The following is a 144,179-nucleotide window of genomic DNA, read 5'->3' as shown; positions in this document are numbered from 1 at the left end:
TGTTTTCATTACACACTCACTGGAATGCATGGGATCTGCTGCGGGTCTCCAGGGATTTACACAAAGCCCAAAGCAGGAATGGCAGAAATTTGACTTTCAGAGCCTCTGCCGCCACTCATCTATTTGCTCTTGTGCCTTTTCCCCCTTCTCTAAAGAAACCATCCAGGGAAGAAGTCTCAAAATTGTTTTTAAAAAAAATTCTTTTTGATATTCATTCATTTTTGAGGGAGAGCATGTGACAGAGTGAGAGGGTGGGGGGAGGGGCAGAGAGAGAGGGAGACACAGAATCCCAAGCAGGCTCCAGACTCTGAGCTGTCAGCACAGAGCCCAACGCAGGGCTTGAACCCATGAAACCACAAGATCATGACCTGAGCCAAAGCAGGATGCTCAGCTGGATGCTGAGCCACCCAGGTGCCCCTGTCTCAAAATTGTTTCAAAGGGTCAGACAAAAAGCATATAACCTCACTGAGGCTTTTTTTCCCCCAGGCACATGGGTATCTTGTGGGCATGGCCGTTTGCCCCAAGACGGAGGTGTGAAAGTGGGAAGCTTACTTACTCTTTGGGCTTGGGTTTGCATCCTGCTCTGCACCTAGCAGAGCTTGCATCCTGCTCGCTTGCACCGAGACTGGGCAGTTACTAGCCCCCTCGAGATTCTGGTTTTTTGTTTTTTTTTTTTTCTATCGTTAAAAAGGGCAGCCACATCTTAGAGGGAGCTTATGCAGAGGACACGGGCCTCTGGCTCATGCTATGGATGCTCTGTGGATTCCACTAAGAAGATGTTGTCTCCTTCCATGTAGAAAGCCACCCCCATCAAGCTTTATTTTGAGTTATACTATTTGGAAAATATTTAAGAAGGAAAACAAAGAGTTGGTCTATTTAAGGAGCAGGCTAGATCATGCTGAGAACCAGGGTCTACAGCAGTGACTATTCCCAGTGGGAGTTCAGACCCACAGAATTCATTTCAACCAGTATGTGCTGTGCGTCTCTCCAGGGCACAGCAAGTTACAGGAGTGAATGAGCCACACCTGGGCCCTATGGTCAAGGTTAGTGGGAGGAAATAAGGAATTAAACAGAATAGTATGAGAAATGCCACAAGGAGGGAAGCATAGGTCCTAAAGATAACTGCTGAGACCTGAAAGGCAGGGGGCCAGTTTCCCAGAGGTAGTGATATTCTAGATGTGACCTCAGACTGGGGTGGGGGGGGGGGAGGGGGGGACACAGGTGCACAAACCTGGAAGTGACACCAAGCAGGATTTTTCTGGAAGGTGAGAGAAGTGCCATGAGGAGGTGCAGGGCTTGGGGAGGGAGGACTATGACAGAAGAGAAGGCCCAGGAGAGGGCAGGCCCCATCTGAGAGGATTATAAACCAGTTTAGGAAGTTTGGATAAATCTGAGGGCAATTGGGAGCCACTAAAGAGCATAAAGAAGCAGAATAACATTATCAGGTTTATATTTTACCCAGACCTTGCCTTCTGTGAGCTCAGCTTACAAGCAGGTTCTTCCATGAGCCCCTAAAGGCCCTTGTGCTCTTATCCACCGGCTGGCAGCTGCCTCTTTCCCACTTTGTATGCCTCCCAAGGGCAGGGACTGGGTCTGCTCACCCCTAAACCCGCTGGCCCCAACAGAGTGTCTGCATGAGGCAGGAGCTCAGTACGTTTCCTGAGTGATTTAAAGCGAGAAGAGCACACAGCTCAGGGAAGAGTAGCAGGCATGGGCCTGAGCACTTAGCCAACGGTAGGTCAGTAAATCTGTAGAGTCCCGTGAAGTAGGTACCGTTTTTGTCTCTGATGATTGATGAGAAACCAAGGCATAGAGAGGTTAAGTCACTTGCTCAGGGTCACACAGCTAGTAAATAGCTGACCTGGGAGTTGAGCTCACGTTGTCTGGCTGTAGGGTCTGTCCTTCCCCTGATGAAAGAAACTCACTGGGCGTCTGGCTGTTTGCCCAGACAAGAGCTAGTGTCTCTGTGTGATATTCTGCATTACCTCTCTGCCATGCCTTCCTCCTGTCCCAGTTGAGGGGCCTACCTGGACACTGTGGAGGTACTGCAGGAGAGAGGGAGTCGCATGGTGTCCTGGACAGGACTTGGCACCATCAGCAAGACCTCTTGGAGAAGCAGGGCCCCTCCCTCTGACAAGCTAAATAGAATCAAAGGCTTTTGAAGGTGAAAGTGCAGGAAGCCCTGTGCCCAGTCTGGAAATGCTGAGCAAAGCCAGCACAACTGTGGACGGTAAGACTATATGGCTGGAAGGGCCGGTCAAGTTTCCCTCAAGTATCTAGGTTATTTGAGTTCTGTGCATCCACACAGGCAGTCTCCCATCCGACCACAGGGCCACCGTGTTATTCCTTCAGGCCCCCTCTTGTACCTTTGCTCATGCCTTTGCTCATTCTGTTCCTTCTACCTGGGATGTCTTCTTTCCCAGTCTGGCTCATTCCGACTTGTCCTTCAACACTCAGTTCAAATACCCATTGGTTTCTTCATGCACCGCCTTCATGTGCCACTGCTATTTCCTGGTGGGGACTCCTCATTGCCTGTGAGTCTCCTAGCTGGCTCCCCACTTCCTCTCCTGTCTCCTACATTGGACTCTACATGGCAGCCCGTGGGATGGACAAAGCCTCTCTCCTTGACCAAGCTCTAGCCAGGCCCCTCTCAGCCTGCCTTAAGTGAGAATCCTGGTAGGCCACCTGAGCAAGAATCCATGCCCTTGATGCCTTCTCTTAGTGATTTCCACCCACCGATCCCCTCACACTGCTCATAGGCTATAAATCCCCACTCAGCTCTGTTGTGTTCGGAGTTGCACTCTTTTTCCCCCTCCAGCAACAGTCTTGAATAAAGTCTTCCTTATCATCTTAATAAGTATCAGAATAACTTTTCTCTAATAGTATTCTGTTGAGATGTGAAGTCAGTCTTAACGATAAAACCCAAAGTCCTTACCACGATCCCCTGAGCAGGGCTAGTCCCCCACGAGGCCTCTGATGTCATCTGTACACGCTCCACCAGTCACTCGTGTTGGCCACGCCGGGCTCTACTCTTCTTTGGATCCTCAGCTTTCCACTTTTGTGCCTGTTCTTCCTTCTTCCAGGAATAAGCTTCTCCAGCTCTTCTCCTACTCTCGCCCTTGCTTTATTCTGGCCCCTCGTCAAATGCCACCGCTTCGGAGCAGCCTTCCCTGGTTTCCCACCTAATCCGGAGCCCCTGCAATTCTCTAATCCCTCAACTCTCATTTGTTTCCTTCACATCACATATTCATATCTGTGTTATGTTACTGTGTTATAGTCTGTCCTCCCAGGAGAGCAGGATTTCATCTGCCTAGCTCACTATTGTATCGACAGTGCTGAGAAAAATGTCTGGATTATAGTAGGTGCTCATTAAATGTTAGCTGATGAGTCATTCAACAAATGTATTTGAGCACTCCACCAGGTAGGGAGGGGGAAGGAAACAGAATTACATTGTACTCTGATGGCTCAAATGAAGCACCTTTGGGAGGTCTGTGGTTTCAAAATAGGGTGGGGGTTGGCGCCTGAGTGGCTCAGTCAGTTGAGTGTCCATGTCTTGATTTTGGCTCAGGTTATGATCCCAGGGTTGTGGGATTGAGTCCCATGTTGGGTTCTGCACTGAGCATGGAGCCTGCTTGAGTTTCTCTCTCTCTCTCTTTCCCTCTCTCTCCCTCTGCACCTCCTCTAAAATAAAAACAAAACCAACCAACCAAACAAAATAAACAAAATAAGGTAGAAGTGGAGAAGAAACACCCTGGGGTCTCTCTCTTCTCACTCCCTGATCACTATGGCTCTAACCCAGCCAGCTATAAAATCCCAGGGAAGCAGTCCGCAGGAGCTGGTCTTCTGAAATAAAGAGGAAGACCCAGAACAGATGTGAGGCATGGTGGTGAATAGCGAATAATCATCAAGTGCCCAATGTGTACCAGGCCCTCTGCTTAGCACTAGGGATACAGAACAGAGTAGGATACAGTTTCTTCTCTCTCTTGCCTATGGGTAAGCCTTATTTAGATACAGATCCTTCTACTATGTGCTCAGAGAACTCAGAAAAATCTCTATCAGCAAATTTTGCCTTACATGTTTTATACTGGATTGCATCTATGTGTCTACTAATGTCATTTTCTCCAGCGTGAGCTCAGTGAACTCAAGTGGCTAGACTTTATTCACTGAATCAGTTAGTTACTGCCACAATCATGCTGCATAACAAACAACCATACAGCTGGTTTGATTAACCTAACTATGACTTTTCCTTAGTCATTTCCGATTCTGAAAAATGTCAGCAAACTCAAACCTAATGTTAAAATTTCATGTTCCTGTAAGGGTTCCATTTGCCCAGATGTCACATCATCCAGGTGACCAATTCCTGATTGCCACATGACTCAACTATTTCCCTTGTCCCTTGTTCATTTTTATTTTTTTCTTTTTAAAATTTTTAATGTTTATTTTAGAGAGAGAGAGAGACAGAGAGAGAGAGAGAGAGAGAGAGAACACAAGTGGGGGAGGGGTAGAGAGAGAGGGAGACACAGAATCTGAAGCAGGCTCTAGGCTCTGAGCTGTCAGCACAGAGCCTGATGCGGGGCTTGAACTCTGGAACTGCAGGATCATGACCTGAGCCAAACTCGGACGCTCAACTGATTGAGCCATCCAGGTACCCCTCATTTTTAATTTTTCTATCCCCTTGTTCATTTTCTATAAAAAGTTGCCATTTTCCCCCTGTCTTGCATTTCTGTGGACCCTTGAGAATGGAGAGTGACAACTTCATGAAATGTTAAAGTTTGTTTTATCACCTAAATTGTCTTCATTTTTTTAAAACAAGCCTCAATGACCTATAATAAGTGCTTATTGAGTGCACACAGCTGAGTGTTGTCTACAGGCTGCTCATAGAGGCTAGGCTTGGTGAGATAGCTTTGCTCTGTTCCATGTGTCTTTGGACCAGTAGACTAGACTAGCCTTGGGATGCTCTTCTCACAGCAAAGACAGAGTTGCTAGAGGCTAAACAGAAAAACATAAGGCCCTGTAGGGCCCATGTTTGGAGCTAACACCCCATCATGTCTGCTGTATTCTTCTGGCCAGAGAAAATCACATGGTCAAACCCGAATTGGAGAGGCAGATAAATCCATTCTACCTCACAAGCAGAAAGAAGCACAAAGTCACATGGTAAAAGGCATGATGACATGGAGAGGGGACAAATTGGGATGTGGCAATCTGCCACATCAACTTTTGTATCTCCAGTGCTTGATGTATGTATGTATGTATGTATTCAGTACGTGATGCTGGCCTGAAATGAGAAAACTAAGCCAAGAATGATTAAGTAACTTGCCCAAATAGGTTGACCATGATCAGGACAGGGAGACAGAAACTGTATGATAGGAAGGATTCAGTAAGAAGCATAAAGCTGGGAAGGGTTTTGCCAATGGTTTAGGCCAAGTCCCTCATTCTCCAGATGATTCCCTCATTCTCAGGAATCTGAGAGATGAAATTGCTCACTCAAGATCATGCAGCCCATCGTGACAGAGCTTGCTGTACAATGAAAATGACCTGTACTCTGTGCTCTTCTGGGTTCGTCTGGTGTGTTGTGAACCCATGAGCTGAAGCTAGTTGAGATTAATCATTAGTGTGATGGGATGTGGGTTTTCTCTCTCTTCACTGTCCTTTCATGAATTAGCATACAAACAGGGACTCAGAGTTGAAGCCCTTGGATATTAAATGTCAGGCAATGCAGTTAGAGGATGTCCGTCTTGGCAGTGTGAAGGTCTGCCTTTCTGGAAAATGTTCCACTTACAAGATCAAAAGAACTCCTTCCCCAGGCAGACCCCCAATATAACCCCAGTTCCACAACCCTACTGATGGAGGCTGGATCTGGCAGAGTTTATTATTAAATTCTCTTACTGTTAGTCAGCCAAGCACACTCAGAGAGCCCAGGATAATGCACAAAAGGGTCCTTTATTTTATGTTCAAGTCCCATCTTCCAGCACTTACAGAGCACACGTGGCATTGGAAGCTGTAGAAGGGACTCTGCCTTTTTTAAACTCAGCCTCTGACTTTCCCCTCTATGGGCATAGACCCCTTTATCTCACCTGCCGAGGTGGCTTTCCTTCTCATGGGGTCTAGAAGATAAAAACTTCTTTTTCTTAAACCTCTCTCTTCTGCCCTTAGACTTGTGGATAGAACATTTGCCAGGCATTTACATCACTTATGCTGATGTTAGGCTAAAATAGCTCCTGGATCTGCCTCTGCTTTACCAAAAGTCCTCTTTTTATTTTGGCTGTATTTAAAGGCATAGCTAGGCTTTAATATCATGTGTGTAAGTGTGGGTGTGGAGCCAGGCCAGAGTGGTGATGGAGGTGGTAGTGATACTGGTGATGAGGTGATGGCGGTGGTGGTGATGGTGGGAACTGATGGTGGTGATGGTAGTGGTACAGTGATGGAGGTGATGGTGGTGATGGTGGAAGTGATGGTGGTGATGATAGAGGTGATGGAAGTGATGGTGGGAAGTGATGGTGGTGATGGTGATGATGGTGGAAGTAATCATGGTCGCAGTGGGAGTTGATGGTGGTGATGGTGGAGGTGATTGTGGGGATGGTGATGGTACTTGAGGAGGTGATGGTGGGACCAGTGGTGATGTTGGTAATGATTGGGGTTGGTGGTTGGTGGTGCAGTGGCAACGCTGATTAGTGTGAAACTGCAACCTTTCTCTACTTTTGGTGTGGATTTCATGGTCTTGTTTTCACATTGTATCACTTAAAAAAGAATCATACTCTCAAAAATCATTTGTTGTTACTAGCTATGCCTTTAATAACAGTCAGTTAAGTCCATAAATCATTTGAAAGATTACTGGAAAGCTGCAAGTTTGAGAGAATGTGCTTGGGGAAACAGCTTCCTTGTTGAACATCTTTGGGTCTCTATTTCTTTATCTTCAATCTGGCCTCAAGCCTGTGAATGCATGGAACAAACCTGATAATGTGTGTGAAAGGTCACAGGAATAATAACAATGACTATTTGGTTAGCATCTATTCAGTGATAGTATTGGAAACCCACATATATTATTTATAATTCTACATATTTATGTATTTTTATTTACTTTTTATTTTTTGAGAAAGGGGAGGTTAGAGGGCGAGGGAGAGAGAGAATCTTAAGCATGCTCAGCATGGAGTCTGATACAGGTCTCCATCTCACTACTGTGAAGTCATGACCTGAGCTGAAATCAAAAGTCAGATGCTTAACTGACTGAGCCATCCAGGCACCCCATTTATTGATAATTGTAAAACCATCCTGAAGAATTGTTTTGTCCTATTTATTTATTTTCACTTTGATTTTATAGGTTTATGAGTATATTTAAATGACATAAAATGGCATTGATTTAAGAATTAGGTAAACCCAAACCAAAACAAAACAAGAATGTAGCCCAAAGTGGAGCCAGCGGAAAGGCTGAAAGGCTTGCACAATGACCTCCTTGTAATTTCCTCCTCCTGTGCGTTTCCAGGGCCACAAATTGGACACATCTTTCTAGCAGCTATTTTGAAAAGGAAAAGTTGGTTAGTGACACAACTCAGCTTCCTTCAGAGAAAAGCTTACTGGCTGTTTGGTAGATCAGAAGTCCTGTTGGTGACCTGCGGGCCACCTTCTCAGTGACTGGGGAGCCAGGTGGGAGCAAGGGCCTCTCTGCCTGTGACACTTGTGTTCGTCTCACTGCCTTGTGTTCCCATTCCTCCACTCTGTAAAGGGGGGCAGCCGATGTTACAGAGTGAGGCCAAATGGGGCTGGTTCTAACTTGTCTTTCCAAAGAGAAGCCCCTGGCTGGCTTATATATATGTATGGCAAGCAATGTGAATTCTATAAAAGGTTGGATGCTTAGGATTTGTCCTCAAGTTTGGGTAAGACACACACGACCACCCATCCCTGCTGCCTTGGGGTTTGTTGTTGTTGTTAAACCTTGGGGTTTAAACAGTGTCCTAGTATAGCAACCAACTGCTAGAGAAGGCTCAGGGCAGGGGGAGTGTGCAGAGGATGAGGCCAGTGAGAAGAGAGAGGGCGCCTGGGCGCTCTCCATTCTGAGGGATACAGATGTTTAACTGCCTTTCCCACTAATCCCTGGAAATCCTAACACTTGTGGAATGAGGAAACCTCCTGGCTGGTGTGTGAAGGCACATGCTAAATGATGCGTGAGCAGATAAGAAAGTGATCCCAGAGGTGGGAGATGCCAACGCTCTGTGCTTTGTGTCTTCTTGTTTAGAATTCTTTCTCGGAGACACGATACGATCTCCAGGTTCTATTTATCACTGTCAGCTCGAGATGAGGGAAATGCTTGTGTTCTCCATGCAGCTTTAATTTTATCCCTCTTCCCCGACGCTCTGGTCCCCCACCTTTACGACATGTCCATTGAGGGGTGAGTGTGCTGGGATGATAATAAGACAGTGGTGTTTGCCAGAGAGTCACTGGGTGCCACAGACACCACAGTGATGCTGCACTGCATCACCTTCTTTGCTCATCCCGACAGGAACTATTATCATCTCCAAGTGTACGTGAAGAAAGTAAGACATCAGGAGGTTATAGAAACTGTGTAATGTCATGTGGCTTAGATGTTGCATGGCTGATGGGGCGCCTGGGTGGCGCAGTCGGTTAAGCGTCCGACTTCAGCCAGGTCACGATCTCGCGGTCTGTGAGTTCGAGCCCCGCATCAGGCTCTGGGCTGATGGCTCGGAGCCTGGAGCCTGTTTCCGATTCTGTGTCTCCCTCTCTCTCTGCCCCTCCCCCGTTCATGCTCTGTCTCTCTCTGTCCCAAAAAAAAAAAAAAAAAAAAAAATTGTTTAAAAAAAAAAAAAAAAAAAAAAGATGTTGCATGGCTGAGATTTGAACCCGAGGCCATCTGATTCCAGAGCTCACAGGCTGAACCACTAGTGTTTGTAAACTTCTCTCAAAAGAGAAATAGGAGGTTGGTGTAGTACAGGGTTCAGGACCTTATTTGATGGTGGTTGTGCCATAGATAGTTGTGAGACCCTTGGTAAGGATGCCATCCTATAGGACTCAAATCTTTCACCCTTAGAGGGACACTGTCGTTCTAGATATTCTCTAAGGTACCTTTCAGCCATTGGTGATTCTAGAATGATATCTATGATCAAGAGCTAGAATAAATTATTGCCTTTTAAAAAATGGGCCTGGCTTCTTAGAAGGAAGCATTGGCTTTGAGATTAGGACCGTTTAGGATCTCATTTAGGAGGTTGATGTTCAGCATGGAGTTTAGGGCTTTAGAGTCTTTGGACCAGGATCCAATCCTGGCTCCATCATGAGGTTTCTGCAATTCATTCTATCTCTCTAGGCCTCAGCTTCCTGATCTGTAGAATGAGGATAACAAACCTTTTCTAGAGAGGATCCATGGATGCCTCAACTACAATGGTGAGCACATAGTATTGTGTCCTCCTTGAGGGCGAGACTATGCTTTATGTATTTCTGCCAGGCTTGGGGTTGAGGTTCAGTTGATTTCAAGAGGAGAAAAAGGCAGGTGTGCCTTTCTCTGAAAAAGCAAAACAAAACAAAACAAAGAAACAAAACAAATGAACAAACGAAAAAACCAATCAGGGTGTGTTCCTCCTTTGTTGGAGGTGGATAGGGTATGTTTCCTGGCTCCAATATCTCCTCTTGGCCAGGGTTTGACCTGTCCTCAAAAGATCACTCCCTCAGTGCAGAGGACTATGTTATCTCCTGCTATACCAACTGAATCATGCTCACATAAACAGACATAGCATACAGTGTCTCTGGCTTTGATCATGGAAGAAAGATTTGAGATGGACTGTTCTTTCTTTGACTTTACATCAAGTGGCCATGTTGTGCTTACTAGACTGCCTTCCACACACTCCTGGGCACTGGCTTACTTGGGTAGGTTTTCTTCTCTGGGTTCCCCATATTGAGATGTCATCTTGGGAGACACCTGCTCTGGAGTCATACACACCTTGGTTGGGTCCTGCCTGTTACCAACTTTCTGAGCCTCAGTTTCTTCCACCACAAAAGGGGGTGGTAAGAGTACCTGCCTCCCAGGTCTATTATGAAGACCAAATGGAGCCCAGTACATGGCGAGGGCTCAAGAGTGATAAATACTTTTGTTTCGGGTCCCCTTTGCCTGCCACCGTGGGGACTCGTCATCACTAAGTAGACAGAGTGATGGCAGGAAAAGGAATGAGGGCTCTGGCTTGCTTTTAAGCTGTGCCAGCCACTCTCACCTGGAGTTGAATTTGCAGTTAAACTAACAAATGCTGAGCGCTGTAAGTGCACCCATGACTTCTAACCATTGGCATTTCGGACCTGGGATGGACTTAGTGATCATGTACTCTATCCTCCTTTTGGAGTTGGGGGAAATGAGTGACAGACCAAACAATCAGTGACAAAAAAAACCAAACAACCAACAAAAACCAGTAGTTTAAAATAAGATATGAGATTGTTTGTTTGTTTTTTTGTTTGTTTTTTTTTTGTTTGTTTGTTTTCCCATAAACATCAGCAGCCCAGGGCTCAAATAGTAGCTCCTTGATCATCAGTGAAAAAGGCTCCTTTTGCATGTTGCTCTCTCATCCTCGATAAGACTTCCACTTCGCAGTCCAGAGATGGCTGCTTCAGCTCTAGCTATCACAACTTTAGCCTCCAGAAAGGAAGAGAAGGACATAGAATGGCACAAACATTCCACTTAAGTATACACCATGGATGCTATGCGAGCCATATCATACATACATAAGGATTTCCATACGTGAGGGTCACATAAGCCATATTAACTTACATCCCATTGGTTAAACTTCCTCACATGTGCATATCTAGCTGCAAGGAAGCTTGGGGGCTATACTTCTTGTTGTGGTAGTTACGTATGCAGCCGATATTTGGACGTTCTGTTGTGGAGAAATAACAAGAGAATGCATCTCAGGGGACAACCAGCAGGCTCTGTCACACTAAAGTAACACACCTACTTTACTGTAGAGTTCAAGTACAGATGCATTTCCTCCTCAAACCACACCTTCTCTGTGCCATCACAGATTTGGATTACATTTCTCTTAGGTTCTTAATACAATTTCGTGAAAAATTCTAATCACAAGGGGTAGCATCTGACAACCTCTGTATTCGGATGCATGGGTCACGGTATGGACAGAGAGTGGGGGAGAATGAAGTGGGGGAGAGAACCAGGGCCAGCGGTGACACAAATGCCTTCTGTCTGACTGAGACCCTCAGGTGGAGGGCCTTAGAGCAGGACAGGGGAGCTGTACTGCCCCCTGCTGAGGCAACAAGGGGGAATGAGGTTCCACAGCACTGAGAGAAAAGGATGACTGCTTCTGGAGGAAAGCATACATGTGTAAAAACTGTCTAATCTGTAAATGTAAAATGATTTGTGGCTAAGATAGGTAAGTGGCCCGAACTCCGGCAGGCAGCCAGAGCAGCCCCAGTCACCTAAATCGGTAGTCAGAATGTTGGGAAACGCCAAAGGAAGAGGGTCTGGACCCAGAATTAACAAAAGGGCAGAACTGTGGAGCCTTCAGTGTGTTTCAGTCTCTGTATGTGAGGGGTGTGTGTGTGTGTGTGTGTGTGTATGTGTGTGTAAGAGAGAGAGAGAGAGAGAGAGATGTGGTGGGGGGAGTAGAGACAGAAAACAGATATGAGGAAGGAAAGCAGAGATAAAAGTGGAAAACTAAGAGGGAGGAGAGTATAGGGAGGAAAGGAAAGAAGGCATTTGAGAGATGATAGAAAAGGAAGGAAGGAAGGAAGGAAGGAAGGAAGGAAGGAAGGAGCTAAGGGAGAAAGGGAGGGAGGGAGGAAAGGAGAAAGGGAGGGAAGGAAGGGAGAAAGGGAGGAAGGTAAGGTAAGGGAGGAATGGAGAAGAAGTAGAATGGAAGGAGGGAGAGAAGGAAGGAAGGAAGGGAGAGGTGTGTTTACCTGTGTGTGCAGGAAATAGCTGAGTAACAAGGTATCACAAGCCTCTGCTCTAACTTAATATCAAAATCCAGCTTCTCCAACACATACCAGATCTAACGATAGCACCCCAGGTCCCAGGTAGCAGTGGGGACTCACTGGAGTTTCCTCCCTTTCTGCTCTCCTGGGCACTGTGGGTCCTGATCCTGCATGACCCCCATCTCACCCTATCTTCACCCTCGTGAAATCCTGGAGCCTCTCGGGCAATTGCAGGGTTGTTTCACCCATGTCATTGGCCGTGCCTTGGCCGTGGAGACCAGGGGCTTCAGTCTGCCATGTGTTTTCAGCGTGCTGGCTGCCTGAGAACACACATCTGTCAACCTTCACATCAGAGAACAAAAGCTTGGGTCTGACATGAGAAGGACAGCAAAAGAGCAGTCCTGACCTGACTGCCATGTGGCGTTCCTAAGCGTGCAGAGATTCGGCCTGGAAGATATGCACAGTACTTGAAAGAAGTCTTTTATCCAGGCAAGAGGGGATAAACACATCTGTACGGCATTGATTCCTCTCCCCCTCCCCCAGCCCCCCCCCCTCCCACCTTTCTTTCTGGGATTTGGAGCTGGGCTGGGGAAGGAACAATGAAAACATTTGAAACATCTGACACTGAGTTGGGGTTGTGGGTAGGCAGTATTTGGGGGGAAATGAAAGGTGAAATGCCAAATTTAGTTTGGCTCTTCTTTCTTTCTGGCGCCATTTTTCTCTCTTATATTCCACCCGTATTTTCCTTTTAGCACCGGTGGGGGGGGGGGGGGTCGGGGGGGATCGTGTAACATTCCTACTTAGCACATACATAGCTTGCCTTGTCTTGAAAGGGAAACATACACTGACAACAGAAACCTCACAACCTCCCGAGTGGGAGACAGCCTTAGGATTCTGGCTTCCAGGGTATTTATTTTGGTTACTGTTTAGTGTACTGAACACCAACCAGGATCCCTTGACTCACAACTGAAATGGGATCAGTATCCAAAGGCATGATATCTCTGCTGAAAACACAAAGATTGTAGCTTATACAAGAGCAAACGATTGTATTTAAGAAGCAACAAGTCATTTGTACAAGGATGGGGCCAAGTATATTCCTGTGTCAGGAAGAGTTTGGGATGCTATGTTCCGGAAGAGGTTGGCCTGCTTTATTGAGGGCCACCACACAGCCCACTAGTGCAGCTGGGTCTCTGCTGTGGTCTACCAGGTGTCCCGGAAAAGGGATAGGTGTAGCAGGTCGGAAGAGAAAAATTACGAAGTTTATCACCCGAGACTTCTAAGACCTGACCCTATTCGTGTGGTTATGTGTTGAAGCAGACCTTGGTTCACACCCAGGTGTTTTATCTCAGAGCTGAATGGCTTTTGGAAACTCAACCAAAATTTCTGAGTGTCTTATTCTTTGTTTTCAAAAATAGGATGTTGTGAGATATAAATGAACATATAATATGTAGGTTTAAAAAAGTGTGATATAATAGGAACTGGTGCTAAATAATCTATATTTTCTTATTTCCTACGAGTGTGTCCTCAACCATATTCTAAGCTTCTGGAGTGTGTATACACTAATTTTTGGGATTTCTGTATTTAACTTCAGTGCTTCGTAAACTTCCATCAAAAATTTCCCACTAAGTGTGCCTTGCTTGATTATAATAAACTTTTCCCCCCTTTAAGATAACATTTTTGATGTCTTTTTTTGTGGGGGGGATGTCCTCCCTAACCTCCTAAAGTCTTTTTTTTTCAAATAACAGTTTAAAATATAATGCCATAATGTTCACCTTTTAAAAGTATACATTTCAGTGGTTTTTATATATTCAGACTTGTGCATCCATCATCACTATCTAATTCCGGAACATTTCATCCGCCAAAATAGAAACCCTGTACCCATTCTCCATCCCCTCTACCTCTCCTTGCAGGTCCAGGCAAACACTACTGTATTTTCTATCTCCATATATTTGCCTATTGCAGACATTTTATATAAATGGAATCATACAATATGTGGTCTTTTGTGATTGGCTTCTTTCACTTGCCATGATGTTTTCAAGGTTTATCCATGATGTAACATGTATCAGTAGTTCATTCCTTTTAATGACCAAATAATATTCCATTGTATGGATAGACCACATTTTGATTATTCATTCATCAGTTGATGAATATTTGGGTCGTTTCCGTTCTTGGCTATTATGGATAATTTTCTAAGAACATTCATTTACAAGATTTTGTGTGGACATGTTTTCAATTCTTTTGGGCACACATCTAGGAGTGGAATTGCTGGGTAATATGATAACTCAATATTTAGCTTTTGAGGAACTGCCAAGCTGTTTTCTAAAGTGGCTGCACTATTTTATATTCCTGTAAGCAATATATAAGAGTTCCAATGTCTCCACATCTTTGCCAGTATTGTCTATTGGCTATTGTCTATTTTTTAAAATTATATCCATCCTAGTGGGTGTGAAGTGGTATTTCATTATGGTTTTGATCGAATTTCCCTGATGACTAATGATTTTGAGCATCTTTTCACATGCTTATTGGCCATTTGTATATCTTGGTTGAAGAAATGCTTCTTTAAATTCTTTACTCATTTTTAAATTTAATAGTCTTTTTATTATTGATTTGTGATTTCACAAATATATTCTGGATACAAGTCCCTTTTCAGACATATGGTTTGCAATTTTTTTCTCCTATTGTATGGCTTGTCTTTTTGCTTGCTTGATAGTAGCCTTTAAAGCACAAAATATTTAATTTTAATTTTAATGTTTTCTTTTTTCAGTTGTGCTTTTTGTATCATCTTTAAGAAAACATTGCCTAATTAAAGGTCATGAAGATTTACTGCTATGTTTTCTTATAAGAGTTTCATAAATTAAAAAATAGTTTTAGCCATTACATTTAGGTCTATCACCCATTTTCAGTTGACTTTTGTATATAGCATGAGGTAGACATCTAATATCATTATTTTACATATGATGTCCAGTTGTCTCAGACCATTTGTTGAAAAGACTATTATTTCTCCATTTAATTCCCTTGACATCCTTGAAAATCAATCGACTATAAATCTAAGGATTTATCTCTAGTCTCTCAATTATACACCATTGATCTATATATTGATTTTTATGCCAGTAGCAGACTGTCTTGATTACTGTACATCTGAAGTTTTAAGATCAGGAAGTGTGAATACTTCAACTTTGTTCTTTTTTTTCAAGATTGTTTTTGCCATTCTTGGTCCATTAAGTTTTTATATGAATTTTATTATCAGCTTCTTAATGTCTGCAAAAAGGGCATTTGAGACTTTGATAGGGATCACATAGACCCTGTAGATCAACTTGGAGAGTATTACCATCTTAGTAATAGTAAGTCTTCCAATCTATGAACATGGTTTGTCTTCCACTTATTTAGTTTCTTTCATTTCTTTCAATAATGTTTTATAGTTTCCAATGTTCAAGTTTGTGCTTATTTTGTTAATTTTATTCCTACGTGTGTGTATTTATTTATTTATTTATTTAAGGATATTATACATGGAATTGTTTTCTCAATTTCATTTTGGATTATTTACTGCAAATTTATAGAAATACAACTTATTTTTGTATACTGATGTATCATGTAACCTTGCTAAACTCATTTATTAGTTCTAATAGCTTTTTAGTGTATTCCTTGGGATTTTTTATACGTAAGATCATGTAATCTATGAATAGAAATAACTTCTTTCTTTCCTAGACAGGTGCATTTTTTTTCTTACCTAACTGCACTAAGAGACTTCAACATAGTGTTGAATAAAAATGGTGAGTTCACATCCTTGTCTTTCTTCTGATCCTAGGGAGAAAGCATTGTTTTTTCACTAGTAAGTGTGATGTTAACGGTGGGCTATTCATATATGCCCTTTATCAGATTGAGAAAGTTACTTTCAATTTCTAGTCTGTTGAGTGATTTTATCATGAAAGGGTATTGGAGTTTATGAAATGCTTTTTTTTTTTCTGTATTTATTAAGATGTTCATGTGTTTTTCTTTTACTTAATTACTATTGTGCATTTCACTGATTTTCATATGCTGATTTCATATATTGAACTATTCTTGAATTACTGGGATAAACAACTTGGTTATGATGCATAATCCTTTTTATATGTGGCTAAATTCTATTTACTAACATTTTTCAGAATTTTTGTGTCTATATTCATATGGGAAATGTCTGTAGTTATCTGTCTTGTGAAACCTTTGGTTTTGGTATCAGGGTAATACTGGCCTCCTAAAATGAGTTGAGAAGTATTTTCTCATCTTTGAAAGAGTTTGTGAAGGATGGATATTAATTCTCTATGTATTTGGTAGAATTCACCTGTGACGCTATCTGGGCCTGGGCTTTTCACTGTGGGACTTTTGATTATTAATTTAATTTCTCATTATAGGTATATTCAAATTTCTATTTATTATCCAATCAATTTCTGTAGTTGTGTCTTCCTTGGAATTTTTAAAATTTCATTTATATTATCTTATTTGTTGGCAAACAATTGTTCATATTATTACTGGAGAATCCCTTTTATTTCTGTAGGGTAGATAATGATGTCCCCTCTTTCATTTCTGATTTTAATAATTTGAGTATCCTGTTTTTATCTTGGTCGGTCTAGTTAAAGGTCTGTTATTTTTGTTATCTTTTCTAAGAAACAACTTTTGGCCTCACTTTCTCTCTACTGTTTTCTATTCTCTTTTACATTTATTTCCACTCTAGTCTATTATTTCCTTACTTCTGCTTGTTTTGGTTTTAGTTTGCTATTCCTTTTCTAGTTTCTTAAGGTGTAAGTTTAGGTTATTGACTTAAAGTCTTTCATTTTCCTTTTTAAAAAAATTATCTTCTTTGAGAGAGAGAGAGAGAGTGTAGGAGGGGGAGAGAGAGAGGGACATAGAGAATCCCAAATAGGCTCCATGCTGTCAATGCAGGGCCCGACACAGGGTTCCATCTCACCAACTGTGAGATCATGACCTGAGCCAAGATCCAGAGTCAGATGCTTAACCACTGAGACACCCAGGTGACCTTCATTTTTTTTAACATAGTCATTTACAACTATAAATTTCCCTCTTGACACTGTTTTGACAGTTTCCCGTAAGTTTTGGTACATTGGGTTTGTTTTGTTTTTATTTATCTTAAAATATTTTATAGCTTCACTTCAATTTCTTCTTTGAACCAATTTTTAACTAGGAATGTGTTGTTTTCAATTTCCTAAATTTATTTCTGTTATTGAATTCCAAGTTCTATCCCTTGTGACTAGATATCATACTTCACATAATTTCATTACTTTAAAATCTATTGAGACTTGTTTTATGGGTTAGCCTATAGCTTATCCTAGAGAATATTCCATGTGTACTTTAGAGAAATACGTATTTTGCATTGGTTAAAGTGTTCAATAGATGTTTGTTAGGTGTAGTTGGTTTTTAGTATTGTTCAAGTCTTCCATTTCTTTGTTAATATTCTGCTTGAAATAGATCCATCAAAAGTGGGCATCTTATCAATTATAGAAATAAGGGGATGTTAAAGCCTCCAGTTATTATTGGATTGTCTATTTCTCCCTTTAATTCTATCTGTTTTAACTTCATGTATTTGGGGGCTCTCTTGTTGTATACATTTGTTTATAATTGTTATATCTTCTTGATGGATTGTCCCTTTAATTATTATAAAATGTTCCTCTTTGTCTCTAGTAATGATTTTTGTTTTTGAATCTATTTTGTCTGATATTAGTATAAATACACCAGCTCTCTTTTGGATACTGTTTGTATGATATTTCTTTTTCCATCATTTTGCTTCAGCCTATTTGTGTCTTTGAATCTCAAAACGTATCTCTTTTACATAGCATGTATTTAGATAATATTCCCCATCCATTCTGCCTTTTTATTGGATTGTATTGTCCACTTACATTTAATGTAGCTGCTACTCCTGACCTTTTAAAGTGTCATTGATCAATCTTTCCTCCCTATTATTGTCTCTTATTCATTATTTCATTTTAAAAACATTTCCATAAATTAGACATTGTCTCCTTGATTTCAGTGACACATTCATCTTTGTACCCCCAGTGGCTATTACCATGTCCTTCCTGTATATATTAGGTGCTCTCTTAGTGTTTGATGAATAAGTGGTGAAGTTTAGGGATTGAAAAATTTAATTAAGCTTGTTGAGAATTTTCCATAGAGGCATGATTCAGAGAAGAATAGGGAGTTTCTCTGTTAAAGTATTTCATCTCCTTTTTATAGAAAGGCATTGTTTACCATTAACACCTGATCATCGTGGGGAAACTGGGGCAGTATAATGCAATTGAGAATGTGTCGTTGGTATGAATCAAGCACCACTGTAGTGGCAAGGGTCAAATGCCGTCAGTCCCCCAAGGCTGACCTGACTTACCCACTCAGCTTCAGGGGGGGAAGCTCAGATAGAGAGTGTAGATCCCTTGTTGGTTCTGTCATACAAGACAGCAAGAGAGAAGTAAGAATGAGAGACAAGCGCTTTGCTATTTTAGTGTAGTGATGTTCTCTCCTGATACATGTAGCCCAATGGATGTAAGGGCTCACTGGTATTCCAGTCAAGTTACTTCTGTTCTCAGAGGATACAAGGATGGAGAGAAAAACTAGATGCAATCAGTCTATACCGCCTCCTCCAGAAGAATGGAGCACAAGTTCCCTTTTATATCTGGACTCTTTTTAGAGTCTCCAGACTCAAACTGGCTTGTGTAAAGAGTTTATTGATCCACGTAGCTGAAAAGCTCAGGAATTCTCTAGGCCATGACAACTGAATTTCTTTTCATCTTCTACCTTTAACATGGTGGCTTCATTCTTGGCTCGTTATGGTGGTTTTTGGCACCCCAAGGTCACATGCTCCCAGATTCAAGTCCTGTAGAAAAGAGAATGTTTCTTTTTCAGAAGTCTCAACCAAAGAATCACTGCATTTCATATGACCCTGATTGGGTCACGTGTCCATCCCCTGAACCAATCTCTATGTCTAAAGCCATATAATGACCTGAAGAGCCACCACCTCTGGATTTGGGATGGCATCAACGCCATCCATAATGCAAATGGACTAAGTGTGAGACAGGTGGCTCTGGAGAGGAATATCAGGGTACCATTCAAGGAAAGAGTTGTAATGGAGAAGAAAGACAGATGTTCACTATACTTCTCCTCCATGGAAGTGTAAGAACTGTGATGATTTTCCCATTAATATCTTTGAGATTTGTGTTGTCTACTATGACAGCCATTAATCACAGATGGCTTTGAACACTTGAGATGGGGCTAGGCCAAATTGAGCTATAAAGGACACATTGGATTTTGAAGCCTTGGTAAGAGAAAAAAGAATGTAAAATATCTCATTAATAGGGGCGCCTGGGTGGCTGAGTCAGTTAAGTGGCCGACTTCGGCTCAGGTCATGATCTCACAGTCCGTGAGTTCGAGCCCCGCCTCGGGCTCTGTGCTGACAGCTCAGAGCCTGGATCCTGTTTCAGATTCTGTGTCTCCCTCTCTCTGACCCTCCCCTGTTCATGCTCTGTCTCTCTCTGTCTCAAAAATAAATAAGCATTAAAAAAAAATTAAAAAAAAATCTCAATAATTTTGAATGTATTGTGTTAAATAAAGTATATTACTAAAATGAAATCCCCCTGTGTTTTTTATTTTTGTAATGTGGCTACTAGAAAATTTAAGTTTAAATTTATGAATCACATTATATTTCTACTGGACAGTTCTGTTCTAGATATTTCTAGCTTCATCTTTCAAGGGCCATATTAGATGGCAATTCTCTTGGTATCAGGGACTGTGCCTTATTTATTCTTATTTCCTTAGTATAGGATCTTATATACACTGTGTGCTTCATAAATGTTGTAGAATAAGTATTATGTCTTAGATAATTACCCATTTTCAATAGAATGAATACAAACTTTCTCAACAATCTGACTCCAATATTGTATTTCCTGGAGTAGGTAGGACCATATCTGCTAGGCCATGTTACACCAAACAGACCTCTGTCCTCTTCCTTCCCAGTCCAGAGACAAAGGAGCCGGGACACAGAAGAAAAAAGTAGATGAGAGGGTGTATGGAAATGAGACATGCTCTCATATGAAGAATTCATTCATCTCTCAATGCTTAAAGCCAAAGCTGGAGAACCATCATTCTCTGAAATGCTCCAGAGTTTTAGGGAATGACTGGGGCATTCCCTCCACTAATCTAGTCTTGGATTTAATACAACTTGGCCTTCCTGGAAACCTTTCTTAATATTCCCAGAGTCCATAAATATTCTTTGTATCCTTTGGCTTAAACTAGTTCATCTGAATTTTGGTCACTTGTCTTCAACAAGAAGAATCATAGAAACATAGGTCTCATAGGACTATGCATGGTAAATATTGATGGAACAATTGAAAGTTTCTGTGACCTTGGTCTAGAGGGCAAGACACAGCAGGAACTGGGACCCAGATGCTTGGGCAACGTGTTCAGTGCTTTCTTTCTATACCATGCTGGGCCACAGGAGAGAAATACTAAAGAAGTGCTGTGTACCCTTTATAAAAGGGGACGTCTGGTTTCCTTCCTCAGGCAGTTTTCCTGTGGAGGGAAGTGAAATAGGTTGTGGGCACAGGGCCATGGTGTCTGTTGTGTCTGTACTTGTTCCATGAGGTGTGAGCTGTTCCCTCAGTCCCCCAGGAAACAATGGATATGCTGATGTTTCCTGCTAATGTTTCTCCACTTTTCAGGAAAAATATTTGGGAAGAATACAGTGCAGACACCATCCTTCCTAGAAGGAGACTACAACCCTGAGCGCAGGCCTGTGGTGCTCTGTAGAACTGATTCTGGCTCTGTTGCAGAGCTCGGCAAGCATACCTGTAGTCTGAGAGCTGAGAGTCCCAGTAGTGAAACATCCAGAATTAGCTGAGGTCAGGCAAAGCTAAATCCAGGTGCTCACGTGTTTCATCAGGAAGCTGCTTCTCTACATCTCTGATTCTATCTTCTTTGGTATTGACTTCATTCTTAGGGTGGGAGGCTTAACCCTTGACGTGACCTCTGGTAGCTCTAGGTATATAGCCTCAAAATTGAATGACTCTTCCTTGGTCATGCCAACAACATTTCCAGAATTAACTTTTAGACCCATTTATGTTACATTTCCATTGCTGAGCCATTTCATTGGTTCATTGTTTGTTAAACCATTTAACCAAAAACATGGATTATTTTCTGTGTTCTAGTAGCATTTTACGTTGCTGGGGAAATAGTATGGAGAGGACATACAACATCTCTGCATTCATTCCAGAAGTGGGAAATACACACACACCACAGAAAAATGAGTAAACAAGAAGAAAAGACATCACATAATGAGAAAATGCTGTGCAGAAAATTAAAACAGAGAGAAACGAATATAAGTGATTAAGTTTCTACTTCAGATTGGGTGGTGAGGACAGACTGCCAAGTCAATAAATGACATTCCCTGAGTGGTAATGCTGCTGTTGCCCCCCTGTACCTTGGAGGCAGGGCCACATTCGCACCTAAACCAAGTAAGTGCCTGAGAGGGAAAGAGGGCTGGCTTAAGGGAAACCTAGAGTGCTATTCCCAGAATCAAAGGGCATGGGTGATGGTTAAGGAAAAATCATAGTTGTAGACTACAGGAATCCTTTTATCAAAAGATTAATAAAGTAATTTTTATGAAGAGACTCCAAATATTAAAATAAATGAATACCGCAGTCTCTTCTTAGGATGAATTGTTTTATAAGTTCAATGTTATTATAGTAAGCACTGTAAAATCAGGCTGTTTTGATGGACCTCATGTGAGATTTTTGTTGAGCTGCACCAAAGACAATACAATCTCTTTCCCCTGTTGCTTGTCCTCTGTGAAGGGGACAGAAGGCACACTGGCCAGTTCCTTCTCAGAACTTGTCCATTTGAATTCTGATCCTTCTGCAAACAACTGTATGAAGGAGAAAACACCAACTCCGAAAGAATAAAAAAATGTTCAGCTGTGTGGTAGATAAAAATCCATACGGAAAAGAAACTTTTCCATCCCCCAAAAGCAATAGCATTCACAGAGACATAGCTCTGGGAGGCTCTGGGCTTAAGAAAACAGGCTATTCAGCTCGTTTGTCTGAATTAGATGTATTTACTCTGTTGAATTCTGTCTTCCTCCAAGATGTTCTTGCTTTACTTTTGCATATCTAAAAGGGTCATTGATATGGTTTTCTAAAGAAAAAAATCCCCCAAAATGGATTAGCCTGTCCCAAAGGAGAGATCAGATTTTGGTCATATTCTTAACCCGACACACTCAGAGTCCTCCAATCATGATTTCACCTTAGTGCTCATATTTTTATCCTTCATTACCAGCCAATGCATTGTTGGCTTCAGCTTGAACAAGTTCCTCCCCCCCCTTACCCCCCCACCCCGCCCCCGCCTTTGTATATTCTGTGCCAATTCAGCCTCCACATTTTTACTTATGTTGTGATACCACTAGATTCTCTCTCCAGTTCTCTCCAAATCCCATCTATCCTTCAAATGTCTACTTAAAGTCAGTCTTATTCAGGAAATCCTCTCAGCCCAGCCCCCTGGATTTCCATAAGACTTCATGTCTCTCAACAATTTGGATTTGTTATTTAAGTTGCAGAGAGGAAAAATGAGGTGAAATGTCTATGATCTGACTTCATTCTTGTAGGAAGGGAACAACTTTGAGTAAAACACCTTGACTTGTCCATTAAGGAGACAGGCATCCCAAAAGGCAGGGGTGTTGGTAGGCTCTTGGGCACGCAAAGGGATGGCTCAGGTTGCCCTGAGAAGAAAAGAGAGACATTTGTTTTCTGCTTCTGAGAGGGAGGGGCAGAGAAGACAAGAGAGGTAATGGGAAGGAATGGGAAGAGAGGGAGGAATCCATGAGATCCGTCCCGGCAGGGCCCCTGAGCAGTGAAAAGCACTTCTCTCTGGTGGGCAGCAAGGGACTTTAAAAAAAGAGGAGTGTCTGGTGCTCGCCCTGACATTGTTGGTGCTATGTTGATGTTGAACCTGCTTCCTCCACACCTGTAGGGAAGTCACCCCTCTCTTGGAACTTTGAGCAAGAAGGGTTTGGAGGGAATTGAAGAAAGAGCTGGGTTTTAGATCTGGGCTGACGTGGTGTGAAGCTGAAAGCATGGATGAAGGGAAGCAAGAATGTGGACGTGGTGACTATGCAAAGCCTCTGTAGAAATTTTCTGGAAGAGTCTTTTGAGAGTTCTAGCCCATCGTAACCATATCTCAGGGGTTCTCACTAGGGCTACTCCGATTACAGTCTCTGTATAGTGAAGAACCCCAACACCTTGATAATCCCCAAACCACCTGGACAGGATCTCTAGCCCCAGAGTCCACTCCTCCAGCAAGCTGTTTCTCATTTTCTCCCCTTCTTGTTCACTTCTGTCATGTCTTCTTCCCCACCCTGCCTCTCCTGCTTTATCCGGCCTTATTTAGAACAATATGGCTTCTACTATCCTCTGTCTACCCCCTCTGTCAGCATGGCAAAGACCTGGTAATGGGCCAAATGATCAAAGGATTATTTCTTTTAGGATAGTGGGAGGTAGGGTGCGGAAGGGGTAGGTTGAAAATCTTTATGGTTTAATATATTTTATATCTGTCTCACTCTCATGTGCATAAATGTGTGTATGTACATATACACACATACCTGGAGGTCTTATCAGAACCTCTAATTTTTAAATTCTATGAAAGTAGGAACTACGTCTTTTTTATGAGCCCTATCCAGTGAACCACAGATGACTTCAGCGAGTCATATGCCTTCTATGGGAGGAGGATGGGAGAGAACGGGATAGGCATTCGTGGAGTTTTTATTACAGTACAAGCCACCTGACATGTAATATGTACAGTATGTTAAATGCCTGCAGTGCACCCAGTCCTCTGTGTGAGTCCTCTTAATTAGTTCTTAATGCTGAGCCGTGTTTCTCACCTCTAGGAATTGTGCAAAATGATGGCCATTCTCACAATCACCTTATCACCATAGATACCGTGGGAAGCATTACATAGATGAGTTTGGGGCTCTGAAAATCATTCACTCTGCTCGGGGTTCCACGGCTGGAGTGGCAGAAACAGAACGTTTGTCCTGGTCTTTTTGACTCTATGGCCCTTGTCTTCTTCTGTCATTTTCCATAAAACAAATCTATTTCAATTGTTTGAAGACAAGACATGGAGAGGCCAAGGATGAGGAAGCCTGTGCTCATCCCTGACATGCTCGGGAGCAGGAGGGGAAAGGATGGGTGCCGGGTGACACAGCTCATTCCAGCAGTGTTTCTCCAGGGGGACACTATTGACGTTTTTGGAGGGACAATTCTTCAGCATGTGGGAATGTGTTGTGAATTTCAGGGTACTTTGCGTCCTTAGTTCTTGCCCACTATATGTCAATAGGGCCCTTTCTCTTTGTGACACCCCCAAAATAAATGCTCTTAGACATTTCCTAATGCCACTAGGAGAAGGTACTGCCCTTCTACCCTGAGAACCACTATAGACCAATCTGCCTCCCTAAGTGAGCTCCTAGGTTCCCTTTAGCTTTACTATTCAGTCATCAGTGTAGAGATGAATGAATGAATGAATGAATGAATGAATGAATGAATGAAGAGAGGGTCAGGAATGGTCCCAGGCATCAGCTGCTCTTGTGAGGGGAGATTTGAATGGAGATTTGGAGGACTCAGGATGACACCCACATGGAAATGTGATGTATGACCCAGATGTGAGATGAAAGGACCCAGAAGGCAAACTTCATCTACTCTGCAGTTTACCTCTAAGCAGACCCCTTCCGGGTGCTTTCAAGCCTGCTGAATGAAGACTCTGCCTGCTCAATGGCAGCCTGGAGTGGGAGCAGAAGAGGGGAAGGAGGTGCCTCAGTCTCACTATAGCAAAGTGGAATAGCGTCGCTCTCAGCGCTAATGCAAACCAGCTGCTTGCCGGCCCCAGCTTGTGATAGAACAGGCGGAATTCTTGGACACTGAGTTATTCTTAGAAGCATGTGCACAGCCCCCTGGCAGGGCTCACTGTGAACTGGCTGTTGCCAGCCCCCTGTCAGGATACTGTGCCAGCAGACCCAAGAGTGACTGTTCTTGCTTATGAAAAATAACTTTGGGATTTTAATTTCAAATTACTCACAGAGCTAAAGCCTAGATGTGTAAAGTGATGGTAAGGGCAAAGAGTAGAGCAGGACAAAGGGAAGGGATGAGGGGCAGAAGCGCCTCATTCATTTGCTCAGCAAATATTTATTGAGTTCCCCCACCCTGCCTGTGCAGATATGGGGGTTCTCATCACATCCAGACTTCCATTTGATCTGGGTGAACATAGATGGACAGGTGGCTAGACCTTGAGAGTGGAGATGGCCATGGGTTTTTAGGTTCTGTTTATTGAGTATTTTTTGTGATCCAGGCTCTTTACATAGGAGATCTTGTTCGGTCTTCATAGGAACACTGAGAGGTAGACATCACTGCTCCTATTTTATAGGAAGCTGAGTGGTAGAGAAGGAATCTGCCCGAGGCTCCAGAGCTATCAAGTGGCAGAGCCAGCATTTGAACTCAGGCCAGTAGACTCCTGCTTTCCTGCCCGTGTTGGGCACCAACTCTGTGCCAAGGCTGAGCTAGACGTTGGGACTAGGAAACAAAATAAAGAGGCTAAATTACAGCCCTCAAGTCTCTCTGTTGCACTGTCTCTGGGAGAGACAGGCATAGTGCAAGGAATGATAGTAGCAGGATCTATAAAGCAGGAGATCAGAGGTATTGCACTCTGCCAGGATGTATCAGGGACAGTTTTGAGGAGGTGGGAATGGCTGAGACTTACACAGGCACCTTCATGGAAGGCAACAGAAAAGAGCACGTCCAGCAAAGGACCAGCGTGTGCGGTAGCCCATGGTTGGCAATCACGCGATGCTCGCTGGTGTTGTGGCACAGGGTGCACTGGAGGAGATGGAAGATAAGGATGGGAAGGGGAGCAGGATCTGACCAGGCAGGGCTTGCAGAACAGGCTGGACCTTTGTCCCGGAGGAGCTGAAAATTCATGTATCCATGTGTTTAGTCATTTGCTCATTCAACATGTATTTACTGAGCACCCAATATACACCAAGGACTCTACATTAAAGAGTTTTAAGCAGGAAACAGGTGCATGCTTTTTACCCTGGGGGGGGAAAAAGGTACCTGTATGGAAATTAAGGGGTCTCCAAATGGCTCATGTGAAAGATGATCCAAAAATGACCAGTGGTAGCAGCTGGGAGATTAGGGGCATATGTAATGGCATGAGGGACCTGCCCACTGACAGACATAGGGGTTTAGCTGAAGCTCTGGATTTCCTCTATAAAACACATTGGTGAAGGTATGCCCACATCATGGAAAGTGCCTGTAAATGTGGGCATCTCTGCAGGACACTGACATATGCCTCCTGTCGTTTAGAATTGTATGTTTATCAAGGATCATTTGTGCTTGGTTCCAAGTCTTTCCTGCAGCCTTTCCCGTTAGTCACTTAATGCAATATTAGCCACAAAAATAAAATAAGTGTGAAAAACAAAAGGAGAAATGTTTCTATGAATGCTGAATCGAAAGGTTTGAAAAGACTTACTCAGGAGAATTGAAAAAAAAATTGCTGTGGAGTTGGGTGTGGTTGAAACAATGAAAGAATTGGGGAAATCATAAAATTCTAGCAAGATTCTGCACTCCGATTGCTTTACAAGGGTCTTTAAGGTCTCCCTCTGCTTCAAAGCAGCTGACGCTGGAAACTGTAGATGATGCATGATGGGTGTGGTTTATGTAAGAAAGATGACAAGAAGTTCCAGTCAGCAGACCCGTTCTCAAAGAAAAACCTTGGCTCCACATCAAAAGAGTGGTGAATGAATGTGCATTTATATGCTTTAAGTTAAAATTAAACAGGTTTGAAGTATTATGTATCATTCTTTAGCTTTAAGAAAAGTTTTTATTGAAGTGTAACATACATAGAGAAAAGAGCACCCATCTAACAGTGTAGCAGGATATATTTTCACAAAGCGAACGCTCAGGGTAACCGGCAACCAGATCAGGAAACAGAACTTTGCCCCCACCCCCAAAATCTTTCTTCGTGTCTTATTCCAATCATCGCACACTCTTGCCTCAAATGTGATGGCTACTCTGACTTCTATCAGCATTGGTTACGTTTTCCTATTTTATAAATCAAGCTAAATGTTTTTGTTTTGTGTTTTGGGCTTGAATTCCTTTGTTTGGCATTATGTTTGCAAAATCCACCCATGTTGTTCAGTGTAGCAGTAATTTGGTCAGTCTTATATAGTATTCCATGAGCTATAGTGGTACCCAGTAAGCACTCAATAAATAGTAGCCAAAAAGAGATGTAAGTAACCCCTAGTAAAATACGACCACATCTGGGTAGCAGTCCATCTGAGTTCAATGGTGCTTTGGAAGAGGTTAATAACTCTGTTTATCTACCCATTTTATTATTGGGGGATATTAGTGTTGTCTCCAATGTCTTGTTGTTGTGAACGGTTCTGCTATATACATTTTTATACAGGCCTTGTGATGAACATATACATGCATTTTTTTTTTAAATGTTTATTTATTTATTTTGAGAGAGAGAAAGAGTTCCAGAAGGGGAGGGTCAGAGAGAGAGGGAGAGAGAGAATCTCAAGCAGGCTCTGCACTGTCAGCTCAGGGTCTGATGCAGGGCTCAAACTCACAAACTGTGAGATCATGACCTGAGCTGAAATCAAGAGTCAGACGCTTAACAGACTGAGCCACCCTGGGGCCCCATCTTTTGAGCATCTTTCTAGAAGGAAAATTGCTGGGCCCTAAGTTGTATTTGTATTCAGGTTTTGTAGATACTACATGGATTTTCCAAAGTGGTTGTGTCTGTTTACGCTTTTCCTCTGTAGAGTATGAAAGTCCCAGTGTTTCCAACATCCTTGCAAATATTTGGTGCTGTCTGTGCCACTGTTGTTTCTAATTTTAGCTATTCACGTGGGGGTGATGTATTATCTTATTGTTTGTTTTTAGTACATCTTTTATTGTGGAGTAATTTTAGATTTACAAAAAAAAAAAAATGGCAAAGATAGTACACAGAGTTCCCATGTTGACCTCACCCGGTTTTCTCCATTGTTAACATCTTACATTACTATAATGTATTGGGCAAAGCTAAGAAACTGTCATTGGTACATTACTATTAAGTAAACTCCAGACTTTATTTGGATTTCATCAGTTTTTCCATTATTTTCTTCTTTCTGTTCCAGGAGCCATTCCAGGGAACCACATTGCATTTACTTGTCATGTCTCCCCAGCCCCCTCTGGTCTGCGACAGTCTTCCAGTCTTCCTTTGTTTTTATGACCTTGATGGTGTTGAGAAATACTGGCAAGGTATCCTGCAGCATATCCAATAATCCAGGTCTGTCTGATGTCATTACTAGAATAGGGTTAAAGATTTTTGGAAAGAATAGCACAGAGGTGAAATGTTCTTCTCATTACACCATAATTAAAGACTACATACCAACCACATGACATCACTGATGAGGTTAACCTTCATCACTTGATTGAGATAGCCTTTTCTGGGTTTCTCTACTGCAAAGTCCCCATTATTCCTTTCTCTATTTTATAGTTTGGAAGTGAAGCACTAAGTCCAGCCACCCTCAAGGTGGGTGGGAAGGGAGAATTAAGTTTTACTTTGATCTTCCTCATGCATTTGTTCATTCATTCATTCATATCAGTATGGACTCATGTATATTAGTTTTGTACTTTGGGTTATAATCCAGTACTATAGTGACTTACTTGTGGCTCAAATTTTTCCAGCATTGGCCACTGGGAACTCCTTCAGGGTGGCTTCAATGTCCCTTTAACACGTCCCCCACCCCTTTGTTTCTTAAGCATTTTTTTTTAAACTTCCTGGTACTTAAAAGTCACTTCTGGTTCATATTGTATTTTCCCTGCTCCAGCCTTAGAATTGTCCATTTCTCCAAGAGGCTTTGATCCCTTTTATTGGAGAATAGAATTTAGAAACCAAGATCTCAGTGCTAGGTGTCTTATTGTGGTTTTATTTTGCATTTCCCGTGAAGACGATCCCATTTTCAAAATGATCATTGGCATTTGAAATATTATTTTTAATGAAGTGGCTATTCATGTCATTTTTCTATTCTTCTCTTGGAATGTCCACATTTTTCTTAGAGATTTATAGACAGTTTTTCTTTTTGTGTGTATTCTGGATTTGAGTCCTTCATTGAATATACATATCACAAATATCTTCGTCCACTCTGTGGCTTATATTTCCATTCTCTCAGGACTGTCTTTGAAACTCAAACGTTCTTGATGTTATCATGGTATAACTGGTCATCTTTTCCCTTATGGTTCTGTTTATGATCATAAGAATATTCTCCAAGGTTATCCCCTAAAAGCTTTATCATTTTACCTTTCATATAAGACACCTGGAATTGATTTTTGTGTGTAGTGTGAGGTAGGTTGAGGATACTTGCTTTATGTTTTTATATGGGTTTCTAATGACCAAGCCCCATTTTTTTTAAAATTTTTTAAGGTTTTAATTTATTTTTGGGACAGAGAGAGACAGAGCATGAGCAGGGGAGGGGGAGAGAGAGAGGGAGACACAGAATCCGAAGCAGGCTCCAGGCTCTGAGCTGTCAGCACAGAGCCCGACGCGGGGCTCGAACTCACAGACCGTGAGATCATGACCTGAGCCGAAGTCGGATACTCAACCGACTGAGCCACCCAGGCGCCCCTGACCAAGCCCCATTTATTAAAGAGACCATACTTTCCTTACTCCATGCATTTTTATCTTTGTTTCTGGAATCTCTGTTCAATTCTGTATGTTTATTTGTCCACCCTTTCAACAATGGCACACTATCTTAATCACTGTAGCTTTATAAGGCTTGATATCTGGTAATGCAAGTCTTCCAATATTTTTTCTTATTTTTCAGTGTTATGTTGGCTATTCTTGACCTTTCCCACATACACGTTAGAAGAACAGGTCAATTCTCTCTCTCTCTCTCTCTCTCTCTCTCACAAATACACCTCTTCACTAGGAATTTCACTGAACCTATAGATCAATTTGGGAATAACTGACATTTTTAAATTATGAAGTCTTCTTCTCCATGACAATATAGCAGATTCTTTCTATTTATTTAGGTCTTGTAAAATTTCTCTCAGTAAGACTTTTCAGTTTTTAGTGTAAAAGTCAGACATATTTTGTTTTAATTGTAAGTAGTTGGTATTTTTTGATGCTATTGGATAAAGTAGCTTTAAATTTTTCATGTATAATGATTTACTGATAGCATATCCAATATTATTTTTTAAATATATTGATGTTATATCTGCTAACCCTTGCTAGCTTCCCTTATTAATTTAATGATTTGTCTGGAGAATCTTTTGGCTTTTCTATGTACACAATCATATATAAATAAGGACAATTTTTTTTTCTGATCCCTATACCTTTCATTTATTTTTTTTCCTTTTATTTATTTATATATATTTTTCCATGACTTCCAGGACAATGTTGACCAAAATTCTGGTAGTGGATACTCTTGTCTTACTCTTGATCTCAGATGGACACTTCCAATATTCCATTGTTAAGTATGTTTTCTGTAGCTTTTTAAAAAAATATGTACTTATCAGATTAAAAAAGTTTTTTTCACTTGAGGCTAAATTTGCCAAGATTTTAAAAAATCATGAATGGATGTTGGCTTTATAAATGCTTTTTACTCATTTATTGAGACAATCCTATGATTTTTCTCCTATATCAAATTAATTGGTAAATTACATTGATTGATTAATTTTGAACATAAAACCAACCTTGCATTACTGGAATAAACCCAACTTGGTTGCCACATACTATTCTATTTATATATGGTTAGATAACATTTGGTTACAATTTTTCTATCTATGTTTATGAGAAAGATTGACCTGTAATTTTTAGTTCTTATAGTGTTCTTGTAAGCTTTGTTTTCAAGATTCTGCTGGCATGATAAGACAAGTTGCGAAGTGTTTTCTTTTTTTGCTTTTATTTGGAAGAGATGTTTAAGGTTAGTGTTATTTCTCCTTCAAATATTTAGAAGAATTCACCAGTGAAGCCATCTGGGCCTGGGGACTTTCTGGGGAAGTTTTTTAATTACAGGTTTAATTATTAAATTAGATATATTAGTATTTCAGGCAAATTCCAGAATTTTTTGGTTCCTGAAAATACAGCTAAACTAAAATGTGCTAGAGATCCAGGTTAAAATGTAGGTCACCAAGTTCACACAGCCTAGTGGTTAAGAACATGAACGCTGGAATTCTACTCCAGTCCTCTTCAATAATGAATTTTAAATACAAACAAAACAAAAATCCTTGTTTATTCAGCTTTAGTATTAGAATCTTAAACAGTCAACAGACTCTTGGGTTAAATTTTTTAGCATATTTTTGCTCTACTTCCTAAGCTTCTGCTCTGTGCAAAAGCTTTAAGGTAAAAGAGTGTTGGGCTTACTTCTCTATGCCTTTCTTCTCCCAGAGATCTTGGACATTCAATTCTTCGCTGCCTGGGAAGCCATGAACTATAACTTTTTATCTCCCCAGCTCTGTGAGATTCTTGAAAACTTTCCTGGCATTTCTGCCCTTGGCAAGTGTCCTCTGACTGGACACCTTGGAAATGCCAGGCAGCGAAAGAGAGAGGGATTGTTGGCTCACCTGACTGTGGTTACCTTCTCTCCAAGATCTTGACTTCTCCTGTGCTGGCTGCCTCAGCAACTGTCAAGTGCCTTCAAACAGATTTGTGTTTGTAATTTAATTGGATTTTCTAGTTTTTTCTTGTCATAAATGGTCTGTTGCAAGCCACTCAATATAGGTAGAATTAGATGTTTGAATATCTTTATTGTTATTATTAATTTCTCACTTGATTTGACCTTTAAAATGTTTATTCACTTATACTGAGAGAGAGAGAGAGAGAGAACAAGAGTGCACGTGAGTTGGAGAGGGGCAGAGGGAGAGGAAGAGAGAATCTCAAGCAGGCTCCATGCTGTCAGCACAGAGCCTGATGCAGACCTCCAACCCACAAACTGTGAGATCATGACCTGAACCAAAATCAAAAGTCGGACGCTTAACTGGCAGAGCCACCCAGGCGCTCCATTGATTTGAACTTTTCATTTAACCAGTTGACTAAGGTTAATTTTCAATTAACCAATTGTTAATAAGAGATAAAATAAGAGATAAGAGATCTACTACTATGATGATGATATTAATATTAATTAGTGTCAATATTAACTAACTGTAATATTAATAGTAATAATAGCAGCTAACATCCTTGGCTAAACCACTGGGTGCAAGACTCTATGTTAACTTGCTGCTATGTATTCTCTTATTTTATCCCTTAAAACCCCTGGAGGTAGATATTATTATATTCCTTTTTTTTGGAGGAGAACCTGAACTCAGAGTAACCTGCTCACATCCATAAGGCTAATAAATGGTGATAATAAAATATGAGGCAATGTTACTCCATACCAGAAGCTACAGCCTTCAGAAGATATTTAGAATGCATTTACCTTACAGTTGATGTATTTAGAGGCACACGAGGGTAACTGAGCAGGGGAAAGTGTCTGAAGGTCTAGAATAGGATGCAAAAGAGCCAGTGTAGAGGGCTGAAGCGGTCAGATTCCTTTAATGTAGGAGACTGGCTTCTTACCTAGCAAAAAGGGGGATTCTAGTTTCAGAATACCCTATTTCCCTCAATCTGAAATTCAGCACTTCACATGTTTTATGTTCTCATGAAAGAGGGATGCGTCTTACAATAGATGTCAAAAGAAACTTGTCAGCTGCCCAGCACTGGAATCAGTGGTGATGAGGAATTCATCTCCAGCACATGGTGCAACCTGCCTGCATTCGTCTGATGGCCACTTCGGCTGGGTGACTTACTTGGGTAGCACCTTACAGAGTTAACCATTACTTACTCTTGTCCCCTTCATGAAGCTTCTTCAAAAAAAGTTATAATAGGATTAAACATCGAAATAAGAACTTGCTGAATTCACAGGTTTTCCATCATCTTTCAGGAAATGCCATTAATACCGCTGAAATTGCCAAATGTTGGAATTCAGCCAATATTGAATGTTGAATTTGCCAATGTTGAATGCCAAATGTTGAATTCTATGGAATTCAGCACAGACTTCTCAAAGCCAACAGTGGCTGGTGTGACTGACTCGACTGACTCACGTGTCACGAAGAGCATCAAGCACCCAGCGTCTAGCTGTCAAAAGTTTCCAGCTGACTTTCAAGGGAAGCCATTTAACTTCCAGGAATGTATCCTTCAAGGAAGGAAAAAACAAAACAATTAATTTAACCGAATCGGAAATGCAAACCAACTCCAGCATTCTTTGATATGCCTGGAAATTACTCTGTTAGCTAAAGGTTCCAAAAAGGTCAAGATCAAAGTGTCGATCACGAGAAGGACTAGAGCCTATTGTTAAAACACAGGTCTGGCACCATACTACCTGCCTTTCAGTAGCTAGGGAATTGGGGACACTTAACTCTGCCTCCCCGTCCTCAACTTTACACAGGGAAAATAACAGCGCCTACCTAAGACAGTTGTTGTGGGGACTAAGCAACTCATCCACATAGACCCTGAGGCAAGGGCTCCATAGAGCTCCATAGACCCTGAGGTCTCCATAGAGCTCCATATGGAGCTCCATAGAGCTCCATATACTCCACATCCATAGATGTTAGGTATTAGGATAATCACCATCCCTGACGGGCCCCAAGCTGTGCCTGACTGCTCATGGCCAAACGTGATTCAGAAAAATATTGAGATCTGGAATTTAAAGAGTCCTTAGGGGCTAATTTTGAATGTGATATTGTTGAAGGAAGGGGTGTTGATAAACGTCATGGATAAAAGTACAAGGATAATTGTCGGCCACTAAAGGTTTTATTTGTTGTTGTTTTTGCTTATGCTTAATATAATCCCTCTTTTGCTTTTTCACTGAGCTGCTGCTAGACTGCCATTTCAGTAAGTGAAGTCAACGGTCCATTCTCCCATCACCATCCCTGTAGTCTGTCCATTGCAGCTGCCTCTTGGTAGCCTCCCCGTGCGTTCTTTTGCCCCTTGGCAATCTTTGTTAAGCACAAATGGCAGATGCTGCTAACAAACTTAAGTTAGATTGTGTTGCTGCCTGTGCAAAAGCATCCAGTGGCTCCCCACCACAGTCAGAATAAATCCAAAATCCTTCACGTGGTCCCCTGAAACTTCCCTGATGTGCCACCTTTCTGGTCTGGCTGTGCACTGGTGTTTCTCACTGGCTGTTCTCCTCCATGTCTGTCCGTCCCTCCTAAGGGCCAAGCCCGTCTTGCTCAGAACCTTTGCTGTCCTCCTTCCTCTGCCCGAAGGCTTCTGGGTTGACTTCTGCCCACTCTGCGGATGTCGGCTGAAGCCTCATTCCTCAGAGAAGCCTTCTTAGATGTTAGGTCTGAATCAGACCTCATGTTACAGTCTCCCCACTTGCCTTTTATAGTACTTACCACAGTTTGTTTTTCTTTCTCCCTTTGGGTGATTATTTGCTTAATGTCTTTCCCTCTACTCACTCCTAAAATCCAGAAGGGCATGGATTGTGCAATTTTTCAAGTGTCAGATCCCTCGTTCCTGGCACATTCTTGCACATGTGCTCTCTCTCTCTCTCTCTCTCTCTCTCTCTCTATGCATATAGTTGCACATATCATATACATTTCTTATTAAAATATAATATACACAAGGTATACACACTTTAAATGTATAGGTTGATGTGAAACTAATATTACACTGTATGTTAACTGGAATTTAAATAAAAACTTAAAAAAATATAAAATAAAATGCCCAAGCTTCTTTAAATAGGCGATCTTCTCCAAATGAAATTCAAATGCTTCTTGTTTTGGCTTGAACTACGAACGCCTCAGAACCAGTTTGTTTGGTTCTAGCTTTATTTATCCAACTGCAATAGAAGCTTCTAATAAACAGCAGAATATAACACAAAAACAAAAACCAACCACGCAAAAATTTACAGGTTGATGAATTTTTATATGTAAATACTTTCATGTGACCAGCACCCAAAGCAAGAATGGAACATGATGAACCCCTAGAAATCTCTCTTCTGCCCCTTCCTGTCGCGCCACAAAGGCGACTATTTATTTGCACTTTTATCATCAGAGATTAATTTCCATTTCTAGGCTTCATGTAAATGAAATTGTAAGCATGTACTCTTATGTCTAGCTTCTTTTGCTCAACACCTGTCTATGAGATTTATCCACGTCATGCAAATCCTCGTAGTTCTTTTTCATTGCTGTGTTGTAGTCTGTTGTGTGAATATGCCATGATTTATTAAACCATTGTGCTGTTGATAGACAGCTGGATTGTTTCCAGGTTGAGGGTGGGGTATAACAAATGATGCTGCTAAGAATGTCTTTTTTGCCTGCCCACTGGCAGACATAGGCATTGATCTCTCATGAGTTTGTAACCAGGAGTGCAATTGCAGCCCCCCAGCAATTTGGCAACTATGTATGTGACAAAACATATTTTCTCATATGTTTGTTACATGTTTTGTCACATACATAGTTGCCAGATTTTCCAAAACTGTGGTAACTAATGTAGTATGGGGGGAGCCCTTGCCTCTATTTCTGATAGGGATTCTGCCAGAGTTCCGGAATTCACCTTCAGTCTTTTTCGGTGTGACAGTGATGAACTCCTTGACTTACCTCACCTTGGGCTAAGCAGCAGCCCTCTATCACACCCACCCTGGCTGCAAAGGTCTCACTAGCACAGAACACAGCTATCGTAACTGCTCGGGGGTCCAGAGAAAGTCACAACATTTCTTCTTTCCCTCATATGGCTTTTTAGGCAATGTTGACTCTCTTTCTTGGGTGTCTGGAGCCCCCTCTACTGTGGTTTTCCCTTTTCCCCTCTGTTCTATCCTCTTCTCCTGGGATCCTGCATTTATTCTGAGCATCTTAGGCTGGAAGTGACATTTTTCGTGCCCTCTTGCTTCTCTCCTTACTCCCTCATGTTGATGTATTGGTCCTGGTTTTCCAGAGAAACACAATCAATAGGACATAGATAGGTATAGGTGTAGGTGTAGGTATGGGTATAGTTATATTTATTGAGATATACCTTATACGTATCAAAATTTACTGTTTTTTGACGTACAGGGTAATGAGTTACGACAACTGTTTACATTTGGGTAACTACCACCATAACTGAAATACAGGACATTTCCATCTCTTTGCAAACTACCCTGGCGGCAGAGGTGACAATCCCCTCCCCCAGCCCACAGGAGGGCTCTACCTTTTACTGCACAAATGCCCCCCAAGAAGGCCACCCTAGCAGGTCCTGAATGCTTAACTATAGGGATAGCTCTGTCTTCTAGACGGGAGGCCCTGGGGGCATGCTAGCTGAGGATGGAATGGCTGGTAGAAATGAAAACAGCCCCAGGGACAAGGTTGGGGAGATGGGGGACTGAGATCTGGGGAGAAGCATCCATACCAGGGGGTGAACCCGAGCTTGGTGTGGATTGGCGGGGGGGGGGGGGGGGGGTGAGGTGCATGCAAAACCAGAAATGGAGATGCAGGAACTCAGCCTCCAACGTGGGTTCTTTGGCTGGGCCCTCCCCAGTCTTCATGTGCCAGCAGTGTCCCCTGACTGCAGGGATATGGGTTGAGATGCAGTCCGGGTGGCCTCACAGACATGCTGATTTCAGGACGTGCATGTGCGTGCACGTGTGTGCGTGTGTATTTGGAGACTGTGGCAGGGAGCTGTCCATCTGGAGGCATGCAGCTACCCCCACATCCATAGTCGGGTGGGGAGCTGGGGGCCTCTTCTGCCCGCGCCCGTGAGAGCCCCCTGCTGCCTCGCCAGCGAGCCCTCTGAGCAGCACGGGGTGGGGGGTGGGAGGGTGTCAGCCGTCACCCCCCGGCTGGGGCAACCGCACATTCTTAGACGCTCTATGTCATGGAAAGAAAGGTGACGTGCTTCGTCTGCTCTGCTCTCCCCAAACATTACCACTCCAGCAACAAAAGGAGGCATGCGGTGAGAGACTTTCTCCTCTCGGAGGCCGGGGAGAGTTTTTCAGATCCTGGAGTCCATGGTGATATTAAGTTTGAGGAATTTTTCAAATCATCATCCCGCAGAAGCAGCTGCTAACCACCCTCCTGCACCTGGTTCTCTGGGAGACTTAGTTCCAGGAGAGGGACACTGCAGGCACGGACAGCACGCTTTCTTTCCCTTGGCTGTTTGCTTCAAGTGCGGGGCACGTTCAAACATCCAGCCCCAACACGTGTTCCTGTTAGAGCAGTGGGTAAAGTGGACAAGGTCTCTGTCTTCAGGAGACAGCTTGGCAGGCCCTGTGGGGGTGCTGGGAGGGGCTCCAGGGGCAGGGGGAGCCATTGCCTCTGTGGTCCCAAGTATGACTTCCCTGTGCCTGTGCCTTTTACAGAGTGACCGTGGTGGTCTGTTCTCTTTCTTGGAACGGTGCCCTTGCCATGTGCACACAGTCTCCTAGTGGAGAAGAGTGCATCTGTCCAAGCTAAAGCCATTCCAGACCAGGTGACAGCCAGCTGATTCCAGAACACATGAGCAAGGCCAGCCTCGGTCAGCAGCATGGCCTCCGGTTACCACAGCTGACCACAGACTCATCAGGAAGCTCCGTCAAGAGCAGCAGGACCACTCAGCTCACCTGTAGACACCTGAGCAAAAATAAAACTTTATGTTTTGAGCCTCTGAGTTTTGACGTTATTTCTCATGTAGCAAATGCTAACTGGTTCAATGTGTAGGGCACATGTCCTGCCTCTGAGAAACTCACCTTCTAGTGATTGCCCAGAAACCTCTTCATTCCTAACGCAGATGTGATTTGGCTAAGCGGGACAGCATGGAGGCTAAACTGGCTTTGGAGCCCGGTAGAACTGAGTTGTTGTTGTTTTAAGTTTATTTATTTATTTTGAGAGACACACACACACACACAGAGAGAGAGAGAGAGAGAGCGCGCAAGAGAGAGAGAGAGCAAGGGAGGGGCAAAGAGAGAGGGAGGGAGAATCCCAAGCTGGCTCTGTGCTGTCAGTGTGGAGCCCAATGTGGGGCTTAAAGTCATGAAGCATGAGATCATGACCTGAGTCGAAATCAAGAGTCAGACGCTGGTAAAACGGCGTCTGAATCCTGGTTTTGCCACTATCCGTTGTGTGAGTTCAGTCTCAGTTATCTGATCTGTAAATGGGTGAAATGATAGCATCCACACAGGCAGTATCTATCGGCTGAAATATAGCATCCATGCGGGCAGCTCTCCAGTGTGTCTGTTGGCTGTCAGCTTCCAGCTGATCCTTCTATAGTCTCTTCTGTATACGAGCACTGGAACCCTGAGAATTCCTTTTCCTAGAGTCCGTTGCTACCGCTGGCTTCCTGTTGGGGTCTGCCACTAGGATCCATTGGTGGGAAACCAGGAGTCAGGAGACGCACATCTGTCTGCTCCTGGCAGGGCCTCGAGCAGCAGCAGTGGGCTGCTGAGGCCACTGACCGCAGGCAGCGGTGGGGCCACTGGCATTGTTGGTGGGGTTGTGACCCCAGTCCAGGGTTAGCTGCAGCTTCCTCATCCCTAAGTAACAGTTCTCTGCTCCCCTTTGCTCCTCCGGCCTTCCTATGCTTTTATAACCAGTACCCAGCTTTAATTTGCTTTGTACTCGAAATACGTAAAGTGGCTCCTGAAAAAGACCCCCCCAAAAAAGCCCCTGAAAGGGCTAAAGGACTCAACCAGTGGGAGCTGAGATCAGGAGCAGATTTGAACCCCAAGAGAACTGGTCATGGATCGTGGAGTTCTAGGGTTCTGGTATCCTTACTGTGATGTTGGAAGCCTAAGTGGTGATAGGAAATATTGGGACTGAATGAAATTGTATGGAAAATAAAACCCCAGGGTGAGTTGGGCCGGGCACCAGCCCTGTCCTCTTGTGCTCGAGCCCATTTCCTCACCTGCTCGAGAATGGGGGTCCATGCTTGGAAATAAGAGCCCATCTTACTGCTTGGCTGACTCATTGGGCTGTCCAGGCTTTGCCATCCCCACTGAGGTGGTGACTAGCTATTGGGAGGTGGACAGCCCCACAGCCTAAGTGTGCTGTTGGCTTACAGAACAGCTGCAGTTTGGAGCAGGGAGGGCAGATGTGGAGGAGGAGCACAGAAAAGCCACTGGACCACATGCTGTGAAGACTTCAATCCATTCTTGTGCATCTTTCTAGAGCATTGTCATTTCTAGTACATTCTAGTGCATTCTAGAACATCTGAAGCATCTTTGTCTTTTGTCTTCCGTTTTAGCACATGGTTCTGTTGATGCAGGAGATAGATGGGTGGCTAGTACGTCTTTCAATTCTGTGCCAATGGCCACAATGTTGTTGGATTTTGGCCAAAGACCTTGATTTTGGCTTCATTGTGGATTGTCTTTATAGACTGAGAAAAGATGAAGCTCAGGCTCCAGACCTCAAGCACTTTGAAATAACTGTCCTTTCCAATCAGCACATTACTACACATTATAATTGCTTGAAATTAAAAAAAAAAAAAAATCCATACTGGAGATCAGCCCTGGAGATTCAAGAAGTCAGGCATGGGGTCTGGCCTTCAGCATTAAAAGAAATCCATCCACAGGGGATTTTAATGTGCTGGTGGAGTCAGAACTAATCTACTAAGCCTTGACCCTTACTCTATTTTAGGAATGAGTGGCTGATTCCAGTTTACCTTCTCCTGCCGAGCAAGATGGCACTTTTCTTGGAAGGCCAGCCTCACCTTCCTTCACCTTCCTTCAATGCTTCCAACTTCCAAAAATACCTCACCTCCAGAAACTCTGCCAAAAGTCCCATGATGACAACCTGTCCCCGAAATAAAGGATGTCTTTGACTTCCCGGTTAGTGATACTAATAATAGCTAAGATTATTTAGTGCTCACCAGGGACCAGGCGATGTTTCAGGTGCTTTCTGTGCATTAATCCATTAGAGCCACACGACAGCCCTACAGAGGCCTATGCCGTAGGGTGGTTGTAAATGCAGTCTCTGGAGCCCCAAGTACTGCATGTGAGTCCTGACCTTGCCCGTTAACCATCTGTGTGACCTTGAACAAGTTACTTCCCCTCTTTGTGCCTCAGAGCCTTATGGGCAATACGAGCATCTATTTCTGAGGGTTGGTGTAAGGAGCACATGAATTAACTCAGGAAAGTCTTCAGAAAAATGCCTGAATACCTGACACATAGAAAATGCAATATAAGTGTTAGTGAGTGTTATCACTCCTCTTTTTGAAGATGAGCTGATGGAGGCGTTGAGAGGTCAAGGAACTTTCCCAGCTAGTCAATCATTGTGACAAGCTTTCTGTTTGTGCAGGCTTTTGCAGTTAAAATCTTGTCTTGATGGGTGCTTGGAGCAGCCTGATGAGGTAAGTGGTTCCCATCATTATGTGAGTAAGGAACCTGAGACTCAGAGAGGGGAAATAACTTGCTCAAGGTCACACAGCTGACTTGTGGTAGAGCTGGATCTCTTGTCAGGCATGGTTTCTTCATGCTGCGGGGCTGACCCCACACCTTCCCCCCAGAGCTACGATTGTGGCAGAACCCCCCGCCTCTGGCTGGTCACAGCCTTCCCGCTGAGCCCTGACCCACAGCCCGACATCCTGACAATCATCTGGTCTTGCTACCCTTCCCTCATCTCTGTCTCTCTTCATCATAGGCGCTGATGTTGAACCTGCTTGTCTGATGGCAGAATTTACCATCCTCCTTGACTTCTCCTCTCCTGGCTCTGCAGGGGAGCCCCTTTCTGTAGCCTTCATGGGCCACAGCTCCCCTAGGGTCACCTACAGTCTTGATCCTTTGACCCTAGGTCCAGCCCTCTCTCCCTTACACCAAGTGAGGGCTCCTGTGGGTTGGCTCTCCCATGCCATTTCTTCTGTCCCTTTTTAAGAATTTTTTTAAAAGTAGACTTCACACCCAGCATGAAGCCGAATGCAGGGTTTGAACTCATGTCAGTGAGATCAAGACCTGAGCTGAGATCAAGAGTCAGATGCTTAACTGACCGAGGCACCCAGGCACCCCTCTCCCATGCCATTTCTGAGGGATTGGTAGTGGCTGCCTGCAGTTCTGTGTTAAAAAGGATTCTGAGGCCATGCCTTGGCTCAGTGGCAGAGTGCCATGATTGATGTCCTGTGTCTGCCACGGGAGCAGGAGAGGGGGGTGGGAGTGTGCATGGCACGTGTGTGTGCCATTGACAGCCTATCCTGCATTAGTTTATTGTGAGATATGGGACGTCTGTGCTTACTGAGACTCTTCCTCTAGGTCTAACTTTGGTGTCACATCTTCCAGGAAGCCTTCCCTGGTTTCCCGCATCCAGCGAAATCCCCTGCTTCTGTGCTCCTGCAGCTGTAACCGTCTGGCCTCTTGTCTGTGCTTGCCGTTGACCTGTAGCTCTGTGAGCGGAGAGTCTAAGTAGCCACTCCATTGTTGTATTCCCAGCACCTTAGAATTGTGCACGGCAAATACTAAGTGTTAATAAATGTATGACGAACGAATGCATGCGTGAATGCATGGATAATGGAGCTGAGTTTGGTGCTGCTTTCCGTACCTCTGTCTGAGGCTTGGTTCCTCACTGAGCAAGGCTCTCTCTGTTTACTGTTGGCCAGTGCAAGGCTCCTGACTTTCTGGAGGCTCAAGAACCATTAGTCTCTGAAGTAGCTCCTTGTAGCAGCCCCTTCTCTCTTCATCCACCCTCCCACCCCCCAGTTCAAGCCATCTTCTGTTTGAGGCAGCATGAATGACTGCAACAATGTTACAGTATTTCACAACCACTTTACACGGAGGAGAACAACACAGGCATACCTGTACCATGGATATTTATTTTCCTAAATAAATAGCACTTACCAGAGGCTAGTTGTACAAAGAGTGAGTCTGCTGGACACCTCTGTCCCTGGGGGAAAGGGAGGCCCGTGGAGAAAGACCTAACGGAGAGAGAAGTAAGGCTCTTCTCATTTCTTGAAGAGGGGAGAGGAGAGAGTAGGGGATGGATATAGATCTTTCCAGATAAGGATTTGATGGAGCGGTTCAGAGATTAGTGCGTCTGAACATTCATTCATTAATCTCTTCGTTCATCCACTTGCCGTCTTTCTTGGGCACTCACTGTGTATTGGGAACCTGTTATGTACTGCTGTTACCATGGGGAACAAGGCGAACCCCGTCTCTGCCCCATGCAGCTTATACTCCAGACAGGTAGATGTCACTCCCAAGGACAAATGTAGTGAAGACCCTCCCGGGGGATGGATGAGTGGATAGGGAGTGGGGGCCCGGAGGCCAGTCAGCAGCTGTGGCCAGCTCTGGCTGCTCAGCAGCTTTCCCCCCATTTCTAGCTTGAACATCCTGATTCCCTGTGAAAAGAATCATCTCTCCTTGCCCTTGTGCAGTCATGCAGAGTGAAATCAAAGCGCCTGTCCCTCCTCAGCCACTCAAATCCTCTCTCTCTCTCCTGGGACTTTGAATTTTGAACTCAGTGAAGCCCAAAATGTAACCCAACCTGTAGGGTGCCTTTGTGCCAGTAGCAGAGGCCTGCTGAGGCAGTGAGTCATTTCTGCTATTTAGACCCCTACTGCTGTCCTGGTGGCTGCCTTTTTTTGAGAACGATTGCCAGTGTTTCCTCTGACTCTATGACTTACCTGATAAACTTCAGATAAATTCCTTTCCTGCGTATACTGGCCACAGTCACCTTCTGTTCCTTGCCACCAACGTCCTCTACTTGATTTAGTTGCCTTGCTGGGTCCTGCTCAGCTGCACCGTGTGTCAATGTCAATTACCCTGGCAATGCTGGCCCCGAATAGGGCTTCTAAACATTCCTATTACTTCTCTCAAGATGTATTCTGAGAACCCCAGACACTTCTCATAAAATAATTTTTTTCTGAATTCTATTGTAGTATAAGGATTAGCAAAAAATGTTTCTGTAAAGGGCCAGACGGTTTGTGTAAATGGCCACGTATTTTAGGTTGGGCGAGCTGTATGGTGTATTAGTTTTCTCTGCTGAAGAGCACTTTATCACAAACTTGGCGGTTGTACACGACACACAGTACAGCCGGGTCTGGGCATGGCTTAGTTGGATCCTCTGCTTGGATCTCATAAAGCTGTAGTCAAGTGGGTTCACATGGTTATTGGCAGGATTGAGTTCCTTGCAGTCATAGGACTGAGGCCTCAGCTCCCAAGACCACCTGTAGTTCCCTGCCATATGGCCCTCTTCATAGGAAGCTCATGTCGCTGCAAGCTTGCTTCTTCAAGGCTGGTAGGAGAGTCTCTCCAGTCTGCTAAAACAGAGTTTTAAAGTAATGCAACCAAGAAAGTGATATCCCATCACTTTTGCGGTAATCTGTGGGTTATAAACAAACCACAGTTCCACTCATATTCAAGGGGAGGGTATTATACAAGGTTGTAACTCATGGGGGGGGTCACCTTAAAGTGTGTTGGCTTTGTAAAGTCTGTTGCAGGTATTAAACTCTGCCTTTGTAGTGCAAAGCTATAGATAGCTATAGACAATATGCAAACCAATGAGCATATATATGTTCCAATAAAACTTTATTTACAAAAACAGGTCGAGGGCCAGATTTGGCTCATGGACTATAGCTTGCCAACCTCTGGTTTTTAAAGTCATACTGTTGGTTTGCACCAAGAGATTTTTATAAGGATATTATTCACTACCTCATTTAACATTCCCTTTATGATAAATCTTAGAATAAATTTCTTTCTGGTAGCTGTGTTTTTCTTGAGCAACTGGCTCTGGTTTTAATCTCACAAACACTATTATTTGTAAAAAAAAAAAAATCTATTGAAGTAAAATATATAGGCAAAATTGTTTTGAGCACCGTGGTTTGCATATTTGATTAGGTTCCCTTCTTCTGTTTGGTTGCTAGGAATCTCAGAGCCAAAGTACAGCCCTGCATACCGAGTGTAAACGACTCCACAGTATGCATTTTCTGTATTTGCCTCATTTCTTGCTCCGTTTAATGCTCTAATCTTGATTCCTCTTCTTTCACACTGACATCATTCATGTCATCTTACTGTATTGTGTGTGTCTAAATCCTCACTGTATAAGGTGGAGAAAATGTTTTATAAAAGAATAAACAATTGTCTTCTATTATGTATGGTGCATTGGAATATGAAGAACCCCTAGCTTCAAATTAGGACAAAGAGTAATTCAGTGAAAGAACATTCAAAGTTCTCCTCTTATGATACTAAACTTGAGAGAGTTGAAAAATTTTTCTACAGAGAATATTGTTGGTTTCTTCTTGTCTATTCCAAGCTTGGGCTTAAAGGAAAAGATTAATACCAGCTCATGGACATTGTAGGCTGTACTGGGCTGCACCAGGGTAGGGCTGGGCTGGGGCAGGGATTCTGGCTCAGTGTTTCTGGACCCATGAGATCACAAGCTACATCCTACAAGGGTGCCATTGTGTGTGGTGCCACGGTGGTGATTTCACTGCTGAGCGGTCTCCCTCCAAGATCTCTTTCAGCCTGGGGAAGGCAGCTGTAGAATGGCTCTTCAGTGAAATCATCAGGTCCAAACTGCAGCTGTCAGCCTTACCCTGTAAACCCAGGTCCCAGCCTCCTCTCCTGGGGTGGAGGTGGTAAGGGGTAAGCAGGCTGCCTTAGTCAGCGGTGGTGATCCTGAGCTGCTGGCCCAAAGGGCCTGAGATAATTTTGTTCAGGTGATCTCCCTGGAGAAACCTGGCCCTTCCCATGAAGCTGAATCAGGAGACCAGCTTTCTGAGGCCAAAGGATTTTGGCTGCCCTTCTCCTTTCAAACTATGGATGCCCTGGAATCTTGGGATTTTTCTTGGGGGTGATGTGTGCATGACTGAAATGTCTCCTGAAGTGTCTAGCACAATGCTTGGCACATAGTAGGGATGAACCAAAATGAGCTAATCTAGGGAAACATATATTACATGGCTCCTAGCAGATAGTTTCCCTTATCCAGCAAATGTGTACTAATTGGCCTAGAGAGCCAGTATAACACAATGGTTAAGAGCAAGCATTCTGGAACCAGGCTGCCTGGCTCAAATCTTGCCTCTGACACTAACCAGCTGTGTGACCCTGGACACAGTACCTGAATTCTCTGGGTTTTCTTATATATAAAATGGAGATTGAAACAGATGTTGAATCTCTATTATGTCTCTGCTTTCTCTCTATATTTGCTCTGCCTGGGAGAAGCTAGCTGCCATGTCATGAAGAAATTCAAGCAACCTAAAGAAGACATGCATGTAGAAAATCTGAGGCGTCCTGCCAACAGCCACATGAGTAAACCATCTTGGAAGTGGATTCTCCAGCCCCAGTCAAGCCTTCAGATGATTGCAGTCCACACCAACATCTGGATGACAACCTCATGAGAGACTCTGAGCTGGAATGGTATAGTTAACATATTCCTGGTTTCCTGATGCTTAGAAACTGTGTGAGATAGATAATAAATGTTGTTTTAGGCTACCACACCTTGGAGTAATTTGATATACAGCAATAAAGAACTAATACAGATTTTTTTCTATGTATAAGACTGACATGGTTTCGGCCATCATGGAGGTTATGTTCCAGTGAAGCACAGGAATGAAGAGGCCAACAATTACAATACAATGTGAGAAGTGCTCTGGGGAAAGCACAGGGTGTGATGGGAGCATATAGGAGGGATGTCGGTCATGGTGGTGGTCAGAAGGGCTGCCTACAGTTAGTAACATCTAAGTTGCATCTTGAGGATGAGCAGAGCTAGTCAAACAGGCAAAGGAAATGGAGAAGAGTATTTCAGAAGGGACGGCATGTGCAAAGGTCTGAAGGTGAGAAGTGACAAGTAGGGGCAGGGTTTGGAGGGGGGCTACCTGATATTGGCCTTTGGGCTCCATGATAAAAGAATTTGGACCCTGAAGGGTTTTAGGCAGGCCAGATAAGACTTGCACTGTGGAAATATCAGTCAGACTATGCATGAGTGTAGGACTAAAAAAAAAAACACACAAGAGAACTTAACAATTTATTTTTATTTACTTGTTCTATGATGACATTCTATTTACTTGTTACTTATTTGTATTTACTTTTTCTGTGATCATATTCTATGATGACATTACCAGATATATGAAGACTTATTTTTTTTTTTTTTAAATAGAAGTCACTCTGAATATACAGAATATACTTGCTTTACTGAAAATAATTTTAGGTAGTGAATATTTTCTCATAATATTATTGTGAAATAAAGTCTAATAGGATGGCATAGTGTATTTGAATGTACCACAATTGATTTAACCATTCTCCTATTGAACGATTTATTATTTATTTATTTGTTTGTTTGCACTTTTTTTTTTTTTTTTTTTCCCCACGGTTATAAATACTACTAGGGTAAATGTGAGAGGTCTCTAAGAACCTTGCACGGTGAGTTTTGTCTCTGGTGGTTTTGAGTAAGGAGTCGAGGGGCACGTGGGGACAGGAGTATGTAGAAGATGCAGGTGGTAGATTGGGCCCTAATTACCTAGTGTTTTGGTGACATCATCATTGGTATTTTCCGTGACATTCCTGATTTGGAACGTTCCACCTCATTGGGGCCATGTATCCTGAGTTTTTGTTTGGAAAATATTATCACCCCTCCATGCCGTGGACTTCACGCGTCAGCAACACGGACTTGCCTTTCACATCCCATGCCTGCTGTGCTGTTCTCACTTCCCGGCCTTTGCTTAGGCTTACCCCTTTGCTTGGAACGCCTTCCCTCCACTTTGTCTGCCTCCTCTTCACTGTTCTCTGGCTCAGCTGAGATCTCCTCCACAGGTGTTCTTAGTCTTATTCTACCCTAGACTGGGTTAGGATCCTCCTCTCCATGCATTCGTGGTGCCCTGTGCTTGCTTCTTTTCAATGAACTTAGCTCTTGCCCACTCAGCCGTGAACTTCTCAAGGGCAAATGATCACAGATTTAGAAAACAGAACAAACTGTTTCTGCATAGAACCAAAGGGATTGCTCTAAAAGCAAAATCAGGGCACACCCCTCTCCTACTTTAAAATCCTCAAGGGGCTTCTCGTTACACTTGGAGCCAGAGTGGCACTCTTTCCCGTAGCCCCAGTGGTCCTCTGAGACCGCGGTCTGTCTCTCACTCCTAGTCCACCTCTGCTCTCCCATCTCACCTGTGTGTTTCTGGGACAGACCGAGTTCTTCCCCACCCCATGGGCTTTACTCTGGCCATTCTGCTGGCCTGAAGGGCTGTTTCCTATCTTTCCATGTTCTGCTTCTCCCCATGATTCAGAGTCTCCATGACCACACAATCTAACCGCCCCCCTTCCCCCAGCTGCTATTGCACAAACCTGCTTTATTTTTCTGAGAGCGCTAACCACAAGGAGAAGCTGTGTGATTTATTTACTTGTTCACATGTTTGTTGTCTGTCTTTCCTGTAAGGACATCAACTCTGTGGGTGTAGCCTGCTGTTTGCTTTGTTTGATTGTGTATCTGCAGCATGGAGAACAATGCTAGACACATAGTGGGTGCTCAGTAAAGATTTGCTGATGGAATAAAGATCAACCAGCAATGAAAGTAAAGCATGTTTAAGTGAGAATGTAAGTCAATAGAGGAAGAGGTGAGTCAAGCATTTGTGTTACGTGCAACAACCTATTTTTGATTTATTGTCCCTTAGAGGAAACCTACTTTCTCTTGCCATAAAATCAGACTTAAAGCAAAAAATTCATTAAAAAGATTTAAAGGCTTGATTTGTTATGGGAAGAACTTATTGTCTATGTCTCCGGTCAGGTTTCCATTGGGGAAATGAAGGGGGAGTTGAAGTAACATTTGGTGCTGGCCTGCCAGCTAGAGGCAGTGCTGGGGTCATGAACAGAATAATAAATGGCACTTACTGTGGGCTTACATGGTCGTACTGTCCCTGCCATACATGTGACATCCCCTGTGTCAGTTAATCACCACAATGAGCTACAAAATTGGCCTTGCCATAGACTTCATTGTACAGAAGAGGAACCAGGGTCCCAAGAGAGAATTTGCCTGAGGTTTTAATTCCATTCTCTTCGGCTTTGTCACTTGTCATCATGCAACCTTGTATATAACCCTCACAGCTACCATTAATTGCATGTTTACAGAGGCAAGGCCCAGGCTTTAGGCGGAAGCATGTTTATTCACCAGGATCAGAACCCAAAGTCTCTGCCCGCTTTTCACCTTAGGCCACACACCCTACTGAGTAGCTTCGGCCGTCCTCTCCTTTAGTTTCTGGTTTGTTCTGGTTTGGGAGCAGATGTCAAAAGAACATTGTGATTGATTCATCTGTTGCTGGCAAACCAAGGGCCTGGGAAACTTTTGCTGATCCGAGTGCGATGCTAATGCTGATAAATGGTTTGTTGCTTGGTGTTGGGATGATATGTGCCATTTGCAAGAGTAACTCAAATGTTTATTGAAAGCCCACTCACTGTCTGATATTCACAGTATAGGACTGTTTTGTGGGTCCTGGTGTCAGCAGAACTAGGTTTGAATCCTGACTGTGGAGCTTATTCACTGTGAGACAATGCCTTTTGAAGGCACCCTTTATGTGTGTGCATGCAGAAAACAGAGGTTACCTACCTCATAGCTGGTGATTGATTGTGGTCATGCTCTCCACATAGTGCCTATAATTAGCCCTCAGTAAACATTAGCTATTGGTTTTATTTTTATTATCATTATTATGTCAAACTTGAGGACTGTCAGTTGTCAGCACAGAGCCTGTAGTGGGGCTCGAACTCAGGAACCAGGAGATCATGACCTGAGCTGAAAATCAAGAGTCAGGCGCTTAACCGGTTGAGCCACCCAGGTGCCCCCATGATCTGGAGCTTTGGGTTAATGAGACGGGAGGTAAGTGTGTGTGGGGAGATCACAGGGATTAATGAAATATTTACTTCATTACAGTGAGATCTTTCAGAGGAAGAAACTTTTTATTATTGCCATGGTGCAGCCTGCTACCTGATACGTAACAGGTGCTCAGTAAATTTTTATTTTTGAATAAAATGAGATAGATCAGAGGTTGGCAAACTTTTCCATAGTAAATGGAAGGGTCCCATAGTAAATATGTTGGGCTTTGTGTTCTGCATGGTGTCCGTTGCGACTTCTCAAGATTTCTGTTGTAGTGCAAAAGCAGTCATATGTAGTCTGGAAATACATGAGTGTGGCTGTGTTCTGATGAAACTATTTTCAAACACTAGCAGCAGGACAGATTTGGCTGTGGGCTTTACTTTGCCCAGTCCTCATATGGATGCTGATGTTGATAGATGGTACCATTTATCAAATGCATACTCAGGGCTAGGAACTGTTCAGTACTTTCAAAAATAATATCCTGAGATGCTGATAGGGAAAGTGGGCTCATCATCAAGTTTAAATATCTTGTCCAAGTCCGCAAGACTACAGAGCCTTGATTAAGGAGATAATGTTAATAATCTTGAACATAATCCAGATGAGTGTGTGAATTAAGTCTAGATCCTTACTACTCAGTGTCTAGTCCCCAGACCAGCAGCATCAGCATCATCTGGGAGCTTGTTAAAAAGACTTTTGGGGTCCTCCCCAGAACTCCTGAAATAAGAATCCACATTTTCACAAGACTCTCAAGTGATTCCCATGCACGTTGAAATCTGAGAAACAAAACAAAACAACAGACCAAACACTGTTGAGTATCCTGAAATCTTTAGCTGTTGTGAGTTATTTGGTTAAGACTAATAACATGACGAAGCTCTTCGTTCATCCTGTGGGTGTGAACCTATTGACAGCATGTTGCCAGAAGAACAAGAGAGGCAGGAACAGCTCTTACATGAGGAAAGAGAAGTGCAATTGTCAGACGCTTTATTGTCTAATGGTCTTTGGAGGCTACTTGGAAAATGCAGCCAACGATTTAATAATTTTTTTTTACCATAAAGGCAATTCAGATTATCCAACACCAACTGGAGTTAAGAATTTAGTTGTTTGCACAGAGATTGAAACCCAGGTTGAAATTTTTCAGAAGCTCCCAGTTGGAGCCACAGATACCGATGTTCCATGTAGTTTCTTTCTTATGATGGGAACACACACCGTAGCCCCTGCAACAGCCTCTCCTAGCGGTAGCTTAATCTGATTGACAATCAGCACACAAAGAGGGGTGAGGGATCACTCTGCTAACAAGCCTCTTGCCCTCCAGTCTCTGGAAGAATGTTGACTGACAGGGACACAATTAAAAGGGGATGGATTTATTGAGCTGGAATGCTCTGGTCCCCCTAATCTCAGCGTCTCTCTGCTTGCAATCACTGTTCCCAAACAAGAGTCAGCCTACACAAACGAAACCCTCGTGATCGCCAGGGAGTCAAAGGCGCTCTTAGTTTACCAAAGGTAGCTCAGCCCTAGAAGCCCATAAAAAGAAAAACCACATAAAAGAAGTCCTTTCCTGCACCAGGGCCTGGATAAGGATCTGGAATTCAGCAGGGAAGGATGATCTAAACAAAAAAGCAAGCAATGGTAACGAAAACTGCTAACCTTGGCTCCAAGGCGAGGCGGGGGGCGGGGGAGGGGGCGGGGAAGTGGGTTGAGAAGGGCAAATGGGCAAGGTCTTTGGGTCTTTTCTATAATGAAACTGTAAATTTCTGTTGCAAGTCACAGGATCATCGAATCTCTGGAATGTTGATGGGGGTGCCGGTGGGATTCCAGGGAAGAAAAAAGTCTATAGATTTGAATTCAGTGCTTCCTTTGAACTGTTTTGTTGGACTGGTGGGGCCAAATCTCAGCTACGTATATGCACATAATTACTTATAATTATTGGGATTTGAGGGACACCCCATAATTAGCACCTCTCTTTTTCACCAGTTATGGACTGATGAAGAAGGAAAACAAAAGACTTGGAGACAGAGCTAGGCTACCATCTTTGTTACCGATTAAGTGTGAAATGTAGCTTGTATTTGTGGATTGGTGCATTTTTTGCTACCGAGTCCTCAACCTCACCTTCCTCAGTCATTGCAGCTCTGGATGGTCCCTTGTGAAATGTCCTGTACAGAAGGCCATGAGGAACATGTTCTCTGCAGACAGGCTCACTCCCAAGAGTGAAAAGAGAGAAAAGAAAGGAGCTGGGGTGTCAGGTGTCTGTCTGATTTCTCTTTCCAAACTCACCAGAATAAAAATATCACTTTCTCCTCCTGGAGGGTCAGTGAATGAGGGGACAGAGAGAAAAAGAGGGAAGTAGGATCTTTCCTACATGGAAAGAATCATCGTTAGTGAGGAAGACACACTCCCAACTCCTACATGAATGAAATAGTTAACAGAAAGAAGAAGAATTATTATTATTATTATTATGACAAAAGTTCCAGTTTACTAAGCATTTACCCTCTTCGGGCTTTGGGCAGAATACTTTATCGCATCTAATCCTCACAACGACTCATTGAGATATTTTTTTTTATTATCTCCCTGCAACAGAGGAGAGAACAGAGACGGAGAGGTGGTGTGACTGTCCAAGGGCACAGAGCTAGCAAGGAGCACTGTGGGAAAATCCAGTTTTACCTGGCTCTGGAGCCTGAAATCTGAAGCAGGGTCTGCTCTGTATGTAGAATGAATGAAGGGAATGAAGGAATGAAGGAATGAATGAAGGAGATGAAATTTGAGGGAAACAGGTTGAGAAGCTTGGCCAGCATGGAACAATCCGTGAGGTGCTCTAGATCCAGCAGTCTTCCTCCTAACTCAGGTGGGGGTTGGCCCTATGACTTTTCACCTGGATGTTCTGCCCAGCCAGTCCAGGAAGTGCCCGGCAGGTGAGCTCTGGAGCCAGTCCTGGTGTCCCAGGGACCCCATGTCAGGGTGTGCTGGGCAGAGAGCCCCAGATGTCCGCTTGTCCACTTGGCCATGGTCCTCCCCTTCACTTGGTCTTCGATTTTATTCTAGATTGCCAGCGGCTCTGCTCCCACTGGCCTTCCCGATGGCCAGGGCCTCCACACCACCGACCAGAGGAGCAGGTGGACAGATCCCCACCCCTCAAAGGGAGAGGGGTCACTCATCTCTGCCCAAGTAGAAATCCCACTGGCTGGGGCTGACATTCAACTTCCCCTCTCCTGGTGGGAATTTGGCCACCACATCTGGCCACCACATTTCCAGATATCCCCCTCACCACTGGGTATTGCCAGAAACAGAGCCCCTGATACCTCGTTTTCCCCACGAGTTCTTCACACCTTGAGATTTATCTTTAATCCTTGGAGCAGCCATAGCCCTCTATCAGCACATCTTCCCTCCAGGAGAGGACCAGGGATCTGTTTCCTGCTCATCAGCCTGGCTACCTCATTCGCTGTCACGCCAGCCCTGGCATTGGCTTCTGTTATCTTAATCTCTTTCTTTGGAAACTTCTGTCACTTCCAATTTTCCCCAGTTTTCTCCCTCTACCTCAGCCTTTTTCTCCCCCCCCCCCCCGGGCCCCCCTTGCCTTCTCAGCTTTCTTTCCAAAGATGTTGTATTTCTTTTTCTCCTTATTTGGTCCAATGTGACCTGACAGGGTGGCTGAAGCAGCATATTGGGGATAGAAATATGTACTGGTTCTCCACAGATTTTTTTTTTTTTCTTTCCGAACGGGGCATTTGCAATCAATTTATGTAGTTTAGCCAAAAGGTTAAGAATTTTCCATTTAAAAATCAACCTCCCTAAATGAAAATTTTTTGGTGCTTTTTACTTTTTTTTTCCCCTCGTAGTCAGGTCTCCACATGCCCCATGCATAGAGCCTGTTCTGGAGAGGGCTTCCTGAGGAATGCCTGTCAAGGGTGTACCGTTTCTACTCAAGCCTTAGGAATGCTGATTTCATGGACAGCGGGGAGCGTGTGGTTCTTTTGTCTTTGTCTTTTTTAGGATTCTCTCTCAGAGAAGGGATGTCAAAATGAGGTGCTGCTGATGGTGTTGCAGATGGGGATGAAGGTAGGATAGTGTCAGGTCCGGGGTTCATTTGGACTCGAACCCCTCCACGATAGGTCTCTATGGAAATAAATGTTTACAGAACAAAACAAGGCAAAGCAACCCTGAATTGTTTGCTGAGACCCCGACTCTAAATCCAGTTGCAAACCTTAGTAGATCCAGGTGCTACCCCATAGAGATTTCCCTTCTTAAGCTAGGTGGTCCCAAGGAGGCTGGAGTGGGTGCCGTTCCTATTCCCACCCAGATCCCTGTTCCCAGGCTGGTGCCTCCATGCTCCACCGGATCTGGGAGTCACCTGCTGAGATTCTGACATGAGAATTCCTATCAGGTAAAACCTGTGTGTTGAAAATATGTCTTGGTACCTTCTCTTCAGCAGCAGATGCTGAGCCCGGGAGGGCTGAGGTGGATAGGACACTTTATATAATACGAGGAGATGACTGTGGTTGTAGCAAAGGGAATGTGGAAGGGCAACTAGAGTGTGGTGGAAAACAGCGTTTCCTCTACCCAGGATTTTCCAAATCTTCAGTCAAGATGAAATTCTAGAGGCAAGAGGCATTTCTGTGGAACTGGGCAGGGTGCTCTCTCGTGGACCCATGGCATCCTGGGTGACCGAGGAGAGGGTGGGCCAAAGTAGCAGGAAGAGCTTACCTATCAGCAACTTGCAGAAATTGTAGGGAGGGTTTGGTACCCGTGAAAGGCATTGAGTGTCGTTTCTGGCTAGCTCAAGGCCATTTTTTTTTAATGAGGTGACTTAGTGGGGCCTAGATGTTTCTGGGGTAAGTTTCTTATGCTGTTTGAGAGAATCTTGGGGGTAGAGCCCTAAAATGCTTCTTTTTGGAGTTTTTAATTCAGTGATGACACACAATGGTTGATTTAAATTGAGATCCGCAGAGGAGTAGGTACTATTGGCCATGTTGTTTCTCACACTTGGAATGACATAGTATGCTTTTTCTTCCATTTTTACACTTGATCTTCACATGTGCTGTGGAAGATAAACTTTGATAAGCTTGTAGACAGATAAAGAAACACGGACTCAGGGAAGGTGAGCGACTTCCCGAAGATCACAGGGCCAGAAAGTGGCAGAGCTGGGACTTGAACCAGAGCTCCTGGCTCCAAACCCAGCGTTCACTTCGTCTCCCACACCAGGAACTCCCGTGCACTCTAACAACTCATCAGGGTGAACTGGGTGAACCTGGGAAGCTAGGTTACAGAGCTTTCTATATTAACTTCTGAAGGAACATTATATATTCTGAGAGTATGAACTGGTGCCAGGATCCACTCCTGTGTTTCTGAAATTATCCTCATGAAATGTTTGGGTCACACACAGATAGCTACGAATCACCAGGCTTCCGAAAGCAATTCCAGGATCCCAAAGCTTGGAACCATCAGAAACCATCAATCACCTGGACCACCAAACCAGAGCATGCCAGTCTCTCTGAAATTGGAAGGTTTCTTATACGGGCGTCCACCCCACTGGGAAGATGGCCATTGTTGGTGGTGGGGTGTAATCTGCAATTTGTCACCTTCACCGCTGTCGGGCGCTGATCCCTGTAGCACATCCCGCAGGGGATACGTGAGATTTCCTCCCAGTGACAAATGAGGAAATGAGGCTTAGGTTAAATTCCCTGCCCAAGTTCCCGCAGCTAGCAATGGCGAGATGTGGAATACAAACCCACGTTCTTAATCCAAATGCTGCATTCTCAGGCACGATGTTCTCGTGCCTCCAAGTAGACATTTGCTGATTGAATGGGGTTGAACAGCAACACAGGAGCAAGTGTGGCTAAGTGCCAAATGGCTAGTGCAGTGGGAATTTCTGCAGCAGTTGAGAAAGAGTAGACTGTCTCTAGAAGCTATTGGTGCCACTATGGGGCCGTCAGGTGGGTCAAGCAAGCAGCTGCTGGTGGCGAGGCCTTTCTGGGCAGCCTAAGAAGAAGAGACCTCATAGAAAATCCAAGCCAGAAATGGCCACTCCGTCACCAGCCCCCTCTTAGGTCATATTTCAAAGACTGGCTCAGGGCCACCGGCTGGGGCGCGCGACTGTGAGATCATGGCTGAGCAATCTGACTCTGAAAAATATAAGGACCAACTTGGGAGTTTTATCACATTTCTGCCGCCCAGGCATGAAGTCAGCTGGACTGCGCGTGACAGGGAGCGATCCTCTTGTAATTAGCCGGGGTGTTTTTCTTTCATGTTCTGCCTAAATTCGGTGTGCTGCGAGCGCGTCCGCTCCCTCCGAGCTGCCCCACAGCAGTAGCGGAGGTGAGTCATGGCCATAAAATTTGGAAAGCTCGTGGGGGGATGGGGGTGGTGGTGGAGAAATATAAATTATTGTTATCATCTTTCAGGCGCAGTTGAGTTAATTATTGCAATTGGGCCAGCTGCATCGGGCCTCCGCTAACTGGAGCCAGAAATGAGGCTTTTAGCGGAAAGGAATAGATGCTCTGCTGGGGTGGAGGCCCTAGAAGCCCCTTTGCTCTTTTGGGGGAGAATGGGGCACGTTAAATTCCCAGCACCGCCGCTCACCAGCTGGGACCTGTGTGGATTTGCTCCAAGACACTTGGGTGTGAGCACGGTCACGTTTTCTTTATTTTTTCTAGAGCAAGGAAGTCTGGCTTAGTTCTGCACCTGCCAGGGCTGCCGGGAAACCCGATTTTAGTTATGTCTTTTTTGGAGGAGTGGTGGTGAGGGTTTTTTCTTCTCTTTCTTGGGAATATAAGGAAGCCCTGGGAATTTCTAGCGATGGGTCCACTATGGAGAAAATCCTTGCTCATGGTCCACGAGCACCATTTTGAAGGAAGCCTCCCAACTCCCTCCCTCCCAAGCCTGGTCAGTTGTGGGGCGGGGTGTCTCATGTTTTCCTCACATTTTCCCTAGCACACCCCTCAGTCACCACTCATCCCATCCAGTGCTGCAGATCTCAACCCTCAGAGGCTCTCAAACCACTGCCCTTCCCCCACCTCAGGGGAGACACAGAGCACCTCATGCTGAGCCACCTCCCCTCTGTCTTCTTCAGGCACTGAAATGACCTCATCTCTTTAAGCCCTTTTTCAAACAAAACAAACAAACAGGGAAATTATTTTAGATTTTCCCCTTGGCTATTTGCTCAGAAAAGGAGAAAAATGACCTTTTAATTCTTTGAGTCTCATCTAGCAAGAACAAGATACAGCCACTTCTCCATGAGTTTGTCATTGTCCGGTGTCTCCATCTTGAGCCTCTCTGAGGTTCAGTTTCTCCTTTAAAGATAGACAGCCCTTTCCAGCAGGGATGTCATAGATCAGGTGACCTATGACATGTGTCAGGCACTTGGTGTAAGCCTCACTCAGAGTCAGCTTCCAAAGCATGGCTGTTGGTAGAGAACAGTGGGCTCTGGGACGATGCCTGTGGCCTCCCCACCCCCGAGGACAGGGCTGGAGTCTGCTTATCTCAGCAACTGGCCTTAACAACTGGGTCAGTGCCAGGTACTCAGCAGGCATCCAAACCTGTTTGGTTAACTGAATGGTTGTAAAAGGCAAGGATTTAGGAGCAGCTGAGAGAACCAAGCTTCCTTGAGCAACACCGACCGACTGGCCTTCATGTCGTATGTGCATGGTATACACACATGTGCATTGTGGGCATGCGCAGTGGGTGATGGAGTGATAACAAGACATAATGGCTCAAGGAGAACTGAATATTTGATCTTCTCACTGTGGTTACCAAACTTTTAACTGTAATGGATAAGGAGACTGTACTCATTTTGGGCATATGCTATTTTTTTTTTTTTTTTTTTTTTTTTACAGAAGTATGTTTTCTCATTGCCTAATTTTTCCTAAGGCTAGTTTCTGGGGGCTTTCCCTCCCAGCTATCCTTGGCTTCAGTGGGGTTTATAAGCGTCCTGGGTCATTGAGGAAGATGGGGGTATGCTTCAAGAAAACTTTGATGGGGCTCAGATAAATCTCAGGTCATAGGCAGGTGACTTTCTTCTGGATGACCAATGGACAATGTGCAGGAACCACAGGAACATAAATAGCTAAGGTGGCTCCTCTGTCCAGTTGATGTCAGATGCTGACCTACATGGTGGCCTTTGGTCTGCAGGCCTGGCTGGAGTCCTTACGGGCACAGGCAGAGACCCTGATGCCTTCCCCCTTTCTCCCTACCTGATCTGCTTTGTCCTTTTCATTTCTGTGCTCCCCCTGGCCCGCCCACTGTCATGCCCCTCCTTGGATCCAGTGGTCTTCTACCAAGCCAAGTGACCCTCACCTAGGGGTAGGCTTGCCTTTACTCCTATTTTCTTCCCAGGCTTTTGACTATAGCTTATACTCTGCATTCTTCCTCTCTCAGACCCTCATTTCTGGATCTGTGAATTACTGATATTTCATTTGATCTGAACAATAAACTGAGGCTGGCCCTGTGTCTGAGAATCCCCTGGGGTTTCTAGATCTCTTCTTTCTGCTCCTATCTGTGCCTTTCTTCTTGGAAGGTTGTGCCCTCCATTTCCAGTGGAGAAAGAATCCCAGGGGCCCCCAGGAGAGGCTGGGCTGGAATACTTAGGTGGTGGAAACTCTAGGAAATTTCTGGAGGAGGGACCCTCCTGAGGCCTCCAACCCTTTGCTCAGTTTACTCAAAATCTCAGCAGCTGATCTAAGGGACATGGCTTCTAACCATCACTATTGTGAAGTCTCCTCACTCAGGGCCACGTTATGATGTCTGTGAGTCTCTCACATTCTTGTTTTGTTGAGCATCTTCCTTCATAAAAACATATGAAAACAATGTAATGGATTTTCAAGGACCCTAAGTATTTCATTTTTTTTCTGATGTAAGAAAAAAAATTAAAACAGTTTATTCAATCTTAAAAGTTCAGATATTTTTCCTTTGAATTTAAAAAAATAAAAAACATTTTTCTTGGTCCCTGAAGGTATGGTGGGCCCAGACACTGTGCCTACCTGTGCGACAGAGAAATCAGCCCTGTCCTCACAGATTAAGAGTAGGCATCAGAACACCAGCTGGAACATGCGTGGGGGGTTTGATGATTTCTTGGTGCCTATATCTAGATGCAGCTTCACGTAGTTGAGACCAAGGTGACTGTAGTAGAGTAGCAAAAGCAGGAGCTGGGGCAGTCTGGACTGAACAGACCCTGTGGAAGCTCTGTCCTGTGGCCCCCCAGCCCCACCCAGCTTGCACAACTCAGAGCATTTGCATCCACAGTTCCCTCCCTTCACCACTCACTTGGTCTTTGAGGAGTCATTTCTCCAGTCAGGACGTGTGAGCATGTATGCTGGGAGACTTCCATGGCACATTATGGAACTTTGTGCTTTTTTTTTTTCCCCTGAGGATGAACCATGTGAAAGTGCCAGTTTTGTGAGTCACCATTGTGTATGGTTCAACCTGGTACCTGTCAGTTATCCAGTCTCGTGTGCCAATGTCACTGTCACCGTGTAAGTTCCTCGTGCGTAGAGACTGTGATTTGAACGTGGCTGTGTCTCCAGCAGCTAGCTCACCATCTTTTAAGTGTTTCTGGAATGAATGGACAATTCAACCCAAAGGGAAGATCGCCCCTATTGTACACATTTTGCTCTGCTTGTGGAGCAAAGGTTCTTAAACTTGAATGGGCATCAGAATTTTCTGTGGGACTTGTTAAAACACAGATCACTGGGCCCCATCCCAGAGTTTCTGATTCTGGAGGCCTGATAACTAGCATTTCTAACAAGTTCCTAGGTGAAACTGGTCCTAGAAATCATGAAGCTAGTCCTGGACACCACTGTTTTAGATTAAAAGTTCTCTCCTGGGGATGGGAGGAAGATTAGTCATAAGTATTAAAAAAAAATCCCCCCTGTACTAGGTTGAATGGTGCCCCATCCCAAACTCACATCCACCCAGAAATTGTGAATGTGACGTTATTTGGAATGAGGTCTTTGCAGATGTGACCAAGTTGAGGTCATATTAGATTAGGCGGATCCTAAATCCGTTATGCGTAGTGTCCTTGTAAGAAGCAAAAACTTAGACACACAGACATAGAGACCCACAGGGGAGAATGCCATATGGAGACAGAAAGTGGAGGGACACATCTACCAGCTCAGGAGTACCAAGGATTGCCCACAACCACCAGGAGCTAGCAGATAAGCAGAGGACAGATTCTCCATCAGAACCCCCAGAAGGAACCAGATGGGAGGGATGAAGATTCCTCACATCACTCCATGTTGGAGCTGGATGGATTCATTCACCCAACAGTCTTTCAAAGAAAGTGCTGAGCCCTGCACCTACAGTGTGCACTGCTGGGGCCAGAGGAGTATTCAGAAGACACTATTGGAATTTGGGCCAAGTTTCAGCCTCTCAGGCCTCCTGCGGTCTAGCCAGCATGGCTGTGACCATGGCAATGCGTAGGCCAGGCAGAGGGCAGGTGGGGCTTGCAGTGGCTTGATAACTCCTGGAACATGGCCTGTGCCTTGTCTGGTGTGAGGTCAGGGTGTTGAGAGGCAGGCAGATAGGTGGGGAAACTTTCTACCACACTGACCCAGGCTGTCCTCGCAGAGGTCTGCTTCTTATAAGCCCATGTGTGTGTGTGAGGGCCTCTGACAGATGTAATGGGGGCCTCTGCTTGTTGAGTTTGCTCCACTGGCCAGCACGGCCAGTGGGGGGGGCAAGTCATCCTGCACTCCCTTCTTCCCATCTCTGTGAGGTTAGAGCTAGAATTGGAAGTCTTGGGGGAGGCACACCTCTGGTCCCAAGGGAAGGAGGGAGTGATGAGTTTGGAACTTTCCAGCTGTCCTCCAGGGCCTGGCCATAATGGTCAGGCAAACTACGACTGTGTTTACCAATGTGAGGGAGACAGGGAACCAATCCTGTGCTCTGTCTCATGCCATCTAAAAGACGAGCTCCTCAAAAGTAGCACCAGCCCCAACTTCCACCTTGTCAAGGGTGACAGCAATCTTTGTGCAGTAGCATCAAGACACAAGAGAAGGAAGGGGTTTAAGGCTAAGTATCCTGAATTTAATTAGATTCTATTTCCACTAACTGCTACTTCTTTGACCTTGGGCAAAGCACTTAACCTCTCAGGGCCTCAGTTTCCTCACAGCATAAGCCCAGGTGGAAACTGGGACCACCCTGTCAGTGAAATAGTAGAAAAGGAGGCTTAAAGCTCTACCGTGTCCTTCCACAGCCCCACAAAATCTCCTGAATGTCTGAATTCTGGGCCCAGCTTCCTCACATGCTGACTCTGTTCTGTTCCACATTAACCAACATGAAGTTGGATCCCTTCCGAGAGTTCCAAAAAAAACCCCCTTTCAAAGTAGCAACAATAAGATTGGTAGAATCGACCAAAATGTCTTGTTTTTGGCTTTTGTTTTGGGTTTGGTCTTTGTTTTTTCACGGAAAAGAGAGATGAAGGGTAGCCACAGCAGAATTTGATCAACTTCCAAAATGGTAGTTGGCCTCAGATTGCCTCTAAGATGACCTTCAGCCACCCACCACACCACGAGGGCCTCTTTGCTTCCCCCAGACCTAGTCCTTCTCTCTCTGTTGTCTTCCCTCTCTTTTCTCTAGTTACTCCTCTCTTCACTCATTCCTTTTTCTCATACCCAAGGTCAAGATGCTCTCCCTTCTCTTTTGTTGGGGGTCAACACCTCTGCCTTCAAGACTCTCACCTACGTCAAGCACCTCAAAGCATTTTTTTTTTTCCACAAAAGAGCGTTACATTTCCAAGTAAAATTTGTGTACTTGATGTTAAGAGTAATAATTCACCCAGTCACATGCAGATTACATGAGATAACATAAATGAAAGTATTTTTGAAATGCAAGGTCTCGTGCAAACTCATTCCTCCATCCATCCATTTCTGTGACAAACATTTGTGAAGCCTTTGGTAGGTGCTGGAGATGCCTTCAAGGGTTTCACAATCTAATGAGATGCTAGAAAATAACTGTAATGAAGTGTAATAAACGCCATAATTGTGCAGCATCTCATGTGTAATGGCACAATAAAAAAGGGAGTGATTCATGTTACTGTGAATAATGTAGAATATATGATGTGATAGGATATGATACAATATACTTCTATTATAATACAATAGACTATAACAGACAAGGCAAGCTCAAAGTGCTCTTCTGAGCATTTTGGAGATGAGCTTCCTGTTTGATCCAGTGACTGTCATTTTATTGACAACCATCTGTACCTCCTCTCCCTGCCTGTAGATTCAGATCTGTGCTCAAGGTTTGCAGGTTAACCTGCAAGGGACAGGTTATTTGACCTCTTAGAGCCTCAGTCTTCTCATCTGTCAAATCTGTACAAAAATTCCTCACAGGCTTGCCATAGAGACTGAAAGAGATGCATTAACTTGTTTGTTGAACAAACAGTTCTTGAGCAACTCCTATGTGCTGGACACTGATCTGCGCACTGGGGTTTTTTATAGGGAATGAGACAGTGCATGGGTTCTTGTTCTCTCAGAGTGAACATCCTGTTGGGGAGATAAGACAATTATTGGTGCGCAGCCCTGTTAATTGGCACCTGGAAGCTATGTAACACCTTTGCTGCAGCCTTTCCTTTCAGATTGTCTTTTTCAATCCCCTGCACCTTGCCTCAAAATTCTGTTGCCTTGGAGTCTTTCAGATAGAGGCTGCATAAAGGAAGTCCTTAGAGTCTGGGAGGAGGAGGCAGTCTCTGCTCACAGGCTTGCAGGCTGAGTTGGAGAGTGTTTTAGTTCAGGCTGTTATAATACATAGAATGGGTGCTTAAACAGCACACATTTGTTTCTCACAGTTCTGGGGCTGAGAAGTCCAAGATGGAGGGGCTGGCAGGTTTGGTGTCTGGTGACGGACGACCTGCCGTTGTGCCCTCACGTGGCTGAGGGAGAGACCATCTCTCTCACTTTCCTTCTCATGAGGGTGCTAATCCTATTCGTGAAGCTCCACCCTCATGACCTAATAAGGTCTCAAAGACCTCACTTCCGAATACCATCACATTGGGGGCTAGGTTTTAACATATGAGTTTGGGGAGGGTGCACAGTCAACGCATCACAAGGAGAAAGAGTGGGAGCAAATTAAAGTACTTAAACCAATAAGCACATATCTCTTTCTCTTGGCTTCCGTCTGCCAAGGGCACTGGGGAGAAGCCCAACTTTTTAATGACTTCTCTTCTTTGGTTTAGGATTTATTACAAATGTGTTTCCTCTGTTTCTCCTATAATCATGTCATTGAGTGGCCCAGAGATAAATGTCAACAACACAGCTCTTAAGGAGTCCTGGTGGCGGGAGAGTGAGGGAGCTGAGTAGGGGGCTGGCAGGCTCATCAGAGGACACATTTATTAAACTGTGGAAGGGGTGGGGTAAGCCATCCAAGCCCTGGGTCTGGCAGAGTTTGCAACCAAGCGGTAGGGAACAGAGCACTTTTTGTATCTCGGGAAAGCTTCTCTTCAGCCATTGGGCTAGTTTTCCCTGGCACTTTTGTCAAGCTTGGGCTTTTCAGTTTTGGCATTTGTTTTTCCTTTTGGACTTTTCTTCTCATTACAAATAGATGCTGTGAATTCAAGCCTTGGGAAAGAGAGTTGGGTTTTAGGCATGGAGCACTGATAATATATGGCACCTGGGAAAGGAATCCGGTGCCGAGGACTTGCAGAGGCAAGACCTGAGGCTTGGTGGGAAAATGGCATGGGCCTATGATGTGGACAGGTCAACCATTTAGGAATGGGACTGGGTTTTTTGATTGCCAAGCGGGGCTACCATTCACCTCCAAAGGGCTCTGCTCACAGAGACACAAATAGACGTGCTCTAGGTTGACAGGGGTCAACTCCCTTCTTTCCATCCCCCTTTCTCTCTCAGCCTTCCTGGTTTTAAGTGGTGGGACTAAGTGCCAATTTCCTTAAGTGCTAGGATTGGATCCAAGGAATGCACTCTTGAGGCTAGGGGAGTTCGTGAAGAATTCTGCTGTGGAGACATACATTAGGGAGCCAGAACATCAGAACTTTCACTGCCAGGTTGGAAGAGGAACTCTGTTCCAAAGGGCCCTGGGTGGGGTCTCTTCTTAGGATTAGGTGGGGAAACTTGGGGGAGACCTTGCTACTGTGCCTTGAGGATGTTTTTATTTACCTTTCCTGTCTCCTTCTTCTCTTTCTCACTCCTTTCTTCTCATTGCCTCTTCCAGCAACATGCTAGTGTTAGGGTTTCCCATGTGCCAGTGTTGGGGTTACAATGATGATAAGGATGGGAGTTGGAGTAAGGCTCAGGTGTGTGAACTTCATCATTCTCTCATCTGTGGGGCTTGGCCTGCCCACGGAGAGATCAGAACTCCCCAGGGACAAGCACTGGATGGAAACAAAATACTGCTCTAGTAATAGTTGGGCAAATACCTCCCTATAGCCCTTTCCTCTGTCAACTGCCCCCATCCCTGCTGTTATTGCAGAGCTCTCTGGAGAGTTGTGCTGGGTACCAGACTGAGAAACTGTAAGCCTAAGAAAAGCTTCCATTGCTTCCCTGCAAAGCCCAGACAGGTCTGAAAAAGAAGTTTGTTTATTTATCTACCCAGGGGCAGATGTGAAGTTGGCACAGAGCTGATGAGATGGAGTGGCTTTGCCTCATGTGTAGGAAGCACAGGGGAGCATGCCTGGCGTGAGTCCTGTCCTTGAGCATGCACGGTGACCCTGCTCACAAGAAATCATAGACCAGTGGGTCTTGTCCCTGGTGTCGCAAACTGGAATCTGACCTTGATTCTTTTTTCCCTTATTCAACTATTCACCAAGTCCTATCAAATGGACCTCTAAAATATCTTTTGGGTCCATGTGCTTCTTTCCACCCCCTCTGCCACTTTCCTAGCCCAGGCCACTGTAGCCTCACTTCCAGCACAGCAAGTGTATTTTTCTAGGTCTCCTCACGCACCTCCTGCTCCTCCCATCCATCAGGGGCCATATTGCTTCCAGGGAAATATCTGTTTGGTTAAGAAACTGCCTTATTGAAAATCTTCAATGTCATCCTTTTGCCTTTGAGGGGGGACCTTTAAAAATGTTTCTGACTATTCTAATAATTCCTGTTTATACTTATTTATTTATTTATTTAAACAATTTTTTAAATGTTCATTTATTTTCCAGAGACGGAGTGTGAGCAGGGGAGGGGCAGAGGGAGAGGGAGACAGATTACGAAGCAGGCTCCAGCCTCTGAGCTGTCAGCACAGAGCCCAACATGGGACTCGAACTCATGACCCATAAGATCATGACCTGAGCAGAAGTCAGACACTTAATCAACTGAGCCACCCAGGCGCCCTAACCCTGTTTGTACTTTCAATATCGTCTTTCACCTTGCCCATTCCAGAAATAGTAAACTGTTTTCCTTTTTCCCAAACAGGCCACCCTCTTTCTTGCCTTGTCTCACGCTCTTCACTCTGTCAGGTACTTTTACTCTATCCCCCTCCCCTTTTCAACCAGCTCCAATGCAATCTTCACCTTCTTTTCTTAGCTGTCACTTTCTCCAGGAAGCCCTCCTTCCTTTGCCTGGATCAGTGGTCCTCTCATGCAGTCTGCAGCCACCTATCCCTTTCTGATTATGTGTTGTCATGGCCTGTTTGCTTGAAATCTACCCCCCACCCCCACCCCGGCTGCTAGAGTAACCTCTGCCACTGACAGCCACCTCCTTGGCTTCTGTTAGGCTAAGCATATGGAGTCTCTCTTCCATTCCACACCATGTGGCTCCACTGTATCTCTTCATGAGTTGACCTTAAGCAAAAGAAAAGGGACACTGGACATAGTAATGGATGGTGTTTACAGCAGCAATAATTTCTTTTAATATGGAGACATTCCCCACGTTGTTGGTTTTTTTTCTGGCTCTCAACGAAGCCAAGGGTGAAATGAGATGTCAGTTCTTCCAGTAGTGATTCTTGTGGGGTAGCAGGGTAAGAACTGCTTTTTTTTTTTTTTTCAACGTTTTTTATTTATTTTTTTGGGACAGAGAGAGACAGAGCATGAACGGGGGAGGGTCAGAGAGAGAGGGAGACACAGAATCGGAAACAGGCTCCAGGCTCCGAGCCATCAGCCCAGAGCCTGACGCGGGGCTCGAACTCACGGACCGCGAGATCGTGACCTGGCTGAAGTCGGACGCTTAACCGACTGCGCCACCCAGGCGCCCCAAGAACTGCTTTTTAGGTTATGTCGGAAAACTCCCAAATGGAACACAATTCCACCTCCTCTCTTCTTTTTTATGGTAGAAACTTTGGAGAAGGCATGGTAAATATTTTTTCTGTCTGGAGCCTCAATAGTTCAGCCAGGCTTTCGATGAGGGCTGGCTATATATCAGATGACTCACTGTGTAGACACTGGGGGAGAGGAGGAGATGATGTACTGTTGACTGGGAGAAGATCCGCACACTGTAGATGGCAAGATGCTTCTGTTCTACATCCAACACTTCCAGAGCACCTCTCTGGGCCAAGTTCCACTGAGTGCTGGATATTAGGTAACTCCCTGCCCTTGAAAATCTTGTCAATCCCTAGGTTTTATAGAAATGGCTCAGATGAAATAGTAGGAGTTGAGAGAAAGGAGGAAGCACAGGCAGACACATATCAAATGAGCAAGAATGGTGTAGTCCCACTTATACAGGTAAATTTCAAGAGTGACAGCGTGCCATTGCCTTGGGAAGTATCGCTTAGGTGGTGGGAATGTCAAGGGCCGGTATGGCATTGGGAGGCTTTAGATTCCCCCATAATTTGCATTAGCACCCCCATGTTTTTGTACAATCCCTTCTTCCTTAATGTTACCTAAAGTGTTATGTAAACACAGCCTCAATCCCATGTGCAGATTGCTGCCCAAGACTGACATTGGACATTCTATGGCTATCGCTTCCTTTCTCCAATTCCTTGCAAACTCACAAATTGCCGATGGTTGGTTCTCAGTTGGAAAATGAGGCACACCGGGCTTGCCAAAGATCTGGACACAGACAGATGCAGACGCCTGGGCTTGTGCAGACAAGCATACACTTTTATGTGCATGCACACACTTATTTCCATATATACTATGACACCATATTGTCATCCAATTCCCTTACATCATTTGGTAGGAATGTGTACAAAGACTCCAGGGACTGAGCAGGTTCATGGGTAAGACCCTTCCTCCTCCTAGATGCTTGACAGCCTTCTGCAAAAATGACCTAACAAAGCCCTGGTTCCAGACAGCGGGACAATGAGGATCTCAACATTATTTATGACAGCCTTTTTGGTATTGTAAGTGACCTAGGTACCCAGTGTCTGAGAGAGGAATTTACACACTGAGAAGACAGGAAGATATGTGGGTGTGGAGTGATGGATGGGGGATTTGGAAGTGTTAGGGGACAGGTGCCGATCTTGAAGCTGCTTGCCTTATATTGGGACATCTCTGACTAAACCAATGGAGATGGAAATCCTAAGTTTTCATTGTTAATAAATCTGCCTCAGAAACAAGGGAATGATGATATTAATAATAATAGCTCTCAGTGTGACAGCTGGAGTTTTGAGGGGGCACAGTGAATATTTCTCTTCCTCTCTGATTCCGAAGCAAGAAAAGATGTGAAGCAGATGGGACCAAAATGTCACTTTTATGACTGGAGTAAGTACTTTCAGTGAGAACCCAAGTGGGCTTCTCGGTTCCCTAACCCAAGACCTGACTTCAGAGCACCTGACCTGAGAGCAAATTGGCGTCTGTAAAACAGTGCCCTTTGCTAGGTAGGGAAGGATGGGGAAGAAAAGCCAAATCCCCCCGCTTGGGGATCTTTGACAGATCAGCACCATCCATTCAAGAAACGTAAACATGTGCTCTTGTTTGGCAACCAGGTAACTCACTCTGTCTCCCCAGGGAGTAAGGGGAAGTGAACCTAGAAGGCCAGGTGTGGTCTGGGAAACCTCCCTCATTGCTTTGAACATCTAGTATCTGAAAAACTTGAACGTTCCCTGAACGTTCCCATGCTTTTGTCATAGCCAACTATAGTCAGAGTAGTTTGGCGGGGAGAAGGTCTGGCCCCTAAGGGGACAGGAGTCCTCTTTCGGGACAGCTCGGCTCCCCACTTTGAGAGGCTGCCCTTCCCATGAACCTCTGCTCCTATGGTGTTCTCCTCGGGCGGCTGGCGGGTAGGGTAGGCTTTGCCCTCAGAAGGTTCTGAAATGAAGCAAATTGTATGTTAATTGAATCACTACCATAGACATTCTGTTCAAGGTTAAAAAGGTGTTCCATTTTCTACATCCTACCCCAAATTATGCCTAGCTACATTGCCTAATCTAGCTCCAAAGAAGTGATTGTCCAATGGAAAAACAAGAATGATAAAGGGGATCTGTCAGGACAAAGCCTGACTGACACAGAGCCTCTGAAGTGGGGGGAGAGTCGGTGCTATGAAGGGCTTGTCGAAGGGGCACGAGCTGCTTCCAGGGAGGAGTTGCTGATTTGGATTTGGGGGCTTGTAGATGCCATTCAAGGCAGTAGTGAAGATATGAGTGAGGGCTAAGTATCTCTCCTCTCCACCCCCCAACCTCTCCCTTCCTCACTCTTCCTGAATTAATGACCCCACCAAGACTTCCTGAGAAAAACAACCAAGTCAGAAAGTCAGAAATCACCCCACCTCTCCTGACAGCCCAGCCCAGCCCCACAAACCCATATCTCTTGGTCAGTTACTCCCACATGTCACCCAGGCCACGGAGAGACTTCCTGTTCATTCCACTGTCAGAGACATTCGATGTTAGCACTTTTTGGCAAAGGATCTCGACAATCACCTTGAAAAGGAAAACAGCGCCATGGGTTAGTGGAAAGAATGTGGCTTTGGAGCCAGGCAGTCCTGGGCTCTACTCCCAACTCTGCCACTTAATGCCTGTGTGAGCCTAGGCACACCAATTAACCTCTTTGACTTCCAGTTTCCTCATCTGCAAAACAAACAACACAAAGATGACAATCGTGACCCTACAGAACAGTTTGGAAAGGCGAGGGATTCAACGCAGGAAAATGTGCCTGCAAGACACATGGTGGATAGTAGGTTTCAATATTTGGGGAAGATTCCACTAAAGGCTAATCTTCCTCTTGATAAATAGCAGAACTTATTTTAAGACTCTGAAGTTACAGAAATCCTGCAGCATAAGGAAGTTCTTCTTAAGCAGTCATCATGAGGCTTTCTAAAGAAGTACCTTTCTTCTCCTCCAAGTCTGTGCCCGTTTTCTCTCCGTGGTAGCTTCTCATTAAAATAATTCCATAAATACACTCTCACTGATACCTCTCAGCCATTCCCTTACTACACCAGCCCTGGTTTGTAATGAATTGTTTATCGAGGTTGCCTGTATGTGGCCATGAAATTTATAGTGTGGATAGAAGTCCACAGGACACAGGAGCCTGGCTGGCTCATGTCCTTGTGGCCTTTGTTATGGGCCTGCCCTGCAGGTGATTCAAAGCTACCTAGTCCTTCCAGACTTTGGAGCTTGGATGGAGCCCAAACAGGACCAGTCTACCCATAAATCCTGCTCTCAGGCTGAGTGTGTTAGGTCTCAGTATGTCACGATGTTTCCCTAAGGGTATCAATCGGGGTTATTAGGTACCAGTGACGGAATTCATAGAAAATGCATATATTGAAAAGATACTGAATAGCTTCCAATATTTATGGAAGACTGGAGAACCAAGTTGAAAAGGTGTATAAAAGCCAAAGTCCCCTTTGGCTTCCCTCAGGGGATCACAGACTAGAGAGTTCTTTCAAAAGTAGGAAGATATTTTAAAGATTAATTTTTAGTATGCTAGAAAAATAGGTAGCTTTAGTTTGTTGTCACAACTTTTGGTTCAGTAAACAAAAAATATAGTTGAAATGCGCTACTTACCCCTAAAACTTGGGTATAGCAAAAAAAGTACGGACTTGGACTCAGCTTCTCTGACCCTTGGTTTCTTTTCTATGAAATGGGAATTAGAATAACTGTCCTCATACCTCTCTCAAGTTTGTTGTGAACATAAATTTGATAATATAAATACAAAACAAACTGTTCCATGTTCTATCAAAGGAGCAGATGGTATGAATATTTTCCTTTACTATCTGATAAACCATTGGCAAACAATGACATCTACAATATGAGCTATTGGTTGTCTGGAGTGTGGTGATGTGCATAGGGGCGTGAAAAATCTCCTTCTGCAATTAGGGTGTCCAAAACTCAGGAGACATGAAATGTTCAGTGAGTCCCCTGAGGCCATACAGCTGGTAAGTGGCAGAGCCAGGATTTACATCCAGGTCTGTCTGATTCTGAGTTCTATCTTCTTTACAGGAGGCGTGGTTCTCGTTCCTGAATCTGGATGAATTGGCTGGAAGCTCAGGAAGGAGGTTTCTCTTCAGGAAAGAAATGGAAGAATGTAAGGTGGGAGAAATGGAAGCCCATTTCCTGAGTGCTTAGAATGATGATTATTCCATAAGAGCACATTGACATATCAAAGCTGGAAGGCCCTGATGAAAACCACAGTGAGCTTTCTCAGCAAGCTCATGAGCTATTGCATTGAACGGTTTTCACTTTGTAGATGAGGAAACTGAAACTGCAAGAAGTTAAGTAAGATGCTCAGCCAGTACAGTCAGGGTTTGAGATTTACCTCAGGCATGTATATGGCCTTGGATTCTTAGTTGGAAACAACAGAGCCCAATTTGGGTTAGTTTAGGCAAGGAAGTGATTTCATAAAAGATACTGAGTGGCCCTGGAGAACCAGCCATGGAACAGGATCCTAAATCACATCACTGAATTAGTTCAGCAGCTGATTGTGCTAATGCCACCACTGGGTTTCTCCTGCTAGACCCTCTTCCACTGCAGCTCCCAGGGGCTGGATGCAGCTGCCACTACTCTTGTTTAAACAGATTCTTCCTGGTGCCACTTCCCTTGTGTCAAATAGTCTATGGAGGCTTCTGTTAGTCTGAGCCCAGGTCACACGCCTGCAACTTAGCCACATGGGAGTTTGAGAAAGTGAGTATATGGCTTCCACAGAGGGGAGAAATTTCTTCCTCCTATTAAGGTGGGGAAAATCTCAAACATGGAGACCTGTTCCACCATGCTGGGGGTGCAGAGATTTTCTTGTTCCTACCTGAATTCTCAAGACGCAGAACAAAGCTTAGCACATAGTAGATGTTAAATACTGACTGTTTATATCCTCCCCCAAATTCATATGATGAAACCCTCAACCACAGTGTGATGGAATTTGGAGGTGGGACCTTTGAGAGGTAATTAGGTTTAGATGAGGTCATTAGGGTGGGGCATCTATGATGAGATCACTGCTTGTATAAGAGGAGAGACACCAGGACTCTCTCTTCACCATGTGAAGACACAGCAAGAAGGTAGCCACACACCCAACCAGGAGGTAGGCTCTCACCAGGGGCTGAATCAGCTGGCACCTTGATCTTGAACTGTCCACCTTCCAGAACTGTGAGAAATAAATGCCTCTTATTTAAGTAACCCTGTCTATGGTATGTTATTGTAGCAGCCAGAGTGGACTAAGACAATAGGTGTGTAATAAATATTGATCAACTGATTGACAACATGATTCTGTGTGATTTTCAAGTCCATGCCCTTGACCACTATACTCTACTTTTCTTTAGGTCATCCCTTGACAAGATCTAGTACAAAACACTCAATTTCACATCAGTGAAATTATGTAAGGTCCCTATCCTGTATGAAACTACCTTCATGTATATGCATTATTCATTCACTTCAATAAAATGTACTGTTGTGGGTTCTGACCATGGGCTCTGAGAAGGAAGTACTATATCTTATCTTTTCACCATGGTGACATCCATTTTTCATACAGTGCTGTAGAATAAGCAATCGTTAAAGAAATGAGAAGGTTGCTGAATGAAAGACTTTAAGATGTAAAGTTGTCAGCACTTGGGGTGAATAGATCTTATAGGTAGGGAGAGAGGTGGTGTCAAGGATTGCTTCCAGGTTTTTGGCTTGAATACCTGGTTGGATGGTGACTGCCATTTACTGAGATAAGGAGCATGGAGAAAGAGCAGGCTCTGGAAGGAAGTTCAGGGATTTAGTTCTGGATTTTCTGAGTTTGTGTGTCTGAGACATGAAAGTGGGGATATTGAGTGGGCTGCTGGATATATGGATCTGGAACTTAAAAGCATTGTCGGGAATGGAGACGTGAATTTCAGCTAGTAACTGAAGCTATAGGCATAGACGTGAAAATGTGTGATACACACAGTACATAAAACTATTCTTGAATCTACAGATAATTACACAGAAAGTTGCATACATGTGTAACAGTGCATACAATGGAGTTAAGTTATTGGTAGTATTCAGGAATGAATAATATATAGTATCAGCCTGAGAATTTGATTACTGATCAATGTTCAATGGACACCAAAATGGCAGAAACCATATGTTGGAGGTTGTAATAGTTTAATCCCAAACGGATTTGTCTGCAAGGGCAATATGAACACAGAGAGTGATGTGTCTTTGTCTCAGAGCTCTTCCTCCTGAGCTATTGGACACAAAATGGTAGATATGTCAGATGGATCTTAGCCATGGTGTAGGCATTTCCTTCATGGCAAGCCTAAGAACATTCTAAAGGAGGAGCACAAAGGCATGGCAGTGGGAATGTCAATCTCAGACAGGGCTGGGGACCTACAGAAGAGCTCTATAGGGACTGAGTCTTAGGAACTGTAACCAAAGAGAACACCCCATATTTTTTCTCCCCTCTGTGAAACGTATTTTCAAAAAGCCAGGCAATCCTGAGATTAACACTGACCCTTCAGAGGCTCCCAGTCTGGGAATGGGCTGAGGGGACTTGTGTTAGGAGATCCTTGTACTCAGTAGTAAAGCGATCACACTCCACCCATACGTCATTCTGATTAAGAGCAAGAGTTGTGGACTCCGAGTTCAAACCTGACTTCTGCCACTAATTTGCTGGGAGGCCTTTGGCATGTTACTTTTTCTCTCTGAACCTCAGTTTCCTCACCCTGCTCAAAGGGCAATGACAGCTTAAGACACAGGGTACTTTGGGCACAGTGAATATCTCAACAAATTCTTATTGATGACAAATTTGAATGTACCATCTTGTTAGATAGGTAGCCATTGGTGAATTTTAGATAGGGAGGTGATAAGATCTAAGTTACCATTTAAAAAGATACCTCTGGGGGCCCCTGGGTGGCTCAGTCAGTTAAGCGTCCGACTTCGGCTCAGGTCATGATCTCATAGTTCGTGGGTTAGAGCCCAGCGTCAGGCTCTATGCTGATGGCTCGGAGCCTGGAGCCTGCTTCGGATTCTGTGTCTCCCTCTCTCTCTGCCCCTCCCCCGCTTGTGCTCCGTCTCTCTCTGTCTCTCAAAAATGAATAAATGTAAAAAAATAAAAAAAAAAAAAAGATATCTCTGGTGCCATAGAGGAAGTCAGAGAGGACACTGGGAGACCAAACTGTTGGCTACGGCATTAGTCCAAGCATGGAATGATGGTAGTTTGGATCAGGCTAATAGGGAGTTAGGGGGTGAAATTTTGGATTTCCAGGTTTTTGTAAAGTTACTGCTTTCATTTTTTAAAAAAAGTTTATTTATTTGAGAGTAAGAGAGAGCTCGAACAGAGGGAAGGGCAGAGAGAGAATCCCAAGGAAGCTCTGTGCTGTCAGCTCACAGCCCAATGTGAGGCTTGATCTCATAAACTGTGATATCATGATTTGAGCTGAAATCAAGAGTCAGATGCTTAACTGAGGCACCAGGTGCCCTATTACTTTCATTCTTAATGACATCAACCAATTGCAGATAATTGGAGATATTTCAAAACGTGTACATTGTAGTTGCTTTTTTGTTTTTGTATATAACAAGCTCTTATGTAGTGCTTATTTTGTACCTGGCACCATACTAAGCATTTTACAAAAATTACCTTCTTTAATATGCCTAACACTTATATCATCCCCATTTTACGGAAGAGGAACTGAGGCTCACACAGCTAGTAAGCGGTGGAGCTGGATTTCAACCCCATGTAGTCTGGATTAACATTAAATTAAAATAAAAAAGATAATTCTTAGAATTAATTTGGGACCAGCTCTGTTTTTATTCCTTCAAGCGGTAAAGGGTTCAGAATCTCTTGCCTAAGGAATTGAACAAAGATCCTCCCATAATTTGGCAGTCTTCTCCTACACCCCAGGGCCATTTAGGACACACCAATCACACCAATTTTGATAATAAGTATATGAACACATAACTAGTGGGCATCTGGGTTGAAAGTCTCTTGGAAAACTTCTTGTATTTCTCTGGGGTGTATGATTTCACCTCCAATCAAAAATTAATAATGAAACAAAATAAAATGAAAAGATTTAAAAAATTGCCTGACTGTTGAACTGCCAAGAGCCCAATTAGTCAGAGCAGACCTTACAATAATACCAAATCAGGGAGGAAGTCCGATAAGAAAACATCACCTCAGATGATTTTTAATTGGCAGAGAGAAAATAACTTGAGAACAATAGCTTAATGCTGCCAATTCCCCTTCACATTTCTCACTAAATCAGTCTTTTCCCCATCCGGAATGCTCTACCCTCCCCTTGACCCACCCATGTACATAATTACCTTGGGGACTTGGCAGAAAAGTTAGCTCCTGCTAAATGCCTTTCCCACCTAGCATCAGTGTGCTGGGCTTTGATGGATTACGTCATTAATCCCTCCCTCACTCAGTGAGCGCCTTCTGGGTCTTAGATCCTCACTTCGCTGCTGAGAACACAGTGGTGACCTGGACGCCACTCCTGGCCTCTCAGAGTTCAGACCTTCCTGTGATGATGGAAATGTTCTATGTTTGCGTCCCCCAATACAGTAGCCACTAGCTCTGTGTGGCCTCCGAGTGCTGGGAAAACAGCAAGTGCCCTTGAAGGATTGAATTTTTAAATGTTATTTAGTTTTGATTAATTTCTTTTTTTTTTTTAATTTTTTTTTCAACGTTTTTTATTTATTTTTGGGACAGAGAGAGACAGAGCATGAACGGGGGAGGGGCAGAGAGAGAGGGAGACACAGAATCGGAAACAGGCTCCAGGCTCCGAGCCATCAGCCCAGAGCCTGACGCGGGGCTCGAACTCACAGACCGCGAGATCGTGACCTGGCTGAAGTCGGACGCTTAACCGACTGCGCCACCCAGGCGCCCCTAGTTTTGATTAATTTCAATGTCAATAGCCACACGGGACAGCCTAAGTCTAAAGTGAATGGCTGATAATAAAGATAGGATTGCAACAAAGTCTTCAGGGGCTGTGATAGAAATCTGGAAGAGGTTGAAGGAGGGAGCCAGAGTGAGGCTGGTCAGCACTTCTGGGCAGAGTCAGGGTTGTTTAGGGGAGCGGTAATGCATAGCCTCTGGGTCAGCTGCCTGGGTTCAAGTTCAGGTGTTTTCCACCTGTTATCTCCGTGATTACAGGCAAGTTACTAAAGAAAAGTGCTGTTTTACAAATGAGGAATCTGATGCTGAACTAGGGCAGAGGTGAGTGGAGCTGGAGGGAAGGTAGATTCGAGATCTGGCCAATCTCACCAGTCGTCCCCTCCTCAGCATGCATGACAAGGCTCATGCACCATTAGCATATAGAGCTATTCTGGCCGAGAATCACATTCCAGTTAATGCACCTTGTGGGAGTCATTCCACTTGTTCACTCACTCGCATGCTCGCTCCAGAATGAAACCACTTTATTTATTTTTTTACTTGATTATTAAAAAAAATTCTTGCTCCTCATCAAAAAAGTACAGAAACCACAGGAAATTATAAGGAAGAAATCACAAATCCCACCACCCAGAATTTCAGGAACTGGATGGATGTGCAACTATTCCTATATAGAGATATTAAATTTACATAAGTGGGAAAGTACTGTGCACTGTATTCTGTAGTTGCTATTTTATCATTAATTTGTTGTGAATATTTTAATATGTTAGTATAGAACCTCATAAACATGTTAATGACTATGTAATATTCCATGGTACCATTGTACCATGTATGGACATTTAGATTGTAATTTCTCCCCATTCTAAAACATTCCGTGGTGATCATACATCTTTATATCCTTGTATGATTATCTCCACAGCATAAGTTCCAAAATAGGGCTTCTGGTTATCAAAAAATACATTTAAATTTTGATATATAATGGGGACTGAATCTGTAGAGTGCGTTGGGTAGTGTGAACATGTTAACAATATTAAATCTCCTAATCTATGAACACAGGACGTCTTTTCATTTATTTGTGTCTTCTTTAATTTCTTTCATCAATGTTCTATAGGTTTCAGTGTGTAAGAATTTAGCTCTTTAGTCAAATTTATTGTTACATATTTTGTTCTTTTTGATGCTAGGATAAATGGGACTGTTTTCTTAATTTTCTATTTGAGTAGTTTGTTGTTAGTGTATAGAAACACAATTTTTGTATGCTGATTTCATGTCCTGCAATTTTATTAAATTGCTTTATTAGTTATAACCTTTTTTTTGTATGTGGAGTCTTTAGGATTTTCTACATATAAGATAATACCATCTACAAAGAGATAATTTTGCTTCTTCCTTCCTGATTTAGATGACTTGTTTATTTATTTTTTCCTGATTGCTCTGGCCAGGATGACCAGCACTGTGTTGAATGGAAGTGACAAGAGTGGGCATCTTTGTTCTGTTTTTGATCTTAAAGGAAAAGCTTTCAGTTTTGCACTGTTGAGTCTGATGTTAGCTGTGGCTTTTCATGCATGAACTTTATCATGTTGAGGTAAATTCTGCCCTCCAGAAAGTGTTTACTTACATGTGTTCCTTTTCATAGTGATGACACACACCAAGGACACAAGACCTGCAGCTACTTACAACTTCTTTTATGTGAGTCAGAAATAAATTTCTGTCTTATTGAACCCCCCATTGTCGCCGGCATCTTTTACCTATAGTCTCAAGGTAACGCCTTACTAATATAGAACCTCAGCCAGCAAATGTGCTTTAGCTCATTATTTCCATCATGATCCTGTCCCTCTGTTTTTCATCTCGCCTACGTATCTCACACAGACCTTAGCTGAATCCAAACATTTAGTTTCTTTGTGCCAAAATTCAAGTGGCCTTGTGTACTTCTGGGGAAAAGAAGTGACACAACAAGGCAGGATGGGAACACTTTGAATTAATAGTAAACAACCACTAATGGTTCTCTACACTGTCCCCTATAATCTTTTTGTTTTTAATGTTTATTTAATTTTGAGAGAGAGACAGAGTGAGAACAGGGGAAGGGCAGAGGGAGAGAAAGAGACAGAGCATCTGAAGTGGGCTCTGTGCTGACAGCAGAGAAAAAATATGGGGCTCCAACTCATGAGCTGTGAGATCACGTCAAGTCAGATGCTTAACCAACCGAGCCACCCAGGCACTCCCTGCCCCGCAAATCTTTTGTTTTTAATTTTATTTTTTTAATTTACATCCAAATTAGTTAGCATATAATGCAACAATGATTTCAGGAGTAGATTCCTTATTGCCACTTACCAATTTAGCCCATCCCCCCTCAGGCAACCCCTCCAGTAACCCTCTGTTTGTTCTCCATATTTAAGAGTCTCTTATGTTTTGTCCCCGACCCTGTTTTTATATTATTTTTGCTTCCCTTGCCTTATGTTCATCTGGTCTGTGTCTTAAAGTCCTCATATGAGTGAAGTCATATGATATTTGTCTTTCTCTGACTAATTTCGCTTAGCATAATATCCTCCAGTTCCATCCACATAGTTGCAAATGGCAAGATTTCATTCTTTTTGATTGCCGAGTAATACTCCATTGTATATATATACCACTTCTTCTTTATCCATTCATCCATCGATGGACATTTGGGCTTTTTCCATACTTTGGCTCTTGTTGATAGTGCTGCTATAAACATGGGGGTGCATGTGTCCCTTTGAAACAGCACCCCTGTATCCCTTGGATAAATGCCTAGTAGTGCAATTGCTGGGTTATAGGGTAGTTCTATTTTTAACTTTTTGAGGAACTTCCATACTGTTTTCCTGAGTGGTTGCCCCAGTTTGCCTCCACCAACAGTGCAAAAGTGATCCTCTTTCTTTGCATCCTCACCAACATCTGTTGTTGCCTGAGTTGTTAATGTTAGCCATTCTGACAGGTGTGAGGTGGTATCTCATTGTGGTTTTGATTTGTATTTCCCTGATGATGAGTGATGTTGAGCATTTTTTCATGTGTCAGTTGACCATCTGGATGTCTTCTATGGAGAAGTGTCTATTCGTGTCTTTTGCCCATTTCTTCACTGGATTATTTGTTTTTTGGGTGTTGAGTTTGATAAGTTCTTTGTAGATTTTGGATACTAACCCTTTATCTGATATGTCATTTGCAAATATCTTCTCCCATTCTGTCAGTTGCCTTTTACTTTTTCTGATTGTTTCCCTTGCTGTGCAGAAGCTTTTTATTTTGATGAGGTCTCAGTAGTTCATTTTTGCTTTTGTTTCCCTTGCCTCTGGAGACGTGTTGAGTAAGAAGTTGCTGCGGCCAAGATCAAAGAGGTTTTTGCCTGTTTTCTCCTCGAGGATTCTGGTGGTTTCCTGCCTTACATTGAGGTCTTTCATCCATTTTGAATTTATTTTTGTGTATGGTGTAAGAAAGTGGTCCAGGTTCATTCTTCTGCATGTCGCTGTCCAGTTTTCCCAGCACCACTTGTGGAAGAGATTGTCTTTATTCCATTGGACATTCTTTCCTGCTTTGTCAAAGATTAGTTGGCCATACGTTTGTGGGCCCATTTCTGGGTTCTCTATTCTGTCCCATTGATCTGAGTGTCTGTTTTTGTGCCAGTACCATACTGTCTTGATGATTATAGCTTTGTAGTATAGCTGGAAGTCTGCGATTGTGATGCCTCCTGCTTTGGTTTTCTTTTTCAAGATCGCTTTGGTTATTCAGGGTCTTTTCTGGTTCCTTACAAGTTTTAGGATGATTTGTTCTAGCTCTGTGAAGAATGCTGGTGTTATTTTGATAGGGATTGCATTGAATATGTAGATTGCTTTGGGTAGTATTGACATTTTAACTATATTTGTTCTTCTAATCCATGAGCATGGAATCTTTTTCCATTTTTTTTGTGTCTTCACAATTTCTTTCATAAGCTTTCTATAGTTTTCAGTGTATAGATTTTTTACCTCCTTGGTTATATTTATTCCTAGGTATTTTATGGGTTTTGGTGCAATTGTAAATGGGATCGATTCCTTGATTTCTCTTTCTGTTGCTTCATTATTGGTGTATAGGAATGCAACCGATTTCTGTGTGTTGATTTTATATCCTGCAACTTTACTGAATGCATGAATCAATTCTAGAAGTTTTTTGGTGGAATCTTTTGGGTTTTCCATATGGAGTATCATGTCATCTGCAAAGAGTGAAAGTTTGACCTCCTCCTGGCTGATTTGGATGCCTTTTATTTCTTTGTGTTTTCTGATGGCTGACGCTAAGACTTCCAATACTATGTTGAATAACAGTGGTGACAGTGGACATCCCTGTCTTGTTCCTGACCTTAGGGGGAAAGCTCTCAGTTTTTCCCCATTGAAGATGATATTAGCATTGGGTCGCTCATATATGGCTTTTATGATCTCGAGGTATGCTCCTTCTATCCCTACTTTCTTGAGGGTTTTTATGAAGAAAGGATGCTGTATTTTGTCAAATGCTCTCTGTGCATCTGTTGAGAGGATCATATGGTTCTTGTCCTTTCTTTTATTCATGTGATGAATCATATTAATTGTTTTGTGGATATTGAACCAGCCCTGCATCCCAGATATAAATCCCACTTGGTCGTGGTGAATAATTTTTTAACTGTGTTGTTGGATCCGGTTGGCTAATATCTTTTTGAGAATTTTTGCATCCATGTTCATCAGAGAAATTGGTCTATAGTTCTGCTTTTTAGTGGGGTCTCTGTCTGGTTTTGGGATCAAGGTAATGCTGGCTTCATAGAAAGAGCTTGGAAGTTTTCCTTCCGTTTCTATTTTTTGGAACAGTTTCAAGAGAATAGGTGTTAGCTCTTCCTTAAATTTTTGGTAGAATTCCCCTGGAAAGCCATCAGGCCCTGGACTCTTGTTTTTTGGGAGAGTTTTGATTACTAATTCGATTTCCTTACTGGTTATGGGTCTGTTCAAATTTTGTATTCCTTCCTATGTCAGTTTTGGTAATGGATATGTTTCTAGGAATTTTTCCATTTCTTCCAGATTTCCTGTTTTATTGGCATATAATTGCTCATAATATTCTCTTATTATTGTTTTTATTTCTGTTGTGTTGGTTGTGATCTCTCCTCTTTCATTCCTGATTTTATTTATTTGGGTCCTTTCCTTTTTCTCTTTGATCAAACTGGCTAGTGGTTTATCAATTTCGTTAATTCTTTCAAAGAACCTGCTTCTGGTTTCATTGATCTGTTCTACTGTTTTTTGTTTGTTTGTTTGTTTTGATAGTATTAATTTCTGCTCTAATCTTTGTTATTTCCTGTCTTCTGCTAATTTTGGGTTTTATTTGCTGTTCTTTTTCCAGCTCCTTAAGGCGTAAGGTTAGGTTGTGTATCTGAGATCTTTCTTCCTTCTTTGGGAAGGCCTGGATTGCTATATACTTCCCCTTATGACTGCCTTTGCTGCATCCCAGAGGCTTTGGGTTGTGGTGTTACCATTTTCATTGACTTCCACATACTTTTGAATTTCCTCTTTAACTGCTTGGTTAGCCCATTCATTCCTTAGTAGGATGTTCTTCAGTCTCCAAGTATTTGTTACCTGTCCAAATTTTTTTCTTGTGGTTGATTTCGAGCTTCATAGTGTTGTGATCTGAAAATATGCACGGTATGATCTCGACCTTTTGTGCTTGTTGAGGGCTTATTTGTGTCCCAGTATATGGTCTATTCTGGAGAACGTTCCATGTGCATTGGAGAAGAATGTATATTCTGCTGTTTTAGGGTGAAATGTTCTGAATATATCTGTTAAGTCCATGTGGTCCAGTGTGTCATTCAAAGCCATTGTTTCCTTGTTGATTTTTTTGGTTAGATGATCTGTCCATTGCTGCGAGTGGGGTGTTGAAGTCTCCTACTATTATGGTATTACTATCGATGAGTTTCTTTATGTTTGTGAATAATGGATTTATATATTTGGGTGCTGCCACATTTGGTGCATAAATGTTTACAATTGTTAGGTCTTCTTGGTGGATAGACCCCTTGATTATGATATAATGCCCTTCTGCATCTCTTGATACAGTCTTCATTTTTAAGTCTAGATTGTCTGATATAAGTATGGCTTCTGTGGCTTTCTTTTGTTGATGATTAGCATGATAGATGGTTCTTCATCCCCTTATTTTCAATCTGAAGGTGTCTTCAGATTTAAAGTCGGTTTCTTGTAAACAGCACCTAGATGGATTTTGTTTTCTTATCCATTCCGTTACCCTATGTCTTTTGATTGGAGCTTTGAGTCCATTGACATTTAGAGTGAGTACTGAAAGATATGAATTTATTGCCATTATGATGCTTATGGAGTTGAAGTTTCTGGTGTTAGTCTCTAATCTTTGTTGCTTTGGGGATATATATATATATATATATATATATATATATATACACACATCCTTTTTTTTCTTTTTTTTTCTTTTCATATTTTCTCCCCTCAGAGAGCTCCCCCCCTTAAAATTTCTTGCAGGGCTGGTTTAGTGGTCACAAACTCCTTTAACTTGTGTTTGTCTGGGAAACTTTTTATCTCTCCTTCTATTTTGAATGACAGCCTTGTTGGATAAAGAATTCTTGGCTGCATATTTTTTTGATTCAGCACACTGAATAAATCCTGCCACTCCTTTCTGGCCTGCCTTGGTACTGTGGATAGGTCTGCTGCAAACCTGGTCTGTCTTCCCTTGTGGGTTAAGGACTTTTTTTCCTTTGCTGCTTTCATGATTCTCTCTTTGCCTGAGTATTTTGTGAATTTGACTATGATATACCTTGTTGATGGTCCGTTTTTGTTGAATCTGATGGGGGTCCTCTGTGCCTCCTGGATTTTGATGTCTGTGTCTTTCCCCAGGTTCGGAACATTTTTGCTTTGATTTGCTCACATAACCCTTCTACCCCTATTTCTCTCTCTTCCTCTTCTGGAACCCCTATGATTCCGATGTTGTTCCTTTTTAATGAGTCACTGATTTCTCTAATTCTTAAATCGTGCTCTTTTACCTTAATCTCCCTCTTTCTTCTGCTTCATTATTCTCCATAAGTTTGTCCTCTATATCGCTGATTCTCTGTTCTGCCTCATACATCATTGCTGCCGTGGCAGCCATTTGAGATTGCAGCTCAGTTATGGCATTTTTTATTTCGTCCTGACTAGTTTTACTTCTTTTTTTTTTTTAATTTTTTTTTCAATGTTCTTTATTTATTTTTGGGACAGAGAGACACAGAGCATGAACGGGGGAGGGGCAGAGAGAGAGGGAGACACAGAATTGGAAACAGGCTCCAGGCTCCGAGCTGTCAGCACAGAGCCCGACGCGGGGCTCGAACTCACAGACGCGAGATCGTGACCTGGCTGAAGTCGGCCGCTTAACCGACTGCGCCACCCAGGCGCCCCACTAGTTTTACTTCTTTTGTCTCCACAGAAAGGGATTCTAATGTATATTCATCTCCAGCTCGTATTCATATTATCGTGATTCTAATTTCTGGTTCAGACATCTTGCTTGTATCTGTGTTAAGTTCCTAGCTGTCATTTCTTCCTGCCCTTTCTTTTGGGATGAATTCCTTCATTTTGTCATTTTGAAGGGAGAAAAGGAATTAATGAGGTAAAAAAAGATTAAAATTTAAAAAATAATGAAATTTAAAAATATTAAAATTAAAAAATTAAAAACACACACACACACAAAATTGAATAAATGATGCTAGATCCTAGGTGTGTTTTGGTCTGGGTGTTGAAAGGGGCTTGATAGATTAGAGAAAAGAAGGGACAGAAAAGAAAAAAAAAGAAATCGCTTGAAAGTTTGAAAAAATGAATACACTGCTATAGACTAAAATGAGATGATGCGGTTAAAACAGAATTTGAAAAAATATACACCAAATTAAAAAATAAGTAGAAAAAAATTAAAGAAAAATGTTTTTAATAAACATTGAAAATAAAAATGAATTTTTTCTCTTTCTGTATTCACAAAAAAAAAAAAAATGGAAAAGAGAAAAAGAAAAAAAAGAAAGAAAATTGCATAGATGGACTGGCGAACCGACTGAAGTACGACTGAAATAGCTTCCTCTAGAAGTCAAACTATGAAGCGTTTTATAGTCCATAAAGTAAGCGGGTGGAAAGACTTGTGTTCCTGAAGAGCAAGGTTGGCCCAGTTGGGCGGGACTTAGTGTAATGGCTCTGTTCTCCACTAGATGGCACTGCTTAGCTTATTGGGTTGGATTGTTGTGGTGCTCATTGGTGTGTCGAGCCTGCGCGGGAGCGGTGAATATGGCGTCACCCAGCTACTCAGTCTCCAGTATCGGAACTCTGTTCTCCCCGATTAGCAGTCATGCACCTGTCCTTGTCTTCGGCTTCTGTCCACTCCCCGCTTTTACACAGTCTGTGGCCAAGCCCCAGGCAGCACCTCCCTGCCAAGTTTTGTCTCAGATGCGGCTCTGTTTCCTGATCCCTCACTTCTGAGGGACTGTAGCTTTAACCCCTTCTGCCCTTCTGGGAGAGGGTCTCACTCAGTAATGTCCAGGTGCCGGCCGCACCCAGGAACGTTCGCAGGTCCGTGCTGCTGCCAATGCCCAGAAACTGCGGCCGGGTGCTGGCCTGCCCCAGAGAAAGTTCACGCGATTGTGTAGCAGCAGCATTTCAGGGATTATGGAAAATCAGAAAGTGCATCTGGCACCAGGCTTCACCCTTAATGACCTTGTTCCAGCACCAGAGAATGTGGTTGTTCACCTGTGTCCACTGGCACCTTTGCCTTTGGGGGAGCCACACAGCCTGTATCCGATGTCCTCCCAGCAGGGGAACCGCCTCTCCCCATGTGGCCCAAAGACCTCCGGACTCAACACAGCTCCTGGGGATTCACCCTTCCCACCAGAGCACTGCCAGGTAATGAGCTGCAGAGTTTCAGACTCTGTGCTCCCCCTGTTTATAGAGTCTTAATGGAATTTAAACCCTCTCCTTTCTCCTTTCTCCCTTTTTAGGTCAGTCCCTGCAGCTGTTTCCACTTTTCTACCTTCTCTCCAGCTGCTTTTTGAGGGGGGGTGCTTTTCCCATATTCTCCCTACCTCCCCCCCTTCTCTGTCCTGTCTCCACCCACAAAAGTGGCTCCCTGCCCTCTGCGGCTTCTCTCTCCCCAAGTTAAGCTCTCCGCGCCACGTACCTGCTGAATTCTGTGGTTCTGATTGTGCAGATTGTTGTGTTAATCCTTCGATCAGTTTTCTAGGTGTGCAGGATGGTTTAGTGTTGGTCTGGCTGTATTTCATGGACGCGAGACACACAAAAAACTTCCATGCTGTTCCACCGTCTTCGCCCTGGAAATCTTGATAACATCAGTTTATTCTTTCATGTTTCCTAGTGCCTGTTGCAAAGCAGAATTTTCCTCACACTTTTGACAAGCCCTCACACACCCATGTCTTGCTATCTCTCAGCAGGTGACATTAGGAGTTCTCTGCCTGTGACAGTGGGGCTACCACAAGGTGAAGCCCTCTCTTCTCTGGTCTGCTCTCTTCTGGTACTGTAGAAAGAAGCAGCTGGAACTCTTACATACTGGTGAGAGAGTAAAAAGTTACCTCCACTTTGGAAGCTTCCATGATGGTTTGTTATAAAATTAAACACACGTTTATCAGAAAACCCACTCAGGAGAAACTAAAGCTTGTGCAAGCATATTCCATAGCTGTTTTATTCATAATTGCTTAAATAAGGAAATAAGCCATAGGTCTGTCCACCAATAGAATAATTAAACAAACTAACATATTTCTACAGTGGAGTAAAAAGTAATCATAAGGAATGAACTGCTAATAGATGCAACAGCATAGGTGAATCTCACAAAACACAAACGAGGACCTGTCTTGCGATTTTGTTCATATGAGTTCTCAAATAGGCAACCTCAATCTATGATGATAGACTTCGGAACACCAGTAGATGCCTCTGGATAGAGGGCTGAGATGAGCTGGGGGAGGGTGCAGGGAGCTTTCTGAGGTGACAGGGGGTGTGGGTCATGTAAGCCTATGCTTGTGTCAAAATTCATCAAACTGTGTGCCTAAGATTTGTGTGTTTCACTGTGTATATGTTTCAATTTAAAACCAGTATATTTCTATGGACACAAAATAGAGATTATAGTATAGTAAACCTGATATACCTATTACTCAGCTTGCAAAATTATTAAAATATGGCAAATTTTATTTCATCTCTACTCTTACCCACCCTCTGGATTACCTTGAAGCAAACATTTCAGTATAAACCTGTAAAGATGAGTCTGAGGTTTTCTGCTGTTACTGTCTGGTTATCTTCTCTATCTGCCTGTTCCTATGACCAACGTCATCCCCACCACCACATTCACCATCACCTGTTGCCTCCTTACTGAGATCTTGCCTTTCCAATTAATTCTTCATACAGTAGCCCAAGGGATCTTCATAAACCCAGTGTGATTATGTTATCCCCTCCTGTGTCCTCCTTAAAATTCTTCAATGAAATCCTAATGCTCTAAAGGTAAATAGAAAAATCTTAAAGAGCTATATTAGTTTCTATCACAACATAAAAAATTACCACTAACTTAGGGACCTAACACCCATTTATTTTTAAGTTTTTAAATGTTTACTTACTTAGAGAGAGAGAGAGAGAGGGAGAGAGAGAGAATGAGTGGGGGAGGAGCAGAGAGAGAGGGAGACACAGAATCCGAAGCAGGCTCCAGGCTCTGAGCTGTCAGCACAGAGCCCAATGTGGGGATCGAACTCATGGATGGCGAGATCGTGACCTGAGCCCAAAGCTGGATGCTCAACTTACTGAGCCACCCAGGAGCCCCCTTAAAACCCATTTATTATCTCATGGTTTCCACTGGTGAGAAGTCTAAGCGTAGGGGAACTAGGTTCACTGTTCAGGGTTTCACAAAACAGAAATCAACGTGCTGGTTGTGGCTGTGGCTTCACTTTAAGCTCAGGATCTTCTTCCAAACTCATGCAGGTTGTTGACAGAATTCATTTGCTTGAGGTGATAGGACAGAGGCCCCCATTTTCTTTCTGGCTGCTCTCCAAAGATTACTCTCAGCTCCTAGAGGCTGCCCGCAGGACTGAGCCACAGGGAGTCCTCACAACACAGGCAGCTCAAAACATGGCCAGTTGCTTTCTGGAAGGCCTGCTGCAGCTGCTTCTCTCTCTTAAGAGCTCACCTGATTGCATCAGGCCCTTCCAGGATCATCTCCCTTTTGATTACCTCAAAGACAACTGATTAATAATCTTAATTACATCTGAAAAATTTTATTGCTATTTAATGTAATATAATTATAGAGTGCTATTCCATTCTAGTCACAGGTCTTGTCCATTCAGACTCAACAGGAGAGGATTTCAGGGCATTGGAATCTTGTATGCCATCTTAGAATTCTGCCTACCACATAAACCCTTCCCAGACCTGCCCAGACTGGCTTTTGCCTCCTCTCAGGCCTTGTCTTGCTCCACTGTCTTCCTATCTTTCTCTGTTCTGGCCCACTACCCACTGACTTCTTTCACGTTCCTGGAAGTCTCCTGCTCTCTTCTTTCTCAGGACCTTTGCATATGCTTTCTCTTTGACTCTTTCCCCCCTCCGCATACCATCCCCTGTTCATCTACTTAAAACGTATCCTTTCTTCAGTTCTTATATCTGAATGCACTTCCCTGTAGGGATGACTTGACTCGGTCAGATTTGCCTGAAATATGTTCTTAGTACACTGAGACCCTCTTCACAGAACTCCGCACTTTGTGCTCAATATTTATTCATGTTATCGCTCAATCAATATCTCTCCCTCTCCCCAGTGTACTGTAAGCACCTTGAAGGCAGAGGCTGTATATACTTTTGTTTTATCCCTAGCATCTGTCACTTCACCTGGCACATAGCAAGGCTCAAGAAACGTATGTTGAACTTATGAATCAGTCTCAGTTTACTTGAGCGTCTGCGATACAAAGGGCTGGGTTAGCTCACCAGTCATTCTCCAATATTCTGTGATTCCAAGATCCAGTCCAACCATCTCAACTTAGAGTCAGGAAAGTGGCCCTAAAATATGAAATACTTTCCAAACATTTGGTGGAGGAGAGGAGTTGCTGCCCCAGCCTCTTTTCCACTACAGCTCTGGGGAAGATTCTGGCAGCCAATCAGCTGTTCATTGGTTCCTTTTCTTTTCCAAACCCCAGGGTGCCTGACTGAGATTCCCCATTTACAGATTGATTGGCGCTTCAGCTGGGATGACTGTCCAAATGTGGACAAAGCCTTCGGATGGTTTTGTTGGCCAACCCACTGTGACCTACTCAGTGAAGAAAGACAGTCCCTCCTCCTTGTTGGCAGCCGCCAGTGGGGTGATGCTGTGGGAAGAAGTCAGGGCGTGCTGGCAGCCTCAGGGGGGCTGCTTTGTCACTGTCTACACTGGGAAAGTGTTGGCCTCCTTGTCGGACAGTTGTTGTTGCTCCTCGGCCTACAGTGGACACCAGGCAGCAGACCACCCGGAAGGAAGCCTGTTTCCTATTTGTCTGTCTCCATGCAGCCTGTCCACCTTAGCTGTGTGAGGAGCGCCAGATGCCTGGAAGGAGGCTAGAGACAGAGAGAAGCATCTCTCCTCCAGATTATTCTCCTTGGCGTTGAATTACTGGTAGAGTTTGGAGAGGAACAAAAAATTCAGGAGGATGCATGGTGTCATGTGACCTGAAGGGGACTCTGGATGTGTCAAAGGAGGCACCAGATTCTCAAGGCACCTTGTTTCTCTCAAGGAGGAAAACAACCTGGTGAGAAATTCAGGAAGCAAGAAATCCAGATGTGTCTGTCTTAAGCCCTGTGGTGTTCCAAGACAGGAAAGCAACCAGGTTTTCTATGCAAAGCAGGGACTACAAGGCTGACTTCCAATAGCTCTGAATCTTCAAGGCTAGAAACAGGAACAAACTGATATTTTATTTATTTATTTATGTTTGTTTGTTTGTTTTTAAATGTTTATTTTTGTGAGAGAGAGAGAGAGAGAGGCAGAGAGAGAGGGAGACACAGAATCCGAAGGAGGCTCCAGGCTCTGAGCCATCAGCACAGAGCCCAATGTGGGGCTCGAACTCATGAACCATGAGATCATGACCTGAGCTGGAGTCGGATGCTTCACCGACTGAGCCACCCAGGTGACCTAGGAACAAACTGATATTTTAAAGCTGCCACCGATTATTTTCCCTTTAAGGATAGAAGCAGAATTCATCTCTGGAATAAGGGTGGACTTCTATTTTGTGAAAACCACAAAATTTTGGAGTGCATAAAGGTCAAGTCAAAATCCTACTCTGGAGTGGACAAGTTTGAGACAGAGAAGAGGTCAACAATATAGGCAAACTATTCTGCATAGCAGTGTGAAAAGACATAGCAAGTTGCAATCTGGAAAGTTTTACATGTCTGAGGAGAGTTGCGGGCTTGGGTTTCAGGATGTTGGTGACAGTGGGAGGGGGGCTGCTCCTCAAAACCCAGAGGGAGAAGGAGTGCTTCAGTCAGGAGCAGGATGCTGGCAGGAGGGCACTGTTGACGGGCCCAGGAGCAGTGATAGCTAACATCCACTTTAAGCTGTCCTTCTCTCTCACCCCATATGAATTAGTGAAGTTCCTTTAATTGTCAGTAAAACACCCAGTGCTGTCTAAGTGAAGAAAAACATTCTGGAAACATATGCTGGGAGGCTCACAGGAATGGTGGAGTAAATAGACGATCAAGAATCAGAAAAGAGGAAACAAGCACATCTTTTCTTTTTCTTTTTTTAATTTTATTATTTTTGAGAGGGGGGAGGGGCAGAAAGAGAGAGAGAGAGAGAGAGGGAGACACAGAATCCGAAGCAGGATCCAGGCTCTGAGCTGTCGGCACAGAGCATGATGCAGGGCTCGAACCCTCGAGTTGTGAGACCTGAATGGATGTCGGATGCTCAACTGACTGAGCCACCCAGGCGCCGAAGCACATCTTCTGAAATACAGAAGCAGGATTTATGTTCGTTCTCTCTTGGATGGGCTCTTCATGTAACACAGGGCCCTGATTCTCAGGCTGCGTCTCTGTTCACGCTTTAAGTTCCAGGTAGATGGGAGGTGGTTACCCCAGCTTGGTAGGGTATTTCTATTCCTGGCTCAGTGGGCTGTGCTGGGGACAGGGAGGGGCGTAGTTCTGGGTGTTGAGGCATTGTCTTAAGCTGACAGCTGCCTCACTGCAGAAATTTTGTCTAGAAGCTATCCTCCTCCACTACTGTGTGAAAACAAGGAAAGAACAAGTGCCTACTGACGAAACTCTCCAAATCATTGCAATTATATCATTTAACTGTTCTTTAAGTTTGTTCTTACAGAATGAAACTGAAGTTTAGAAAAGCATTTCTAAGTTCATTCACTCTCACAGCAATAGTGCAGGTACACACTTGATGTTGTGTGTTAAATATTAAGACACTCATTTTGTCTATTGCTAACTCATTCTAATCAATTTAATAAGGTTTATTTTATATATTTTAGCCCTTCTTTATGCAAAAAAAGTGTTTGATTCTGGTGATATTGTACTTTAAACTGACAAAACTACTATTTTTACATTAGTCGGTACTTTTCTGGGAGTAAGTGACAGAATCTAAGAGATGGCTTGAGCCCAAATCAGAGTTTATTGGCTCACATAAGTGGGAAGGAAGTCCAGAGATGGTTGACTTCAGGCACAGCTGGATTCGGGAACTTAGAAAATGTTTTTGGGGCTCTAGGTTTTTCCTTCATTCTTGCTCTGATTTCCGTTGTGTGTTAGTTTCATTTTGGGGACGCGCCCTCTTGAATAATGGAGCAAGATCGCCACTAATACACATATTTCCACCACAGAAGCCCCAGTGGAAAAAAAACAGCTTCTTTGTTTCAACATGAGTATATGAACTAAGGGAAGAATCCGGATTGGGTCTTGTTCTTGTCTCTGACCAATCACTGTTGTAGGAGGGCGGGACAGTAGAGTCCTGCCTGCACCACCTGCTGGCTTCTGTGGTAGTAGAAGGTTGGGGGGTGGGTGCCATGAATCATGATAATTCCCAGCCCATCAGAACCATGGGAATGGAGGGGGTGCCATTCCCCAGTAGAAAATAGGGTTCTGGGAGGGCAAAAACCACAGGTTTCCATTTCAGTTACATTCCTAATTCCTGAATTACATGCTCGGGGGCGGGGGAGGGGGATCTTAGAAATCACTTGTCCACCACCTCATTTTTAAAAATCAAGAAATAGACACACACAATAGAAGAGACACTACTTAGTCACTTGGCAATGCTATGCTGTGCAGATATAACTGTAGCCAAGACAATTCTAGTCCCCACCTCCAAGAGACATTTTGTCCAGTAGGAAATATATACAGACAAGGAAAAAGTCTCTTACAATATCACATGAGAGGTGTTACTCACAAAGTAAGAATGGATTGCATGTTATGGGAACATGTCAGAGAGGCCCCTAACCCAGTTTGAGGGACTGTCTATGAGAAAGAGATATCAATGCCCAAACAATGACCCAAAGTTGGGCATATTAGCTAAGATAATGCTAGCTTCTGTAACAAACAAGCCCCCACACTTCAGTGTCGTCATGATAGATGTTTGCTTCTCATCCATGTTACTGCCAGTGTGATTGGTCTGTGAGTGACCTTCCTCACTGTGATGCAGGGACCAGACTTCCTCTATCTTGCAGTGTTCCACCAGCTTCTAGGACTTGGAGTCCTTTACTTCCAGTTGTCAGAATGAAAGAATAGTGAGGAAAAGATACACCTACTTCCCACTTTGGTGTATAAGTGACATGTGTGTTTACTCTCGTATTCCACAGGTAAGATCTACTCAAAGGGCCCCACCTGTATGCAAGGAGTGTGGAAATATAGTTGCTGACTTGGTAGCCTAGCAAAAATTTTACAGTATGAAGCTGAACATGAAGCTTTGGTGTTCTTAACTCAGTGAGTTAGAGAGAGAAAAGTCTTGGCATCTTAGCTATGCATGGTACATTTTTAAAAGGCCTAGAGGTGAGGACAATCAGGGTCCAATTGAAGTAGGCCTGCAAGATTTATGCTAGATTTAGCAAATAAAAATGGAGACTTTCCAGTTAAATTTGAATGTCAGATAAACAACAAATAATATTTTAGGATAAGTATGTCCCGAATATGTCATGGGACATACTTACACTAAAAGTTAGTCATTGTCTTTATGAAATTTACATTTTATCTAGCATCACATAGTTTATCTGGCAATTCTACATCTGGGGAGAGAGCAGATTTTTCACAATGACTGGAGTATAGCTATTGGGTGGGTGGGAAATAGGGTTTTTGAAGCTGGAGAAGAAGGCATAGACCAGGTTTGTGAGAGTCCCTATAAGCCAATGTGACAAATTTATCCTGATGGCAGAGGGGAGGTATCGAAGGGTTTCAAATGGGGAGAGGTTGTGAGACACGTTCAGATCTGCGTTTTGAAAAATTATAATGGTGGTGAAGAATGTGGATGACAGTGGGGATTCCAGGAGGGGGTGACTAGAGGCAAGGAGGTGGTGGCCAACACAGGACCAAACTCAGGTTTCCTGTCTGCAAGGTTCTTAGAAAGCAGTTTAGAATGGAGGAAATTGCAAAGGCAGGAGGCCCAGGGTCCAATCCTGAACATCTAGATAGTTGCTAGAGCTTTCTTAATTCTTTCTTTCTTTCTTTTTTTTCAAATGTTTATTTATTTATTTTGAGATTGAGAGAGAGAGAGAGAGAGAGAGAGAGAGAGAGAGAGAGAGAGAACCCATGGGCTGGGAAGGGGCCAGAGACAGAGGGAGAGAGACTCCCAAGCAGGCTCCAAGCTATCAGTGCAGAGCCAGACGTGGGGCTCGTTCTCACCAACCATGAGATCATGACCTGAGCTGAAAGTCAAAAGCTGGACGTTTAACCAACTGGGCCACCCAGGTGCTTCAGTTTCTAGAACTTTCTTTTAAAATAAATTTTTTTAATGTTTATTTTTGACAGAGAGAGAGAGAGAGAGAGAGAGAGAGAGAGAATGAGTGCAGGAGGAGCAGAGAGAGAGGGAGACACAGAATCCGAAACAGGCTCCAGGCTCTTAGCTCTCAGCACAGAGCCCAACGTGGGGCTCAAACTCACGGATAGTGAGATCATGACCTGAGCTGAAGTAGGGCGCTTAACCAACTGGGCCACCCAGGTGCTTCAGTTTCTAGCACTTTCTAGGCCTCACTGTCACCATCTCTCAGTTCCTCTGGAGCTCTAGGACTCTGCCTGCTCTGCAGACCAGCCTCCTCCATCTCTGTTTTCCAGTTCCTTCCGCTCTCCCAAACACCGAAAGGCTGAGTACCTCACAGTCAAAAGTCAGACCCTGCCTGGCTCTTGCATTTATGTAACTGTCAGAATCTCCGCCATGCTTTATTTCCATCAACAGTTTGGTGCTATCAGCTCTAGCTGCCATTGGCGAATCCATCACGTTAAGCCGTAAGAAGTCACACCTGTCAGGCCCAAGCTGTTTATCTCAATAATTCCCCCGCATAAAGCACAAACAGGGGACTATTTATTTTCCTTCCTGACATACATAAGGCTGTTAAAAGTCTGAGCGTGCTGGCAGTTTACATGAAGTTAACCTTAATTGCATACTAGAGCGCCATAAAAGGAAGATCAGGCCTCATTAGCTAGGGACCAATTTTACATTTTTTTCCTCTGACCGAAACTGTTTAAAAGTGTGGGGTACTATCTCCTCCCAGCCAGACATAAATTTCAGTGCTGTCAAAATGCCCTTTGCTAATTCCAACTTTTCTCATGCTTAAAAATGTTCAGTGTGTCAACTTGGGCTACAGAAAAGAAATGTTATATCTTCCTTGGTTTCCCCCCAAATGAATGAAAATCTCTCATATTCACAGCACAGCCTCAGTTACCCAGAGGACATGACCCTGATCAAAATTTTTTTGTGAGTCAGGGTTAATCAGCCCTCCTCGTGGAAAATGTTCTGGGCCTTCCTATCGTTTCTGGGGCACCTATACTGGGACGAGCTCACTGATAATCCATGCATTAGCTCAGTATCCCCAGCCACATCCAAATGTCTACCACCTCAATATCCCTCTCCTGCCTGATGACAGGGCAGATGTCAAAGCCCCCAAGGTCACTCTGTGCCCTCTCCTCTGTGCCAACTCCCCTTGTCATTGGCCAGTGCCTGCCCAGCCACTGGGAAAATTCAGCCTCCTCTCCTACAGCGTTTGCTGCCATTTTGATCGTCAGCTCGTGTTGTATCTTTGCAGAGTCCTTATACCTAGACGAGATTCCTCTCCAACTCTGTGCCTCACTTTGCAGCTGGGCCCTCAAAGCAGCTTTGTATGTGTCCAGTGTCTAAGTCCCCATCAGCCAGACTACCAGGCCTGGAGCATGAGGACTGTCTTCCGGTGTCTCCACACACCTTTCCTGTCTTGTTCTCCTTCCCCACTTCCAACAAGCGTCTCCTTCCTTCCATAGGTATGTGCAAGACTAAAGACACTAAACTCTAGACCTTTACAGGAGTGAAGGAAAGCTTCTATCTACATGAATGGAATATAACCAACAGCTAACACACACGTAGCTTGTGCTGGGCACTGCCCTAGAACAGCTCATGTAACATTCACCAAGAGGTGGACCTGGAGGTAGGCTTTCTTGTTATCTCTGCTTATAGATAAGGAAACCTAAGGTAGAAAGACGTAAGTCACCCAGCTGGGAAGTGGTGGTCCGTGATAAACACCATGCTATACCAAGGCTCAGATAATGTGTGTGTATCTGGAGTACTATCTATGCTAATAAATCTCAGCCAGCGGGTCATACCAGAGTTCTGGAGAGAGGTCATATCATCCCCTTGGTACTGAGGAAAGAACCGAAGCACAGCAAAATTAACCTCAAAGTCAGCCAGCCCCCTGCGAGGCATCTGGGACTGAGTCAGGCTTGTCTGCCTTTCAAAGCTGAGCACTTTATGGTACACCCACTACCTGTGTTCCAGAAGCAGATCCTTTGGGGTTCCTCTTATAGCCGCTGGACTGTGTGTAATTCAGCTGCCTCCTTCACTGAGAAGCTCATGTTGTGCGGTCTGTTAGGGATGGAAGGAGGGACACTAGAGTTGCACCTTAAAGGACTGGCTGGGGGGCCTCACTTTATGACTTATTTGCTGCGCACCCTTGGGCAAGTGCCTCAGCCTTCTGGTTCTCATTTGTCAAATGGACATTTGTTCATTTGCCAGGGACGGAGAAGGAGTGAGAAATTGTATACTGTTAGGAAAGTAGATTCTGGAGTCCAACTTTCTGGACTTAAATCTTGGTTTGGCACTTGTAAGAAGAGCTTACAGGTGACCCCTGTAGGTCACCAGATGTCCTCAAGCCTCAGTTTCTCTCTTTGTGAAAGGAGAGTGATAACAGGGCTGACCTCACAGGTTTAGGCTGAGGAGTGATGAGAAGATAGGGGACGGAGGTTGCACACAGTGTTTGGCACAGAGTCAGAAAGGGACAGAGGGCAGCCATTACTCCATCCTCGGGAGCCTGCTACGTGTCAGGCTCTGCATCTAGAACACTTGTCAAGACAAACAAGGATGCAATCTTGTCCTGTCAGCCCCTCTACCTCTCAAGAGAGCTGACAAAATCAATGGAGATAATATTTTATGCAGTGTGGAGCTGCATGGGTGTGGGTCAGTGTTTTTGCTGTTATGTAGGGGTGTGGGTCCAATGCAGATGTGGAGCCAAGTGGCATGGAGAATGTGCTAAAAGGAGCACTGGCTGATTGGCCAGTAAGATTGCGTGGCCTGGACAAGTCGCTTCCTTTACCTGCCTCTAAGATGAGGGGTTGTCCAAGAAACACTTCTGGAGTCTCTTTCAGCTGTGACTCTCTCAGATTCTAGGTTGTGCATTCACCTAAATAGGGTCTTTGAGCCCCCAGATGTTGTTTCGGATAAACCTCTAACACAAATTGTTATTAGTTTTTAAAGGATCTGCCTTTTCTGCTTCATGTAGAGGACTGCAGAGGGGCCCAGGAATCCGAGGTTTCTGACCGGTAGGTTGTGGAAAACTGGAATTTTGCTCTCTGTTTGTTGGACATGACCTAATCTTGGGAGAGGGGACTCAGCCCTGCCAGAGAATTTTCTTTTCAAAAGATGTGCTCATGAGTCCTTTTTGTTATTCCCAATCATATCTTCCAAGCAATTAATGAGGCTCCAACACCCCGAGGGCTCCAAGTTTTAGAAGCTTGCCCTGGTGCCTGCTGTTCTCCACAGGGGAAGCTGCCAGTGGGCCTCAGAGCCCTACTGAGCACATCTGCTCCAACACACGCATAGCCTCCATCTCTACTTGGGCGCCTTCCGGCCTTCAGGCCCTGGGACCTTAACTGGCTGATCCACACTAGGTGAGCCTACAAGGGCTGTGGGGCTGGTTCAGAGGGCCTAGATGGGAGGAGCCAGGGGGCAAGGCCCCTGAGGTGCTCCTTTCTCTCCTTTTCCACCTTTCCATTTCTCTGTGTGTCTTTCTCCCTTCTCCACCCCTTTTTATAGTCAAATTGTTTGCTTTCAAATCCGTAAATATGAAACATCTGTGGAGGAATAGTGTACTAGTGCTTTTCTCTCGCCCAAGAGGGTCTGATCTATGAGGTATCTTCTTTCCTGTATATTCTAATTTGTCTTCTTTCTTTCTTTTTCTTTTTCTAAATCTACAAAGTGTAAAGAATACAGGCTCTGGATTCAGAGAACCTTTGTTCTGAGTTCTGAGGGCTGTGTGCTGTGTGGCCCTTGGTGAGTTACTTAACCTCTCTGAACCTCAGTTTTCTCAGCACATTGTGGTGATTGCTTTCTAACCTGCTCTCCTCCAAGCCACTCTTCTAGGGAAGAATGTTGGAGCTTTGTACAACATAAAGTAAATCTTGTCATAGCCCTGTTCAGCATCCATCTGTGGATTCCCAAAGCATTCAGAGTAAACTCCAACCTCCTGTCTAGGCCTGAAGCCCTGCACGGCCTTACCCTGCACCACTCTGTCCTCACTCACTAGGCTTCACCTGTCACATAATTACTGCTCCAGGGCCCTTGCACGTATGCCATTTCTTCATTCAGGAGAGCTTCTCTGTACTCTTTACCTAGCAGATCTTTCTGATTCCCATGTATGAGTTTAAATGTAGTCTCACCAAATAGACCTTCCCTCCTTAGGCTAACTTGGGGCCTCTGGTTACATTCTTTTAGAAGTTTGTTTACTTATTTATTTATTCATTCATCCATTCATTCAAAAATGGTGGTGTAAGATGCCTAGCAAAATTCAGCTTCTTTTTTTTTTAAATTTTTTTTTAATGTTCACTCATTTTTGAGAGACAGAGAGAGACAGAGCATGAGCAGGGAAGGGGCAGAGAGATGGAGACACAGAATCTGAAACAGGCTCCAGGCTCTGAGCTGTCAGCACAGAGCCCGACGTGGGGCTTGAACTCACAAGCTGCGAGATCCTGACCTGAGCTGAAGTCGGACGCTCAACCGACTGAGCCACCCAGGTGCCCCCAAAATTCACCTTCTTAACGATTTTTAAGTATGCAGTCCTGTGGCATTAAGTACATTCACACTGTGGTGCAGCCCTCCACCACTACCCATCTCCAGAACATTTTCCATCTTCTAAATGGAACAATAACTCACTATTCCCTTCTCCCCCCAGCCCCTGACGACCACCATTATACTTTCTGCCTCTAAGAATTTGATGACTCTATTCTCCTATAAGTTGAGTGATAGAATATTTGCCCTTTAGTGACTGGCTTACTTTTAACTAACATAACGTCTTGAAGTTTCATCCATGTTGTAACATTTATCAGAATTTTCTTCCTTTTCAAGGCTGAATGATGTTCCGTGGTAGGTAGATACTACTCTTCTTTATCCATTCGTTCATGGGTGGACTCTCGGGTGACGTCCATCTTTTGGCTATTGTGACTCATGCTGCTGTGAACATGAATATGTGACTATATCCTTTTATAGCACCTTGTAATTTTCCTTCAAATATTGTGTGTTTATTTATTGATATCCTTAATCCTCTGGCAAACTTTAAACTATGTGAAAGCAGGAACTCTTACTTGTTTTGTTTACTATGACATATCAACCACATTCGAAGAGTTTGGCATGCGGTATTATGATATACAACTCCAGAGCTAACCTGTTTGTGTGCAAATCCTCCCTCTACCATTTAGTAGCTGTGTGACTGTGAGCAAATGACTTAACCTCTCTGTGCCTCAGTTTCAATGGAAATAAAGAAAGTAATTGCCTCCTAGGGTTATTGAAGAGAAAAGGTGTAAAGGGCTTAGAAGAGAGCCTGACCTATATAGGAAATGTTCAGTAAACGTGCACTGTTATCATCATAGATGTTCAAATATTTATTGAGCCAATGTGTTAAACAAATGAAATCAGACTGGAGCTGAATTTATTTGTTTCCCTCCTCATCTCTCCCTTTCACATGCATCCTCATAATCTTCCTGCTGTTTACACTAGGAGTAGAGGCTAATGGCAGGAAATTTTCCTACATCTCTGGATGCTCATTAGTATGCCATTAGCAGGGCCTCTCTCTGAAGCCATGGTTTGCAGCCTCCCTGCAATTAGAATGACCTGGGGGACTTAAAAAAAATAAATCCTGATGCCTAGGCTGCCCCTGCACCAATTAAATAAATAACTCCAGGGATAAGTCCGAGGCTTCAATATTTTTTTTTTTAAACATTTTTTTTAACGTTTATTTATTTTTGAGACAGAGAGAGACAGAGCATGAACGGGGGAGGGTCAGAGAGAGGGAGACACAGAATCCGAAACAGGCTCCAGGCTCTGAGCTGTCAGCACAGAGCCTGACGCGGGGCTTGAACTCACGGACCGTGAGATCATGACCTGAGCCGAAGTCGGCGCTCAACCGACTGAGCCACCCAGGCGCCCCAAGGCTTCAATATTTTTAAAGCTCCCTGGGAGCTTGTTCCCTGCCTGTTCCCTCGTGCCTACGGCTGTGAGCTTCATGCACTGAAGATGAGACAGACCAAGAAAAGGTTAAAAGGACAGGAGAAAGGTCAGCGCGGGGGAGTTCCACAAAGATGGTCACTTAAGAGGTAGGCATACGAGCATTAATGACTCCAGAGGAAAGAAGACTGAGGGCTTTGAGGTCCCCAGTGATCTGGACGAGCCTATTTTAGGGGAGAAAACAAGCGTGCAGAGAGTTAAATGGTGGTGGAGACATAGCAGTAGGAGCCCTAAGGTTGTTAGCTGAGCTTGACCTTAAGCGGATGGCCCGGAGAGCTGCAGTGAGTAAGGTCTACTTTCCCTAGAGCTTTCGCTACAATGTATTCCTGATCCAAGCCAAGTGCCTTATACCATCTCACTGCCAATCCTGCAAATAGCCTGGTGAGATACATCCATATCCTCCCTTTTGCAGATGAGTAAACTGAGGTTGAATAATTTACCTAAGGTCATACAGTGAGCAAGTAGAAGGGCTTAAATTCAAACTTAAGCCTGTTCAACCTCAGGGACTCTACTTGTAATAACCTCACTATGCTATTAATAGACTTGGGTTGGGTTTTGAGGGTTGTTTTGTTTTTTGTTTTTGCAAAAGATTTAGTCATCCTTTATCCCACCTTCCAGGCTGGGTGAGAGTTTGAAATGTATGTAATGTCAAAGGAGTGTCTGGGGAAGGCTGGAACTAATCCCTTTATACCTTAGGAGCATGTGGGGTACCTGGTGTTATTAGAACTTCCATCTCTCTTCTCTTCCCTGGAGAAATGATCCATATTCTTCCTGACTTGCCTCAGAGAACTTACTTAAGGAAAAAGATCATGGGGCCTGTAGGTATGATTCTGACCTTTTTCTGGGTAACTGAGATGTCATCCGTGTGGTAGGAGGGATCAAAATATCCGTAGGGTTATCTAAGCCCCAATACCTGGTACTTTCCACACCTGGTGGAGATTCAGAAGCTATGGACCTGAACCATCTGGAGCAGGGCCTTCTGGGAAGCTAGTGACTGAATGCAGAGCCCCTAAGTTCTTGTGCCACAATATTGGGCTGCTGCCTGGAGAAAAGGAATCTCTATGCTTGCATTTGACCTTGCCTGAGCTCTGTTTGCCTTGCCAAGAGATTTTTGGGAAGGCCTGGTGGTTATGTGACATTCAGAGTTAAAATTCATCAGCTGGCCTATGACTGCCAATAATTGGAATGTTAATTGCTAGCTTTTGCTTGGGGTTGATGGAACCTTTAAAATCCAATCACTTATTGTTTAACTAAAAGTTATTGTTAATATTAGTGCTATTCATATGGCAAAAAATCAGTTGTTTTGGGTATGGATAAACAAAACAATTGGCTTGAATTGAAAACAAGTGTTACTTTTTTTCTGATTACACAATTTATATATATATTCATTATAAATAAAAATGTTACCAGGATCTATAATTCTCCCCCCTCCATCTATCTAACATCGGCTAACACTTTGATGTCTTTCAGACACTTTTATACACATATTTACGAGTTTTTAAGAAAATGCAAGCATATCATGACCTTGACTTTATAAATTGCTGTTTTTCTTCCACTTTGCTTATCACATGTCATCCATTGTTTATGCCAAATAAATATTTTTTTGTCTGCTTAAATGATTTAATAGTATCCTTGAGAAGGTTTGATTTTTTACAATGTACCATGATTTCACTAATCACGTATTGTTGGATATTTTTATTATAAATTACTTCACAATCAATACTTGTCTTATTCCATTCAGGCTGCTGTAAGAGAATACCACTGACTGGGTAGCTTATAAACAACAGAAATTTATTTCTTATAAGTCTGGAGCCTGGAAGTCCAAGACCAAGGTGCCAGCTTGGTTGGGTTCTGGTGAGAGCTTCTGCTGGATTGCAGACTGCTAACTCCTTCTCGTGTCCCCCCACCCCCCCCTCCTGGTGGAAGGGACAGGTGAGCTCTCTCCAGTCTCTTTTATAAGGGCACTAATGCCATCACGAGAGCTCCACCCTTATGACCTAATTACCTCCTAAGTACCCCACCAACAAACACCATTGCATCGGGGATTAGGGTTTCAACATATGAATTTTGGAAGGACACAAACACCTGGTCTATAGCAATGCTCCAACTTTGCATATATCCAGATATACCCATAGTGTAACTTTTTAGTATAAATCAGAATTATTGGGGTAAAGAATATATACCTTCAAAAGGCCAGTTTCCCTCTTGGCTTTCAAAGCTTTTCTTTGTTTGATTTTATTTATTTTAATTTTTTTTAATGTTTATTTTTGAGAGAGAGACACACACACAGAGTTGAGTGGGGGAGGGGCAGAGAGAAGGAGACAGAATCCAAAGCAGGCTCCAGGCTCCGAGCTGTCAGCACAGACCCCAACACAGGGCTTGAACCCATGAACCGTGAGATAGATCATGACCTGAGCCAAAGTTGGATGCTTAACTGACTGAGCCACTCAGATGGCCCTCAAAGCTTTTCTTTTTTATTTAAAAAAAAAATTTTTTTTAACGTTTATTTATTTTTGAGACAGAGAGAGACAGAGCATGAACGGGGGAGGGTCAGAGAGAGGGAGACACAGAATCCGAAACAGGCTCCAGGCTCTGAGCGGTCAGCACAGAGCCCGACGCGGGGCTCGAACTCACGGACTGCGAGATCATGACCTGAGCCGAAGTCGGCCGCTTTTACCGACTGAGCCACCCAGGCGCCCCAAAGCTTTTCTTTTTTAAAAAGGATCTAAGTGTGCCAACAGTAACTAGTAGTGATATTCTATGATAAAAGTAAATTGTAAACAGAAGTTGCAAAGAAGGCAGGAACAGTAAAGGCAGGCTCAAGTCAATCCTTAGTTAATCACAGTATGTATTAACTGGTTGTTGTATTTTAGGCACAATATGTATACCTGTGTGTGTGTGTGTGTGTGTGTGTGTGTGTGACACACACATGCATATGCTTTTGAGCATATACATATCCTGCTGATGCTCCCATGTAGGCAAACAAAAGCTAGCAGTATCTGCTTCTAGGGAGCCTCCTTTCTTAGTTTTGACCTTCCATTTTGGGCCAGAGATGGGTATTGCCCTGTGTCAGCATTGGTTTCCTTGGGATGTGCCCAGCTGAGCTTCTTCCTAGACCCTCTTCTCCCCCAACCCAGTGAATGGAATTCAGGCTATTGGGTCGGGGTTGTCACTGGAAGATCACAGCTCTGGGAGTCACCTCCACCATCATGCAACAAAAAAGGGCATTTTTTTCCTTCTTGTTAGTAGACTTTCCAATACTTTCTGGAAGTTGCTTTTCTTCCATTTTCCTCCTTCCCTCCATCTCTTTGTTGTTGTTCTTCGTTCTCTTCCTGCTGAAGCATTTTCCAAACAAGAAAATGGAGAGTTATGAGAAGGAGAAAAAGGCTAAATTTAATGCCAAAAAACCAAACCAAACAAAAACAAAACAAAAACAGGGATAAAGTAACTCTGTGCAGCAAAAAGCCCCTGAAGCTTTCATCACATCTATTTTCTGGGCAATGGAGAGGCAGCTTAAACCCAAATCGTGATCTTCAGGGGCTGCTGGGGAGTCAGAGCTGGAGTAATGAGATCCACACAGGGCTTTGGCAGAAAGTTGGGATCTAAGTGGCAGTTCCTGCCATCATTACTCACGAAAAGCCAGATACAACGCACGTTATTTATTTGATTTTTAATCGTAAAAGGCCTCTCTAGGTTAGTTGATTTGGAGACCAGAGATAAAGCTGGCTTTCTTGTAAAAGGACTGTAAAAACACTCAAGGAAAGCCACTCTATTCTAACCTGGAGGCTGGTTGGAAGGGCCTTTATCAAAATGTTATTCTTTTCCGAAAGGCATTCATCATTTTCAACAAGGCTTCGTCTTGGTGTCATAAAGTGAAGTCTTGCCTTGGGCAGGTTAAACTAGCAGCATGCAGGAAAAAAAATAATCCTTTTGACTGCATCCAGGGAGCTGTCACTATGATTAATTAGCCCCCACAGTCCCAGGTGGGTGATAAGGACCAACGCATTCTCACCTACTGTTTGCACTTAGTCAGGTCCCCTGCATGTCATTGTCCTTCTGCGGAAATGGCTGCCCTTAGTCCTATCTTAGGGGAGTCAGTGGGCAGGTTTTAGTTTAAAACCTGGAGAGGCTGGAGTCTAGACTGGCTCAAGGCCTAATCTGCTCTGCTCCCTTGGGCAAGTTTCTTGGTATGCCTTGGCGCTCCGTTTTCTCTAACTTAACATGGCTCCTGTAGTCCCTTATTATTGGGCCGCTGCCTACCTCTCCAACTTCATCTTCCCCCGCCCCCTGAATAGCACACTACACCCCAGCCTTGTGGAGCATCTTTCATCTTTTTCAACCTTCCTTTCTTCCTCTTGCCTCTAGCCATTATCCAAGCCCTTCCTTGATCTACTCCTGAATATTCTTTCCTTTCCTTCCTTGCTTGGCTACTTCCTGCATATCCTTCAAGCCTGACCTTAACACAGCTCTCTTTGTGAAATCTTGCTGGCTCCTCCTCCGGTTAGTTAGGTAGTCCTGATAATTCCTCCCTTAGTACTCCATGTTTCCTTAAAGTGGTGCTTTCTGCTCATATGGGGATGGCTTAATCACAGCATCCCAGCCAGCCTTTGGCCTTCTTGAAATCAGGGAAAACATCTCTATTTCTCATGATGGTAGGTATGGCACCTAAGTACATTGTGTGGCACATGGGAGAGACTCAAAAAAAGTGATAAGGGGGTGAATACAGAAAAGTAGTAGATAAAATACGGGGAATAGTATTAGCTGAATGGCACACTTTGTTTTGAGTATCAACACTTTTCGTATCCTAAAATTTGCATTATTATCCCCCACCCCACCTTGACTCACATGTACAAGAATTGCTGAGCATTTGCTATTCATAGACCAATACCCAGGAAGTGACAAAGGTCACTACCAATTAACAATGTCTTTAAATTAATTTGTGTTTTATTAATCACCATAACATAAGCATACATTTGAAAATACTCATACATATAAGTAGTGGAATACTCCACCAAAAACTAAAATTTGTGTGTTAGAAATTACTTCTCAGTGTGCTAGGTGTCATAATATTGCTTTTGGAATCACTGAAGGTGATACCTCTTGCATACCTCCGTTCTCCCCCCACTTCCTGCTGGAGTGGATATGGAATATCACAGCCACTTGGAAAGTTTCTCTTGGAAGAATACATCACTTTTGAGTCACCAAGAACTATTATTCTTAGTAGTAGAGTCATGATTATTATTTTTCACATAGAAGGGTGATATACAGCCTTTGGGGAAAAAAGTATTCTGAAGGTGTAAAGAAAAGCTGCTTGACCCTGGAGGGAAAAGAGACAGCAGTTCTGGGTCTAAGAGCTGACAGATCTCATAAGCCATCCTGACTCAGTGCTTTTGGGAGGGCTTAGACTTCAAATAAGCTGGAAAGCTGAGAGTCTGAGCTCTCAGCATGTAAACTTAAGCATTTCAGAGCCGAGCCTTGAGTGGTTAGGATGATCATTGTGGTCCAAGAACCACTGTGAGTATAATGAGTTGCCACAACTGACAGGTATTGGGCCAGCAGGGCTAGTCTTCAATGACACTGTAGTGGCTAAAGGCTGATCAGTCCCTAGTCCCTTCTGTCTGGAGTGAAGTTCAGTAAACTTACACGCTTCACAGTTTTTGCAGGTGTATGTTTAGTGTTTAAGAAACCTCTAACTTTGGCTTTTTCAAGCTTGAGTTGGATATGAATTCAGAATGGGCGCTTCAATTTCAACAAAAGAAAACAAGACAAAACACCTGCGGTATTGTTGTTATTACCATTTCCATTGGTGAGAGAAACAATCTTGCCTTTTCTGAATATTAGAGGACAAGTGTTTACTGTTCTGCCTTTAAGTGATTTAAGTATGATTGAAGCTATCAGTTTCTTGTTAATGCCCTTTGCAAGACTGAGGAAAGTTGCTTCTATTCCTAGTTTGCTGAGAATTTATTTTTCCTTTTTTTCTTTTTTAATGTAAGCTCTATGCCCAGTGTGGGGCTTGAACTCATGATCCTGAGATCAAGAGTTTCATGCTCTACCAACTGAATTATCATGAGGAAATATTGAATTTTGTCACATGCTTTGAATCTATTAAGTCATGTTTTTTCTCCTTTATTCTCTTAAAATGTGCAATCGCATTTATTACTTTTTGAATGTTAAAACCTTGCATTTCTAGGATACATTCGAATTGGGCATAGAGTATTACCCTTTTCCTGTACATTGCTGGGTTCAATTAGAGAGTATTTGGTTAAGGATTCTACATTTATGTTCATGAGGAACATGGGTCTGTAACTTTTTCTTTTGTAATATCTGTCAGGTTTTGCTTTAGAGTTATACTGGTCTCATGAAATGACTTAAGAAGTATGCCTTCTTCCTCAATATAGGAAAAAGTTTGTTTGGTGGTTTTTCTTCTTAAATGTTTGATGTATTGCATCATTAAAACCATGCACTGGAGTTCTGTTTGTTGGGAGTTCTCTGAAAGTGAGTTTAATTTCTTCAGTAGGTCCTTGACTCTGCAGATTTTCTCTTTCTTCTTATGTCAATTTCTGGTCATATTTTTAAAGAAATTTGTCTATTTCTTTTAAGTGTCAAATGTGATGGTGAAATACTGCTCATAAAATTCCATTATTATCATTAAAATTTTTTTTAATGTTTATTTATTCCTGAGACAGAGAGAGGCAGAGCATGACTGGGGGAGGGGCGGGAGGGGGGACACAGAATCCGAAGCAGGCTCCAGGCTCTGAACTGTCAGCCCTGAGCCCGACGCGGGGCTCGAACTCACAGACCATGAGATCATGACCTGAGCCGAAGCCAGACGCTCAACCGACTGAGCCACCCAGGTGCTCCCCATTATTATCATTTTTATGTCTGTAAGATCAGTAATGCTAATCCTTACTTTTGCATTTCTGACATTAGTACTTGGTGTTCTCTTTCTTTCTCTCTCTTTTTTTTTTCCCTCCCAACCAGTCTTGCTAGGAATTTATCAATGTTTGAAAGCCTTGTCAAAAACTCAACCTTTGTCCTTGTTAATTCTCTCTATAGTTTGTGTTTTTTGAAAATACATTTTTTTATTCTTTATTCATTCCTTCCTTCTAAGTTTATTCTTTCTATTATTATGATTTTAATAAACTTTTTAGTTTCTTAAGTTGGAACATTGGGTTGTTGATTTCAGACCTTTTGTCCTGGGCTGAATTGTCTTCCTTTGATGCATATGTTGAAACCCTAACCCCCCAGTACCTCAGAATGTGGCTGTATTTGGAGATCGGTGGGGGTTCAAGGGGTAACTAGAGTGGACCCTAATCCAATATGACTAGTGTCCTTGTAAGAAGAGGAATTTAGGGCACAGATGGATGCAGAAGAAAGATCGTGTTAAAACAGAGATAAAATGCCATCTATAAACCAAGGAGACAAGCCCCAGAAGAAACTAAACCTGCCAACACTTTAATCTTGGACTTCCAGCCTCTAGAATCATGAGAAAATAAATTTCTTCTGTTCCACCCAATCTGTGGACTTTGTTATAACAGTTCTGTTATGGAAACTGGTCCGGATCACCCGACAGAAGAACCAAGCAGCACTCGGAGATGTTGGAAGGCAGAAGGTTTATTTTACACTGGTTGCCTCAGAGGAGATCATTCTCCAGAGGTCTGAGTCCAGAGCATCAGCAGACTCTTATAGTCTGTTCGAGCGTGGCAAGCAGGGTGGGAAGAAAAACCTGAAAGGGGAGTCTTCAGGAAGGGACTGGAATTACCCTATCAGTCCTGTCAACCATCTTACAACAGATTTTCCCCTATCAGTTCCTACAAACTAATACACTTTGTTTTTCCTTTGTAATATAAACGTTCATATCTATAAAACTTTCTCTGGGCAACATCTGTCAAATTTGGATATGTTTTTTTATTCAATTCAACATATTTTCTCACTTCTACATCACATGATTTGTTCTTTATCTCATGGTTTATTTGGAACTATGTTGGATTTACAAGTTTTCTCTGTATCTTACTGTTTTTGATCTCCAGTTTTATTTCATTGTAGTTAGAAAACCTACCCTGCATTATTTCAATCCTTTTATGTGTATTGAGACCTGTTTTATGGGCTCGTCTATGGTCTGTCTTGCTGAAGATACCACATGCACTTGAGAAGTGCACCTATTCTACGGTTGCTGGTGTTATGTTCTATAAATATTAATTATGTTAATAACAGCCAGTTGGTAGTGTTGTTTATATCTTTTATGTCTTTGCTTGTTTTTTTGTCTAGTTCTATCCGTTTCTGGAGAGGGTATGTTAAAATCTCTAACTCTGATTGCGGACTTGTGTATCCCCTTGCTCCTATCAATTTTTGCTTTATGTAGTTTGAAACGCTGTCACGAGGCACACACACGTTGATGGTTTTCATGTCATCCTGAAAAATTGAGCATTTCAACATGATACAATGCTCTTTTCAACTTTATAATCTCCTCTGTCTTGAAGTCAATTTTTTCTAATATTAGTACTGCCATTCTAGCTTTCTATTTGAATGGCAATTATTTTCTTGTCCGTTTACTTCATTCTATCTGTGGCTTCATATTTATCACTTATGGACCATGTATGGCTGTGTCTTGCATTTTAAATTTGTTCTAGCAATCTCTGCCCTTTATTTGGAGTCTTTAGTTCATTAATATTTCTAATTTTTGATATGGTTGAATTTGGTACAGGAATATTACTAGTTGTTCTCCGTTTATGCCTTTTGATTTTTGTTCCTATGTTCTTCTTTTTCTGCTTTCTTTTGGATTAACTGAATACTCTTTTTTTGTATTTTTATTTTTTTGTTTTAACTGAACGTTTTTTAGAATAACATTTTATCTATTGACTTTTTAGCCGTCTTTTATTTTTTTACATTTTTTAGCGATTTCTGTAGGAATTACAACTGCACATTCCTAACTTTTAACAGCATAGTTAGAATTAATATTGTTACATTTTATCACTCTCATCCTTTATGCTGTACTTGTTATATAATACATCTACATATGTTATGAACCCCACACTACCATATTATGGTTTTTTCTGCTTTAAACAACTGTATGTCCTAAGTAAACTAAGAGGAGAAAAATAGCCCTTTGTATTGACCCACATATTTACCACTTTTGGTTCTATTCATTCTTCTCTGAAGATCATTTGGTGTCATTTCTTTGCAGCCTGAAGGACTTCCTGTAGCGTTTGTTTGTTTGTTTGTTTGTATGTTTGTTTGTCTTCTTAGTGCAAGTCTCCTGGCAATGAATTTTCTTAAATCCGAAAATGTCTTTAGTTAGCCTTCATTGTTGAAGTCTGTTTTTGGTAGATAAAGAAATCTGGTTGAGAGTAGTTTTAATACTTCAATGATTTTATTTCACTGTCTGGCTTTTGATGAAAAGTTAGTGCTCAGTTAATTATAGTTCCCTTTAGGTAATGTGGCATCTTTCTTTGGCTGCTTTCAAAGTTTTCTCTTTATATTTGGTCTCATCAGTCTCAATATGATATTCCTAGGCAAGCATTATTATTTTTTTCTTTTTTTATCTGTCAAGGCAGGTTGCTATCTTTCTTTCTTTCTTCATTATTTTTAATTATTTTTAAAATGTAACTTACTGTCAAATTGGCTAACATACAGTGTATTAAGTGTGCTCTTGGTTTTTGGGGTAGATTCCCAGGTTCATCGCTTACATACAACACCCATTGCTCATCCCAGCAAGTGCCCTCCTCATTGCCTATCACCCGTTAAAGATCTGTATGCTGAAAACCTAAGCATGCATTTCTTTGTATTTATCTTGCTTGGTGTTCACTGAGACTCCTGATTCTGTAGTTCATGTGTTTCACAAATTTGGGAAAATTTTAGTCATTATTTCTTAAATTTTTTTTCCTGCCCATTCTCTTGCTCCTCATTTCTGACTACACTATACTCATGTTAGACTTTTTGATATTGTCTCATAGATCCCTAGGATTTTCTCTCTCTCCTTTTTAAAAAATTCTTTTGGGGCGCCTGGGTGGCGCAGTCGGTTAAGCGTCCGACTTCAGCCAGGTCACGATCTCGCGGTCCGTGAGTTCGAGCCCCGCGTCAGGCTCTGGGCTGATGGCTCGGAGCCTGGAGCCTGTTTCCGATTCTGTGTCTCCCTCTCTCTCTGCCCCTCCCCCGTTCATGCTCTGTCTCTCTCTGTCCCCCCCCGCCCCCCCAAAAAAAAAGTTGAAAAAAAAATAAAATAAAAAATTCTTTTTCTCTTTGTTCTTTATATTGAAATTATTGACATTGATCTATTTTTATATTTATTGTCCACTGTTATCAAATTCAGGGAAGTTTTTATTTCAGATATTTTATTTTTCAGTTTTATAATTTCCATTTGAAGTTTTATTACTTTCTTATCCATTATGGTGTATTTTTCTTTTTTTAATTTTTTTTAGTGTTTATTTTTGAGAGAAACAGAGAGAGAATGCGAGTGGGTTAGGGGCAGAGAGGGAGACACAGAAACCGAAGCAGGCTCCAGGCTCCAAGCTGTCAGCACAGAGCCTGACGCGGGGCTCAAACTCACGAGCTGTGAGATCATGACCTGAACCAAAGTCAGATGCTCAATTGACTGAGCCACCCAGGTGCCCCAGTGTATTTTTCTTAATATTCTTAAATATAGTTAAATAGCTGCTTTAAAGGCTTATCTGCCAATTCTGATATCTGGGTCACTTCAGGATGGTCTTCATTGATTGCCTTTTCTTTTAAAAATACATCACATTTTCCTATTTCTGTGTATGTTGATCAATTTTGGGTTGTGTCCTGGACTCTGTGAATGCTGTGTTGTAGAGAATTTTGGTGTGGGGATATTCAACCAAAAAGTAGACTTTGTTGTTGTTGTTTTCCTAGTGGGCATCTAACCTGGCTGAACTCCAATTGCAAACATTGCTTCCCCTATAGTGGGTGGAAGGTCTAATGTCAACTGAATCTTTTAGTCATTATTGGTCTGCTTGAAGTATGCTTCATGTACTCATAATTCAGGGCTTAGCCAGAGATGTGGACATGGTTTATACATAGAAATTAGGGCTATCTCCTTTTGGCTTTCTCTTTCCTAAGATCTTCTTCCATACTTTCCAGTGGTTGGAATTGCCTTAATCTTTGTTCTTTGGTTCTTCAACCTGGTATGACTGGAATTTTAGCCTGTCCTCAATGTCAATTCACCTTTCTTCCAATATATATATTTTTTGCTTTTAATTACTCTATATTGCTTTCAAATATTTGTTTTAAAAATTTCCAGAGATTTTAGTTGTATTCTGTGAGAGTGTTGGTCCTAGAGAAAGTACTTGATTATATTGTAAGCTAGACTTGAGTTTGATTCTCAGATCTGCCATTTACTAACATCTTCACTTCAGACAAATTGATCTCTGGAACCCTTAGCAATCTCATCTATAGATGAAGATGATGATAATGATGATGATGATGATAAATTATACAAAGTTAGTCAGGATTAAATAAGAAAATGTAAAGTGCTTAGCAAAATGCCTGGCATATAGCAAATGCTCAGTAAAGGGTAGTTGTTATTGGTAATTATGAGTACAAATGCATAAAGCCATGGAGGATAGAATGATAAGTTGCATATGAGAGTAGGAAATCTAACTTTTACTTGAAAGACATGATTACCTATGGAGTAATGAGTTTTTCTGCTTAGTTTAGACCTACATAATCAATTTCTTGAGGGCTTAATAACCCTCTTCAACTTCAGATGTGATATTGCCCTTGGAGGTGACATGTTCTGGATATCATTCTCTGCTTCTTTTCCTTGTGACACAAGCAGTGCTGCCTTTAAGACTTGTCTCTGCAGGGGTACTTGGTGGCTCAATCGGTTAAACGACCAACTTTTGGTTTCAGTTCAGGTCATGATCTTGCAGTTTTGTGGATCCAAGAAAGCCCTGCAAAAGGCTCTGCACTCACAGCACGGAGCCTGCTTGGGATTCTCTTTCTTCCTCTCCTTGCCCCTTCCCCACTCGCACTGTCTCTGTCCCTCTCAAAATAAATAAACAAACTTAAAAAAAAAAAAAGGACTTGTGTCTGTAGCATGAGAAACCATTTTTCTCATCTCCAGGGATGCCTTATGTGTTGGCATACCTGTTGTACTCTAGGGGGTCTCAGGCTAAATGGCTGACAGATTCAGTAGGCATGCAGAGCACAGGGCTTCCAAAGGTTGTAGTAGATCCATAGTCTGGAGGCCTAGTTGTGGCTTTCCATTTCAAACTTCATGCTAACTAAGGAACTTCAACATCTATGTCTGATTTCCCATCAATGGGAAACCAAGGAAGCCTGTCCATGTCCAGTGGGTCACAAAATTGTAAGAGTTCTCCATTCCCAGCATCCCTCAAATCTTGCTCTTTCTCCCCATCTGGACATTGAAATTACTCTAGCTCAAGTTCCCTTAGCTCTCCTCAGGACATCCTCAATTGCCTTTTTTTCCCTTTCTCTAACACCTCATTTCTTTATCCACTGTCTCCCTTCCATGTCACTATTATAAATGTCTCTAGGTATATAAAGGTTTCCATTACTCAAAACACATTAAACATTATAGATAATAAATTTACAAACTCCAAGTATTGTACTTAACAGACTTCATGATCTGGCCACTTAACTGTTCATTTACTAATCCACCAGCCAGAGTTCCTTCCCATATGATGTCTCCATGTCTCCCTGTGTCATTTCTTCACTTTAATAATAATAGTAATGATTTATAATAATTTCTTGAATATTCATGTGTCACTTATAAGAAAATCCACTTTCAACTTAATAATAGCTTGCAGGAACAAAAGAAGTACTACTACACTAAGCAAATGAACATTTTAATTGTAAGACATATTGCAATTCTAGAAAACATCAAGGTGTGAACAAGTTGCAGGTGTGAGCTTTGAAGACATATCCTAATAGGTACTATTTAGTAAGCATCAACAAAGGACTCTGTACTAATTTAGCTAATGAACATTTTCTTGCTAATTTGCCTCCAAGGAACTCTCAACATGTAGTCCTGCCCCTCTATACATGACTTCTAGATTGTTCTTTTGTGTTAGAATCAAACTTCACAGAATCTATGTGGTGCGAGATTGTTGGGTCTGCAAAGAGAATAAGGGTTTACCTACTAGCTATGTAATATTTGTTATATTTTAAGGAAAAAGCTCCTGTTAAAAATAGGACCAAAAAATAGCCCCCAAATATATATATTCTGTATTGCTGGCAGCTGAGAATTAATTATTTCTGCTTCCTGGAGAGGGTGAAAGGGGTGAAAATGAGAGGATTTGCTCTTTTTGTCCAAAGACACAATTTTATTTTTTTAAAAGAGATTACCAATTTACTTATTACATCAAGGTAAATTAAATACTTGGGTCCCAGGCCAGGGATTCCCTCAGATTTTTTTTTAACCACTTTTGGCCTCTTAATATTTGACCAGAGTTTGAGTTGAGATTAAGCAGTCACAGATCTTGATGTGATAAGGGAAAGAGAATTAAAATGGACAAAAAGAAGTGAGGCTAATTGGCATTTCCAAGTGATTTTCCCTTTGCGATTGGAGAAAGAAACTCTCATGAGGGAGAGTGGTGTTTGCTTTCTCCTTGCTACCTTCTTTGTGTGTGTGCCTGTGAGACCCCTGACCAGGCCTCACCCCAGTCTCTCCAGGCTATAAGTGAGGCGGGCTTTGTTGAGAGTGTCTATACACATTTAATGAGACTTCTGTTGTCTGTGCTCAGAGGATTCCAGACCCTTCACTACATTTCATTTGGAATTCATCCGACATGGGCTGTTCTCCAGGCTTAATGGCTGAGAGGTCCTTTCCAAAGGGGAAAGAATTCAGGGATAGAATTTAATAAAGTTTAGTATGAAAGCTAATTCTTCATAAAACCCTGAAAATTTTCCCCCAAAGTCCAGACACCAAAACTATCCTGTACCTCACTGCCCTCCTCTCTTGGGGCAATGAATCTGCATTTGTAAATAAGGAATAACTTCATGACAGTTTAATGGGGTTGGGGAAAATAATTGCCTTTCTTTCTTTCCTTTTCTTAATTTTTTTTCAATGTGGCTCCTCCTATCATGTCCTGCTATGGTGACCCATGATGGTGGGTTTACTAGAGATAAAATCCTTAAAGTGAGACTAAAATAAACACAAAGATAATCTTATTCCATTTTTGGGCTTAAACTGTCTACCAAAGAGAAGCACATTCATTGTAAAAATGAACAGGCTTCTAGGGAAGCAGTCTGAGAGGCAGAGTGGTGGGTGCTGGGCTAGAGATGCATGAAGAAGCTATCAGCTGGGGGTCCTCGTTGATGTGACCTCTCCTGGCCTCCATGGCCTCCTTGCTGGCCTCATTCATTCCTACCCCAATGACACCTCCTTTTGCTTTAGCCTCACTCAAGCTCAGATTCACCCTCAGCGCTATTATTTTCAATTTTCCTTTGAGCTTCAGTATCCTTTCTTGCTTCTTTGCTTTGCTGATCTCTACCCACCCTTCAAGAATCCTCTCTCTGGGAAGTCTTCTATGTGCCCTCTCTCTGTTCTCTCCCAGCACTTTGCTCAGGTGCTGTTTGGGCTTGTTGACGGTGTTGATAACATTATTTATCTGTTCACATGAGAGCCTCTCACCCTTAGACTCTGAGCCAATTGAGGTCAGGCATGAAGTTAATTCATTCATTTGTTCATCTGCTGATGTGCTCATTGAATCACTGGATCACACACACTGTGCTAGAGATACAAGGGAGAGCTCAGCAGACATAGCCTTTGTTTCAGTCTAGCAAGGGAGACAGAAAACACAGTAACCAAAAAAAATTAAATGCTGTGAAAGAAGGAAACAAGCTATTGAGATAAAGAAATGGGAAATACACTATATTATAAATGGGATTGTGAGGGAGCTTCTTGGGGGATGTGAAAATTAAGTTAAGATCTGAAGAAAGAAGAACTAACTTTAGAACAAATCAAACTGACAACTCAATCATTCATTGAATGAAGAAATCTAAAGGGGAGATCCTCATGCTTTACTGTGCTCAATTAAAAATATTGCTGAGAATAAAGTCAGTGGGGATTTCCTAAGGCAGTCCTGGGAAGGCTTCTTGGGTGCTATCTCTGATCTATTGGCAGTGGCTGCTTGGAGCGCAGTTTTGAGGACTGTGGTTGTATCCAGGCTCAGTAGGAAAGAGTGCCATGATCAAGGAAAGAGCTCAATGTGGGTGAAGAGATAATGGTGTCTGGAGTGCAAAACCCTGTTTATTCCTGTCAAATGGACTGACAGGCAGCTGGGACCATTTCTCATGTTTTTACTTCTAACTTTTCCTCTTTGCTCTTTGATTCTTCTCTCAGAGTTCAACTTATCTCTTCTTCATCTAATCAGCTTATGATATTGTCATGTTTTAAGATTTCCCCAACTACATATATATGCAAATCCCCAAGTATATCACATACACGTATGTGAATGTATGTATGTGTCCACATATAAAAAATATGCACATGAATGTGTATACATGTGTATATGTCATGTGCACACTGCACATTCTCATGTATTCCTGATCAATTCCATCTCACTTCATGTAAATATGAACATTCAATAGCACTGCCCCATCTCATACTCAAATTACCAACTCTCGTCCTAGCTGGAGCAAATATCTCACCTGGTCTGTGTATAACTCCTTCAAGCAGACTGGTGAACCCTAAGGAAATAGGATTTAGGTTTACAAGATCTGAATCTAAATCTTAGGTCTTCTTCTAACTAGTAATAACTCCCTCAAGCTTTAAATGTAAAATGTAGGCTTAATAATAATAATAGATATCACACACTCCTCACAGAAATGTCAGAAGATCAAATGAAACTATGCATATGAGTACATTTGAAAAACTCATGAGGGATTTAGAAATGTAATATTCCACAAGTGTGCTTCAATTACCTATTTCATTCTTTTGGTACCTCTCTGTACCTGGTACTCCCATGTGAAAGAACTTAGAAGTGGGGCTCCTTTGATTTATCTAGTAAATCATGATGCATAAATTGGTATTTATTAAGTGCATTCAGATACAAATAAAAAATGGCTCCATACATGCTTGTTTTCCCGCTTGGTAACAGAAGAAATAAATTTGAACATAGTTTTAAAACTTTTTGATTTGCTGGTTTCCAAAGTAAAATTCTATTAGACTAAAGTTTCTCTCATGCTAGGTCCCTTTTACAGAATCTAATATTTCCATGTAGAGGAGAGATAGCTCGTCTCATTTTAAGGTTACTGTTAATTCAATGCAAATTAAATACTTTATTTTATTTTTTACATTTTTTAGAAATTTATTTATTTTGAGAGAGAGAAAGAGAGAGAGAGAGAGAGACGGTGCAAGTACAGGAGGGGCAGAGGGTATGGAGGAGAGAGAGAGAATCCTAAGCAGGCTCTGCACTGTCAGTGCAAAGCCCAATGCAGGGCTCAAACTTATGAAACTGTGAGATCATGACCTGAGCTGAAACCAAGAGTCAGACGCCCAACTGACTGAGCCACCCAGGTGCCCTAAATACTTTAAAACCAGGTCTTGTTTCCAAAGGAAATAGACCAATGGAGAGAATGTCACAAACTCCCTAATCGGGAAATGACAGGTGTAGAGAAAGCACATCAACTAACACAAGAGACGCAACATGAGTTTGGCCTCTAGAAACACTAGCAGGGAGTCAATGAGGAGTTCTAAATTCTGACTGCTAAAACCCAAAAGCTACATGACTTGGGAAAAGCACACTTCTCTGAGCCTCAGAGTGCAGAGCCAGGCTCTTTTCTAGGCACTAAGGAAGCAATAGTGAAAGCAACAGTGAACATTCTGGGAAGGAGCTCAGCACATTGAAACAGGATAAAATCAAAGAGAATTGCATTTGGGGGCATCTGGATGGCTCAGTCAGTTAAGTGTCTCACTTTGGCTCAGGTCATGATCTCATGGTTCATGGGTTTGAGCCCTGCATTGGGCTCTGCACTGATAGTGGGCAGCCTACTTGGGATTCTCTCTCTCCCTCTCTCTCTGCTGCTACCCCTACTCTCTCTTTCTCTCTCTCAAAATAAATAAATAAGCTTAAAAAAAGGGGGGGGGTTGTATCTGGGTACATCATAGCCAAACAGTGAAAAGATAAAAAAGAAATCTTAAAATTAGTGGAAAAAAAGGCACATTATGTACATGAGAAAATGTTTCATATGACTGCACACCTGTCATCAGAAACTATGGACACCAAAAGCCAGTGCAAGAATATTTTTAAAGTGCCAAAAAAAATCTATCAATCTCAAATTCTATATCCATCAAATATATTCTTCAATAATGTAGGCAGAATAAAGACATTTTCAGATAAAGATAAGCTGAGCAGAGTCATTGTTGCTAGACATGTACTATAAGAAATGCAAAACAAAGTTACTCACTGTGAAGGAAAAGTGGCCCCAGAAAGAAAAGAAATGGACACACAGATCTTGGTGAATGGATGAAAAGCACCAGAAATGGTAACTCTCTGAAATTCACTGCAGCTTGATAAAGTAATCATTCACACTCAGATTCACATATGAGGAAAATGTGGGAGAGAAAGGTTTAAAGACTTAACCATAAATCATACCTGTAGAGATGGCAGAGCCTGCATTTGAAAAAATCCCTGTTTCTTTATTCCTTTGACTAGAGCAGCCTATATCTCAAAAGTGGTTTTAGAAGGAGAAGTCAAAGATTTAGAAGAGAAGGCACACCTTGCCCTCTCTTCGCTGCGTGAAAATATCACAAAGCAAAGGTAAGGGCAGTGGGGAACAAGGTCTTCTGGAAGAGAGTGGAAGGCTGATAGATGCAGAATATGAGGGGCTATTGCTTTGGAGTGACTTTTTCCCCTTCCATGGTTCCAAGAGACTGTTCTTTAGCTTGGACTTTGGGGTGAGTGTTTGGTGTGGGGCTGATTGCTGAGGAAGACTGAGATGGAAACAGTACGGCCTTTGTTGTTGATGAGCACAGGCACTGACCTGGATTAGCTTGCACAAACGTGCATAAAAGAGCAGGTGGGCTAGGGGAGCCTACTCTAACAACACTCTGGAGAAACCACTTGTTTTGATCCATGACTCTCTCTAACTCATCACCCACTGTTAGGCAACACAGGCTGTCTGCCCTAGCCACTTCTCCTTGCTGCCATTTACTGGACTGGATTCTGTTAATTCTCTGTGCTAGAATATTACTGTTTCCTTAGCCTGGATCTCTAACATTAAGACTAAACCTTATTTACCCTTAACCTGGCTTCTATCCTTTCCCTTGCCTTTACCTGACACTAGCTCTGACCCAACACTCACTGATTCTCTCAATTTGAATCCTTTTTGGTCTTCGAGGGCCAAATCCTGTCTCACTACCTCCAGGTAGCCTTCCTTGACTTCTCTAGCCCCAGAGCACCTGGGACTCAAAAAATGTGATACCTTCTAGAAAAATTCCCTGCACCAATGCCTTTTTTCCTCTTGTTCTCTGCCTCCTTCCTTGTGATAGCTAAACTGTATTGATAACCTACCACGTGCCAGGCACCACACTAAATGATTTTATATGTTATTTTATTTAATCCTCATACCATTTCCATTTCACAAATAAGGAAATCAATGTTCATTGAGAGTCAGTCCTTCACCCAAGCATCCTGGTTGTTTACAGAGCTTAGTAGACAGTATTCTCTCTTATAACATTTTACTGCATCCCAGATCCTTTGGGTCCAAGTAAAAGAGTCATTTTCAAGAAAAATTCACACATGCACTGACACATAAGTCTGCATTCACTTTTTTTTCTCTCTCCACTGTGAGGCCTTAAGGGCCTGGGTCCTGTCTCTGTCAGGTCTTGTGTCTGCTCAGAACAATAACTCCAATAAATATGCTGATTGGCTGAGCTGAGGAAGTTTGGTATTCCCATAGTGAGGCTGATGAAACAAGTAGCCGATCAACAGTTTGAGGTTATTTGCAAAAGTGAAATATACTTAATCAGGCCCGGTGATTGTGGCCAAAACTCTAATGAAGGATGCAAGGTTCAGTGGAGACTTGTACCCTGTGCTCACGTGGCACTCCCCATACACCTCCTTCCAGTTCTATTACAGAAATGGAGGCAAACCTCTAACTGTTCTAAGCATCCGAGAGGAGGGATGTAAAGTAATTTTTCACTCAGTAGATGAGGCCGGGACAACCAAAGCTGAAACGAGAATTTTGCAAACACAAAGAAGTTTATTAGTCTGGGCAGAAAGTCAAAATCACTAATTTTTCCTGCAGACACATTTTTTGCCTCATTCTTGCACTCCTGGGCTCTGGTGCACGCTGACCTCTGCAGTGGGTGAGAGGGTCGTTAGTTTAATTTTGCATGATGGAGATCGTGGCTCCCAGTTCTTCCTGCGCTGGGCATGTTTCAGGGGTATCACAGCCTCATTGCCCCCCAAATGTAGCTGCTGCCCTCCAATTGCCCTCTCCCCATCCAAAAATGTATATGCGTGGTGGACTGAAGAGCTGTGGCACCTTACAAATTATCCATTCAGACTGTCAAGCATCTTTTGTTTGGAAGGAAAGGAGATGTGACAAATGTAAACACTGGAGAATGGGGCCTGCTACAGAGGACGGATGCCATGTCAAACCTGATAAAAGCTGATGATGCATTCCTTCGCTGTTAGTCAGCTGGCTGCTCTCTCCCTCCAGCTCCCCTCAGCCTCTTTTTTCTCTGCTGTGATATTTTCTTTCATTCAGACCCTGTAGGCATGCTCTGGAAGCAAGGTTCTGATTAGTCTGAAACTGCCTACCTTCTGTTTTTATTTTCGTCCATGTTTCTCGTTTGATGCCAGGCTACAGGGTACAGATACAGATCACATTAGATGAGGGCCTCTTGTTTCCTAGGACACAAGGCAAAGAGGATTCCTTTCTGTCACCCTGAGTGGAAGGACCATCTGGTTCAAATGCTGATGGAGGCTGTGCCTTCAGTTATTGAGGTCCTGGTTTTATAACATTTCCTGAGGTAGAGGTGCAGGTTGGAAGGCCTGGGGGATGGTCAAAGGAAAGGAATAGCCCAGAGCAAGTTGTGAAAACCAAATCAGCGTTTTACTCCAACTCCATCCCTAAGACATGACTACATCATCTTCTAGCATGTTGAAAGTGGCACTCAAGTCGGACGTGACTGGCTATGGATGGTACCTCTTAGAGTGGCCGTCCAGGTGTGGGGTATCTCTTGCTAGCTTTGGCCATGTTAGGACATCTCATTTCTTCTCCATTTGTATAGCTCTTGCCTCAGATAAGCCACAGTATAAAGTAACAGTTAAGAGAACAGGTGTTGGGGTCAGACAGATTATGGCTCAAGTTCCAGATCCATCTTTTTCACTCTTAGTCAAGATTGCATTTGGTTGCAAGCAAGATCAATGTTGACCAGTAAATAACAGGGGAGCTATTCATCTTACACAACCAGAAGTCCAGGGGGAGGCAGGCCAGGGCCATCACAGTGGCTCAGGGATGCCATTGTGGACCAGCTTCTTCCAGCTTCCTGTCCTGCATCCTTAGGGGGTTACTATGGGACAAAAATATAACCCCAACATTCTCCATGGAATGTGGTTTATTTTCAGGAAAAGATATAATGATGGTGAGATAAACAAGCAAAATCATTCAGTGTCTCTCAGGGTTCCCAGGAGAGAGATTGCTCTCAGTTTCAGCTAGAACTACCCTCAGTGTGTTCCAAAGCAGAGGCTCCATGGGGCAAAGACCTCCAAAATCCTCCCCTGGGTCTTGTCAACTAACAAGCACATATGTGTCAACACAGCTGATGTCTTTTGTCCTCTTGCTATGCTCACTTATTTAAGAATGACTCAACTCTGAGCCGACTCTCTAGGCTTGACTTTACAACATTTTTACTATTGCACAGCCATGAACCTGAGCCAATGTGGTGATAGATTGGGGCCAGAAGGGGGGCAGTGGTGGTGGGCTTAGGGAAGAAAGAACCTGTGAGTGAGACACTCTTTCCCAATGGAGAGTGATTGGATGTGGAGGGCTCCATGTTGACTCTGGGTTCTTCACTTGGGGGAGCTGGGAGGATGGTGAGACCATGAATAGGAAAGAGAAAGTGAGCAGGAGGAATGTGTTCAGGATGGAAAACGAGTTCAGTCTGGGACACGGAGAGGTTCTGGGGTTATGCAAAAGCATATCCAAGGGGAGCTACTAGGCTGCAACTGGAAATCCAGGCCTGGAGTTCAAAAGCGAGGTCAGTAAGGTTAAAATGCAAGAACTATTTAATGATATTAATGAGAGAAGATAGACATTTTAAAGTTTTGGACTGAAATGGTGAGGTATATTCCCATTAGTTATGGGCATCCATCCCATGATGGAATCTACAAGCTGAATAAAATGAAGTCTGCAATTATCTGGTGAATATGATCTTTGTGGAGAGCCTGTTGAGGGGAAAACACAAACCTCTGGTTCCCCATAACTGCAGGAAAATTGGGAAGGGTGGGTATTTCTGAGTTCACAGGAATAAATAATTCATTGTGTTGTGTAAGTTTTGCAGGGTTTTTTTTAATACATCAGCTCATTTGAGGTTCATAAGAATCCTATGAATAAAGCAAGGGAGAGCTTTTTTTATTCATTGACAACTGAGGAACGAGGGACGCAGTCAAAGCCCATGATGTGTACAGACTTGAACAGCTAAGCCCACGATAGATACGAGATCCCATACCAGCTGACCCAGTGTAATTTCCACCCTGGCTCACAGAGGTGCTGGGCCTTCTAGATCCTTCCTCTCAGGCAGTGCCCAAACAGGACTCATCAAAAACACTTCATAATACCACCTCCACTCTTTGATGACTTCATAGTGAACTGAATAAATGATTCTTTTTTTAAGTCTATCTATCTATCTATCTATCTATCTATCTATCTATCTATCTATAGAATTCAGGAGGGACAGTGGGGAGGGGAGAGAGAGAGAGAAAGAATCTCAAGCAGGCATGAACCATGAGATCATGACCTGAGCTGAAACCAAGAGTCAGGTGCTTAACTGAGTAAGCCACCCAGGTTCCCCAACATAAATGGTTCTTCAACTTTGGTTCACTTGGCAAACTTGTAAGATGCAGATTTCTGAGATTCACCCTAAAAGATTCCACTCTAATACATGTATTAGTAAGTGTTCGTCAGAAAAACAGGATCAATAGATTACATATCCTTATCTATCTATCTATCTATCTATCTATCATCTATATATTATCTATCTATTTATTATCTATCGATCATCTATCTATCATATAGAGAGGGAAAGAGATATATTGGCAGATTTAGATATAGATACAAATACATTATGAGAAGTTGGCTCACATGATTATGGAGGCCAAGAAGTCCCAAAATTACAAGCTGGAGACCTGGGAAGCTGGTGGTATAGTTTCATTCGTAGCCCAATTGCCTGAGACCCAGTAGTGCCCATGGTGTAAGCCCTAGTCTGAAGCTTGGAGGAAACTGATGTTCCAGCTCAGAGAGATGCTCCAGTCAGACAGAAAAAGAGAATTCCCCCTTCCTCTGCCTTTTTGTTCTATTCAGTTCCTCAGTGGATTGGTTGATGCCCACACACACTGAGGAGGGTGCTGACTCAAATGTTAATCTCTTCTAGGAACACGCTTACAGAGACACTCAGAAATAATGCTTAAGCAGATATGTAGGCATCCCATGACCCACTCAAATTAATATGCATTGTTAACCATTGCAGTATGTCTGTCTATAGTCCAGGATTCTGCATTTTTGCAAGCATCCCAAGTGAGTGGGATGTGGATGGTTCACCCTCCATATTTTGAGAATCACTGAAACAAGGGGGAATATAGGTGTGGGAAAGATGTCTCAGCCCGTGTTCTTTTCTCACCCCCCTGCCCCCCATTCTCTAGATGAGGAAGAGTTGCTTATCTGATTAGCCAGATTCTGGGACATGGACTAGGCTATATTTACTGATGGACATGATCACTATTTCTTAAAATGATAAGTAGTTGTCTTTCTTATCCTCTTTTCTACTTCTTGCTACTGCTTTGATAGGAGGGACATCACTAAGATGAGCCAAGATCTCTCAATGCCTGACTACTTTCTCCTGTCTTTTGCTTTCTTTGTATGCTCTCTTGAATGTTGTCATGAAAACTCTGGTCCACTGGATCATATGGCCCAGCCAGAAGGTGATAATACCTAAGAATTGTAGTTGGGAGGAGGGGTCTTTGTAGGCAATTAGACTAGTTTGTAAGCTTCCCTCAGTCTTAACTGAGTGTTACATTGGATATATTAGGTATTGGTCTCAATAAACTTTTTTTTACCTTGGATACATTTGGTTTTGCTTCCTTTTTTTTTAAGCTTACAAAATTTTTATTTTATTTTTAATGTTTATTTTTGGGAGGGGGGAGAGGGAAAGAGAGAGTGCAAGTGGGATAGGGGCCAAAAGAGGGAGACAGGATCCAAATCAGGCTCCGTGCTGTGAGCGCAAAGCCCAACACAGGGCTCGAACTCGCAACCCTGAGATCATGACCTGAGCCAAAATCAAAAGTCGACTGCTTAACTGACTAAGCCACCCAGGTGCTCCAGTTTTGTTTTCTAGCTTCTTCAGGAATACTAGCTAACATTTACTAAGTGCATACTATGTGCCAAACAGTGAGTGTTTTGCATAAAGTAAATCATTTTATAATGACCCTGTGATAAAGTACTATTATTATCCCATTTTTTTCCCCCAGATGAAAAAAAAAAATTGCCCAAGGTTTTCTCACTTGTGAGTGAACAAGATTTGAATCTAGGGCATCTGCCTTTAATTGCACACACCTTGTCATTCCTATTCTCCTCTCACCCACTATAGTTTCCCATATTAGGAACTGCCTGGAGGAAGGTATGGGTAATAAAGGTCAAATGTTGGAATTCTAGGGACCCCTGCACATATACCATCTTGGTATGATAGAGGCCAACTCAAAAGCAAAAAGACACAAGAATACAAAGCCATTATTTGTCTGATTAGAATCAAAGCTTTATTTTGAATTGCATCAACTAGACAGATTTTTTTTTTCAATAGCTTGATGGACTCTTCTGAATGGGCACTTAACTCTGGCCCCTCTTAGCAGCTGTTGAAATTTCTATAACCTCAATGGTTCTGGGATCAACAGACGATGAAACTTTTTAGCAGATCCATTTTCTCTGAGCCAGCTGACAAGTACAGGGGTAGTATTCCCTATCTTAGAACAAACTATTAATCAGAAAGAAAGACAACAACCATAAATCGACAGGAATTGGGTACTATCGTCCCCGAATGACTTTGCCCTGCCAAAAGTGTTCTTGGCTTTATAACGTTGGTCGACACTGGCCCTAGCCCAGCGGTTTTCAGTTTTTCTTTATGGAGTCGAATAGACTAAACTCAGCACTTTCTCAGTCTCTCAAATAAGTGCACTGACATCATTTGGAAATTATAAGAATCCACATATCAGGCCAAATTCCACCCTGGGTTCAACATCCGCTCCCCGCCCCCCCTCCCCTCCCCTGAAATCAACCCCCAAGAGTATGGTTAAGTGAGGGTAGAACTTGGCCGGAAGCTTGTTATTTTTGCAGTTTTAATTACACATACCTCATCCATTTGACCAAATTAGGAGAGAAGGTTCATGGAGGGAAGCTTCGCCTATTGGCTTGCTTTAATGTCTGGTTCCTCAAGTACCTAACTTGGGAATTTCAGGAAAATAGTCAAGAATTGACATTTTACATTTTTACAGCTGGGAAGAACTTGGATCATTAGTATATAATCCAAACCCCATGGTTTTGTAGACCAAAACAAAAACAAAACAAAACAAAAACAAAAAAGCCCCTGAGATTTAGAAAGGAAAAGTGCTCAAGATCATATGAAAGGTATGGTGACCCAGGCCGAAGGCAAGAAAGAAAGAAAGAAAGAAAGAAAGAAAGAAAGAAAGAAAGAAGAAAGAAAGAAAGAAAGAAAGAAAGAAAGAAAGAAAGAAAGAAAGAAAGAAAGAAAGAAAGAAAGATCCAGGACTCTGCCTCCCTTGTTTAGTGTTCTTTCGAAACACTCAACTAGAAAGGATGATTTATCACAGAAGTTTGCTCCTGCTGTATTCAGTAGTTGGAAGGACCTAGATTTTAGAGCCAGGGAAGAGTAGGAGTGAATCCAAGTTCAAGTACTTCCTAGCCATTTGTGCCTAGTTTCTTAACTTCCATGGGTCTTAGTTTTCCTATTTATCAAACGGAGAGGACTAAGACCTACTTCCTAAGGATTTGTGACAATTAAGTGAAATGGTATTCACCAGGCAAGTGAAACACAGTAGCTGTTTGGTCTCCTTCTCCATAGAGCTTTTGGGTTATAAATGATAGAAACTCAAACTGGCTTGAGCGTAACAGGGGATTTGTTAGGCCACCTGTATGACTCTGAGTAGATTTTGGTTCAAGGGAGGCTGGTTCTATAGGCCTAAAGGTTAATATTAGAAATTATAGTTTTCTTCTGCATAACATAAGTGACACTCTCAGGCCAGCTCATGTTGGTGTGACAAAATGGATGTCAGCAGCTCCAGGTTCATATCTTACAAAGTTCCAATCCAGAAAAGAGAAAACTTTTATTTCCCAATATTTTTTACTAAAGATCCCAGAATTAAGTCACGCTGGCCTAACTCTGATAAAATATAGAACAGAGCGAGTCAGGTATTGAACAATTTACTGTGCCATATGCCGTATGGATAGATCAGAAGGTCAGGTTGAGGTCATATGCCCAGTCCTGGAGCTTGGGGGTCATGGTGATGGAGAATGGAGTGAACCTCCAGGAACACGTAGATTGAGAGGGGGCAGGGCTACTTTTCCATGAAACAATCCAAAGGCTCTTGAGAGGATGAAGGTGAATGGGCACCAGAGAAGCAAAAACAAGTTTCACTTCCCTTCTTTTTCCTCCTTGTTCCACCTTTGTCAACACTCACGAGGTTGTTTGTTTTCTCAAAATTGTTATACAACTTATCTATGCAAGAAGGAAATAGATAGTACTGAACTTAGTGCCTCTTGGGCTGAGTAATTAGACTTTTATGGTTACAAAAGAAAGAATTGGTCATAGGAAGTATTCTTTTCTGCTAGCGATGCTTTATCTTTCTTTATAAAATCAAAAAAGCAAATTATATTAAAATGGGAAAATAGTGCTTGCAAGTAGGGCTAAAAAATGCCATCTATCATTAAACATGAGTTGTCACACTCCATGGCACTATGTCCTATTTAGATGTAATATTGTTTATTGAAACAAAAGTTATTTATTAAACATTTACTGTGTGCTAGGCACTGTGATTGAGTTAAGTACTGAGGACACAGCAAGTACGTTAAAAATAGTTTTGAAAGTAATATACCTTAAGATTCAGTAAATGCAAAAGTATTTATTAAGGCCCAGCCATGTGTTGACCATCTTTCTAGGCAGTACAGGAAGTGAAAAATTAAAAGCCAGGAGAGCATGGTGATAAAGTACACAAGGCTTTGAAGAGAGATGACTGTGTGCTCAACATTTGGCTTCATCACAGATCCACTGCATGACCTTGGGGAACCTGTCATTGAACTCAAGTTCTGTAAAATGAGCATAAGAGTTGCATTTGTTTTTCAAGGTAATTGTGAAGATTAAAAGTTATAACGTATTTCAAGTGTGGCACATAGCACAAAGTAGGTTGCAAAATAGTAAGATGTGGAAATTTTTGCATCGACTTCCTACCATCCACCTTGAAGTCCCAACATGCACATATGTGCATGTGCACACCCCCACAACTATGCACACGCGTGCACGTGTGTGTGCAAGCACACACATACCATGGAGCCACTGATGTAATAGATGCAAGGGCTAAATATATATGCTGTGATCACCGTGGGCCAGAACCTGAAAATATTTTGTAACCTCTAGCTGTTTAGGCTGCCTTGCTACCTAGAAGGCAAGCCTGCAGCTTGCCACCATGCCACACGTGTCCACACACATGCGAAATGTGAATTGTTGGTGGTCCCTAAGAAACCAACCATACGAAACATTTGGGTCCCTGTGTGGTTCATAACTGTGATTCTCACACAGAAATTAGTCTGTTTGTAGTGAGGCCAACCCAACTGCTAACTGTGTGACAAAGAAAGTGAGAAGGGAGCTTTGAAATAGCATGGTCACTATGGACTAATGGGTACACTGGATTTATCCTCCCATGTTAAACAACTAGAGACCAGACAAAGCTGTGAAACATTGGTAGTACATGACACTGGGTAACTGGCAACTCAAGACAGTGATCCCTGAGAGAGGAGAAATCAATGCTTCCCAGGTTACTTCTTGGAGAAAAGTTCCAGGAGGTGTTACACAGAGGAGGCAGAACAGAAACAGAGCCCAGGAACCTCCTTAGTTGAGGATGGAGCTCAGGGAGGCCAACACAGGTGGAATTCTGAACTGAACCCTACATAGTTTGGATCTGCTCTTTCTTTTCCTCCTTTTTCTAGTTTCCTAAGATGGTAGCTTAGATCATTGATTTTAGATCTTCTTTTCTAATGCATGTATTCAGTACTATGAACATTTTTCTAAGCACTACTTTCTTTGCATCTGACAAATTTTGATACATTATATTTTTATTTAGTTCAAAATATTTTTAAATTCTCTTGAGATTTCTTTTCTGACCTATGTGTTATGTATGTATGTATGTATGTATGTATTTTCCAGAGGACATTATGTTTTGTTGTATGAATGTCAAATATTTTACAGTACTTATTTACCATATTTTATGTATTCCATAAAATAAGCACTATTTGAAAATATACTAGAATTCATAACAGAAGTAATGCAAAGAATAGATGCTTGAAACACATGCAGTAGGAAATTATTCCCAATTTTATCATCCAATCTTTTTGATAAGGAATGTTTCTAGTGCTATGGACCAACTTGATCTTCTTTGAAATGTGTTGTCCACTTTTATGTTTCAGTCACAGTAGCTATAAATAGTTATTTAAGGGTATCCTTGTCTAAATTCCCATCAATAAGAACCAATCAGGGGCACCTGGGTGGCTCAGTCGGTTGAGCATCCGACTTCGGTTCAGGTCATGATCTCACGGTTTGTGAGTTCTAGCCCCGCATTGGGCTCTGTGCTGACAGCTCAGAGCCTGGAGCCTGCTTCAGATTCTGTGCCTCTCTCTCTCTCTCTCTCTGCCCCTCCCCCACTCACACTGTCTCTCTCTCTCTCTCTCCTTCAAAAATAAATAAACCTTAAAAAAAAAAAAAGAACCAATCAATTTGTACTCTCAGTGTCACTGTCCCTGTTCACCGGAGTCTCCTCCAAATCAGAGAGCTCATGGACATTTTAGACGATCCCTGGTTTTGGTTTGTGTTTGATCAATATCAGTCCTTTCAGTCATATGACCTCCATCTTTGCTTCTCACACTCTTCTCCCACAGAAGATTCTGGACAAATACATTTAGACTTTCTTCCTTTGCATTTCCTCATACTTAAATGTGACCATAACAATGCTCTGATCAGGGTGAGACTGTGTTATTGGCACATAGTGGAGTTTTTTCTGCAAGCTTACTCCACAGAGACTGAAGGCATGAAGATCTAATACATTAGAGAGATCAAGTCTTGATCTTTGTGTTTCTAAAATTTTTCCCATTCCGTTTATGGATGTAATGGTTGTTCTTAATTTGCTTAAATCCTCTTGTGAAACCAAGTCTGTTCTTTTAATGATAACGATATCTGCCAAAGCAGCTTGCCTAGAAGTCTCATTGATAAGGCCATCAGGTTTTTCTTCTGCTAAATGTTTTAATCCATATTTTGAATCCAAAAGTGTTATGATCTCAGCAGGATAAATATCAATCCCTAATTCAGCATCAACCCCAAACATAAAAGCCACAGCACCAGGATCTGCTAATCCAGTGGTCTCTAATGGTATGTAATCAAAATTTCCCTTCTTCTGCATCAAATTCTCATTAGCTCTAAGGCCACCGTCCTTTACTGAATAGCAGAACCAACCGTTTCTAAGTCCTAACATTTCTTGGTAGGACTTTCCACCTTGGCTGACAGCTAAGGATTTATCCACTGCACTTCCTTTCTCAAGTTTATTTAAAATAACTATTAATCTTTTACTATGTTACTCTGTCTAAATATAGTTCAGAAGTATTGTCTTCCTAGCACCTAAATACCTGGTGATAATTGTGACTGGGATCTTAGCACCAGGACTAGAATTTTCCTTCATCTCAATGGGGACCAAATCAAGACAGCCCTCTTCTGCCTGCTCCTCTTCCTCATCCACAGGTCCAATAGCCTATAATGTTCTGGCCAACTGCACAGCATGCCTGTCCCTCATCTGAAGAGCTGGGACCCCCCATGTGTTATTTAGAAGTGTATTGCTTAATCTCCAGGTATTTTGGGATTTTTCTAGCTATCTATTTGTTACTGATTTCTAGTTTAATTCCACTGTGGTCTGAGGGCAGATATTGTATGATTTCTATTTCACTACATTTGTTAATGTGTGTTTTATGGCTCAGAGTGTGGTCTATTTTGGTGAATGTTCCATGTGAGCTTGAGGATTAACTGATGGCACTGTTGAGTTCAACTGTATCTTTACTGATTTTCTGCCTGCTGGAATCTATGTTTTATAGAAGGGTGTTGAAGTCTGAATTGTAATAGTAGATTCTTCTATTTTTCTTTGCAACCATATCAATTTTTGCCTCATGTGTTGTTAGGTGCATACACATTAAGGATTGTTATTTCTTCCTAGAGAACTGGCCCTTTATCATTATATAATTCCTTTCTTTATCCTTGATAATCAAGTGAAAGAGGAGAAGACAATGGGTAAAGATAAGACTATTACTCTGGAGTTCCATCATGAAAAATAACATGCTTTCTCACCAAAAATCAAGGTTTCTTAGAAACTATCACAGAAACTCTGTGTTGCACTGATGACACTTGTGCCCATGGCTGAGAACCTTTGAGCTAAAGCACTAGCTAGAAAATGGCAGATCCCCGCCCTCCCCCTCAATGATTCAATTACTCAGAAGACTCTGTTTTGAGGAAAGATTTATTGAGTGCTATAACTCTCTCAGGAGTAACCTTCAAACAGCACATTCTGGGCTACCTGAGGGAAGATGATGGTCAGGGGCATTGCTTTGAGATGATGGATGAAGGGAAGGGAACTAACATAAGTTGAAGGCCTGTGATGAATCAGACACTATAACAGGTGCTTTGACATGTATTTCCATCCAATAATATAGCAATATTTATTAAATACTTACCATTTTCCAGTTATCTCTTTTGACCTTCAAAACATGCCAATGAATTGGGTCGACAAGTATAGAATATTGCTTAAAACCATAGGCCAAAGTGCCTGTATTTTGATTCTGGCTCTACTCCTGGTGTGTTACCTTGGGTGAATTACTTACCATCATGTGATTCAGTATCTTCATCTGTGAAATGAAGACAGTAGGAGCTTCCTCCTCATAGCTTCTTTGCGGGAGGGCAGATACAAAGAGCTCTGTCATCATAGGCTAATACTGCCATTATTAGCCATATTACAAGTCAGGAAACTCAAGCTTGAAAAGCTGTGTCTGGGGTCACACACCCAGGACTTTGTCACCTTGGGGTGGAGCGGTAGACAGTGAAAGAAAATTTGACTTGGATGAGTAGATGCAGTGGGGAGTGCATTGAAGTGTGAGACAAGGAGATCTTCTCTAGAAGACAGCCTTGCAAGGGAGTCTAGATATTGTAAACAAGTGTGGTGGAGATGGAGTTTCCCCAAAATGAATATTTTTCCAAATTCATTTGCCTACAGAGGCATCCCTACAGATTGCTTTTTACAGACAAACATGCAGAATGGGTTCTCCTGGGAAGATATATGGGGAAGACCCCCCCACCCCAGTCCCACCCCAAGCATACATGATGCATCATGAGCTATTTTGGTTCAGGTTAGGGAGGATAACCTGGTGAAACCCCAAGGCCATTTGGTGGAAAGAGCTTTCTTTTTTTGCTTTCTGTACAGAGCTAGTCTTTGTAAACAGAGTTTCCCGGACAGGAAGAGGAAACTGGGTTCCAGTAAAAACAAGTCACTTGAGGAGAGACAGGAAGGAAGTTGTGTGAGTGTTTGGGGCTACTCACTTTGGTTCTGGATGGTCTTTTAGTCCCTTCTCAGTGGCCAAGGAATTTAATTAACACTGGAATAAAGCTGAGAAGGACTCTATGAGCTTCTAGAACCCCACCATTGATGCCTTGGGAGAGACATCCCATTGTGCCTAAAGCTTCCCATGCTTGCTATTCATACCAGCTGGGGGATTTAAAACCCTTTCTGACATCTGAATTTTATATTATGTTTAATTTCTTCAAAGTCTTCTGTGACTGTTGTCTGTAGGATTCATAATAGTCATGCTGATGTGGGCAGGACAAAGGGATTATCCCCATTTTGCAGATGAGAAAACAGTCTCTAGGAGAACACATTTCCTTCCTGAGGTCACATAGTTGGTGAGTGGCAGCGCTCAGGCTGAACTCAGAGGCTCATAAGGAGCCTGCTGAATGGCGGGGGGCTGGGAGTGGACAGGTGTTGGTACCAGTGCAGCTATGGGGAGTGAGGCTGGACTCAGAGGTGTGAACATAGCGGCTCAGTTTTCTGTACCATTGCATCCTGCTGCCAGCCCTGTGCCATCTTGTCACAGGGGGTCTCAGATATTTATTAAAATGTGTTAAAAGGAAACCAACAGAAATCAGGGCTGGCTTGGCGCCACAGGAGGGCTAAGCAGGAGTCCGGGCTGGGGAGAGTCCAGGGCACTGACATGGGGGTCTGGTGCACTGCACGCTTTTAATGAAAGACTGCTGGAGGCATGTGCTTGTAAACTGTACAGCACAACAGCAATACAATATGTGGCTCTGCCCTGTTCCAGTCAGAAAGGAAGATCCTGGGACCAGGAAGCAGAACGAGATGCCTTTTTCTGTCTCCATGTTGCCCTGCTGTGTTGTCAAACAGTGACCCTCCCGCATCCCTCTGTATCTTTATGCCTGCCCCATCCTCCCATCCCTCCTGCCTGATACCCCAAGTCCTTCAGGTGCACAGTCATCTTCCCCCATAAGGTCAGACCCCTTGGATGCAGTTTAAGAAAGACAAATGGAGGCAGCGTAGGGAGGCAAGAAAGCTTTGCAGTCATGCAGTCTTGGGGTTGCTTACACCAAGGCCTCCTGCACGCACCCTGGGCCTTATGGCAGCTCCCCCTCCTTTGCCCTCCACCATGGCCCAAGCCACAGGCCCAGGTGTGCAGTTTGGATGAGTCATATTGGCTCTTCAGAGAACACACAGGGAAAACAGTCTGCTCCTGGGATGCTGAGACAGGGCCCTGAAAGAGCTTTTAGGTGTGGAATCCAGGCAGCAGTGTCCCAGGCTGTCAGAGAGGGTGCTTTGTTCTTTCTCCCCTCCACCTGGCTCAGGTGGGCTGTCTTCTACTCATCCACATGAAGGGCTGCCAGCTTCTCAGCTGCCTCTTGCAGCCACCAGACGTTCACTAAGGGACATTGCCACTGTTTCTGCAAGTGCAAATGGTTTTTGTTTCTGGGGAAACTCTTCAGTTTTGAATAGTTAGCTTGGGAAGAGCGTCACCTGGTAAGTGCATCTGCCATGCTGAGGAAATACCAGTGAATAATAGCAGTAATAATGATGATAATAAAAATGGTGTACTTTAACAAACACCTATTATATGACAGACACTGTTTTAAATTTTTTTCATGTTTATTTGTTTATTTTGAGAGAGAGAGAGAGAGAGAGAGAGAGAGAGAGAGAATGAATGTGCATGTGTGCGTAGGAGTGAGCAGGGAAGGGGCAGACAGAGAGGGAAGGAGAGAGAATCCCAAGTAGGCTCCACGCAGTCAGCACAGAGCCTGATGCAGGTCTCGAACTCAAGAACTGTGAGATCATGACCTGAGCCAAGATCAAGAGTTGGACGCTTAACCAACTGAGCCACCAAGGCGCCCTGCCAGATACTATTTTAATCGCATTGCATGCCTTACTTTGCTTAGTCCTCACAGCAAAATGAGGTAGGTATGATAATATTTTAGGATGAAAAAGCTGAGACTCGGGGAGGTTACATACTTTTCCCAGGGACAAAGTATGTCATGGCAAGCACATGACAGAACCTGGATTCTGTCACTGGCCTTTCTGACTTCCCAGACCAGCCTGGTTGCCGCTAGTCCTCAAGGTTTCCCTCAGATGGTGAACTGGGAGTAACTTCATTTGTGCGTGTGGATATTATATAATGGCCTTTGCTGGTGTGTCCTCTCCCATGGAAGGAATTCCATGAGGCTGCTTGAGGCAACGTGCATACTCCTCTACCCATCCCGCCATGGGCCATGCCGGCCCAGCCTGTGAACCTTCATCAGTGCGCTCTGGGGACCCTTGACCTCACCTCCTCGTCCTGTTCTGGTCTCACTGACTTCTTTACTGTTCCTCAGACACATCAGGCATTCTTCTGTCTCCAGGACTTTGTGCTTTCTGTTCTTTAATTCTGGAATGTTCTTCACCCTGACTTCATTCAAGTCTGTGCAAATATTACCTTAGCTGAGAGGCTGTCTCTAACTTTGTGTATAAAAGAGCATCCCTTTCTTCTCTCACCATCCTGGGCTTCTATCCCTTTCCATTGTTTTGAGCTTCCTCATAACCCTCACCACCACCTGGCATAGTCTACAAATGGACGCTTGGCCAGTGTTGTTCCCTGCCATGTTCTTCACGTTTAGAACACTGTGTGGCCTGTGAGGTACTCAGTAAATAGCTGTTGATGACTATACCAGTGAATGAAATGTCCCAGGCACACTACTCCAGATCATGAAGCCAATCTTACATTGCAACTTAAGGCAAATGTTGACATATCAAAGTAGAAACTGATAAGAAAAAAATCCAGTGGGTTATTATTAAATACAGTGGTTAAAAATAGAGCAAACTTTTTTTAAACAAGAAAAATGTTTTTCTTATGCTCTTATACAGATTATATGCATATAATTATTGCATGAATATTTGGGATTTTGGACTTGAACCCAGCTAGAGTTACTTGCTATTATCTGTATGAAGGTGTGCATTGAGAACTCCATGTAGAAATTGTACATACTTTCTCCATGAAGTTTCCTAACTATTCCAGTAAGAATCAATACCTATTCCTTGAAGATGCCTTGAAGAACACTTTATCCATACCTCTGTAATAAATAAGGCAGCTAAGCCAAAATAATTTAAATAAACACTGGATATGAAATCTAGCAAATACAAATTAAAATTTTTCTTTTGAAATTCTATAGCTAGATGACTGGACAATCCATATAACCACTCTCAACTTCTCTTTGCATGAGGGTGAAATAATGCAGTCAATATTTCATTAATTCAACAAATATTTCTTGAGTATTTACTATGTGTCAGGAACTTTCACTGTATTTTTGATAGATCCTAGAACAAAACATACAAAAGATATCTGAGCTCATGGAGTTCATATTCAAGTGATAATGGATATTAAAAGGAGTTGCATAGCATCGAATGCCAAGTTAATATTAGATAATATAGCAGATGTGAGCTGCCCTCCTACCATCTACCTTCCCTTGCCCCAAGTTCCAGAGCCTCAATTATGTTTTGGTGTCTACCTCTTCCACATGTTTCTGGGAACACTGACCACACTCATAACCTCAGGAATAAATCCTCACCATGCTCCGTAACCCATTTGCCAGTGGTTGGGGTAGAGTTGGGAATGTGACCCAGGTCTGAAACAATGCAATGATGGAAGAGGGGGTTTACAAGAGAAAAAAGAAGGGATAGACTCATTTTGCCTCTGGAAATTGTCATATCCAGATGTTACATCTGGATCTGGCACATAGGAGTGAAGTCATTTCCTAAACTGAAGAAGAAGGGAACACTGAAGACACAGAGCAGAGAAATGGAAAAGACCTGGATTTTTTATAATAATGTCAGTCACAAACTCACCCAATTCTAAAACCTACCCCACCTTTGGACTTGCTGCTACATTTCTGAATTATTGAAGCCACTATGAATTAGCATTTTCTGTTACTTGCATCCAAAGGTACTCTAATTGATATAAATTATTATCATGATTCCATTTCTCTTGCTTATCAGCAAGATCTTTGGGAGTTGAGTCTGTTTCATGTTTATGCTTGTATTTGCACTACTTGGCATATATAGCACTATGTTTAATATAAAGTATATTTCAATGAAAATGTGTCTACAATCATGTATTTATAGCTTTGTATATATGTGATTTTTTAGACTTTTTGCAGGTCTCAGGTTCAGTGCTTTATGCAACAGTTATATAAGAGAATGATAAATACCAGCTTACTTCCAAAGGTTTGGATATTGAAGATACAAAAATTTTAAAAGAACCCCAATTTCAAAACCCATGTAGTTTAAGTGCAGGTTCTGAGATTCAGTATTCCTGAGGTGGGTTTATTTGAAGCAATGGCCTGTGGCCACACAAATATCTTTTATAAAGCCCTATGAGTATGGCTGAGGTTACAACTCCACTTAGTAAGCATGGATGTCCGAGCCCTGAGGTTGGCTGTGTATTGATGCCAGTAAACGACAGTTAGGGTGGGGTCCACTCTGCCCCATGATTTTGGTTGATGAGGTCATGGGAACCGGACAAGGTTGGCCCTGGGTCCTGAGCTGACAGCTTGAGGTATAGTGATGTAGTGTGTGCATGTCATGGGCCAATTACTCTGCTTTCACAGGTGGAGAAGCTGAGACAAAAACAGCAGAAAGACAACTGGTCTACCTCAGGAGAACACAGGATTTATGGGGAGAATTCTCATTGCTCCCCTGAATGTACCTGCCCCTCCACTGAGAGGACCCTTCAATTAAATTCTTCTTAATTTTCAACACTTATTCATTGTTAGGCATTGTAAGGGATATAAAGATAAGAAAGATACAATTTTCCCTCAAGGTACTAACCATTTGGTGGAGAATATAACAAGTGTCTAACTCATTTTTACATATGTTCTTTCAGTCATTCATTCATTCCTCCACTTATTCAGCCAACTTCTAGAAACTTGAAATAATGCAGCAAGTAATGCAGAGGCGGTCTCTGCTTCAATGGAGCTTGTATTATAACAGAGAAGACATATATTAAAGTGTTAACTACCTAATCAATGACTTAACTACATTGATGATCTGTGCCACAAAAGAAGGAAGTACGTAGAACACTAGCAGAGATTTAACAAGAGGTATGATCCAAATTGGGGATGCCACTACCTCTATTTACAGATAAGAAACTGCATGGGAAAGTAAGCCAGTTGCTAGAGATTACTCAGTTAGGCATGATGGAGCCAGATTGGCTCTCTCCAGAGTTCTTAACCACTCTACTCTGCAGGGAGATATCATGAGCTCCAGGATTGCCTTGGAGCAGGCAGTTGGATAAATAAGCCTGAGCCCTGGAGGAAGCTTCTGTGCAGGGGCTGTACCACAAATGAGAAAGCAATGAATACCAGCAGAGAAGTACACCGTGCTGAAGAGGGACATTAGGGAGAGAGTGCATCTATCTGACAGAAGCACAAATGACTTCCCAGGGAGGTTGCCTTTACCTTTAGAGCCTAAGAGAAATACAAAAGAGTTTCTGCAGTGACACAGAGATCAAGGGTATAAAGGGCATTCTAAGAAGAGAAAAGAATGTGAAAAAGAGGTTGGCAGAGGCAGAATGGTTACTTAAGGGGACCCTGCCAGGTCTTTCTTGTGCCTTGCCTATTGTTTCCAGACACCCTCAACAGCATACGGGGCTCTTACAGGCATGTGGGCACACAAAGTATTGTAGTTGGTGTTGAATATTCATTAGGACCCCAATTTCTACAATTCTTGAACAACAAAGAACCAAATTCAGCATCTATCCCACCTTGGAAACTGTGTCTCTGCTAGCCTCCTGGTCCATTCTTAATCCTAGTTTGAATAATGGGATTTTCGACAGGAATGTTGTTTAAGAAATGGGTGCCTAACATTGATCTAAATGCAGGGACAGAACTTCCATGATATCCTCTGGAAGTCAGGAAATCTTCAACCCACTGTGATCTCTGGCTAACACATTCCCAGACCTTTAGAACTGAAAGGGACCCAGAGATCAAGTGGCCCAAAACTCCCATTGACTTGAGACTGCCTGTGAATTGAGACTTAAAATATGAAGTGACCACCCGAAAGTCATGCAGCCCTTTACTCAGGAATTTTATTCCCTCTCCCAGACTCATCCTTTCTTCTCCCAACTCAACAGCTCCAGTAAATTTTTCTACCCTCAGGCACACACTTCCATTTATTATCTCACTGTATGGCTTTGTATTCTGCATCTACACTGCCCCCACACCTTTGTTTTTGTTTTTGTTTTTGTTTTTTTTAGAGAAAGAGAGAGAGAAAGAGAGAGCAAGCGAGCTAGAGTGAGTGGGGGAGGGGCAGAGGGGGAGAGAACTTTAAGCAGGCTCCACACTTAACACAAGACCAGTGCAGGGCTTGATCTCACGACCCTGAGATGACCTGAGCTGAAATCAAGAGTCGGGTGTTTAACTGACTGAGCCACCCAGGTGCCCTCACACCTTTGGTTTTTGTATGTTTGTTTTGCCATGTTTTACTTCGTTTTAACCATTTGTGTAGCATCATTGCAGCACAGGAGACTCTACTAATCGATTTACATGCATTATCTTTTGTAATCTTATGGTCATCCTATAAATTATAGATATTCTTATGCCTTTTTTTTTTTAATTTTTTTTTTCAACGTTTTTTATTTATTTTTGGGACAGAGAGAGACAAAGCATGAACGGGGGAGGGGCAGAGAGAGAGGGAGACACAGGATCGGAAACAGGCTCCAGGCTCCGAGCCATCAGCCCAGAGCCTGACGCGGGGCTCGAACTCACGGACCGCGAGATCGTGACCTGGCTGAAGTCGGACGCTTAACCGACTGCGCCACCCAGGCGCCCCTTTTTTTTTTTTTTTTTTACAGATGTAAAAACGGAGACTCTGGAAGATTAAAGTGGTCTCCTCCAGCTCATACAGTGGTTATTTATATGAGCCAGGATTTCAACCCGTGTCTACCTAATTCAAAGCCTGTACTCACATCCAGTCAGCTACAATGTCTCACCCGCGTCTTCTCTCTCATGGAAGCCTGATTGCTTTTAGGCTAGAAGCATTGATTGGCTAGCAGTCTATATTCTCTCTGAGACATGGGTGTCCCTACACAGAAGTAACAGGTTCGTCTTTTAGAAGTGTGCTTCTTATTGCTCCTTGGCCTTTTGGTTAAAATAAAGTACAAAAGTGTATTTCTTCCATGTGCCATCTATTTTAACAATAGCTGATATTTTCAGGCAAGACTGAAATAGACATTCATGCTGTATTATAATGGCTTTTCTTTTTCACCCAGGCAAATACTGTGATTTTTTAATATTAATTTTTGTTGATTTATTATCTAAAAACAGTTATCTAATCCGCAGAACTTTGGGGGAGGGGGAAAGCATTACTACATTGACTGTCCATTTTGGATAACCTCTCAATTTCTGTAGTTTATATATATATACCTTTTTGGGAAACAAAGAATCAATTTTATCTGGTACCCAAAAGGGTATGATGCCACATCTCATTGTGTTTTTATGTCTTTCTGATGGAGTGTTAGCAATGGCTCTTATCCTGGATCCATTTAGCCTGGCCTGGAACCAGAGAACATTATCTCCATTCCCAGAATGCTCTCGAATGAGCCTACATATCAAATTACCATATATCACCCAGGAACACCAGGACTCTTGCCACTTACTGTGAATTTACAGTTCTTCGTCCTCTTCCAAACTCCTAGCATTTCTTTTGATGTGAAAAAGCAATTTTAAAATGTACCATATCTAATATAACACATGGACATGTTCACCACACACATTCTTTTAATTAAAGAATCGGTACACTGCCTTTTGCTGACAGTTAACACCCATGCTTTAATGCCATTTTCTATTATTGATTTATGAGGTGCATACTCAAAGCAAATTAGGGAATAAATCATCGATGACATTGATTTGCTTACCAGCTCTCTAATAAATGTGTATAATTAATTGTGGGTGTGCTACCTGTCCCTGCTAGTTGAGACCTTCCCACGGTTTTGGCCTCTTCTCTCTGTTACACTCTTGGGCTTAATGGAGAAGGATTGGTGTAAACCTGAAGGCACAACGCAGGGGAGAGCTTAAGCCATCAATATGTGTGAGACCCTCAGGTGGAAAAGGAATTTTTGCACACTTCCTTCTCGTGAAGAGACCGGTGGGGAGGGAGTTTCTGCTTGCGTGAGGCAGCTCATTATTTCAAAGGATTTGCATGGGGCTTAATATTTCTCAACCAGGATGGCCATAGAATCAAGTGGTTTTTACTTTCATGGGCCTTGGTTTGCAGGTGCCAGGTAAGAGGAATAGGTGGTCACGCTTTTGTTTCGTTGGTCAAAGAACCTGCTCTTTAAAAAACAAGTCTTTTTTTTTTTTTTTTTTTTTTAGCGCAGGAGGGGTGCTCAGTACCCTTCAGGGAGTGGGGTCTTATGTGGCAGTAGGGTGCAGTGGGGATTGTACTTCCTTTAGAGCCAGCTTGGATCAAATCCCAACAATGTCACTTACTTTCACACTTCAGTGTACCTTTGGCAAGTTATTTAACTTCTTGATCTCTGTTTCCTTGTCTACAAAGAAGGAAATAATAGTAGCTCCTCTTAGGGTTGCTCTAAGGATTAAATGAGATAATTTGTTTGAAGTGTCTAGACTAGAGCCTGGCACAGAGTTGGCACTACATGGTCACCATTATTATTTATTATTCTGGAATCCGTGAATGGGCTTTTGTGTGTCTGTAAATCTGAAGATCTGTACAAACTTTGTGTGTGTATACATATATCTAAGGAGTGGGTCCATGATATTCATCAGAGTCTCAAAGGGATCCCACACTTCTCTAGGGTTGAAGACTTTCTACCCTCCTTCCTATTTTTGGAGCATTTCTAACTTGGGCCCTCCTTCCTGATTTGAACATGCTATTCCACCTGCATGGGATACGCTGACCCAAATCCTCTCCCTCCTTTCTAATAATAAGAATAATAGCAACAACAACAACAACAACAACGATAGTAATAACCTAATGTTTACAGAGCTTCTACTATGTGGTAGATCTTAACTTAGGTACTAATTTTTCTCTAAGCCTCATTTTCACATCTTGTAGGGCTGTTGTGAAAATTAAATGAGGAAATGTGGGCAGAGGAGCTGATACTCCATTGGTATATAGGAAATAATCAATATATCCTCTTGACTTTTCTGTTTTGCATATTTTTTTTTTGCATTCCTCAATGGATAAGAAGCATTAGGAGAATAAGCCTTTGTTGTTTTTAAGACCATTATGTTCTTGGATTGTTTGTTACTGGAATATAATGTAGCCCATTCTGACAGATACATTGCTATATCCCTCAGGGCCCAGGATAATCTGGCACATAATTAAACACTCAATAATTATATATTGACCAATTCAGTGAGGGAAAGAAGAAAAGAAGTGTGGGAAGAGGAGAGGAGGAAAAAAGTTGGACATAGGATGAAGTTAACTAAAATGACTCATAAGGGTTCATCTTCTCTACAGATGGACTGAAACAATAAATATTTTTCCAATCTATAAAAATAAGGATTTTCCACAGCTTCCAAAAGACTGAGATATAATTATAAAGGGAGAACATATTTTGAGTTATGGGATCCAGGAGTCTTGGGGCATCCTGTTCTTTTTTGGGTGGTCATCAGGTTAATCCCTGAGTATGGTATTTCCAATTCTCCTTGGTACCTGTGGTCTTCTGAGAAGGGAAGACTGTAGGATGCTCTGCGAGAAGATTCTATTGCATGTTATAGTGTTGCATTGATCCAGTATTGCATTCCTGGTCTGGCACAGAAATACCCACTTCCCTACCAGTCTTGTATTGGCCACATCCCAGTTCTCATTGGAGTGTGGCTCACACCTCTGTGTGTCTGACTCCAAAGGCTCTCAGTCGTGATGTACACTGGGTCTCAGCATACTCCTGGCTGCATGGCCACACAGAATAAAGAAAAAGAACAATTAAAAACAGATGCCTTGCACAACCACCAGGACTTCTCTCTATTTTAATCTCCCGAAGTGCTGTTTCTCAGAGCTCAGGAAGACTTTGGCTGGTGACATAGCAGTGTGAAGGACTGATGAATTGTTGGCATTCTTTTGTTCTGAGGAGAATAAACTAGTTTCAGTTAAAATAAGAACCAGATTGCCCCCAAAAATGTCTATGTCTTCAGAGTTGCCAGTTAAAAACAACTTCTAGAGTGTTTGAATGAGAACTTTTCCCAAGGATGGCTTTGGTGAAGGAGGAGAGGCTGCCAGATACTGCATCATTAACTAAATACCACAGAAAATGGCTCTATGTTTTATTGCTGTGTGTGTTAAACTATGGAGAACAAGAAATTGGAAAGCTCAGTTGTATTCAAAGAATGGAGAACAAAATGCTCCAGCTGTTCTGTTTGGGGAAGGATAATTCATAAACAGAAAAACAGGCAACACATTTTTGGATATGACTCAACAACTAGTTGGAGGCCATCATGGTGGCAGAACTCTTTTGGCCACCCAGCACCCCTCCCCACCTTCTCCCCTAAGATGTGTCTGAATACGTGTCTTAATTTGATCCTGGAGGAAGTCATGTAGCATGCATGAGACTGTCAAATTGCCTTGGTCCTTCTGGGTGACTGTTTCTTGCTCATGTGGGCCTCAGAGTGATGCACAACCTAACACAATACCAGGGCAGTTGCTATTGCTCCTAAGTTTGAGTTTAAAAAGAGAAAAAGGAAGAAAGAAAGTGGCAAAAGTGTACCCCCCACTGTTTCCTGTTAGAATCATATTTGAGCTTCCATTCAAGTCTGGAAAAATTCATCTGATGACATCTGCTTGACCTCCTGAGAAATAGAGGAGGGGTGGGGTTTGCCAACAAGATAACTTCCTCCTTCCTTCGCTTCCTGCAGCCTCCTGCTCCAGCAGCGCCCATGGCTGCCTTCCAGCTGGGCCTGGATCCTCTGCTATCGTGGACCCCACCCTGCACGTTCCTGTCTGCATCTGGAGGCCCCGCGGCCTCTGGCTGTTGGCCTACTAGAGCAAGGCAGACTTTCTCAGCCCAGCAAAGACGTTGGCTCTGGAGACAAGAAGTTAGAGAGAACTCAAGAAGCCAATGGGTAAGGAATTCCAAGGTCTTTGTGGAGCTCCCAGTGAAAAATATAGGTCAATACTTGTTTTCTGAAAGGATTCTTCTTTCAGGATTGTTGGACTCTGTTCTTGCCTTTGAGCAAAAGCATGGCATAAGATAAGGAAAGTCCATTTCATTCAATTGTAGATTAATTGCTACCATTCAACTGTTTTTGATCTACACAATTGACATTTTCATATGGTTCTACCTATTACATTATGTCAACACTGTTCTGGGCATTGAAGTTAACAAGAACGGTAAGAAAAGGTGCTTCAGGGGACATAGCTTCCAATAAGGGAGATGGGCATTTAAATGAATGTCATAGAACATTGTGAATAGTCTAATTATAGAGGGTGTGACAAATCTTGCTTGTTCAGAATAGAAGATTGCCAGAATCAGTTCTAAGTTATTGCACACACAGGAGCTTCTTTGTTTAAGACTAGTTACTCTCTACCAGCTCTTAGAGTGGGGAGAAAGAGGTGTGTAGCATTTTAAAAATTCTATTTATTTTTTAATTTTTAAAATATTTATTTATTTTTAAGTTTATTTATTTTTGAGAGAAAGAGAGACAGAGACAAAGACAGAGTGTGAGTGGGGGAGGGACAGAGAGAGACGGAGACACAGAATCCAAAACAGGCTGTAGGCTCTGAGCTGTCAGTACAGAGCTGGATGTGGGGCTCGAACTCACGAACTTCGAGATCATGACCTGAGCCGAAGGCAGACGCTTAACCAACTGAGCCACCCAGGTGACCCATGGAGCACTGTTTCTTCACTCATTTTTAAATTTTTGAATAATTTTGGGTTTATTGGAAAGTTGCAGAGATAGTACAGACAGTTCCCATATATCCATCACCCAGTTTCCCCTAATATCTTACATTGCCATGTACATTTGTTAAAGCCAAGAAATCAGCAGTGGAATTAAACAAATTCCAGACTTATTTTAGTCTTATCCTTTTCCACAGCTGTCCTTTTTTCTATCCACATTGCATTTAGGTGGGGTGGTTTTAAAATGTGTTTGCAATTTTTTTGACACTCCTTCCATGGAAAGTGGGGTCTATGTCCCCTGGAAACTGGATAGTCTTTGATGACTATTTTGGTCAATAGAGTACAGTGGAAGTGACAATGCACGACTTTCCAAGTCTAAATGGTGATTCTTCTTGAAGCCTCCAGTGTCCATGTAAGCAATCCAACAGCTCTGAGCCACCATGTTGGGAGGAAACTCAAGGTAGCCCATGCAGAGACACCACATGGGGAGTCCTTGAGACAACATGGGGAGAGATACTCAGTCACACTCCAGCCTCCTAACCCCCAGCTGCTCCACACAGTTCCAGCTTTAACCACTGTCAGACTGCAACCAAGTGAAAGACCCTGAGCCAGAGCTTGCCAGTCAAGTATTTCCTGAATTCCTAACTCAGAGATGTGGTGAGAGGTATTACAATGATTGCTGTTTTAAGCAATTCTGTGTTGGGAGTTTCATGATGTAGCAGTAGATACGTGGACTAAGATGGTTCTACCAGCAGTCTAAATGAGGTATGAGACTCAGTCACACATAATAACCTTTCAGATGTTCCACTGTTTCATTTTTCACACATTTACTGAGCACCTACTATATCCCAGGTATGGTACTAGGTGCTATGAAACTAGGTGTCTGAGATAGTTTCTGACCTTGAAGAAAGAAAAGCAGATGATTCAACACTATGATATGTTAAGGTAGTGTCATGAGATGAGAGAAAAGGGACAAATTTCCCAGGAGATGTGATGGATACCCTTTGCATGGATCAGGATTTGAAAGATGAATCAGAATTTTCCATTGGGAAAGGGGGTGAGAGTGAATGGTGCATTAAGGGAACCTGGAAGAGCTCTGCATAGCTGGAAACAGAGTTTATTTGCATGAGTGTGTGTTTGGGGTTGGGAGTGGAGTCAGGCATGAAGAAGAAGTAAAAGTGAAAAAAACTGAACAGGGACACCGAGGTCGAGTTTCCAGAGTGGAATCTGAGGTGGGAAGTGGAACATCATATCTTTTAGCCTGGATCTGATTCTTCTTCTAGAAACTTCTGAAGAAGATGATGTTTAAATATTAGTTGCTAGTGCCCTTAGGAATTTGAGCTTAAAATATACATCCACTGTATGTAGCTTGACCTTCTGAAAGAATAAACTTTGGAAATGACTGGAGGTTAAGTTCCAAACCTCTGAGCAAGTCTGTCAAAGTGCTGGTCAAGAGGTTTATGAAGTTTTTATTTCCATCGTTGGTCTTTTCCACGGAACCAAGTGTATGTGTGTATATGTGTGGAGGGGGAGTGTGGGATGAAACATGCATTTTCAAAAGTAAACAGAGCTTAAGTGAAAGGAAATCTAATAAACTCTGTGAAGGCAGCAACTGAAGACAGAAACGGAAAGAAGAGTGGAAAAAGAGTGAGCTCAAGATGGTAGGGGATAAGGGAATGAGTCAGAACCCAGAAGAAAGGGGCAGTTGAGGGGGTGGAGACAGCCTGTAGTTCTGGAACTCTGACTCCTGCTTGGGCCACTGTGGTCCCTTATTTTGCTTAATCTAGTGTGAGTTTGTTTCTGTCTCTTTGAAACAGAAGAGTCTTGACTAATCTCAGGGTTATATATGCTTCTTATTTGATTCCTCCCAAAATGCAGATTTGCAACAAGATGTAATAATTTTCTCAAAGTCACACAGTAGGTAAATGACAGAACTGGATTTGAACTGGATCTTCTGACTCCAGAAGTTGGTGTTCTTTCCAGAAACCGAGGCAATGCTTGGGTTAGAAATCTTGCTAATTTCTTCGTTTTGACAAATGAACATGACAATGTAAGATATTAGGGGAAACTGGGTGATGGGTGTATGGGAACTCTCTGTACTATCTCTGCAACTTTTCTATGTATATAATGGAATATTACTCAGCCATCATAAAGAATGAAATCTTGCCTTTTTCAAAGATGTGGATTGAGCTACAGTGTATTATGGTAAGCAAAAATAAGTCCATCAGAGAAAGACAAATACCATATGATTTCACTTATAAGTAGAATGGAAGACACAAAACAGATAAACACAGGGGAAGGGGGAAAAAGAGAGAAGAAACATATCATTAAGAGACTTTTAATGATAGAGAACAAACTGAGGGTTGATGGTGGGAGATGGGTGGGGGATTGGCTAGGTGGGTGATGGGTATTAAGGAGGGCACTTGTGATGAGAACTGGGTGTTATACATAAGTGATGAATTACTAAATTCTACTCCTGAAACCAATTTTACCATGTATGTTAACTAACTAGAATTTAAATAAAAACTTGGGGAAAAAAAGATGGCCAATGCCCCCCAAACTACAGTGGGCTCTTGTGAACTCCCAGTTATGAGAGGGAATATCACTGTACAAGTTTGTATCACTTGCTCCTGTCTGTCATTTTATTTCCTCAACTTAGAAGTAGAAGGAGAAAGGATATATCTCCCATTTACCACTGAAAGCAAAGCAAGTGTGCTAGCCTGCTTAGGCTTCCATAAGAAAATATCATGGAATGGGTGGCTTAAACCTCAGACATTGTCCCCCCACGGCCTGGAGTCCAGAAGTTCCAGGTCTCCGTGCAGCATGGCAGGGTTCTGGTAAGGGCCCTCTTCCTGGCTTGCAGACTGTGTCCTCACATGGCCTGTTCTCTGTGCGATCTCTCTCTTCCTCTTCTCATAAGTCTACCAGTGCACTCAGATCAGGGACCCCCTTATGACCTCATGTAACTTGAATTACCTTCTGCCTACCCCATCTCCACATATAGTCAGTCATATAGAGGGTTAGAGCCTCAACATATGAATTTTTGGGAGATACAATTCAGTCCATAGCAGACCCGTGCTCTATACCATAGGTGGTGAATGCAAATGCAGAAGTAATTAGAACTGAGTGTTCAGAGCAGAAGACCCTTCGCTTTGGCAACTTACCTTATTCTTTCCTTCAGCACCTTTGTGCATCCTGCTTGCACTGGAGAAGGGCTTTTTGGTGTTTGTCTGGGTAAGAAGTGGGGCTTGGGGGAGTCCAGCTCCTCAGATAAAGATCTGTGATTTGCTTTCTTGCACCCTACCAGGTTCAGTGGCTTCTAGGCACATCTCCCCATTTCTTAGAATTTCTTGCCAGGACGGGGAGGGAGACCTTTTCCATTTGGGTCTCATTTTTCCACCTTCCTTCCTGCCTCCTCCTGGCAAAGACTGATCTGTCTCTTTGACAACTGGACACCCGCTGCCAGAAGAAATAATCCCCATGTGTGCAGGGTGTTACCAAAGGGAACAGGGTGGAGGGAGGAGGGAAGGGCTTCCTGCCAGCAGCCCAGTGGACAGCAGAGAAGGGGGGATGGCTGTGCTGGCCCTGGAGGGTGAGGCAGATGTTTGCAGGGAGAGGATCTGCCTGGGAAGAAGCAGAGTCCAGAGGCAGCCGAGAAATAACCAGGGGTGGGAGAAGCCAGGAGGCAGAGGGGAATAGGAGGTGGCTTCCAACCGGAAAGGGATGGAGGGAGTGGCTGGACGCTGAGGAAGCACATGGGGTGGGGAGGTACTGTTGAAGGAGGCAGAGGGGGGTGATGGTAACAGCTCACTATTGTACAGCATTTCACTGCTTACATAGCATTTTGACCTACATTGTTATGCATGTATAACATGTTAACCTTAGTGAAGGTCTCTGGGTCTTGATTCCGGTTTGTAAAATGGGGGTAGCTGCACCTACCAGGCAGGCTTCCTGAGGCTACCCATTTTGCTGAAAAGTAAGGCGAGGCTCACATCATAAGTGGATAATAAGAATGCTTGTTGGGTAGTCACTGTGTGCCAGGTGACATTCTGGGTGATTTACGTCTGTGAATTGAGACAGTTCTCCAAAGCAGATAGGCAAAGCTGCTCTTTTGTAGACAAGGAAACAGGCTCCAGCTAATTCCCGTATTTTAGAAATACATATTAGCTGGAGCGCCTGGGTGGCTCAGTGGGTTAAGCATCCAACTCTTGTTTTTGGCTCAGGTCATGATCTCACGGTCCGTGAGTTCGAGCTCCACATAGGGCTCCAAGTTGCCGGTGCAGAGCCTGCTTGGGAGTCTCTCTTTCTGTCCCCCCACCCCGATTGCTTGCACACACACACACTCTCTCTCTTAAAATAAATAAATAAACTTAAAAAAAAAAAAAAGAAAGAAATACTAGCCAGTACCAGTTTCAAGGTGGCATACAAAGGCTGGAGGTGAAATCAGTACAAACACATCCCCTGGGACAGGACAGTTCCAAGGGCTTTGTGTCCAAGATTTCCTTACATTTTCACAACCAGGAGATAAGGACGCTGTTATTATCATTCCCTTCTTACAGATGGAGAAACTGAGTCACAGGTAGGCAAGGTGGCAGGGAAGTAGATTGTGA

The 144,179-nt window shown here is 42.9% G+C and overlaps 1 pseudogene; it reads right to left on the bottom strand.

The window, feature by feature from the left end:
* Positions 1–66,553: 66,553 nt before the first annotated feature.
* On the bottom strand, positions 66,554–127,110 carry LOC131483784 (zinc-regulated GTPase metalloprotein activator 1B-like; annotated as a pseudogene).
* Between the last annotated feature and the right edge of the window lie 17,069 nt (positions 127,111–144,179).

Source organism: Neofelis nebulosa, chromosome 8, assembly GCF_028018385.1.
Source record: "Neofelis nebulosa isolate mNeoNeb1 chromosome 8, mNeoNeb1.pri, whole genome shotgun sequence".
In the NCBI taxonomy this organism is placed as follows: domain Eukaryota; kingdom Metazoa; phylum Chordata; class Mammalia; order Carnivora; family Felidae; genus Neofelis; species Neofelis nebulosa.
The sequence above is the reverse complement of the archived record's forward strand: the minus strand, read 5'-3'. Positions and strand labels throughout refer to the sequence as shown.